Source organism: Ursus arctos, unplaced genomic scaffold (assembly GCF_023065955.2).
Source record: "Ursus arctos isolate Adak ecotype North America unplaced genomic scaffold, UrsArc2.0 scaffold_3, whole genome shotgun sequence".
Taxonomy (NCBI): Eukaryota; Metazoa; Chordata; class Mammalia; order Carnivora; family Ursidae; genus Ursus; species Ursus arctos.
In genome coordinates, this window is record NW_026622985.1 from 90,735,413 (window position 1) to 90,879,591 (window position 144,179).

Genomic DNA, 144,179 nt, shown 5'->3' on the forward strand with positions numbered 1-144,179 from the left:
ACAGGGATGGTTAGCTGCTAATGAGCCACCTGAGGGACAGACTGGGGACAGTCCCATAAAAGAAATGATTGAGCTGTTCAAGTACAGAAAGGCATAATCTACCACACTTATTTAAACATACACCTGGACACAAATAAGATACAAACACTTAAGACTGTGAGCCACAAAAAGCAAGGATAAGACAACGCAAAAACAACAAAAAAACCAACACAATTCAAACATAGATGAAGGACTTGAATAGACATTTCTCCAAAAATAAACATAGAAGGGGCCAATAAGCATATGAAAAGATGTTCATTATCATTAGTCACTGGAGAAATACAAATCATAACCACAATGAGATACCACTTCATACCCATTAAAATGGCTATTATCAAAAGAAGAAGAAGAAGGAGAGGGAGAAGGAGAAGAAGAAGGAGAAAAAGAAGGGAGAGGGGGAGGGAGAAAAGAAAAAAGAAAAACAACAGTGTGGCAATTCCTCAAAAAATTAAATAATAATTGCCATAAGACCCAGCAATTCCATGTCTAGCAATATACCCAAAGGAATTGCAAGCAAGGACTTGAAGAGAATTATACACCAATGTTCATAGCAGTATTACTCATAATAGCCAGAAGGTGGAAACAACCTGAAAGTCCACCAATGGATGAATGAATAAACAAAACGTGGTCTATCCATACAATGAAATATTATTTGGCCTTTAAAAGGAATAAAATTCTGATGCCTGATACAACATGGATGAATCTTGAAAATATTATGCTAAGTGAAATAAACCAGACACGGTAGGACTAATAATGCATGATTCCACTTCCATGAGGTATCTAGAGTAGGTAGATTCACAGACATGAAGTAGGATATTGGTTATCAGGGGCTGTGCGGAGGGGATGGTGGGGAGTTCATGTTTAACGAATACAAGAATTCCAGTTTGGGATAATGAAATTGTCCTGTGATGAAGAGCAGTGATGGTGACGCAACAATGTAAGTGGACTTAATGCCACTGAATTGTATCCCTGAAAGTGGTTAAAATAGTACATTTTATATTATGTACATCTTCCCACAATAAAATTATTTAAAAATAAGGCAAGAATAAAGAACATTTCTTCTTGCAGTTTTCTAGTTGGGATTTGGTTGCCAGGAAGGTCTCGAGAGAGTCCTGCAGGGGTATAAGAAAAAGGGAGGGGCTGCAACCTCAGTGCCATGCCTGGCTCTTCCCGCAGTAAGCCTTGTGGAACCAGGCAGGCTGCACAGCTTACTACATTCTAGGGCCTGCCTGAGGCAGAAAGAAAGATGGTCCACATGGTAGTCCAGCATCTCTACCTCATGTCTTTGATGGCCGAGTCCCACTTCGCTGGAAGAGATTCCTTCTTTTCTCAAGATGTGGGACTTCCAGGAACCCAGGAGATATGTGGGGCAACAGATGCCCATTGCCCATCTCCAGAAATGCTGACATGAAGGGTGACACACGGCCTTTAAGAATTATTCTGTTGACCCCCTCCCTATGATTAACAGGCATGAAAATTAGATACTGCCCCCCATCTAGGCCCACCTGTTTGTCAGGCCAACAGTAACAAGGGTCCTCATCATAAATGATAGATGTTGTCCTCTCCATCCCCCTCGTCAAGGTCCAGCCCAAGATTCACATGTCCCAGGGTGTTGCGACGAAGGATCTCCCAGCCCCGGTGGCTGCTGCTGTGAGATGTGGTCCGGGACAGGGAGGGGGTTGGGGGGGCCAGAGAGGCTCTGGCTATGGTCCCACTTTCAATGGCAGAAACAGAGGGCTGTTTCTCAGAAAGCTGCTCTTGTCCATCCTCCTTGTCTGAGCCCTTGAAAGCTTCCACATAGCGAAGTACTCGCAAAGGATTTTGATCATGGTGGTTCTCGACTCTGAGGAGGGCAAAGGGGAAGGGATTCAGTTTAGGTGAAGAGAAAAGGACTGTGATGAGAAGGAGAGAGAGGTGGAAAGAACACATGGAGGAAACAGGACCAAGAGGACAAGGAAGGAAGGGACCAGAGTCCCAGGATCAAATGAAGGGAAGTGCAGTAGAATGGAGGGTAAAGTGGGATAGAGACCAAAGAGGTAAGCAGTCAGGTTTTAGAGAGTAGTGGGGTGTGTGTGTGTGTGTGTGTGTGTGTGTGTGTGTGTGTTTAATAGTGAACACGGAAGAGAAAACAGAGAGAGAGGGGAGAGCCATGGTCAGGAGCTGAAGGTAGAGTATGGAGAATGTTAGCTTCAAGGCAAGAATTTACTAGACATGGGGGTCAGGTAGGAACAAGACTAGAACAACCTGGGTAGCCCATGCCCACGTCTAAGCATGGACACATACATAGCCTCACACACGTTACTGCCCTGATGTACTCACAGCCTGGCATCAGCTATTAGCGGTCTTGTCACCCTCCTCATCAGCTCCACCCACTTCCTCTAAACAGGCTAATGCAGTCTCACTTTATAGAGTGATGATGTCTCCCATTGGTCTAATTGGGGATCTGAGGAATGAAAAGATGTGTACTAAATGTGGAACTGGTTACACTACTCCCATGGCCTCACACTTGTTGGCACATTACATATATGCACTGTCACTCACCGCAGGAACCAGCGGTCCCCCAGCCCGTACTGGCACCCGCAGATCCCAGAGCGAGGCCACAGGAAGCGAGGCAGCTTCCTCTCCAGCATCACCGTGGTGGCCACCACCTGGGAGGAGTGAGAGGTAGAGGAAACTCAGAGTCATGAGGTTTCAGGGGACACTTGAGGCCACTGTCATAGGCACCAAAGAAGAACCTGTCAGATGAGGATCCCAGAGATTGGGGAGATGACAGTCATTTAGCCATGCCCTCACCTGTGCCAGGCATCATGCTACCTGCTTTACTCATCATTCATCATAAAAGCAGAGAGAGAATATTTTATGAGTGTTTTCAATAAAACTGTGACCCCTACATTACTATTCACATTCATAGAAAATGAGCCACTCCAAACTAATTTCATTTGCTTTTTCATAGGAAAGCCATAGACTAGCTATCTTGATTTAAATGAAATGATTAAATAGAATCTCTATGATGGTGGAGATGAAATGATGCTGCTAGTGTTCAGGGAATTTGCAGCAAATTAAATACCCATATCCTACAAAGAAAGAGAGTGGGTTAATGACTTGGGTAAACTTGGCAGGGAAAATTCTAGTGGCACGTCACATGTTCTGTCCTTTGACCAGCCCTCATTAATTACTTAGATGAAACATAGAAGACAAGCTTATCAAATAAGCCTGTGACATAAAACTGGGAGGGATATGTAATATGTGAGGTGACAGAAGCAATATAAAAATGGTATCACCAGACTGGAATGCTGGTCAAAAACCAATAACGTGAAATCTAAGAGAACCAAATGTAAGGTCCTACACATTTATGTTTAAGACCAAAGTATCTGTGTAAGTACAGGAAAACAGCAAAGGGGCCCCACTAATTAAGTTGCATAACAAAGATGCAGGGGTTCTAGTTGATCATGACCTTGGTAAGGGCAAATTGTATATTTGCTAAAAGACCTGGCTCAATTTGAGGTGGCATTTATACTATAGTGTCCAAAGCAAGGAAAGGCATGACACTTCTTTATACTGCATTCCTCCAATCCTATCAGGACCACTCTAGTTTTGCAATGACCATGATCTTGGTTAGTTGAAGGCACCAGCAATCCTTAAAATAGCCCAATTTCCCATGTCATGTTCTTCCACTCAATTTTCTTAGTTGCACCAAGTTCCCTCCAACCTCAGGACTTTTAATCATTTGTTCCTTTTCCCTACAGAGCTCTTCTCTTTCTTTATCTTGAAAAGGACGTTTATGGGGAGCCTGGGTGGCTCAGTCATTAAGCGTCTGCCTTCGGCTCAGGGCGTGATCCCAGGGTCCTGGGATCGAGCCCCACATCAGGCTCCTCTGGTGGAAGACTGCTTCTTCCTCTCCCACTCCCCCTGCCTGTGTTCCCTCCCTCGCTGGCTGTCTCTCTCTCTAATAAATAAATAAAATCTTAAAAAAAAAAGAAAAAGAAAAGGACATTTATGTGTCCTGTTGTGCCATAAGTCATCACCCCGCCCCCCCCCCCAACCTTGTTCTGGTAACAGAACCTCTTTAGCTTACAGCATTGTTCCTTCACCATCCTGTCCATCAGTTAGGGTAGACTGGACTACACACAGGCCTGGCCAATTAGTCTATTCTCCCCTAAACTCCACCACCACCATCTCCACTCTCCAGTCCTTGGCCTTAACTTCAGATTCAGGGATGCACTTATGGCTCAAACCCGTTACAGTGAGATGGAACTTAGACTGGGTTTTCAGGGGAAAGATGTTCTTTGAGGGATTACATATTGCACAGCATCAGGAAACACACAATACTACAGGAAAGGGGCTCTTGGAATTGCTCAATGCAGTACATCTGCTCATTCCTTTGGGAGTTTGGAGCTTCTACAAGACATGGGAAAGAGTGACTTAGGAGAGTCTGGATAGGAGAGCAGAACAGGGAAACTAATGTCATGTGGGAAACGGAGATATAGGCTCTGGCCAGATATGCCTAGAGCTAGTTTAGTTCTTTAAACTTTCCACTTATGAGGACCAACATATCCTCCTCCCAATACCTTTTTTTTTAAAAGTCTATTCGAGTTTGGTTTTCTGTCCATGTAGCCGAGAGTCCTGATTGATACAACCCCTATCCTTCATCTCTTTCTTTCATTCTTCTTAACTGGCCAATTCTTACTCCACCAGGAAAGCATTTCCTAAGCTTTCCCATCAGACTGCTCTGTAGCATCCTGTTCTTAGCATCTTCTATTTCTCCATGACACTCTTACTACTGTAACTGTACAGGCTTCCAGGAAGTCCATTGTTAATGGCGGTCTTCTGAACCAGACTGTAGGCTCCATGAAGACACAGATGGCATCTATTGTGTTCATGATGGTGTCCCCAGCTCCTAGACATTTTCCAACACATAACAGCCTCTAAGTAATTATTATTAAGTGAATGGAAGGTCTGAGGGGATAAATGACGGCTGTATTCAAATGTCTGAATGGTGTTCATACAGAAGAGTGTGTTCTGTGTTATGTGAGAAGAAAAGGCTGGGCCCAAAGAATGGAATTGTAGAAAGATAGGTTTCAGCTCAATGCAACATGGACATTTCCAGTAACAAAAACTTTTGAAATACGACAAAGCTCTCCTCCTCCCAACCACTATCCAAATCCGCATGATAAAAAGGTCCTAATCAGCATTAAAAAAGATATTAAGTGACCCTTTGACCGATGAATAATCTCTAGGTAGGAGCTCAACTAGAAGACCACTAAAGGTACTTACAACTCTAAAATTGTATTATCCTCAATGATATAAAGAAAAAAATCACAGAGAAACAGGGAGAAGCAAATAGAAGATAAGGTGAACATTAAAAACTAGAATATATAGGGGCATCTGGCTGGCTCAGTCAGTAAAGCATGCCACGCCAACTCTTAATCTTAGGATTGTGAGTTTAAGCCCCATGTTGGGTGTAGAGATTACTTTAAAAAAATCTTTGAGAAATAATTAAATAAAAAAAAATAAAAACTAGACTATATAAGAATAAGACAGTTTCTAGTTCTCACTGGACCCAAGGTTGACTATTAGATCGACTTTTCTCCTGTGATCAATACCTCAGCTCTTGGGTATTGAACCTACCCCATCACACCATTTTACCCTCCTTTTGTTTCTTCCTCTGTCCAAATATACCTTTGTTGAGGTGACAACCCCACTGGATTATTCTGTGATTCTCCTAAGAGTCATCTACCATAACATATTCCACTTTGATTTTTCTGTCCATACTCTTCCCCTTAGTAAGACTAACACTAATAAACTCACCTGCGCCCTCCAGAGCTCGTCCCGCTCGTGGGCCACCCGCCAGTGTGTGTCACCCATCATGGCGATGAATAGGTTGAGCATGAGCAGTGTGGCGATGATGGTGAAGGCAAAGTAGACAATGCCAAACATGAAGGGCAAGTTCACTTCGTAGTTGGCAGGCCCATCGATGACAGTGAGGAACAGCTCGAAGGTGCTGAACAGTGCCATGGGGTAGTCATAGAATTGCCCTAGATTGGCTGGGTCCTCTGTCTGGAAGATGACATAGAACGCTGCTCCGCCCAGAAAGTAGGCATGGAGATGGGGAAACAGGGAGTTATCACAATAAGTATGGGCCTAGTCATATCTCCACATACTTACACACTTGCAGACACATAGATATGCCCATAAATGTACATATGTGACTGTGTACATGTAAGTCACATTCTACATGGGGACCTGGCTAACCCTGAGATGTCAAATGACCCAGTTCATCAGTCTGGAAAATGGTAATACTCAGCCATTTAACAAAATGTATAAAGTATGTGTGTGTATTATATTATAAATATATATATATTTTTTATAAATATATATTCACATATAAGATGTGAAAAGCAGTTAGGTGACTTATTACACACTTATTACACTTATTACACACACACACAAAATAAGTCACCTAACTGCTTTTCACACAAAATAAGTCACCTAACTGCTTTTCACATCTTAGAAAATAGAATATGTAAAAGATGATTTGTTACAAGAATGCATGGAATCTCCAACAATTTCAAAGAACTGACATATGAAATGATGAAAAAAAAAGCACCTTTAAAAAAAAAATCTCAGTGACCTCTAGATAACCATCCATCACTCTGAGATTCCCTGGGTGAACTTGGACCCTCATGGAGAAGGTTTCCCAGCTCAGTGTCTAGCCTGCTGGATAATACTGCACATCCTGGAACTTTAGTACAGCATTAGAACCTTTGAAACACTCCTGCCCGTATGGTGAACAGAAATATAAAAGTGATCTCAAGAATGGAAATAGGGTCTATGACAAAGAATCAAAAAGCAAGTGCAACAATCAAGAAGAGATGGTTTAGGAGATTCTGGGTATAGGACATCGACAGAAAGCTGCTCTGTCATCATGATCTCATTTTGCAATTGGCAAGTCATGATACTATACGCTATATAACATATATATACTATGCAACATACGCATACTATGTAACTATACATATATGTTGTGAGTGGTAATTTATGTGTGCAGATGGGGTAGAGAGTGGGGAGAAAGAATACATAAGAAATACTCCAAATAGGCAGACTACCACAGTTTTACCCATTCATAACTCAGATCTTGGGGCATTTTTTTTTCAGTCTACTGTTTGGTGGGAATCCCTGTTAAATGGGAATTCTTAGGACAAGAATAGTGTCCTTTGTACTAAAATCCATGGTCTTTTAGAGCTGGGGGGAGGGGTCTTTAAATACTGCCTAGGACATCCCCTTGTCTTACGGATGTTTAGTTGCAGACATTAAAGACTGGATTTGAGTTGCCAATCTTACTCCTCTTCCATCCTCTTAGCACCTTTCCCTAAGAACTTTCTCCACTTGTTCACTGCCCTCACCCTCCCTCGGGCTCTGGCTGTCATTTTCTGACTATCCTCCTCTCTCTACCCTGAGAGTCCCCCTCTCCCCGAGCAGCTTGGGCTGAGACTGAGTCCCTGCTCCCTCTTTCCTCAATCTCTCTTTACAGCTCTTTTTCTTCTGTTTTCCTCTCTCACTCTCAAACTTTCTAAAATCTTTTTCAGTACCTCCTCTTTGAATTCTTTCTTTTTCTCCCAAATTCGATCACACATAGGAAAAAAAAAGTATGTTCTGTGTTATTGAATTCTCTATGCTTCTTCTGAAGTATAAACACAGAAGAGTTAAATATTGCACTGTCTCTGTTTGCCCACATAGTTTTCTGAGATCTGCAACTGGCCAGTCTTTCCTGTTTAATGGCCCTCTCTCTCCAAAGCCTTTCTTCTATCTCTTCTTTAATGATCTTGCAGAGCGGTTAGTCAACATGAATGTTATTGGCCCATAAAGTCAGAGTGCATGGTCTCACTTCTAAGCCAACCTGAGTGACCCATATCCCGTGGATATGCTTTTTGACTCAATTTCTACTGGGGAGGTGGGGAGCAAAACAGAGAACTGAGAAAGAGTGAGCCAACTTTCTGAAGAACTGGACCCCATTACCTAGTAGAAGAGGGGACAGTGCTCTTACCTGAGGCAAATCCCAGAATAACCACAGCCATTAACCAGCAGAAACGCATGAGGTCTCCAAAAATCATCTACAGGAAAGAGAAGGGGAGGGAGGGTGGAGTGACCCTTCTCCACCTGCCTCTCTGCAGCCATCCTGCTAGACTGGAGGCCCCCTAGCTCCACCAGATCCACTCAGAGCAGTGTTTTCCTGTTTGCTCCGACTTCCTCCCTCTGTCTGGAAAGGTCCTACAGCTGAAGCCAGAGGAAGCTTTGGGGAAAGCACTGACCTTCTGGATCATGATGCTGAAGGGACCAAGCATCTGGAATCCTCGAGCAAAGTACATAACACTGCACCAGCCCAGCACCAGGGCAATGGACATGGGCACCATCTCCCCGTTCATGTTGGAGAGCCGCATCGCCATGGTTACCAGCACCATGCAGGCATAGATGATGCTTGGCAGAGGGGGGAGGAAGAGAACAAGGAGTGAGAGAGGAAATATTCTTATCCCCTCTAGCATGGTGAAGATTGGGTAGTACCCCCTCAGGCTTAGTCCTTACACCCAAAACACACACATATGAGCCCACCAGAGGGAAATCCCTGAAGGTGAGAGTCAACTGAGGTCTAGGTCCCGGAGAGTAAATGGGAGACCTGGAACAATTCTGGCAAGGGAAGGCAGGGGACTGAAAGGAAGGGACACTCACATGATGACATGGAACGGTCCCCCGAGGATAGTCTGTCCAAAATATCGAGAAGCACCAACCCTAAAGATGTCTGGGATCTAGGAAGGCACCGGTAAAACAAAAAGACAATGTGGACTGCAGTTCAGTCTGGGACCCCAGGTGGATGGCCTCAGCTTGGACCCTGATGGTACCTCACCTCTAGGAGCAGGATGATCACAGCCCCCGCAACGGTCACCAATTCCCCCACCAGACGGATTTTATCCTGCTGAGTCACATAGGCCTCCTGTGGGGGTAAGTTCAGGGTAAGTACTTTTTGATGGATTAAGAGTCAAATCTTTTTTGGGCAAGTGGTCTAAAACAACTGAAGTCCATCTCAGATAAAGAAAAGCCCCCATTACCACCATCATACCTCCCACCCCCTACCACTGTATTTGTTATTGTGGCTAACTCTGTTTTCAGGGCATTAGTCTAGGTATCCAAGGCTTAAAATACATTGTACATGCTAATAATGTGAGCCACCCCCTAGCGAATCACTATAATATATATGGTGAGCAGAAGTTTATGATATGTGTACCAAGGGGTTGAGATCACATTTCAGAGTATCGAGTTAAGAAGGCTAAACCAACAGGAAGAGTTATCAGTGGTTTGGGATGGTTTCAACTATGCTGAAAGTCCAGCTTTTCCAATCTCATTGTGATCCTTGGAAGATAGACTAGACTATAAACATATCACAGAATTCAGATTCCAGAATGGACCCAGAACCAACTAGTTTTAGCAAAACCTTGAATAAACCACTTAATCTCTCTGAGTCTGAGGTTTCTCATCTGTAAAATGGAGACTATAATGCTTTACCTTCCAGTGTTATTGTGGAGATCACATTCGATGATGTATCTGGATGTAGTTTATAAACCAGAAAGCACTATAGATATGTTAATTGTAGTTTTATTATGATTTGGCAACATAGAAAAGGTCAGAAAACAAGGCTAGAGACACTGTATGGATTTTAGTTTTGGAAGAGTCCCAAAACTTAACTTTAGTTAAGGAAGGTCCCTGCCTTATCCTGAGCAGTGGGCATAGAAGATATAGCCCTAAGGTCAAGACAAAAGAAGACCATCCTCCTTATGTGCATGTGATTTCACAGTGAAAGTCTTACAACTTAACACATATGCAGTGATAGAATTCAACAATAATGATCCTTAACTTTTTTGAAGTGACGAGTCCATTGGAGAGTATCATTAAGACTGTGGACCCCCTTGCCAGAAAAATGTGTTCATATATATGTAATCCCCACATGAAATTGTATAAATAATTTCAACACATTCAAGTATGCTTTAGACTCTGAGGAGCTCTCTTCTCTAAGGTCACTTCTCTGAGTGGTGCACCCAAGAAAGGAGTTGAGAGTCCCAGCGCCAGTGGGAAAGTTGATGATCTAAGCTAGGAAGGGTGTGATCCCTCATTAGGCATGAGGAATGCTAATCATCTCTGCTCTGCTGGTAAACTGGAACCTCTAAGCATCCCTCAACAGGGTACTTTGAGAATGTACTCCCTGGTCCAGTGAGAGACATAATTTTGAAATAGGAAGAGATGCTATGTGGTAGGAGGGGATCAATGATATAAAGAAGGTATCCACCAGGAGCCCCATTGTTTCTCAGAAAGCGACAGCTCAGAAGCACCCAAGGATATGAGGCTTTATGGAAGAATAGGACCAGACTACCAACAGAGGGTGGAAACGTTTCAGGTAAATCCTATGGGACTAGGAGAGATCATAAAAAGAGCTGGTGTCTGTGTTCCTAGGAAACAACGTGATCTAACCACCTGCGGCTAGATTTTGGTGACTTTGTTATTGTTGTTTGTTGTTTAAGGAACTGATATTCTCTTGACAAACTGGTCGATTTTATTTATCATCTAAGAGACAATTTGCCTTTTGCCTTGCTTCCAAGGAGGCTCAGAGGCTGTTTGTTTTGTTTTGTTTTTGTTTTTTATACTCAGCTCTGAGTCCCCTACCTCTGTCCTGAAATTCAATTCATAGGCCTTGTTCTTTTTCTTTATCTTAATGTTCCTGTAGCATCTCTCTTTAATTGTAAAACATTCCAACTCCTTTTGAGAATCAGGTAGTGAGTAGTTGGATAAATAATAAGTACATTAACTATAGAAATAAAATAACTGCATCTGTGCCAAATATGTGTCTGTACAAAAATTTTGAATTCTTTCACAAGTTTTTATCTTTGTTAAATAGGTCTGGAAATCTGCTCGCTCTTGGCTCAACTAAGTAAAGGAATTGCACAAGTTGGCCCTGAGCATTGTGCGGGATCATAGCGCCCCTAGAGGACGGTGGGAGAGTGGCATCGGCTATTCCCTCAGGAGGTGAAAAGGTGAAACACCAACCAATGACACTCTTCTTCTGGGGCTTCTCCTCACTTCCACCCCTCTGCTTGTTTAACAGATTCCTCTACAAGTAGGAGTTCTGGGGCGCCTGAGTGGTTCAGATGCTTAAGAGACAGACTCTTGGTTTCAGCTCAGGTCATGATCACCCGGTGGGGTGATCAAGCCCCACTACGGGGGTTCTGTGCTCAGTGGGGAGTCTGCTTGAGATTCTCTCTTTCCCTCTCCTCTGTCCCTGCCACAACCCTGCCTTCTCTCTCTCTCAAATAAAACAAGAACAAAAAACAAACCAAGTATGAGTTCTGCACAAGTTCACCAGTGAGTAACAGGTGTCCCAAGCTTTATCACAGCTCCACCTGGGATCTGACTGCCCTAAAGTAGCTGCTGCTACAACTCTGTCCTTAAAAGTCCTCTCCTAAACCGGGCCGCACAGTGCCACAGTCTCCTGAAGGCTCCCTTCCTCGCTGCTATCCAAGATCACCACACAAGACCCTCATATAGGGGTTTTATTTGTCTTTAATTGCTCTCTCTAGAGAGGAAAAGGTAATATATATGTGTGAAAGTTGCAATAAAAATAATGGCAATTCATACAACTCAATAGCAAAAAATAACAATCTAATTAAAAACTGGTCAGAGGAACTTGAATAAATATTTTTCCAAAAAAGACATATAATGGTGCTCGACATCACCAATCACTAGGGAAATGCTAATCAAAACCAAAATGATATTTATATCACACCTGATAGAATATCATCCAAAAAAACCCAAACAAACCAGGGAATAACAATATTGGTGAAGATGTGGAGAAAGGGAATTCTTATGCACTGTAGGAATGCAAATTGGTGCAGCCACTATGGAAAACAGTATGGAGGTTCTTCACAAAATTAAAAATATAACCGCCATATGATCCAGCAATCCCACTTCTGGGCATATACCCAGAAGAAATAAAAACAGGATCTTGAAGAGATATCTGCACTCCCATATTTATTGTAGCACTATTCATAATAGCCAAGATATGGAAACAACCTAAGTATCCATCAATTGATGAATGGATAAAGAAAACATGATATATATATATACCATAAAATATTATTCAGCCACAAGAAAAGAAGGACAGCCTGCCATTTGTGACAACACGGATGGACCTTTGGGGCATTACGTTAAGTAAAATAAGCCCAACAGAGAAAGACAAATACTGCACATGGTGTCACTTATATGTGGAATCTAAAAAAAAAAAAAGGTAAAAATCCTAGAAACAGAATAGAAAAGTGGTCACCAGGAACTGTGGAGTGGAAGAAATAGGGAGAAGTTCGTAAAAAGGTATAAACTTTAAAGCTCTAAGAAGAATAAGGCCTTAAGAACCTAACGTACGACATGACTATAGTTGATTACTACACTGTATTATATAACTGAAATTTGCTAAGAGAGGGGTGCCTGGGTGGCCCAGTCAGTTAAGTGTCCAACTTCTGGTTTCGGCTCAGGTCGTGCTCTCAGGGCCATGAGGTCAAGCCCCAGATGGGGCTCTGCCTTCAGTGGGGAGTCTGCATGAGATTCTCTCTCCCTCTGCCCCTCCTGCTTGTGATCTTTCTCTCTCTATAATAAATAAATAAATCTTAAAAAAAAAAAAGGAATTTTGCTGAGAGTAGAATTTAATTGCTCTCACCAAAAACTAAGGTAGAAGGTAAATATGCGAGGAGATGAGTGTGTTAATGAACTAGATGGTGGGAGCACTTTCACACTGTATACATACTCCAAATCACTGCAACGTACATGTTAGGTATCTTGCAATTTTCTTTATCAATTATACCTCAATAAAAATGAAAGATTAATGGAACTACTGGGCTTTTAAAGCACTTTCTTTTTCTTTTGGTTTTCAGGGGAATTCTAGTGCTTCGCACCAATGTATATAAGGTTGGCTCTCAGTTTGGAATAGATAACTCTTTTCAAAGTTGAGATTTTCACGTTTTAAAAAAGGACGGGAGCATTGAATTTTGGTGAACGACGTATTGATGTCTATTGAACTGATAATAAGAATTCCCCCTTCATTAACCACCTCTGTGAATTAAACCCTAAACTCAAGCTGGGAATGAGCTTTCCTTTGAATTTCTGAGAATTTTATTCCCTGGAGACTGTATTCAAGATTTTCTGTCTATATTGAGAGCCTGATCCACAGTTTTCAGGATTTTTGGTCTTTATGAAAGGGTTTTGGGATCAAGGTTGTGCTTGGTAAAGTAAAGTAGAAGACACACTCATTCTTGAGGTCCTGTTCATTCAGTCTCCCAGTTCTCTCTCAAATGCTTCCCTTTCCTCCAATTCGCAGCACTACTCCCTTACTGCAAACCCGTGGCATCTGTCATCTGGTTTACCATGAAGCCATTGCCCTCATTTGGCCCACTCCCCGCCATGCTTCTGGACTGGTCTTTCTAAAATGCAAATGTCATCACATGGCATCTCTGCTCTATACCTTTCCTGGTTCCCTTAAGTCTTCAGAATAGAAGTGAAAGGGAGAGAGGCACCGGGGTGGCTCAGTCAGTGAAGTATCGACTCTTGGTTTTGGCTCAGGTCTTGATCTCAGGGTTATGAGCTCAAGCCCTGCCTTGGGCTCTGCACTCAGTAGGGAGTCTGCGGGAGATTCTCTCTCCCTCTGCCCCTCCCCTTGCTTGTTTGCTCTCTCTCTCTGATAAATAAATAAGTAAATAAATAAATAAATAAAATCTTTAAAAAAAGAAATGAAGGGAAGATGGGAATGGAGGGTGCTGCCTAGGCGTTTATCATAGCAGAAATTCCATTGATAATGTCTAAATTAAATTAATGAATAAAGACGGAAGCATATTATTCAGCAGTGTGGCGATAATGACAGGAATGAAAAACTTAAAGAGGTAAAACCTGGTTGCCTCCATGGAATAGGACGTGCGTCAGGAGGGGCCGGCCCCCACACTGCTGCTGTTCATTATACCTGCCCTCTAATTTTTAAATCATGTGCCTGTATTCTTTTAATTAGAAGTGCCACTGGGAGATGAGAATTAAACAAAATAAGACCTGGACTACCAGACGTGACGTACAGAGCCCTTGCTGGTCTGGCTCCTCCTCCGTGTCCTCACGTTCCGTGTGATGCTCCGGCCACATTGAACTATTGGGGTTCTTTGGCGTTAAGCTAGGCCTTTGTGTGGACTATGCCCTTTTCTTAAACTGCCCTCCTCCATCATAGTTCCTGGCCCACTTTAGCCTTAAGAGTCAGGTCATGGCATTCCTCCTGGGGCTCCTCTCCTGTCCCTCCACCCCAGCTCAGGGGTTCTCCCATAGGCACCTGGCACCACTCTGCTTACAGACCTCACCCAGCACACTATAATCATCAGGGCGCTACATGCCTCACCAGTCATCTCAGAGCTCCTTGAGACCAGGGGCACCTCACTCCTTTTTATCCACAATGCATGGTGCAGTGTAGTGGATGCTCCATTGTTTTGAAAGAAGGAAGGAGGGAAAGGAGGGGGTAAGCAGGGAGGTTCAAGCTGAGCATGATCTGAGAGTTGCAGAAGGGAGATAAAGAGGGAATCAGGAAGCAGGAAACCCATCTGGAGGCGAATGGGGAAAAGGTCACAAAGATTCGGGGTTTTCCAGGATTTTGAGATTTGTAGCTCAAGGTCACCTAAGAGGGCCTGGCTAATAATGTACTGAGAAAATACTCTACACCACTCCTCTAAAAATAAATGTCTTTCATTAATGACTGGAATTCTTTATATCATCATAAGCTTTGGAATTTCAGGAGTTGTCAACAGCCAAATCCCCTGAGGAGGCTGACCATTCATACTTCATGGAAGTGAGCCTAATGACCTTGCTCTCATTTACCAGCTGGCTGAGCTCATTGCCTTGAAGGAAATGCCCAGAGGGGGTGGGCAGAGCAGAGTCAGAGTCACCTGCACCACCGCGGAGACGGGCAGGGAGCGTGGGCAACCCAGAGGAAGTGGGAAGACGGCCGAAACTGCACTCAAATTCCAGTCCTAGACATTCTTTTCCTCCCCAAGACCCCAGCTTGCAAAGGAACGAAGTTTCCAGAAAGAGTCCTGCTGGCTCGTAATGAGGGGTTACTCTGATCCTCTAGAGCATGCAGGGGGTCCTAACCAAGGCTGCCCCTCACACGCGGTGTCCCTCATCCCGACCGCGAGAGATGAGGTATAGCTGGACAAACTGGGGCATGTGGCAGGCCCTGGGGGCCCCTCAAAGCCCAGAGACATGAGTTTCTCATGCAATGGGGCCACTAAGAAAGGAGACTGGGACCGAGCACATGACTCTGGAGAAAGAAATGGCCTAGCTTGGTAGGTACAGGTGAAGTTCGGCAGTGAACCAGACCAAAACCCCGATCCCAGGGCTGCCCTTACCCACTGAGTGCCTTTGCCAAAGTACTTAACCTCTCCTGGCCTCAGATTCATCGTCTTTAAAATGGTGATACTTTCCCTTAATAATTAGGGTATCTATGTGGACTAAAGGATATAAGGCTTTGTCATCCAAAGTGCGGTCCACAGAATCACAACATCATCATCCCCCCGCTGCTAGTTAGAAATCTCGGGTCCCACTGGAGCTTTAATTGTCAGAATCTGATTTTAACCAGCTCCCCCAAGCACTGATAAATGCGTGTAACTTGCACAAGGTAAGCACTCAGCACGTGTTATTTTTACCTACCAGCCCCCCTACTTCCATTCATCTCTTTTTCTCTTTAATTTGCTGTGCTTGTCCCATAATAAGCTGCTTAGGATCCCTGAACAGCATTGTGTAGAGCTGGATATTAACTGGGTTTTCAAGTAGCTGTGGTGCTTTGGGTTGTTCAGAGCTTGTGAGGAATAATGATGTGTAGACAAATCAATCCCACTGACCACGACAGGTGGAGGACTTTTTTTTTTTTTTTTTTTTGCACAAAGCAAATATTTAATAAATGATTCCTGAATTATTCAATTTGTTTGCTGCTTTCTTAGTTATTCTTAGGACAGTGTTCTTTCTATTGCTTTTTAAAATTTAAATTCCACTATAGTTAATATACGGTGTTAAGTTAGTTTCAGGAGTACGATATAGTGATTCAACAGTCCCATACATCACCCGGGGCTCATTGAGATAAGTAAGCATACTCTTTCTCCCCTTCACCTATTTCACCCATCCCCCCTGATAACTATGTTTGTTAAAAGAGTGGGGTTTGTTTGTCTCTTTTCTTTCCTTTGTTTTCTTTCTGAAATTCCACATGCGAGTGAAATCCTATGGTATTTGTCTTTCTCTGACTAACTTATTTCACTCAGCATTATGCTCTCTAGCTCCATCCATGTCCTTGCAAATGGCAAGATTTCATTCTTTTAAATGAATGCAAACCTATGAGTCATTCCTGCAGCACTGTGCTCCCTCCCCCCTGCACCTAATCCATTGTGCTGTAGTGATGCCACCCTGGCCCCCAGCATGTCCCTAGGCCAACCCACCATTATCTCTTGCTTGCTGAACCATAACAGCCTCTTAACTGGTCCCCCCACATCCACGCTGGTGTCCTCAAATCTGTTCTCCACCTTATAAACAGAGACATGTTTCTAAATCAAAGTTCTTGTTAAGTCCCTCCCCTATTTAAAATCCTTCTGAGCTTCCCATTGACTTTGGCACAGAAAGTAAAATCTTCAAGATGGCCTGCAAGGCCCTTCATGATTTGAGCAGGGTCAGCCTGGGCAACCTCATCTGGCAGCTCCTGCCCCACCCAGCTCCTGTGCTCTAGCTCTTCTTTCTGTCCTCGGATGCTGGCAAAGTTCTTCCTGCGGCAGGGTTTTTTTGGTGCATGCTTACTGCCTAGGACTAACTCTCCAGCTTTAACTGGTGTCCAGCTCTCGGCTTAGGGATATTCCTCAGGAAAGGCGCCTCTGGCTTTTCAGCATGCCTAGGCCCCTGTTATAAGCTCTCCTAGCAGCCTGTCCTTCTTCTTGTCATATGAAACCATAATGTGAATTGTAACAATCACAGGTTGTGATGAAATATCTATTCATTTACTTAATGTAAACCAGTCTGTAGACCCGAAAGGGCAGAGATCATGGGTGTTTTGCTCAGATCGTGTTGAATTCCTAATGCCTACAACAATGTCCAGGCTCCATAGGCTCTCTATGGTTATTTGCTTAATGAACAAATTAGTGACATGTTCTTGGGAAAAGGGCAGGAGAGAGATCGAGGAAATCTTCAGGAGACAAAGAGGCATTTCAATGAGAGAGCAATGCCCTCTTGCTGAACAGCACATCAGGAATCTAAAGGATCAGAGGGATTGACTTAAGACTGGAAAGTTATAGATGAATAGGTATCAGAAACGGAAGCCAGTAGTTCTCAGGCCTGGCTGAATATTAGGATTACTCAGAGTTCTTAAAAATACCATTGACAGGGGGCCTCAGCTCCAGACATTCTAACTTATTAGAAACCAGTATTGTTACCAGCTGCCCATCTTGGTTAAAAGCCACTGATCCAGTAAGAGGTAGGATCTGTGAAAGGTCAAACAACTATTTGATTTCAGAGTTAGGACTAAAACCCAAGCCACCTGACTCCCACACTGATGCTTTCCACTCACCTGGAAACCCAAGAGAACTGGCATCACTGTGCATGTCGCCCTGCCTAAACCAAGTAGACGTTGAATGGAGGTAGGAAATCAACTGAACTAATAGAGTTCTTAGGAAACTCTGGAAAAGCACAACTTTTATGGCTGAACAATGAGGCATCTTAGAGTGCAGTAACCCCAAAGAGACCTCTGAAACTGGACAGAAACACTCTCATTCCATCATTTCTGTCTGCTTTTGTGTTATTAGCGCTGGCGCATAGAAACAGACGAGTTTTTCCTTTCCTTTCAACTGTCCTGAGAAGGTGACGCTGGGCTGCTCTCACGGAGCCCGGTGACTTCTCTGGATCCCATGAGATCCGCAGAGGAAATCCTTCAGTGGCTGGGAACCCTGTGCGCCCAGATTTATTGCTATAATTGGATAGTAAAGTATTCATTTGTGTAAGATAAAGCTCTGCGGGCTAACCAATGTGTCAACAATTATATTAATCAAATCAAGACACCAATGGTGCAATTTCCATTTTTCTAAGACTCCCAAGTAATAGAAAATAGAAAAAAAAAAAGAGAGAATTTCCTATTATTTAACAAGCCTGGTACATGGTGAAAGCAGGATCTTTCAGATCATGGTGATAAGTTTAGGAGCCCCTGATATTATCCAGATGGGCTTAGTACTGAGTAAGAGGACACAGATATTGCAGAAACTCTGGACACAGCTCAAGGAGGAACGTGAAACAATAGGGATCTTCCACTGGTAGTCTTTGCTACCTGAACCCCTTACAAAAGCATTCTTAATCTCTGAGCCCCTTTCTCCCATCAAGAAAAGAACATTTGAAAGTTAACAGTCTTCTATTTGGCCTAAAGTATCTATTATCTAGGTGGAAGACAAAAGGGTAAACATGGTAAGGGCGGGGGAAGAAAGAAGAGGAAAGAAAAAAAGGCGGAAGGGGAGGTGCTCTCAGCTAAATCCTGCGGTAAGGGGGAGGGGATCTTCTAAAGAGAGACTATCTGGGTTAAAGGAACAGGTTAGTCTTGTGCCAGAGAGAAAGGGGGCACATGGAGAGGAGTCTCTGAGTAAAAAATTGTTCAGCATCACCCAACTCTCAGGCCAGAATGCTATCTACAGTCTAAATCCAGAAAATCCCCAGGTAAGCTGGAGCCAAAGGACTGGGAAAACAACACATCTGAAAAATAGGGCCTGGAATGTTGGAAAAGCCCAGCTCCCCTCAACTCGTACATGTGTATGCATTTTCCCCATTTCTAGTCTCTCCCCTACCCCACTGGGCCATCTCCTCAACGTCCTTATTTCTCCCTGTGTGGGTTCCATGCCTGGGCCAAGCTTCACGCCCAGTTTGAGACACGTGGGACACAACCTCCCCCCAGCGCACTGGTGCCCACTCTAACAAGGCAGCCCCAGCACACTCAGGATTGTCCTCTCCAGGTAGCAAACCCGACTCTGTCAGAGATTGGCTCTGGATCCATGAGCACACCGAATATATAGCGAGAGGCAGTTACAGAAGCAAGAGAGATGGAGTGTCTTGACCTACTCTGGGGTTCACTGATGCTCTCTGTTGCTTCTCTGTGCCTTCCACTAACTTGACTCAGGGTTTTTGCTCCTTGACTAGGCAAGCAGCTTATGTTCTCTTTCTGACCCAAACGATCCCTCTTCCTAGCCTAGGCTGTGTCACACCTGCGGCTGGCCCATCCTGCGTGCAACATCAGTCTCCGGTGACTTAGCTCTTACTTGCCTGGCAAAGTTCTTCTTCCTCTGTCTTTTGCTTTCTGCCCCCATATGTGCACTCACTTTTGGCTATTTCAGGTCACCGGGACAAGAATTTTGGTTACTCATGAACAGTAAACCAACCCAATGCGGCCATACTTGTTGACTGTCTATGCTCGGAAGTACTCATGAGAGTCTACTCATTCTGTCACCCACAGAGGAGAGTTTGCTCCCTTCAGCAGCAGACTCTCAGAGCCCCTCTCCACCTCTGCTGAGCCACCCTCTCCACCTGGGTCTCTGAAGGACACTACAGATTGGCAAGCCCACAGGATTCAAAGGAACCTCAAAAATTATTTACTTTCACCAGCTACTTAATCTGGGCATCCTTCTTCAGCGGATCCGACAGGTGGTCCGACGGCAGACACATTACTGCCAATGCCCTCATACTCTGAGAAGAGAGCACAGGCCTGGAGGGAGGTCTGTGTTGCCCTCACAGACCAGAAATGGACTCAGAAATGTACTTGGAGGGGCGCCTGGGTGGCACAGCGGTTAAGCGTCTGCCTTCGGCTCAGGGCGTGATCCCGGCGTTATGGGATCGAGCCCCACATCAGGCTCCTCCGCTATGAGCCTGCTTCTTCCTCTCCCACTCCCCCTGCTTGTGTTCCCCCTCTCGCTGGCTGTCTCTATCTCTGTCGAATAAATAAATAAAATCTTTAAAAAAAAAAAAAAAGAAATGTACTTGGAGCACAATGTTCCTCCCTTTAGAACAATAGGTTTTGCAAATTATGAGGAAGTTGACAAATGTATGATGTTTGTAATAACAAGTGTTCTTTCAGGGTTAGTGAGGAAAACCACAGCTCCTTGGACACGTGCACTTTTACTCACTAGGTCGCCTTGTTTGGTCTCCTATCTCATGCCTAATTGGCGTCTGGGTGATCAGGAGCCTACAGCGGCGGGAGCCGAGTGCGTCTTTCCCAGGTAGTATCCCTCTGCTCTCCAGCACCGGCACCCCCTGCTACCACTCCCTTCCACCCCCTCCCACGAAGCATCTTCACCTGTAGCAGTTTCTGCTGGAGGACGGTGTTATCCCGGGGGTCTGTGCGGTTGCCCGTGCGGAACTTGAGGGGGCGGTAGATGCAGCAGGCCGTGAAGCAGATCATATAGAGCGCGTACAAGCCGCCCAGAATGTAGAAGTACCGCTGCCCGTATTTCTTCCACTTGAAGCTCACCAGCTGCTTCACTGGGGTCTGCTCCAGGATCTGGCGAGCCTGCCACGGAAGGAGAGCATAGATGGGGGTGACCAGCATGGTGAGGAATGCAGGATTTCCCACCGGATCCCGGAGGGCAGGGCACTAGCAGCGCCACCGTCATTCATTCGGTTAGACAGCCACTTCATTTACAACTGGTAAATTTCCACTCTACGCTGAGCCGCGTGTGAGCGCTGCAGGGGGACTATCACAGAAACACAACAAGGCGCTGGAGCACCAATGAAGTTTTGAGGGATGAGCAGCGGTTAGTGGAGCGAAAGGGGGGAGCTAGAGAAGATCTTTCCATGAAGTAGCGGCAGTCGCCAAGGCAGGCAGGTGAGAGAGGTCATCCACAAAGGCAAACGGGGTGTGTCTGGGGACATGAGAGGACCCGTGGGGAGTGGTGGGCAGGAGTTGTAAGGGGTGACATAAATCAGAGGCAGACCATCGCACACTGTGAATGCCACAGTCAGGAATTTGAATGAGCTTTCCGAATGCAATGGGGAGCATTGGGGGGTTCAAGCAAGGAAGCAGGCATATTTGTTCTGGACGTGTCATGGACCAGAGAGGAGCAATAGAGGCACAGGGGTTTGGATGTGGCCATAATCTAGGCCCCTAGGGTGGGCTGGGGCCCTGATGTAAGTACATGGTGGAAGGTTAAACACAAACGAGAGAGGGGGGCAGAAGGGATGAGGCATCTGAGAAAGGAAGAAAAGTCGAATTCAAAGCATAGCTGGAGGAATTAACCATCAGCGGAAAGAACATCTTTCCCACTGAACCCAGAGGGAAGGAGAGGCGGTGGGCAGTTTGAGGTGTTTGGTAGGTCAGAGCAGGAAGTGGAAGGAGCTCCAGGCAGGGAGCCTCTGTTTTTGCCATAATGTGGGAGTCTGGGCTTCTGATGGAGCAAAGGGGGAGAGCCAGAAGGGAGGTAAGAAGGGCTCGGAATTTTGAGGGAAGGGAAAAGAAGTTGATCTCAAGGCAAGAATAAAACCTGTCAGAGAACACTGAGAGCCCGCTGAAACGGGATACCCAGGATTTGTGCTGGCACAATTCACGCAGAGGGATTGGGGTTCTCTTTTTTTTTAAATTAAGATTTATTTATTTATTTGACAGAGAGAGAGAAAAAAAAAAACACAAGTAGGGGGAGCGGCAGGCAGAGGGAGAGGGAAAAGCAGATTCCCCACTGAGCAGGGAGCCCAACAAGTTACTTGACCTCCATTTTGCTGCCACTGTGCATGGTCCAGGCCCCTCTGATGGCATACATTGTACCCACTGCAGTTACCAAGGACAGGGGCCCAAATTTGAGGAAGCGGACTAACAGGAACTGTGATTTATTTCTGTAGTCTCAGTTCCTTGAATAGCAACTGGGACTCAGAAGGTGCTCAATGAGGAATAAATGAATGAATGAATGAATGAATGAATGATAGGAAGCGACTTCCATTTGGAGAGGTCCTCAGCTAAAACGTTAGTTTGACAAAGGTAAGCAGAGGAGCTGGAGATGGGCAGAGGGAAAATGCAGTCAGACTGGACTTTTCTCCCAAAGGCCCCATAGTTCTGTTCTCATCCCCAACTATTAAAAGGCAGGGAAGTGTCTGGAGCCCAGGACCGAAGCAAACGGACAGGATTTGCTCAGATGCTTGACAGCCCCTGGACCACTGCGGCATCTGTACCTCTCGCTTCTTGGAGGAAACCACAAGCTCGAGAAAGGACACATCCTCCCCCCAGGAGTCGATCTCCGTGAGGTCGTAGAGGGTGGAGGTCAGCGGCCCGTACGTCCACTGGATGTGCTTCCGCTTCTGCATCAGGTGCTGGAACATCTGCGAGGACACAGCGGGGAGGCCCAGGGTCCGTGGGAGAAGCGGGCCACGGGCACCACGCCACCCAGCAGGGCTGCTGCCCGCTCCCCGGCACTGACGGGCACTCAGCCATCCCCACGCCTCTGGTGCGTGAACCTCCTTTTGTTTCTGCTTCTCTCTCTTTCCCACAAACTCTCTAAAGATAGAAAGAAGAGGACAGGCCAAGGGAACAGCACTTCGGGTCACCGGAGCAGATATTCTAGAGTGCCGTTCTCCAAGCTCCTGATCAGGGAGGCCTGAGGCTGAGCATTGAGCGATGGGTTCGGAGTAAGGGACTGCCGCCCTCTGGGGAGCTAGGGAAGCAGGGTCTTTAGAAGGAGGCCAGAGGGCCAGGGGCGCGCCCCCTCACCACAGTGTTGCCCTCCACTCCGGCCAGCTTGAAGGGGGTGAGACCCTGGTGGTTGGGCATGAGGTCCAGGGGCTGCAGGTGGTCCCCGCGCCCATCGTAGGACAGCAGCAGGTTGTACATCTGGCAGGCGAAGGTCTTGTTGGGCTGGAGGATGAGGACGTGCAGCACAGTGTTTCCTGCGGGGGGACACGGCTGTCCCATGGCCGTTGTACCGAAGGCCCCGCTCTTCCCCTGCCCATCCTGGGGCAGGCCCGAGGGCTGTGCGGGCCGCTGCCCTCACGGCCCCCAGTGTCGCCGCTCCCCTCCTGAGCCCAGCTCTTACCCAGGGAGTCCTGGGCCCGGATGTCAGCTCCATGCTCAATGAGCAGCCTCACGATCTCCTCGCTGCCCACGCAGGCAGCGAAAGACAAAGGGTGCTCCCCTGTGGACACAGAGGGCTCCGTGGCATGAGTGCCCGATGGGACGGGCTGTGTTCCGGAGTGACTGCCTCCTTCCCCCCACATCTCAGCTCCGGGCTTGCTGACACTTGTCAGCAGAATCAGAGGCAGGGATGGAGCAAGGGCCATGGGGCTTAAGCCCTCTAAGGCCTGACCCTACCAGCCTCCCAGGGCTGGAGCCCTCCTCAGCTCCCCCCTCCCTTTGCTCTTGCCCACCTCCCCACGCCCCCTTCCTCCCAGCCCTGGCCCTGCTCCCACCAAAGTAGATGAGATTGCGGGGGCTGCGGCGGAAAGCTGTGCCCGTAGCTCTTGCAGAGACGCTGGCCCCGTGGGCAAGCAGGGCTCGCACCAAGTTCACGTTCTGGTTCACGATGGCTATGTGCAGTGCAGTCTGACCTGGCCCAGAGAGAGCTCTCAGTCATGGGGTCTGTCCCCAGTTCTCTTGGGGACACAACATCCCCCTGGCATACAGAAGGTCCCTGACAGGTCCTGGCATAGATTTCTGCCCTTGGCTCAGCACGATGGCCTGGTACTTTGGGTGATTAGTCCCGTAGGCTGTCCCCTCACTGTCCCCACCTCTTGACTATTGTGGGTAGGGTGTACATGTGATCTAATGTTGCTATGAGAAAAAGAAACAGAGTATTGTCCTTCATGGAACATGAGAGGAGTAGGAAGGAAATATGGAACAGCTAAAGAAAGTCACGGATGCTAAAGGCCAAGCCTGGGACCTTTGCATTCCTTCCAACTCAAGGGCAACCTTCCTGAACCCTCTGTCACCCCTTCCCAGCAGAGGCCCATGTGAAGAGGTGACATCAGCCCCTTCCTTACTGTCTCCACCTTGAATTACTGTGCAGGCTCCTCACCTACAAATGGCTCGCACAAGGTGGGCTCCTTGACCAGCTCCGGGGCAGCCTCTATCAGCACCATGGCAGCTTCGATATTGTCATAGAGTGCCGCTATATGCAGCGCTGTCTCCCCCAAGGCTCCTGGAGTGGAGTAGGACAGGGGTGTCTTTCTTGCCCAGAGCCTCGCGAGGAAGGGGCTCCAGCTGGCGGTACTCTCCAGCACCCCCTGCACAACTCCTCAGCGTCTGGGGGCCAGGCCCCCCTCCCATCACACCCCAGCTGCACCCCACCTCTCTGCCGGAAGTCACAGCTTCGGTCCACCAGAAGCTTCTTGAGGACACACAGGTCATTCTCCTTGGCTGCCTGGAGCAGTGGAGACTCTTGGATCCTGGGAGAAGGTGAACATGAGTCAGGTGGAGGCAGAACCACAGAGAGGCCAATAGCAGAGAGAGGATCAGAAACATTCTCTATGTGGAACAGACACGAGTCACACAAGGTGCTCAGTGACACGACGGAAAGAGTTGTTTGCTAGACTCTAGCTGAGGGTCAGACTGGGATGAGAGCCAGGTGCAGAGCTCCCCCCGCCCCCGATGGTTGCATCATCGTCAGCTTTTCCCCAGTTGGGGGCCGGAGGGGGTGCGTGGCTCAAGGCTCAGGTGGGTGGGAGACTCGGGGGGGGGGGTGCGGAAGGCCTGGGCTGCTGAGCAGGTGGCCATGGTGACACTGACAGGAGGCCATCAGGCCTGGCCTGGCTGAATCCATCTAAGCTGAGTAAATGTTTTCACCCCTGCTCCCAGGCCTGCTGAACCGGCTTTCCTTGGGCAAGGGGAACTTTGAGAGACCAGAGGGGCAGGGAAGCAAAGATGGGCCAGTTGTTGGGACTTGGGAGATTTACAAGCTGCCAAAATTCCAAATACCCCTCCGGGCTGTTCAGATACATATCCCCACTGTCGGGGGGAGGGAGAGTTCTGGAGTGGGGTACAGACGATCTAGTCCTTCTGTGTTTTACCCTGTTTCTGACTGAGAAGGAGCACAGCCTCAGGCTTCTCTGAGAACAGTGCAACTGGGAGCGGGAGAAGCCCTGTGGACATACCCAACCTAAGGCACCTCTTGTCAATTAATCTTTGTTTCTCTGCTGCCTGCTGCCTCGATGAACCAAACAAGAGATAAAGCTGAAGCCCATCCTGCTGGGCAAACAAGTACGGGCTCCCAGGGTGAACACAAGGCAGGTGAGGGTCAAGAGGGAGAGATGAAAGGCAGACAGACTGACCAGTGCTTCCCATGACATCCCCAAGCCCCCAGGTCCTCTTTTCCAATTGCCCTGTGAGCCAGGGGGAAGAACTTTTTTATTTAAAGAAGAAGCTTTTTATCTTAAGGTGGAGCTCGAGTCTGTCTGTTAGAAAAGGACTCTCAGGAGGGACCGGCAGAGTAAGGGCCATCCCCTCCCCATCTCACCTAGTGGGAGTCTATCCAGCTCAGGGCACCCAGGGCTAGGGTTCCAGAGTTCACCTCCTCTTCTGGGGGCACCGCACACAGCCTTAGCAGCTAGGCCTCTAGCCCACCTCCCTCTGCAGAGGGGAAGTCCAGAACCCAGCTCTCTCTCCAAGATGGCCCGACTCTCACCCAGAAGTTTGGAGGGAGGGGAGGAGGTCAAAGGATCCCTCACAGGGCCTGGGGTGGGGGGTTGGTGATCAGAGAGCCTTTCCCAAATGAGGCCTTAGACTGTACCCAGGGCCAGCCGCACAATTTGTGAGGCCCAGAGCAAAATGAAAATGTAGGACTCCTTGTTCAAAAATGAAGCATTTTGAGTTGACAACAGCAGCTCATTAAACCAAGGGATCCTATGCCACTGTCGAGGGGACCCTCGCACGAAGCCAGCCCGGGCTGGACCCCAGACCTGCTATTGTCTGCTCACCGAATCCCTAGGCAACTGTCTAATGGGCGACAAGTTCCCCAAATACTCCGAGGCAGAGGCCCAACTGCAGGATGGGTCCCTGCCCTGGCCACTTCTTCATGAAATGATCTGTCTCCAGGTGTCAGCCCCACCTGACCTGAAGGCATCCCAGGGGCAGGCACAGGCCTCATTCAATCTCTGTGTCCTCGGGATATGGCTGGGACACCGTAGACTGAGAGGTAGATAAGCTGAGTTTCCCTTATCAGCTGGTTGGCTCCAGGTGTAATACAAAACAGAGCTCTCCCCCCTTTTTGCACACAGTAACTTTCATTCATACTAATGGGAATTCCTTACTCTTTCTCCAGGCAACAAGTCTTCAAAAACCTGCAGGGTCTCATGCCTTTCCCCAGTAACTTGTTCCCCATCAGCCTGCACCTGCCTCTCTCCAGGGTCAGCTGCCCTCTGTCTTGTCCCTTTCTGACCCCCGCCCCCCTCCGCCACCAGGCAGGCTGGTTAGAGCTGTGGTGTCATTTTGTCCCTGGCTTTGAGTCTACATTGAGTCTCCTCCTGCCCTGCCCATGAAAGGACGCAGCCGGGGTTTGTCACAAGCGGGCTGGGTACAGCCCAGTGCCTGGCATGGAATGCCGGCTTGCTCCAAGAGGGAGAGACAGCCGAGTGGATCACAGGGCTTGGAGGCCAGTGTGGGGTGGGATGCAGCATGACTGGGGCAGCCTACCTCTTCTGTTGCAGCATGTGGGCCTCGTCCACATGCTGATCCCAGTCCTGCCCTCTGACCAGCCAGGAGGCCAGAAGTTTCTGGAGTTGGACCCAGGGTCCCTCTGCCTTAGGTGGAGGAGCCCCCATATCTTCTCCTTACAGCACTGGCGGGTTAGGGAATGTGGTAAAAGGAGCCAGTCCGGGACTCCTCAACTGAGGAGGAGGCGGAGCCTGTTTGGGGTTGGGACTGGGAGTGTATCTCCTGTGTGACTTGTGCATGCAGCGTGTAGTGTGTGTGTGTGTGTGTGTGTGTGTGTGTGTGTGTGTACGCATGCGCACGCCCGCATGTACTGAGGGGACTGGGGGCCCTGCCAGGAGAAAGCAGATTTACCTGGAGGAGGAGCTCTTTCTAGAGAGCCCCTGGGGCACAGAACCTTCCCTAGAGCTGGGAGGGGAGAGGGGAGGGAGATTCATTCCTGGCAGTGGGTTGGGGCTGCAGCTGAGACAGGGGAAGGTGAGGGAGGGTGAGGCGGTGGAAAATAGAGGGGGAGCAAGGATGGAGCCCAGAAGGTGGGCCCCACAAGCAAGGTGAGCACTTACTGGGATATAGGACAGTAGAAAAGTGAAGCCTTCCAGCTCAGCAATCAGGCAGGTCCTGGTTTGAATTCTGGCTCTTGGCCATTACAGATCAGTTAGGCGAGCTTTCTGGGCCTCAGTCTTCCAATCTGTAGAATCGGGCCAATAATCGTATGGTTTCCTGGAAGTGTCCCTAAAGCATGATCGTAAGAGCCCAAGGACTGCTGGTTCTCCTTCCACAGATAAGCTCCAAGCCCCGAGGGGCTCCTTCTCTGTGTTGTGGTTGTCTCTGTCCTTAACCCTATAGCTAGCCTCCCGGAGGCTTCTGGGCAGCCCTCCTCTGTCTTCCCTCCCAGCTTTGTGGATCCCCAACCAGGGGAGACTCCAAAGGTGGAACCATAGGAGCTGAGCCAAGGTGGTGGATGGAGAAATCTCTCCATCTCTCCAGGAACGAGTAGGCAGGAGGATTGAGGACAGACGATCTCATTGTGTTGTTTTCTGATAGGATGGGTTCTATTTCTCTTCCGATTAGGAGGCTGAGGAGGTACATGGGAAAAGGTTGGGGGCTCTCTTTGTATTCTAATGAGGAGACGGAGCACAGAGAGGGAGGGTGACGGTGCACAGCTAGCAGCAAAACAAGAACTGGCTTTAAAGTTGGAAATTTAGCTCCAAATCACCTGCCACAACTTGTTTCTTGGGAACCTTCTGCCTGTACAGATATGAGAGACGTGGGGGGACGTGGGCTGGGCATCCTCCCCCTTGGGGATCTTCAGGAGCAGGGGACCCCCCCTTCTTTTAGTGTAAGACCTAAGGATGGACAAAATGACCTTTAGAGGAGAATTGAAAGGAAGATAAATAAGGAAAGGAGGAGATGCCAGAGACAGGAGGAAGCACGCTCTCACCCAGGGAGTGGGGAGGTGCCAGCCGGGAAGGGGGAGGCAGTCACCTTGTAGGGCCGTTTTCTGCTTTGCTGGAGGTTGGGGCAGTGTGGGATGGTAATGGCCTCTGAAGCCTTGGGACTTCCAGTCTAAGGAGATGGACAGAGCGATAAGGTTGAGGTGGGGGTTGTAGATGCGCTGATAAGCAGGGGGCTGGCAGAGAAAGGAGCACCTGCCTGCCGAGGCAACACTCAACCCATAAAGCTAATCCTGGAGGCGGTGGGGGCGGGGAGGGGCTGGCCCGGTCAGAGCCGCACAGAGCAGGTGCGGGGGGGCTCGCCACCAAGGCCTCTGTCCTTGGATCTGGGGTGGGGGGAAGAGGGGGGCCCAGGAACGGATCCCTACCTCTGGGTCTCCACCCTCTCAACTTGCCCAGGTCCACTGCACAGGGGTCACTTCTATGTAGATAATTTTGGTAACAACAGTACAGTACTGTAAACATATTTTCTCTTCCTATGATTTTCTTAATTTTCTCTAGCATACTTTATCATAAAAATACAATATATAATACACAATATTACATATTGTGTATTATATATATAGTATTGTGTATGCTATATTACAGCATACAAAATAAGTGTTAGTTGACAATTTATGTTTTTGGTAAGGCTTCGGTCAACAGTAGGCTATTAGTTATGTTTGGGGGAGTCAAAAGTTACACTGGGATTTTGACTGCGTGGGGGGTCAATGCCCCTTAACCCCGTGTTCAAGGGTCAACGCTACTGCCTAATCTTTAAGGAGTTCCCTGTTCTCCTCTGGCTTCTTCCCCTCATTCCTCCGCCCTTGTCATATCCCCCGCCACAACCCTATTTCTCCCTCCTTCCTTCTCATGCTCCCTCAGCCTCTTCTGGGGACATGAACACCTAGGACCTCTCTTCCTCAGGTAGCAGCCTCCCTGCAGTCTCAGGAGACTTAGCGACGGCCCCCAGGGGCCCAGGGGCACCTTACTACACTGTCAGGTCCCAGAGCCCCTTGGCGCCAAAGCAGTCAGACCTCACGCTCTGATATGATGAGGAGGGAAATGAATCATACCTGGATTTTATTTTCTAGGAAATACTCTCCCACTCCACGTGCCCACAACCATGTAGGGAAAGGACTTGAATACTACACTTTAAAACATTAATAGTAATTTTCACTGAATGGTGGAGTTACTAGCCCTTTTTGCTTTTCATACATTTTAAATACTTTTGTAATAACAACAATTACATTCCTGCAGGATTTATCTCTTCCAGCGCAGGAAATGGGACAGGCGGGTGGTGAGGCAATGCGAGGACTGGTGGTCAGTACAACCCAGTTCTTTCCACACCAGCCTGCCCCACCCCCAGCCGCCCTCCCCATCGATATGCACAGAGCCTGAGATGGCTTCTTTTTTTGCCAGGAAACAAGAGGCTCCTCCCCCCAAGCAACCAGATTAGTGATTTTTTTTTCCACCCAAGCATTGTTTCCTGGACCTGAAGGTAAATGGGTGCAAGGTAGGGGTGAGCAGGGTCACTTGCTTCCTTGAATCTTTCTTCCCCCACCATCAAGTGACCTCCTGTACCACTCCCCCGTCACCTGGCCTGGATCAGCAGGAAGCCTACAAGGGGTAGTAAGGCTGTCCGAGCAGAGCCTTCAGGCGAGCACATCTGCTAGCAGGGGTCCGTCTGCGGGAAGGAGTCTCCACTCGCACTCATGTTTGTAATTTTCTTTTCCAGAAAGAGCACACATTTCTGTGCACGGCCCAGCCCCTGCATTTGGTGGTTCACTCGGGCTCCAGGAGTGGTGTGAGCTGGTTGTGCTGGCTCAGCTCTGCCCGCAATCTCCTCCACCTGCCCCAGCGCCCCTCCTGCAGCTCGTGGCCTGCACTGGTTTCTGGTTATCCGGGCAGGTCTTCATCCTATCTCCCAAGGTCACTCCGCCCCATTCCCATCCCCAACCATCTCTGCCCCGGGAAGTAATTAGCCACAGCCCATTACTGCCAACACATCTGTGCTCACCAGGTTCCTGGGCATGGCGAGCCTGGGGCACCGGGCAGCTTTCTCGAGATCTCTTATTTAGGGTCCTCGCCTCTCTGCCATGCTGGTTCTTCTCTAAAGACTCTAATACTTCCATCGAGCAAGGAGTTTAGAGAATGAGCCTCTAACAACTTTTTCTTTGTGTCTGAGAATAGAAGAGGCTATAAAACTAGAGAAGGGGGAGTTCAGCCTTCCAGTACAAGAGGGCAAAGGCTTGGGGAGAGGAAAATCTAGGGGAGGGTGAGGAATGAGGGAATAGTTTCTTCGTGAGTGCAGGACACCCTGTCCTCTGTCTCTGTCTCTAATATGCACATGTGTGTGCATGCACACACACACCAGGTACACTTCCCTGCCCGTCCACCTGTGCCTCTCCACCTCCCTCATTTTTGTTGGGCCTGAGTTTCACGTACAGCCCAGGACTTGAGGATTTGATATTTTCACATCTGTTCTGGGCCTCAGTCTCTACAAGACACTTTCCTTAGAGAAAGGCCGCATGGAAGAGAGGAAGATGTGATGTCTAGAATGAAAAGAGGTGGTCAAGAGTGTTGCTCTGCCCCTATTGTCTGGGTGATGATGCTAAGGGCAAAAGTCATGTCTTTTGTGAAGCTTGGTTTCCTCATCTGTATAATGGGTATGATGATCCTATAACTTTGAGTCCCGGTTGCTATGCAGAGCTCATGACAAAATGGATCTAAAAGTACTTCATAAATTCTTCAGTCATTTGGTTGCTCTCTACAGGATGACCCACTACAATCATCCTAGAACCTTCTGCTGTCTGCTACCGGCTACTCACCACTCTCTTGCCTGGCAATGGAACTCTCTAATGACCTGAATGAGGGGCAGGCCCATGGCTGTGATGTCACAAAGCTCATGAAGTCAGAGGTCCCATGGAAGCGAAGGGAAGAAAACGGTGCTGGGAAGTGGTAAGGGCCGGGACAGGGATAGGGGAGGGAGGCAGGGGAGCCGGCTGGGCACTGGGGAGTAAGGAAGGCCAAAGGCAGCGGATGGGCAGGCTCATGACTTCCCTGGGCTCCCAGCTCTGCAGGGCAGCGTTCCTGGCCGCCATCCTGCTGCTGCTGCGGGTCAAGGGGGTGAAGCCTCAGAAAGGCAGCCTGGACCCCAACGAGGGGAGTCAGAACGAGGAGATACCCTCTACAGGTAGGTACAGAAGAGAGGACTGTGTCGGGAGCCAGGGATCAGATCTCTTCGTAGTCAGTCCCCCACTAGTTATCAGGCTGGAGTAAAACCTGAGATAGGTTTGGGTCCCCTATTATTGTAGTGTGAAAGGGTCGCTAAAGAGTTTAGAGCAGGGTTCTCAGCCAGGGCCATATTCAGGGACACGCCACGGGTTAGCTGAAAGTGCATGCGTCTTGTGTGTGTATGGGCACAGGTGCGTTTGTCTGGGAAGAGCCTCTGGTTTCTGTCCTTCTCTAAGATGGTCCCTCCATCTCCAAATGGTGTAATGTACTTCGGAGGAGACAGTTCGAGGTAGAAATAGGGTGTGTGTGCTGTGGTTGAACACAGATTGGAGGAGACCTCTAAATGGTCAAGGACAGTGTCGGCACAATTGGGCTAAAAGCCCCAGGCCCTAACTTCTTCCCAGATTTTCCAACTTTGTCATGTTCCTGGCACAGGCCAGGGTCAGCGGGGGGGCAGGTTAGGATCAGCCCCCTCAGTGGCTTCCCCTCTCCCCTGCTCCAGACCAGGATCAAGAGCAGTTTGAAGAGCACTTTGTGGCCTCCTCAGTGGGTGAGATGTGGCAGGTTGTGGACATGGCCCAACAAGAAGATGATAAGACATCAGACACGGCAGCTCTACGTGACCACCTGTTGGACCTAGCCTTCTGCTTCAATCTGGCCAGCATCATGGTTTTTTTATGAGGGACATTGAGGCTGAGGTGGTGGCCTGGTTCCTGGATGAGGACCTGGATATCTACCTCCGCTTCATGATAGCTTACTGACCCTCTCTCCCCACTGGGCTCCAGGTCACTGCTCCCAAGGGAGGCATACGCATGGCTTCCTGCCTCTGGCCAGTGGCTTTTCACCTCAGCATGCAGCATCCGAGAGATCCTGGCACTGGCCTTCCAACCACCCGTCGTCACAGCCTGACTGCCTCCCCACCCTCTGAGCTCCATCTCCCAGGGCAGGAGACACCAGACCCATGCCCTTCTCTCTCCCGCACCTCTCCTGGCTCTGCTCGGGACAGTACATTAGGGGAAAGGGGTAGCAACAATAAAAGTAATAACAATAAAATCCTGAAAACACTTGGGGGCAGCTTTCTGAGACTTAACCGAAGCCCTTTTGTCTCTGACTGATCCGTTCAATTGCCGGACCTGTGGCCCACTGACCTTTAGACCCACTAGTTCACCAATCATTGGTTCTCTCCTCTTCTTATGTCTCTGGAACTCTCTCGGCCTTTTCTCCTCTTATCTTTTCTGACTTCTAGGCATAGAACATACCAAGAAAGAGTCATTAAGGGACAGACAGATGCCAAGTGCCAGCTTTTATTTTTGGAAGGGAAGGAGAAAGGGGATTATTGCCTGATTCCATGAATGGAGCAGGGAGATGTCGTGACATCTGAATTGGAGTCTCTGCGGTAGCCAGGTTACCAGAGTTGGCAGCGGCTGGAGGGGTTCATGAGGGCACCATGTGGACAGTGGAAATATCTGGCAAAGGCTGGGGTGTTGCTAAGGGGCCCGTGGACTCGAAGGGTGGGAGGGCTGTGAGGATCCTGGGGCTCCTGGGTACCAGGCTCCCTACACATCACCTGTGGAGAAAGAGAGGTGCACGCGGTGTAAGGAGAAGGACAGGATCGTCACGTAGATCAGCGTCAGTAGGACGAGGCAGACCGGTGCCAAGGTAGTGACTAGGGACAGCAGACAGAGATGAGAGCAGGGATCAGGTCACACACTTGTCAGTCAGTTAATCTGGCAGGAGGCATGTGAGGGGGGCCTGGGCTGTGCAGTCAGACCATTTGTCAGTGACTGAGAGGTGGGGTTTACTGGAAAAACTCTGAGGGGGTCTTTCAGTATACTGAGGAATTGGGGGCAGTGTCTTGTTGAGGGAGCACATGGTACTTCGGGGTGCTGTCAGGTGGGGACCATACCTGGGGATGAGGTCTCTGAGAAGGAATGTGGTCTATAGACAGTCTGTCAAAGGCTCATTTTTGAGGAGAAATGAGAGGAAAAAAACTTGTGCTCATCTCAGGGATTTGGCAGTCGAGTTTTTTCTTTATTTGAAGGGGGTGCTGAATTTGGTAGAAGAATTTATAATACTATGAAAAGATGGCCCCAAGTGGTATGTATGAAAGGATGACAGTGGGGACTTCTGTGGCAGAGGGTTGGGGCTGTTTGGGGGAAGGTGTTTCAGGGAGGAGCCATTCTTTAAGCATTAGCAGTAGGGTACTCCTCTGACATGGAGTGAGCTGCGGAGGGAGGTGGTGGCTGCCTACCTGGGCATAGCTTCGGAAGAAGAGTTGCTGAGGACTGAGGTCCAGGTTTGGCAGGATGGTCTCCCCACGGTGCCATAACAGCCTCTTGCTGTATGCCTGGATATGGGGGTGGGATGGTGAGTAGCCCTTAGACTCCAGACCCATGGCCATTTGAAAGTCTGATGCCCTGCACACAACACCCAAAACCAGTTCGTGGCCTTTTTGCCCAAGTTCTGCACAGACACACTGGTCTAAGCCAGGAAAAAATGTACTTGTGAGATCTATGGATATTCTAGAAAAGAGGGATCTGTGGGGTAGGAGGGGGATCCCTATCTGTTCAGTGGGTATATGAAGGGTAGAAGGCTTTACAACTATGTTTGCATGACGGAACTAGAAGGAATGGCTATTAACAGATCCTGGCCTCTTGGATGGGAGTTACCTGCAGTGCAATGGCCAGCCCCCCAATGTCTGCAGCATTCTCCAGGAATGTCCGAGATCCATTAAAGAAGGTTCCATTGGGTAACGGAATGGTCTCATAGTGGTGTTTCAGGCACAGCAGCACCCCCTGTAGGGCACGGGTGTCACAGGCTGGGCAGCCCCCAGGGAGTACTGTTGAAAATGGGGCCAGGTGAAGAAATAGTAAGGAGCCCTATAAGGATGAGGACAAGGGGGTACCACAGACTGGGCTGGCCCCCAGAAGCATTGCAAAGGATTCAGAACTGTCCCACTTGGAGCCCTCCCTTTCTCCTCCTCATGGCCTCTTTTGGGGCCTTCACCTGGGTTCCCAAAGGCCCCACCTCCCAATGGCCCACTGTTACCCACAGAGCTGGTAGAAGATGTGCAACAGCTCATGGGCCATAATGCTGCCAGCAGCGCCAAAGTTCACGGCTCTGGGGAGACAGAGGTTTGTCTTACTCCCAGAGTCCTTCCAAGTTTTTGACCCCAATTCTCCAACCACAAGTCCCATCCATCATAACATCTATTCATCGTGCTTGGGAAATCCCCTGCCCACCGTCAGAGAATGGCCCCTACCTGGGGTAGCCAGGGTGGAAGAATGGCGGTTGGAGGAGTCCAGCTGGGAAGACCACCACATGGTCAGGTATTGAATAATAAGCATTGACCCCCCAGGGGGACACCTGCCACCTATGGGAAGAGCACACATGAACACCAGCTGCATCATTTATGATCCCGCCCACCAGACATAGGAAGTCCCTCTCAACTACTGTCACTGTTCCTGTTTCCCCAAGCGCCCAGCTTTCTTTCCTGCTAATCTTGAATGGGTATCTCTGAGATGCAGGGTCTGTGTCTCCCTTGCTCTTATACCTGTGGTAGGGGAAAGACTGCAAGAAGCTCTGGACAATTCTAGCTCGGAGGGATCGGACACAGCTCAGGAAGGACTGCAGGTAGCTGGGTCCAAGCTGTATCTGGGAGGAGGCAGGAGGTGACTTGGATACACAGAGACAAATACAGATACACACTAACATACCCTAGTGGGTACATCTGAACACAGACAGAGAAGCCCCGACACACAGTCATCCATAGAACAGTGGACAGCAGCATAATGACACCACCACGTGTCAGTGCAGACAGGCTTCACACGAATCAGCACACAGATAAACACACTCAGGCAAGTCATAAGAATGCATGTGTACGTGCATGCACACACACTCAGCGTGACCTGAAAAGGTCTGTTCTTCTGCTGGCAAGACCCACAGTGTGGATATTCACCCATAAAACCCAGCCAATACCAGAGCAAGGAAGGGGTTAGTTAGGGATCGCCCAGGATGAACAGATTGTCTGCCACTCAGGCGGGTCAGGGGGCTGAGGAGGAGCTGAGGACTAATGAGGAGCTGGCAAGGGCAGGGACCCACATCGTTGTATTCCTGTCTGGCCAGTGATGGCTTCAGGGCCCATTCGGGGGCCCCCATCTTCACCTGCAGTTGGGTGACCTGGGGAGAGACACAAAAGGTAGAAGAAACCTAGCTACCCCAAGTTTATCGGAGGTAATTTCTCATGCTCACTGCCCTGGTCCCACCTTTTATATTGTCACCCGGATGCATGTGCAGCATACTGGCGTTTACACTTGCCATGTGTCCTTGTGCCTTTGCCCTCTCCTCCCTTCAGGGTGATCTCTGGATCCAATACTCAATTCCACCCCTGCTGAATCCTGTCTTTCACTCCTGAACTTACCCTGTTCTGGGCCTCTTTCCGGGTCTTCTCATCCATCCAGGGAATCCTTCTGAGGCGGCTGACGAGGGCATTCTTGATCGCTGTGAATAGTTCCATGGCCTGTGAAGGGGCCGGGATAGAGAAACAGGATCAGGGCCAGCCTCCGTCTGGGGTCCTGCCCACTGGGACTGTAGGAAGGGCCCTGGCCCCAAGGAGTTACCGGAGAAGGGGGAAGATCTCTGAGAGAGAAAGTAGGACGTCATATTTATTAGGTGACTAGAAACCCAGAGCACAGAGATCTGTGGGGACAGAAAGGAGGTGCCAAGCACAGAAAGGGAAGGTGAGAGCTGGTCACTCCTGAGGTGAACAGGGGAGATGGTTCCTTTCTGTAGGGAGATCTCAGCCTGCCAGGGGAGGGAGACACCGTCCTTACCCTTGGCCAGGCAATCCATTCAGAATGCAGAGGGAGGAAGAGAACCATCATTCCCTTCTCTGCTCTTGAGTGCCCTTGTCCTCACACTCTCTTTATTAAGACCTCCTTTTCCTCTCTCCATCTTCCTGGGCATTTCAGCTTTCCAACAAGCTGAAGTCTTCCCAGGTTTACACCCAACTGTGTGGTTACTGCTTTCCCAGCCATCTACCATCTTGTTTGTATCCTTTCTTGAGAGAGGTAAATGGATGACCATATCAGAAGCCTGAGCTCAAATCCTGACTCTGACTCTACTATTTGGTAGCTGTGTGATCTTGGGCAAGCTACTTAACCTCTCTGTGCTTCAGTTCTCTCTTCTCTAAAATTAGGATATAGTAGGCATTAAAGTAGTTCATGCAAAGTGCTTACAAGAGTATCAGCCACATGGTAGGCACTCAAAGACTATTCAGTACTCATTTACTTGCACTTTTTAAGATTATATCATTCCATTCTCCCGTAGTTTCCTGTGTTGTTAAAAAATCATAGATAAACAGGGAGTAGCCTTAGAGGCCATGGAGTTCAATTTTCCCATTTTATGGTTGGAGAAACACAAGAGCAGCAAAGTTAGGGAACTTGTTCAAATTCCATGCATGTTGTGCACACCTGTGTCCTGTAGCGAAACTATGCAAACCCTAGGGATACAGCCTGGCCTCCTTCGACTTCTCTCCCACAGTGACCCTCTCTCTCTCTCTCTCTGACTGCCTGACTCCCCGACTGTCCAGACCATCCAGGAGGGCACAGTCAATAGAATTCGGAGAGAATGATTGGGTGGGAAGGGGTGGAGGGATGTGGGCTGGGAAAGAGCCCTCACATACAGCACTTTGGGTGCTCGGGCTGAAGGCCTCACGGACAAACAAGGTTGCCAGGGTAGGCTCGAAGAAGGTTCCTGTCTCCTCCACACACTTCATCCATCGAGGGCGGGCAGGCTACGGAGACAAAGCTGGAATGAATGGCTCCCATCAAGCATTCTTCCTCATCTATTTCCCCAGGCCTATCTTGTCTAGACCTTTACCCCCAGAGGAGGCTCTCTTTTCCTGTCTTTCTGGGTTCGTCTCACTTTGCTCTAGCATTCTTTTTGGTGATACACGTAGGGATATTGCCGCTTGGTAATAAAAGGGGTTATGTCCTCCAGGATTAGTCTCGTGAGCCTGGATTGGGCAGATCATACTTATTTATTGACTACTGAATTTGAAAGCAAGTCCTCTCAGAGGCACCCTTCTGGAGAACAGAAAGACTCCTGGGTAGGAGAGGACTACATACCAAACCTCTCACCTCGGCAGGTCTGTCGGCCACCAGGTCCCCACCTGCCACATGTACCACGCTGGTAGCCCAGTAAAGGCTGCCACCCTCTCATGTTTCTTTGCTTAAAATGGAAATTGGAGAAGGTAATTCCTCTCTCCTTTCTGCCACCCTCCCCCACTCTCCAAATGGTTATCACGGATCATCTGGTAGGACTTTGTCTTATAAAGAAGAAAATGATCAGAGTGAAAATGGGTTTTAGACGCCATATTGTTTGGTAGGAGAAGGGGAGAAAAGAAAAGACTAAACGTGAATTCAGAGAGCTAAGAAACTTTTGGCCAAATCAGGGAAAAGAGGATGAGATGAAGGACATATCATCAACTTCAAAGGCAGACAGATGGTTAGACAAAAACTCAGTAGGGGCTTGGCAACTGGGGTGTTCTTAGCATGGGGACAGAAAAAATAAGCAACACAAGAGAGAGATGCTGGGGAGGTGTTTGCGGTGGGCGTGGATGGCTTTGAGGAGCTGACCATGAAGTGGGCCCAGAGATGACACAAGGCCAACTGAGAAACACACTCAAGAAGGCCGAGGGTGAGAGAGCTGCCCTAGGGGAAGGCTGAGCTGGGACTCTGGAAAAACAGCTAATATGCTAATTTGGGGTAAGTGGGATGAAGTCACAAGACTTCATTCCTGTAACTTATTTACTCCTCACAGATCTCCTCGCAGGGAAGGTAGTTAGGTTGCCACTATGCTTTCTGGTGCCAAGGTTGGAGAGAGAGTTTAAGGGGCTTCCCACAAGAGAGGAAACAAAAAGGGAAGGCCAGTATTGTTGTCATTGAAGAAGATACTCCTGAGCCTGCCTGTTCTGACGTTCACCATTTTGAAGGTTGCTTCAGACCAGCTGCCCACACTTGTGTGTTCTTGTCCCCTCTTGTGAGGATAAGGACTCAGCCACTTTCTATAGTGTATTGGTTGCAGCTCTAAAACACAAACATGCACACTGAAGATGAATTGAAAGAGAACCTGGATCTGACAGCCATGACTGGGTCAAGGGCAGGCTCTGCTGGTTACCTTCAGTGTCTGTCCACCCCTCACAGGCCTCCTGATGACAGGCTTGGATCTGAGACCGCCTTTCATCAGGCTGTTTGGGGGGGAGCGGGGAGGGCCCACCCCCGGGGCAGCAGCAAACACATCAACCTTGAGCTTGTTAGTGTCATCCGCCTGCCCTTTCCACACCTCCTGGTTCCTGAGTTGTCTCCTGATCCCTTTGCTAATGCCTGCCCATTTTTCCAACAGCTTTTGCCTCCTCCATGCCTGTCCCCATAGCCTTGGCCCCAGCAGGCTCTAACCTGGTTACTGGAGAGCATAGATGCCACCTCAGACTACCCATTGCTAACCTCTGTGAAACTCTGGGATTCTTTTGGTTGCAGTTGTGCTGGGTCACATCTCCCACGAGCAGGAAAATAACTTCCAGAATCTATAGATAAATGCAGGTCTTGGGGTGGAAGTTGAAAAGTTATATATTCATCTACTGGGGATTCTGAGTATCTGAGCTGTCTCTCAAGACATGGAATGATAGAGCATACCATATATATTAAAAATAGAGAAAAAGAGGGGCACCTGGGTGGCTCTGTCAGTTGTGTCTGATTCTTGATTTCAGCTCAGGTTCATGAGATTGGGCTCTGCCCCGGGTGTGAAGCCTGCTTAAGATTCTCTCGCTTCCTAACCCTCTGCCCCTCCCCCCAACTCTCTCTTGTGTGCGCTCCCTCTCTCTAAAAGAGAGAGAGAGAGAAAGAAATATGGAGAAAAAATCATTGCCAAAATATAAAAGATGAAAGAAATACTTCAAACTCAAGATAATGAAGCCCAGTAGATTAATTTTAGGGAACAGAAGACAAGTTGTGGATATAACCTTAGAACCACAAATAATAATATTTAAGAAATAATAGAAATCAGAAAAAAATTCTAGGAGTCTGGAGGGAAGCACAAATTTTCTTAATTTGCCTTAGAGGGAAAGTAAATTTTAGAGATTACAGGCAGGCCAGGAACCCTTAATGTTAATTTCGACACCCAATTCTAGAATGGGTCATTAAACCGATCATTTCTGAACTCTTGAGAAACAGCATGTAACTACTAAGGGATCGCTGAGGATCACCGAGGCCAAATAATGCCAAAATAATAACAATCTTTCTGGTTACAAGCTTCACCAAACTAGGATAACCCAGAGACCAGGAGTGACGACTCGGATAGGGGCCATGTGGTGGCGTCACTGAGAAGCAGCTGGCGTCAGACCCACAGGGCATAGAGGGACAAGGGTCAATGGGAAGAATAGAATAGAGCTGCCTCACTCAGCCCCTGTCACTTGTGACCCCTGAAGAATTCTAGCCTGCTGCTGACTACGCTTTAGGTTTACCACACACGCACACAAAAATGCTGGAGATGGGACTATCGGCGTGCCATCTCCTAATTTTTGACTGTTGGTGATTAGCTAAAAGTTTGTCAAAAGCTTTAAGGCCAAGAAAACATGTCGAATGGCCAAATTCTTCCTCAAGGAGCCACCACGATGCTATCTCTGAACAGAGAATTCAGCATTTACTAAACGTGGGTTACTAACCCCTGCGCTTCAGTTACACGAGCTATCCACCGGAGAGGAATACCTGTCCTGCCTCCCCCACTGCATTGCCTGGGAGACCAGGTGAATCACCACATTGAAAGCGTTTGTGAATCTTAACGTGTTGCCGTTGGTTCCATGGAAGCATTTGGTAAAGCCATAAACTAAGTCCTTGAGAACGAGATGCAGGAATCTGTGTTGGAAGATAGTGTAATTTGTGTGGCTGCTCAGCTGGCTGAACCATAATGAAACCTCAGTGACTCATGACTCCAAGTCCACATGAGCTTCCCTTACCATCCTACCAAAAACTGCAACACGCTCCCCACCTAGCACGCCGTCTCGCCCTTTCCTGGTTTCTTTCTCTGAACTAATCACCACCGAACATATTTTATTACCGTAGTTTATTGTCCTTCTTCCTTGGTCAGAATATCAGTGTCTGAGGGCAGGGGCTTTTGTCTTTTGTTCACGTGGTATCCCGTGTGCGGAGAGAAGTGTCTGGCACATAGGAATATTTATTGCATAAATGAACTGATGACTTTATAGCTAGGTCTTCCATGACCCTACATGCTGTTCTTCCTTCTTCGGGATTTTAATCATAGTCCAGATGAAGATACACTAAATAAAATTGCAAATGACCAAAGTGGGAAGGGAAGCGTAATGCAACAGAGGACTGGAATGAAGGCTAAAATTACCTGAACAAATCGGGATGTTGGGCTGAATATAAAAAGTTCACTCAACAGGTACAAGTGTGATGTTCTGCCTTTACTTCCCCAAATTCAGCTGCTCAAGTTTAGTAAGACAAAGACCTGGCTTAACAGCTATTACATTGACTGTTTATTCAAAATCATTCAACAAAATATGGCCAGATAATGAGACCTAGTGTTTCTGAATTAGGACGCTATCAATTAGAATTCATTCCAAAGAGTATGGTTAGAAATCTGCAATTAATAACCATTGGGTAGGACCACGAATTTTGGTCACATCAAGGGCAGAGCCTTGGCAGTGTCTGAGTCCCCTCTCCTCCTCACAGCACACGTCCATCAGAGTGCCTGTTGCTTACCTTCAAAATATGTCTTTTGAAACACAAAACAGATCAATCTTTCTGTAGGCCTCCATTTCATGCCAAGAAAAGCCAAGTCCTGCCAGTGGCCTATTGGGCCCTGGAGGACCCCCTCCATCCCTCTCTGATTTCCTCTCTTCAGCTCTCTGTGCCAGTAGCAGCAGGGAGAACCTTCCACGCATGCCTCGCTCATGTCTTCTCAACCAGAGCTACAGGGGGATCCCCCACATGGCCCCAAAGTTTAGCCAGCCTGCTCTGTGCCTTGTCCAAATGAAATGATGTCCCTTTCTTTGCCAGAAAACCCTTTCAACTCTCTAGACAACTGCCTCTGTCCTGCCTCCAGCACAGAGATCCCACTGCCATTCAAACCCTCCCTCAGGTCTCCCTCTTGGGAACTCTAAGTGTTTGTTGTGTGAGACAGAGTCTTTCTGGAATGCAGGTACACACGTTCATTTACTCTGCATGTAGCTGCTTTTGTGCTACAAGGACAGAGCTGGGTGGTTGCAACACAGACCGTATGGATCACAAAACCAAAAGTATTTACTATCTTGACCTTTGTAGAAAGAATTTTCCAACCCATTTTCTGTTTTCCTACCCACTTATTTCTCAATCCTGCACAGTATGTAATTAAAAATGTGGCCTCATGAGGTGGACAGGTCTGTTTTGTGGTCTGTTTCTGCACTTAATGAGCTGTGTGGTCTGGGGAAAGTTACTTGCCCTTTCTGAGAACCTTGGAGTGTTTCTGGAGGGTTAAATAAAAGCACCCACACTAAGTGTTCCAAGCAGTGCCTGACATACAGTAACACTCACTGTTCATTAGCTATTATTCTTATTCTATTTGTTGGTGGAACTTGACTCAGCTTTCAAGCCAAGGACAGCTATAATCCTAATGGGTATATGAGGGTGGACATAATGGATATAAAGGATGTATATGTAAGTATATAAAGGATGGCAACTTTAGCAATTTTTAAGCCTTCTAAGTTCTTTAAGTGTGATTTCAGTATCGGCACACTTACATCCTTCAAGAAGTGCCATCAGACCATGGTTCTGGGATTGACAGGAAGCTGTTTGTTGCCAGGGATTTTGTAGTAATGCCAACTAAGAGGAGTTGGAGCTCTGTCTCCTTCATCTGTGTCAAGAGAAAGGCTGGGTAGAAGCTTCTTGGGGACTTGCCCACTTGAGTGAAAGTCCTAAAAAGGAGTGTTTTGTTGTTGTTGTTTTGTTTTGTTTTCTCTTACCACAGCGATTAAGCACAGACCCTCAAGCTTGACTACCAGAGTTCAAATCCTAGCTCTACGAATTTACTAGCTATAATACCTTGAGCAAGTTACTTAGCTTTAGTGCCTCAATTTCCCCATCATAAAACAGGAATAAATGATATGCCTACCCCATGAAATTCTTCAGAGGATTAAATCAGTTCATACATATCTAAAGGATATGTGAGAAAAATATCTCCCTCCCAATACTTGATAACGACATGGCAGTCCCTATGCATACATTTCCACAGATGCTCAGGTCGCCAAAGCAGTGAGTTTCTCCAAGCCACAGGATTGGTCCACAAATTACTAAGAAAAAGAAACCCCAGTGATTTTCAAGACTACACGGAGACCCTGACTGAGGTTGGAGCATATCTAATGTTCTAGATACCCTTGCTTACATTTGGATGTGTCTGACCTAGGGTTTCCAAGTTCTTGGTAAAGGAGTGTCTCCACATCTTATGTGACATGGGAGACCTGGGTTAGTGTTCGCTACACAGCCACCACCTCAGATATATGGGGATCTGGACCACAAAGCCCATGCTGTGGCCCAACAGATCCTATTAGACGTCAGAGATGAACTCTCTGTGAAGCGCATTTGAACATTAAACACTGGAGTCACGTAGATAGAGGAAAGGCCACCGCTTGCTACTCATGTCTGGCATCCCAATGAATCCTAAGCTTTAGGTCCATGTCCTTAAATCACAGAGCTCTAGATAACTAGGCAAATAGTTTAAAGGTCATGATAAAGGAAAAGCAATTGTTGATCATTTTAGAGCCTTATATTTACACCTTAATACTCAGCCAAAGTCAATAAAAGTAGCCAGATGTGTGTAAATGTCTGGTACCTGCCATCTCAGTCCTCAGTATAAGTACTGTAGGGCCAACCTGTCTGCTTCTATGGAAACACCAGATATTGAAGGGCACTGCCCTCATGCCCTCTCCCTGGGAGACATATGCCAACATTTATCCCTCAAAATGGCAAATGCTCCTTTAGCCCCCATTCTGGGAAAATTCATCCCCTCCTCTCCTCACCATGGGTGGTCTTTCGGTCAGCTCCCCCAGTTTCTGGATCAACGATCTGCGTGCCTCCTGGAATTTACTGTCCAGGGCTGGAGAAAGGGTCCTCACCAGCCCCAAGATCATGTGGCTCTGCAGAAAGTCTCTGCGGAGGGAAGAGAGATGGGACACATACACCCAGGGCTCTGGGGGTGCCTCGAGAACAGCCTCCCCTTATGTAGTCACCTTGATACTCCCGGGGGAAGGCCCTTCTCTTCTGTATCTATAGAAGATAAGGGCTTGACCCTGGAATAAGTCAAGAAGAGCTTTTCTTGCTGTCAGTTGAAGAATGATAGTAGAAGGAACTAGATGCAGAGGTGACTTCTCAAGTCGCAGGGAGTGGAGGGTCTGAGCTAGAGGAAGACTAGACTTAAAGAGTTTAACCAACAGATTCATCTACTTCCACAACCAAGAAATCTCAGTTCACTTTACAGCTGATTTGTAACCTTACATAAACTTGCTCACACCCACAAGAATGGCCCTTGGCTTCCTTCACAAAGAATTTCTAGAATTTGCTGCTACTGAGTTCCTATGAAGAAAGGCCTTGAGCCTGAGCCCCTGGAAGGAAGCTGCTGTCTTCAGGTAGTGGCCACCCAGGCACTGGAGTTGGCAGCCCAACACAGATCCTTACCCACAAGGGCCTCAGAATCCTCTCACAGCTGAGAAATGGCCTCTCCCCCAGCTTTTCCCTCAGAGAACCCCAGCCTTCACTTCATCCATCCACTGGCCTCATGTGTCTCCTCCTCCTGCCCACACCTCCCAGCTGTTGACAAGACGCACATGCCTTCCCTGTCCCAAGTGACTGGCCATCTAGCATCTTCTATAGCTTAGCGGGTCTTCACAGGTTGGGTTCTACTCCCAGCAAGCCCTGTATTTTGCTGGACACCTGTATTCCTCATTTTATGTGGGCTTTACCTTTCCCGTGTCCCCCAAGCCTCTCATATTTCCTGTTTTCTCCATTCCCTCTTGGGCCATCCACCCCAACCGTTCTCTGCCCTTTTGTGTCCGAGGATCCCTTCCATCAAAGGTCCTGGGAGGACCTTACCAGCATGCATTTTCCATAATCTTCTTTGTCCCTGAGGCCTCTGGGTCCTCAGACCTTTTCCATTGCCCTTATACTTCCCCAATCCCACCTGAGGCAAACCTGTGTATCGAAAGCTGCTCTTCCACCAGTTGAGACATGTTTTTCAAATACTCCAGATCATGGACCAAGAGGAGCTGGGAGGGGCTCAAGGGCATTGGCGTGAATGTCGCTTGCAAGCAGGACAACCAGTCGATGGCAGGGGCCATTTCCTTAGAGGAGGGACACAAAGGCTGAGGGGGATGAGATTGAGGAGAGGGGGTTCCCCTCCCTTAGGGTTTGACAGGGAGTGGGGAGGGGGGTGGTTGGGGGAAGGGATGGAACCAGAAAAGTTAGGGATGGGAAGGAATTAGGGAATGAGGAGAAAGGAGATAGGGAGAACAAGAAAGTTTGGGAGAGAAGCCCTCATGCCCATCCTCCTCCAGTCCCCGGTTCAAGGCACCTGCAGTTGGTCAATAGTGACCATCTGGAAGAGCTTTCCCTGTGCCCGCCGCTGCTCCAGGGGCCTCAGAAACTGAAACAGCTGCGAGGTAATGGAGATGGACAGGAAGGCATGTTCTTGCACCTTGTTTGGTTCTCCTCCCAGCAAGGTTCCCAGCTGGTTCAGATAAGTCAGGTATTCCCGCACAATCTGGGGGAGGGGCAACCTCAGTCACAGCCACCAGAGCCCCCTGCCTTTCTCTGAGCATCAGAGGTCAGGACCTGACCTTTGTCCACAAAGCCATCTTACCTGAGCATAGATCTTCTGTTCCTTCTCTTGCTTGAGGGGAACATCAAACTCTGGCTGGTCTATCTGGACACAAGAGATACTGGAGAGAAGTAGGGAGCATGGAGGAAGGAGAGGACAGGTGTGGGGAGAAGGGGAATGTACCAGGGAAGATGGCCTCAGGACACAAAGAAAGAGCAGAGAGGACAAAGTAAGGGAGGGATTGGGGCTAGGGCGCATGGGAGGAAAGAGTTTATACATGGAAATGTCAAGACAGGGTGGGTATTTCAACCAGTTAGGGGGTGCTCAGCAAAAGAGAAGCATACTAATCCGTGTCCTGAAGGGAACCATCCCCTGTGCTAGGGCCAGGTCTAGAGTTAAGGGAGTGAGAGACTCTCTCAGGCGCAAGATTTAAGAGGTACTAAAAACGGTAATCAACAGTAATCCTAATCAGTATTTTTTAAAATAAAAATCAATGCTAAAATCCATGCTGACTAAAATATCAAAGCCTTGTTCATCATGGATTTTTTCCCAAAAATCCCAAGTGTATTTTTTATTCATTTTGAAGAAAAATTAAAGATTCTTTTTTTAAGTCTGCAATAAAATTTCGGTCCATTTTGGGGAGAAATAATCTCTTCAAAAAAACCCACAATGAACAAAAATTTGATATTTTGTTTATCATGGATTTTTGCATTGGCTTTGATTTTTTAAAAAATATTAAAATATTTATTTTGGTTACTGTTTTTGGTATCCTCTTTAATTTTACGCACAGGTAAGTGACTCACTTACCTCATCTGTCCCACCTTAGTCCTGGCATGTCCTTGATTCTGTTCTGAAGATTGTCGCCCCCACACTTTGCCTTTTTCTGCTCCAACTTCAATATCCTGCTCCCACCTCGAGCTGTACACTTCCCCCTATCTTGAAAAATCTTTCGCATGGCTCCTTTGTCACGTTTTATGTTCACATTTTGAAGAACTAAAAATCATCTATGTCCCTGCTTCAACTCCCTTGCCTTCCTCTAAAACTCTGTACAATCTGTCCATTTCCAGAACTGTTTTGATACTCTCTTCTAGAAGCTTCCCAATGGTGTCTTTTCATTTCTTATTCTCTGAGCTCAGAAAACTCTGGAATCCGTGACGATCCATCCCTCCTGAGATGCTCTTCCCCTGTCCGCTGTGGCTCAGCCATGCTGGTCTGACTCGCCCTCCCTGCCCCCAGACCCCCAGTGGGGTGCTCCCTCTGCTGTCCATTCTGTCTACCTATTTTTCCCCTCAGAGTCCATCCAGTCTCCAGTCGATGATAACCATCCTCCTCCCACTCACAGTACATCAAAACTGTGGGGTCATTTTCCAATTTCTCCATTTTCTTCATTTACATTCAGTCAGTCACCAAGTCCTCTAGAAGCACCATGGACCATCACCACTGGGATGAAGTTGCCTAAATCTTCAAGCCTGGCCTTTCCTTTCCATTTCAATTCCTCACAATCATCTTAGTTCAGATCCTCCAAATTGGCTTACCTAGCCAACTCAACATCTCCAGGTTGACCTCTAACATCGCTGCCTCTGCTTAAGTGCAATGCACAGCCATCATATTCGAAAGGACCCAGTAGCATTTTTTTCTATTAAGTCGAAGTGATCACCTCCATCTGGTTTCTGAGGCCAGGAATAATCAGGCCCAACCTCAAGTCTTCAGTCTTGCTCTTATCTATCTCCTGCCGTACCTCACCCCTCCCCCAAATCCTCTGTTCCACAAATCAGTCTTCTCACTGACCCTACAGAGGAGTCACACCATTCCAGCCTCTTCCCTTAGCTCAGGACTTTCCTGAAGCCCTCCTCATGCCCTTAGCTTCACCTTCACCTATGTGATTCAACCACGTTTCAAGACTCAGCTCACATTCTCCCCTCTCTGAGCCATTCCTTAACCATTCCAGATCTTAACTACTCCCTAAAGGCCACACCGATTAAGCTCCTGAGCATACCCTTTAGAACAGAAATTTAGAATGCCTCGTACTGAGTAACAACAGCTTTTCTTGTATATTCATCCCCATATAATTCTGTGAAACTTCTGAGAGCAGGAGCCAAATAGATGGCATTGCATTGCCTACCACAATACTGGTACCTTCAACGTTTTTATTTATTTACTTGTTTAGCAAACACCTGCTGTGGGCCTCTGGCTGCCTGGCCCTCTACCAGATCCTGGGGAACAGAGATGAATAAGGTGTGGTCCTGTTTTCAGGGGCTCATGGTCTTTAACATGGTGTTCGATGATGAGAGTTTGGCAAGTGGGAGGACAGAGGGGTCTACCTAACTCATAACTAGGGTGTCAGTGAAGTCTACCCGTAAGAGATAAAAATCAAACCCCAAATTTGAAAAGTATGTAAGAGTTTTCCACGTTGAGCTTGGGGGGTTCAGGAGTAGTGTCGCAAGCGAAGGGAGTCATATATTCAAAGACTTGAGGAATATTCTTGAAGCTGTGAGGGAGCATGATTTGAGGTTTGAGGGGGACAAGGGATGGGGCAGGAGATAAGGCTGGAGAAGTGTGTAAGGGTCAGATCACAAAAGCACTTGCAATGCTTTGCTAAGGATTAAGAACAAGATCGTGATGACCTGGTGAAGCATTGGAGGCATTTAAGCAAAGACAATAGCATAATTAGCTCTTGGTTTAGAAAGGTCCCTCTAGCAAAAATGAAGAGTAGATAAGAGGAGAGCGATACTGGAGACAAGGGGGCTAATTAAGAGGCTGTAGGGGTAATCCAGATAAGCAGTAAGGAAGATAGGAACTACATCTGTCTTCTCCGGAATGGCCCTACTGATCCTTTCCCTAATTTCACCTAGTTTTCCTGGCTGTCACATCAATAATTTTCCCTCAAGATAGGGATATTTCCTGCATTGCACATTCATCCTCATTCTCCAGCCCACAACCTTCCACTAGGAGATGCTAGGCTAGAACACAAGGCAGGCCCATGTCTTACTGCATTTTTGCCAGTGCATCACTCACCTGGATGACTGGCGTGTATGGAGGGGTGGGACGAGGTCGCAGATAGGCTCTGAAGAATGGAAAATAACCATACTGACTCATCAGAAGTCTCAGAGTTCGGTTAAAGTCTAAGGAAGTCCAATTACCGGAGATTCGCCAGCCTCCGAGCTGGGAAGCAGAAAGATAGGGCTCAGCATAGGGGGATGGCCTGGGATACCTGCCCCTCCACCCTTCCTCAGACACCTGCTACTTCCTCACCACCATTCTGAGTGCTTGGAGCCCTCAAGGCTCCACCTCTATACTTCTTTCTCTATGATACCCCGGGTCCTTATGCTTCCAGAGGGTACTGCCATTTCCATTTCCCTCCTGGAACTTGGAGATCTCTAAGAAAGAGATATCCCCTCCCTTTGTAGAAAAAAAGGTGGGGGGCAGCCCTGAGCATACACTGGTCCTATGCATTATGTATCTAGAAATGTTAGTGCCCCGGGTCTCACCTCCTCAATGACTTGTCTGAGGGGGGCAGCCCCAGCAGCCTCGATGGCATCCGTGTCCATGCAGGAGCTGTAGAACTGGAAGGCTTTCTCCTCCCCAGAGCCCAGGTGCCAGGAACCTGGGGCTTCTAGAAATGAAGCATCAGAAAATTAGAGGGGTAGAGAGCTGAGCAGGGAAGGTGAGGGAGAAAGGAGAGACTCCCAGGGAAATGGAAGGAAGGGGAGGAACACAGGGATGCAGAGGTGGGATGATGGGAGGGCTGGATCAGCTCGATGGGAGAACACATGCAGGGAGAGGGAGTGTGGGGAAGACTGAGAAAAACAAAGGAGACATGAAGGAGAATCGGGGAAGAAAAGACATGGGAAAGAAGGAAGAAACGAGAACACCTAGGAGCACCTATGGATACAGGAGAAAGGATGCAAAGGAAAGGCAGGAGGGAGGTGAGTGAAGAGATTAGAATAAATAGGGAAACCAGAGTACATTGAGGGATTAGAGGGAGGAAAACTCATCCGGAAAGCTTTAGCAAGGAGAAGAAACAGGGTCCAGACCCTCGCTCAGGACCCCAGGAGACAAGCAATAACCCAAAGGCGTATGTTTTGGAATCAGCCACCCTGTAATACCCGCTGCCTATCCCTCAGCCCCTGATACCCTTCACTCTCTTGTGGGCAACAGGATTCATTCTGAGCAAACATTTTCTTTTCATCTCTGGGCCTTCACTGGAAGCATGGCCCCTCTACCAAGGGAAGGCCTGCCTCCACTCCTTCTCCATCAATAGGAAGGCAGAGGGATACATTTATGTGTCCCAAATTCCAGCAGATACTGCCACATTCTCCTTCAGCTTCCTTACGCTGGAAATGTGTGCCTATCGTACCCCATTTCATTCCCCATCCTCACTACCATTTTCCAACTTCTTGGAACACACTTTCAACCTCCCAGATGGCTGCAGCTCCTCCCTCAGACTTTTCCTGTCAGTTCCTTCACCTTCTCCACACACAGCCTCTTCTGTACTCCCAGGGCTTTAGGTAGGCCCTGTTCTTTTCCAGCACACCTTCAGCACCTGTCTGGATCCATTCCCTGGCACACAGCCAGATAATCCACTCCCCCCACCACTTCTCACCCCACTGGCCACATCATCCCAACCAGCCAGCCCCAGTTTCCCCTTTTTTCCAGTCAAGCTTTCACACCAAGGTCCAAGGTTTCCATGGAGAACAGGAGATAATGGTGAGAGGGGGCCGGGAAGTTCCGGGAAGGAGAGCATGACACTGACCACTGATGGGGCGCTAAAAGACAAGCAGGGTGGGGGGCTGGCGGCTGAGATTGATGGACACCTGAGCTTATGTGCAGCAGGATGAGCGGACGCAGGTGGTGAAGGTCCCAGGCATGGGAGAGAAATTGAACATTTAGGGGCAGTAACAAAGAAGGGGAGAGCTTGAAGAGAACACAGTAGTCGTGTGCAAGCAGGAAAGGAAAGATGACAAGAGGGACCAGAAGAGAAGGGGGGACGTACTGAAGGGCAAGCTGCGGTGACAAAGAAGCAAACCAGCTGTCCCACAAGCACACAGGTTTGGGACAGCAAGATAGTTCTAGGCTCAGAGCCATCCACTTGCCCAGAGTGCCTCACCCAGTATTCTCCGGAGTCGTTTCTTGTTCTCCTCTGCAAGAGCCTGGAAAGAATAATCGGTCCCTTTGGCCTGTCCGCAGGCAAAGTTGAAGAAATCGGTGCAGGGGGCCACACTGGTGTTTCCAGAGGCCAGGTAACGAGCCAGGAGATCCCAACACACAGGAGTCATACAGGGGCCTGTGGGGAAAAGCTCAGAACTGGGAGAAGGAGAGAGGGAGAGAGAAAGGGACAGGGCTCCCCCAAGGGGCTAGGTAAAGGAATGCCTGGTGAGAAAGGGGAGAGGGACCCTGTGAGAAGGACAGGACCAGGAGCAGGATTGGGAGGAGGAAGTCGGGAGGTGGGGAGGAGGGAGAGAGTCAGGCAGGACTGAGTGGTAAGTATATCTGTGGCACAAAGCCTCAGGATGCTGGGCAGGCAGATGCTTCCCCTGATGAGGAAGGGCTGACTAGGTTGGGAGATTCCAGAATCTTGCTTACCAGGGCCACAGCTCCGGAAGATGTAGACCAAAAGCAGAGAGAAACCAAGGAGCAAACTGAAAAGCAGGCCAGCCGTTAGCATCCGCCTGACCATGGACCACTGTCTGCCGGGTTCAGTGGCACTGGGCAGCCTTTCTTCTGGAGCTCTCTGTGCAGGCAACCAGGAAGTGAAAACCACAAGATGGAGGGTATTGGGAGAGAGGGGTGAGGAAGAGAAAGGGGAGAGGAGATAGAAAGAAAAAGTTAGTGCCAGGGCCCCTTTGTAGAGAGACAATTCTCTTTCTACCTAAACCGAGCCCTATTTGGACCCCTGGGAGATGCGCAAACAAACGCCACCTGTTCTGGGTAAGGACCAAGCAGTCTGTGAGTGAGAGTTTGTGGGATGTTAGAGCTGGAAAGGATGTCGTTCATCTGTCCCATAAGGGTCAAGGACGGCACTTACCTCCTGGTTCCAGGGAGGTCTCATTCCACCTGCCCTGCTCATTCCCCCAGCCCGGGTTCTTCCCCACTCTGGTATCCACCCTCCTGAACTGAGGAGGGAGGGGAGAGAAGCTGGTTCAGGAAGGGGGTGCATTAAAGAGAGTTATATCAGGTCGTTTTGACGCTTCCTGTCACACAGGCGCTATCATCCAGGGCAGTGTTCCCAGACGGGCTTCAGAAGAGGCCCCTCCCCTGGATGAACCCCCACTTTCCTCCCTCTCTGGATACCTCCCTCTCCTTTCCCGTTTCTGCTCTCCAGGCCTCACATTCCCTCCTCTCTACTGGGGGGGCACAGCACTCACGCACAGGGCCATCCACCCCCACCCGAGCCATCTGACCCCAGAAGGGAATAGTTTTCTCCAGGGGACTTGCTGTCTGTTAGTCCTCCCTAGCTCCCAGAAGCTTCCTGGTTCTGTCCTAGGTGCTGAGTCTGAAAACAGGGGTTCAGGAAATGACCTCCCTCCTACCCCCACCCCAGTTCATTTGTCCTGGAAAAGGGGCACTTCTGCCACTTGACCCTCCTGTCCCCATACCCATGCTATTGGCCTCTGGGTGGAGTCTGTTTATCAGTCCAGAGACACCCAGACCTCTCCTCCTCCTTTATCTCAGCTTCTCAGGGGAGGCGAAGGGAGGGAGTCTTCACTCCCCAAGCAATCTTGCTCTTGGGTGGTGGTTCTTGTCCTGCTCTGTGCCTTTGCTCAAGGAGTTTCTTTATTTCTGGAATATTCTTTCTTCACTCCTTTCTCCTAGGATTGAAATCTTCTGGATCCTTCAATTCTCAGGTAAATGCCACCTTAGCCAAGAGCTCTCAAAGCTCCTGGGAATGCTTGATGGCTCTCAGGGTATGTCATACCTCTGCTGTTTGCAGGCAGAACAGTGCACCGCCAGGAGACCCTGATCTGCTAATTATTAGCCCCGTGACAATAAATAAGCCACTTAAATTTTCAAGCAGGTGAGAAAGTTTTATTATCTAGAAAATGAGTCTAATATTTGCCTTGCCCACCTCACAGGGTCTCATACCGTCTACAAAGAATGAGGCATTGCTGAGTCTTTCATTCTGTTCTCTTCTGCAGGTGCCTTGCATCTTCATCTCCCTAGTGACTGCAAATCTTTAGTGGCACGGATGGTGTCCCTTTAGCCTTCGTATCTACCTAAGGTGCTTTATAAAGATTTGTAGGAATGAATTGCATTCCAAGCCAGAAACTCCTTTTCCCACATCATATTGAGGTCTCCCCTGTGGTCGCAGTGAGCACATTTCTGAGAGAAGGTATTTCCCCTCTGTCCCTTGTTTTCCCATCCCAGGCAAAATAGGATAGTCTCACGAATGATTCCTCGACAGTATTTCGTGCCCACATCAGCACTGTGCTATTGTGCATTTGTTGGGATGGAGGTAAGGCCCCCCCGTCCATGGTTAGTGAAGTGGAACAAAGCTATCATGACTATGGAGGCCATGTTATAGAGTATCAGGAAAGTCATGAAGAAAAGTCGGGGCTTCAGGCATCACAAAAGGAGAGATTGAAGTCTTCTGAGGAAGAGTTTAACGTGATGAAAATAGTAGCCGCGCAAAGCTGGTGTGGTACTGGGGATCTGGACTGATGAGATGAGAGACAAGAGAGGCATTGCTACTTGGGTGGTAAAGGAATAATGAAGTGAAGGCTTGGCCCAGGTTGACAGTGGAGGGGATGTAAATACATGGACAGAAAACCTTTATGGGAGGGAATAAAGTCATGGAAGCTGATGGAGTTGGGGAGGAGGAAGCAAGTGTAACAGTCACAGATGGGCTTCATAGTTTGTTTCTGGATGACCAGGAAAATGGCGATGCTGGTGGAAATCGTAGTTAAGGGCTGCTGTAGGAATCATCTTGAGACCAAAATGATGACTTGGGATTTGAGAGATTTTCGGTCTGTTTGGAATTGTACCTTCTTTTTGATCTCCCCTTCCCCAGATGATCAACCTGGAACTTCTAGCTTCCCTCACACCTATTCCCCTCCCCATTCCTTTCCTACCCAGTCAAGCCCTCTGGGCTGATGTTTCTATAGGAAAATGGTAGTAGGGACAATTCAGATTAGATAAGACCTGGTTGAGGCACAAGTGTGCTGTGTTACATGAGCCCTATGAACAGCCACTGTGGCCTGGGCTTAGTGTCTCTCCTAGAAACGCTGAGCCAACCATGGAGATACGGCAACACGGTTGCCAGCCCTCCCCTCCCCACCCTGCTGCCTCCTGGAGGCAAAGTCACCTCTGTTCTGGGAGCTGCCTCAGGAGCATAACCACCTTATCTCCCACGTCCTACTGTGCAGTGAGTCATCACCCACCACCACCACCACCACCAGGCCCCAGCACCCCACACACCTCCAGGGCAGCTGTCACAACTGGCTGTAGGCATCCAGAGAGCCCTGGCTAGCAAGGCTAGCAACCACAGGCTCTCAGAGCAGGCAAATCTTGGCAGACACCGCCTCCTGGTTGCTCTCAGTGTTCGGTGTGGTCTGAATTCCAGGATCTTTTGTTTGATACCATAGTAATACCAAATAATAGTAATAATAACAACAGCATCTACTTTTTACTGAGCACTGCCTATGTGCCAGGGACTCGAATAAATGCTTTGCTCACATACGTGTTTTCCATTCAGTCTTCAACTCTATGAGGGAGATGAGAGCTATTTTCCCCATTCTACAGATGAGAAGACTGGGATACGTGGAAGTACAGTACACTTGCCCCAAATTATAAATCAGCAGAGCCAGTACTGAAGCAAAACCTTCACTGTTGAGGCCCTCAGTCATTAAGTTTCTATTTTTGGAAGGCTCTTCCTCATCAGAATCTTCTCCTGTCTAAACTCTTTCAACTATTCTTCGCGGCTTGACCTTGTTATGACTGCCTTGGGAGCTGTTATTCTCCAGACTCTCAAACATCCATTTCACCTTTTGAAGATCATGTCTTTGTTGTTGTCCATAACCAGCTCGCATCAACAGTGTTAAAAGGATCAAAATTAAGGATGGGACATTTACCTACATATCATAGCATTCTCAAGTATATGCATCAGTGACAATTTACCTCTCAGATCACTTGATTTCAGTGACAACAACAAAGAAACTTCTTCCTAAGGAGCAATAAATTCTGTCCTGAGTGAACCCGAGTAAGCCTTGATGTTACAGGCAATTCTGGGCAGGCTGACCAGAGGAGGACGAAACAGATCACTGGGTCAGAGTTGAGGACATTCTAATTGCTATCTCAAAGGGAGCCATATTGAGAGTTAGGGATCACCTTTGGGAAAGAAAAATGTATGGTTTTTGAAACAATTTAAGTGAAAAGTCTAAATGAACTGCTTTTAATATTTTAATTTCTATATATACTTTCTCTTTTATAGACACAAGACTAGAATACCTAATGCCTATTGAATTAGGTTATCAAATTAATAAAATATATATATTTAAAAAATAATAGTTGGGTTGGTGTTGAGCATGGCAAAAGCTTGAAGGTAATGTAATGCCCCAGAGACTGAAGTTTGACATGTGTACGTGTCAACAGTGTTTCAAAAGGAAGATACTTGTACTTTATTTTCTAGTATTTTTCCATGCCACCACTCCCCTCTTTATATATGTGTATCAAATCATCACATTGTATACCTTAAACTTACACAATGTTGTATGTCAATTATATCTCAATGAAGCTTGTGGAGGTGCTGGAGAAGATCACCCTTACCAAGGTGGGTAGACATCATCCAATCTACCACATGCCTAGATAGAACAAAAAGATAGGGGAAGGAAAATTTGCTGCCTTTGCTTGAGCTGTGACATCCATTTTCTCTTGCCCTTGGACATTGGTGCTCCTTGTTCTCAGGCCTTTGCACCAAAAGCACAATCATTAAAAGAAGAATTAACAAATTGGATTTCATCAAAATTAAAAATTTCGCTGTGCAACAAACAATGTTAAGAGAATGAAAAGACAGACTACAGACTGGGAAAAAAAGTATTTGCAAACTACATATCCAACAAAGGACTAGTATCTAAAACATATATTTTTAAAAACCTCTCAAAACTCCATATTAAAAAGACAAACAATCCAATTAGAATATGGGTGGTAGACATTTAGAGGTATTTCCAAAATGGATATAAAGACAGCAAATAAGCACACTGAAAAATGTCCAACATCATTAGCCATTAGAGAAATGCAAATTAAAACCTTAATGAGATATCACTGCTATGTATCAGAATGCATAAAATAAACATTGGCAACCAAGTGCTAGGGAGTACACAGAAAAACTAGATCACTCATACATTGTTTGTGGGAATGTAGAATGGTACAACCATTCTGGAAAATTATTTGGCAGTTTCTTAGAAACTAAATAAGTTACTACTGTGTTATCCGTCAACTATATTCCTGAGCATGTATCCCAAAGAAATAAAGAGTTATGCTCACATAAAACCATACACAAACATACGTAGCAGCTTTTTTGATAATAAACAAACTGCAAACAACCGGATATCCTTCAGTGGGTGGATAGTTAAACCATGATAACCCATATACCATGGAATATTACTCAGCAATAAAAAGGAACAAAGTAACAATACTTGGGACAACCTGGATGAATCATATGCTGGGTGAAAAAAAGCCAATCCCAAAAGATTACATACTTAATGATTCCATTTATATAACAAAGTTTACATGCCAAAATTATAGAAATGGAGAACAAATAAGTGGTTGCCAGGAGATAAGGAGGGGTAGAAATAGGATGGAAGTTGGCATGGCTATAAAAGGGAAACATGAAGGATTCTTGTGGTGGAAATGTTCTGGGTATTAATTGTATCAATGTCATATTAATGTTAATATCCTGGTCGTGGTGTGCCTGGCTGGCTTAGTTGGAAAAGTGTGACTTTTGATCTTGGGGTCATGAGTTTGAGCTCCATGTTGGGCATAGAGATCACTTAAATAAATACTTATTACCAAAAACATCCTGATTGTGAAACTGTACTACAGTTTTGCGAGGTGTTACTATTGGGGCAAACTGAGTAAAGGGTACATGGGTCTCTCATATTATTCCTTACAACTGCCTGTGAATCTCCAAGTATCTCAAAAAAAAAAAAAGAAAGTTAAAAAATGATTGTGGATAGACTAGTGATGGGTAGTAAGAAGGGCACGTATTGCATGGTGCACTGGGTGTTATACTCAACTAATGAATCATCGAACTTTACATCAGAAACCAGGGATGTACTGTATGGTGACTAACATAATATAATAAAAAAAATTAAAATAAAAAAAATGATTGTCAAGTTACATAATAGGTTCTATAATTGTCCCATAGAATGAACTGGATAATGTATTAGTCTAATTCTTTATTGCAAGCAACAGAATCTATTCTGGATAATTTACTCGGTAATGAAATCTATTCAATGATATTTGGAATTTCACAAATTCCAATGGGATGGGCAGAGAGACAGAATCAAAGGCTATGCAGCAAAAAACCCAGAACCACGCCATGCTCTGGCCAACATACCTCTCCTGCAGCTACTGCTGTGCAGACCCTGTGACTCCCATTGGCGATGCTGGCGAACAGACAACAGAAGCTCTGGCACTACATTTGCCCCAGGTTGATCCACACTGTTTCTCCTATTTTTCACTTTGCAACTGATGTCTGGTACAGGTGTCTCTAATTGGTAAAACCTAGATCACAGCCTGTGCCTAAGTACAGGAGAGTCTGGCAAAGCACTGCCTGGCTTCTAGCCTGGAGAAGTGGGATTTATAAAATTCCCCAACTCTAGAAAGGTGTTGAAAATATCTTTGTCAGCCACAAACATAATGAATATCCACCTGAGTCGAAATCAAGAGTCAGATGCTTAACGGACTGAGCCACCCAGCACCCTAGGTTCAGTTAGTTAAGCTTCTGACTCTTGGTGTCCACTGGGATCATGATCTCAGGGTCATGAGAAGGAGCCCTGCCTGGGCTTTGTGCTTAGGATTCTCTCTCTCCCTATACCTCCGCCCCTCCTCCCACTCGCACACACGCACTCTTGCTCTCTCTCTAAAGTAAATAGATAAAATCTTAAAAAAAAAGAAGAAGAAACATTTCAAATTCTGATGAATAGGGTAGGTAGACAAAAGAAGTATGCCTCTTTGATAACTTACCCATTTTCCCCCCTCAGTTCTTATGATTTTCTATTTCTTGATCCAATGTGGATATATTGTATTTTTATTAAAAAGTCATAAATTTCACTTATCTTTTTGATTGTATTAACTGTGCCTAACATTTTAAAATTAGTTCTAACATTTTTTTCCATTTCTATACATTCTTTTTGTTTCTAATTTTATTTTATTTTGCATTCCGTTTTCTTTTTTATTACAAAAAACATGTTCCTTTATAGAAAATTTGAAAATCAAAACAAAAAACAAACAAAAATCATTTGAAATCCAGGACCTAGTAATAACTCCAATGAACTCCCCAATAGCCATTTCCACTCATACCCCATTGGAAATACAGTTTAGGTGGATTGACTCCACCACCATACTTGGGGCAGGCCCCTTTTGACCTAAGGTGATCAGAGTCATTTCACACCCCCACTCCCCACTGCCTCACCAATGCAGTTAGCTCAGTTATAATCAATCAGTGCCTAGCATCCTCCTGGCCATAGTGATTGGTTCAAGAGTGGACACATGACCTGGGTTGGTCTGGTTTAAAAAAGTACAAGAATTCTATTTGTTAGGAGAAGAGAAGACTCCACCTCCATCCCAATCCAGGTTTGACTAGTATAAAGGAGAAAGATTTAGCCCCAGAGCTGCTGGAAGCCTGTGTGGAAGTAGAGCTTATATTCAGGAGATGGAGTTAACAATGGAGAGAGAGAAACTACGTCCTCATCCCATCACTTGGTTCCTAAAATCAGATTCTCCTAAGTCTAGTCCCCAGTTGTTTTCTCTTCCTAATTGAACAAGATGAGATTTCCACATTTAAGAAAATGTGTATTTCCCCTCTATCCCTGCTCTAGATCTACTTGTGTAGGTAAGGGGTCTCCAGGACAATTCTCTTTTGAGGACTGGAATTTCCCAAGCAAATCCTATTTTGAAATGATTTTTTTAACGGTGCTTTCCAGATTGTCTTGTACATTTTTTAAAACCTGTGGTCCATAAATATAGAACTGGCAGATGTCACTTGATTTTAGTACAGCAGTTTGAGTTTTGGTGCCAATGCTATGTTTGAAATGTAAGGATGTTATTGGATTTGTACTACCTATATTTAAAAGACTAGTGGGTTATTTGATCCTGGAATGCCTAACCACTCTAGAGAAGGGTCAGAATCACACTGTGGCTCTCCAAAAAAAGAGATGATCCAGAGGCTGACTGATTGTGAATGTCTGAAACTACAGGACAAGCACCCCTGTCCAGGCTACTACTCCTGAACTTACTGAAGCTCACTTAAAAGTGCTGTTCCTCCCCTGAATGAACCTGGGGACAGCCAATTCCCTTGAGGGATTGCAGATTGTCAAGAGACTGCCCAACTTTTCTTGCAGCACTTCCATGCTCACTGTACCTGGAGAAGCCATAAGACAACGCCTTAATCTTTCTTTGATTTAAGATTCTCCCCTGAGAGGTGGATGAAAGCGAGCATGCTTTGTTTATATATGAGACTCACTTGAAAAATAAAGAATCCATTCTGGCCCACCCCAGAATTAGAAAGATAGTCCATGTGAAGCTCACTTCAACTCCCATTCTTCTATTTATAGATGGCAGGTAGAACTTCTAGACCTTGTGTATATTTCTAGTAGGTATTAATCAGCACAGCTGTTCTCTACTGAGGTCATAGCTTCTCCATTTTGTGTGAAAACTCTAATTCCTAGCATGTATTAAAACTACTGTACTCATTGTACCTGCCTCTGACCATGCGTGACATATGGGAGTTTCCACAGCCTCAAAGAATACACCACCTTCTCCAGGCCTCCATTCACTTCACCTTCTTGCTTAGATATTTTTGCTGTTTCTGAGTAGATCTAAAAAAAAAAAAAGTAATAGATGTGGGACAGGGCAAGGGTATACGAATTGTTCTGGCATCCAGAAAGAGAGATAGACAAAACAAGTATACAAATGAATACTGCAGTTTTAGGTGGTGAGAAAAAATAAAGCAGAAACAAGGGTGGAGAGAGATGGAGGGTAGTGGTAATGTAGCACCATTTTCGATAATGTGATCTGGCATTTGTGCCAAAGGAGTGAAGGAGTCAACCAAGTGATGTGAAGGAAGACTTAGAACTTCCCTTTATGTGTGATGGGAAGTCACTGGACAATTTTTAAAGTGTTAGCCAATTTCATGGGGAGGTGGTGTTGAAAAGCAGAAAGGCTGGTGAGGACGCTATTGGAATCATTGCAAACTCCAGGCTGGAAATAAACATATGAATTAAAGCAATAGCAATGGAGGTGGCAAGAAGCAGCTGAATTCTATTCAAAGACAGTGTCCATAGAACCAGTTGATGGATCCCATGTGAGATGAGATGAGATGAGATGAGATGAGATGAGATGAAAGAGACAGAGCAAGCATAATGCCTAGATTTGATACCTGAAGAGCTCTATGAATTCTTATGGCATTTCCTAAGGGAAGGAAAACTGAGGGAGGGAGAGTGAGTGGGTGCCTATAGAGAGTTCTGCTTTAGGTGTTTAAATTGAAGGGTGCTTTTTAGACATTGAAGTAGAAGTGTTGAGTAAGAAATTAAATATAAACATCTAGAGATCAACAGAAAGGTCAAAGATAGACATAACAAATTGGACGTTTGAATTTAAGTAGATCACCTTTAAAGCCAAGGGACCAGAGGAGATCATGTAGGGATGAATCTAAGAGATCAGAACATAGGCCTTTCCAACATTTGATGGCCAGAAAGAGAAGAAGCCAGGAAAAAGATTGATTTGGGGAATGTTAGGCTTGTGTGTATGTGTGTGTGTGTGTGTGTGTGTGTGTGTGTGTGTACTTTGCTCCTTTTTTCATTGATAAATGTTGCAGATATCCAAGACATGTATGGGAGATGTATGGGTATCCATTCAGATCTCCTTATGTACTAGAATTATTCTATATCTATTAAATTATATTTATCAGAGATTTATCAATTTTCTTCTCTTCAAATAACCAGCTCTTAATGTTATGTATGATTTATACCAGTTATTTTCCATGTTATTTATGGAATTTATGCTTTTATATTTTTTCCTATTTTACTTTAGATTAATACTTTGTCTTGTTCTAGAATTTTACAGTATAATAGTTTTTTCACCAATATCTCTTTTTTATTTCTTCTTACTAAAGACCTTTAAATGAGTACATTTTCTTCTAAATGCTGTTTTGGCCACATCTCAACACATTTTGTTATACAGACTTGTGTTTATTATTACTTTAAAATAGATTTTTAGGGGCGCCTGGGTGGCACAGTCGTTAAGCGTCTGCCTTCAGCTCTGGGCGTGATCCCGGCGTTATGGGATCGAGCCCCACATCAGGCTCCTCTGCTATGAGCCTGCTTCTTCCTCTCCTACTCCCCCTGCTTGTGTTCCCTCTCTCGCTGGCTGTCTCTATCTCTGTTAAATAAATTAATAAAATATTTTAAAAAAATAAATAAAATAGATTTTTATTGCATTCTTAATTTTATTCCTAAGCCAATGTTTACTTATAAAAAAGCATTTTTTAAAAAAGATTTTATTTATTTATTTGAGAGAGAGAGGGAGAGACGGAGAGAGCACAAGTAGAGGGGAGGGGCAGAGGAAGAGGGAGGGGGAAAAACAGACTCCCTGCTGAGTAGGGAGCCCAATGTGGGGCTTGATCCCAGGATCCCAGGATCATGACCTGAGCCAAAGGCATACTCTTAATTGACCAAGCCACTAGGTGCCCCTTAAAAAGTATTTTTAATATCCCAAGAAATTAAGCAATTTATTAATATTTTTATTATTTCTTCTTTAAATGTGTTATGATTAGAGAATGTGTTGGGAGAATTCTTTCTATTAGGCTGGTTGTTGGTATTTTTAAAATACCTTTATAGCCTATTTATGATTTTTTTTTTTTTTGGTGACAGCTATACACTGGTATGTTTTTTATTTCTTTCATTAAATTTCCTAACAATTTGTTAAAATTGCCTTAATAAAGCCCAAGGCAGCCCCAGACTAACCAACTAACACCGCGCAGACCAAATACTGTCCACAACGGGCAGAGAAAGCCGCTGCAGATGACTGGACTGCAGTTAAAAGTGTCTCAGCCACAATAGCAGGGCACATACAACACCTGGAGACACCTCTCAAAAGCACTGGGTTCCAGGGAACAGAGGATACTGCACTGCAGGGCACTACAGGACCTCTTCTTCATAAGGCCACTACATTCAAAAGCAGGAGTTGTAATTGATTTTCCTAACACAGAGGAACAGACATCGAGAGTTAGAAAAAAATGAGGAGATAGAAGAATATACCCCAAATGAAAGAACAGGGCAAAATCACAGCAAGAGACCTAAATGAAATGGAGGTAAGTAATATGCCTGATAGAGAATTTAAAGAAATGATCAGAATGATACTCACTAGACTTGAGAAGAGAGTGGAGGACATCAGTAAGACCCTCAACATAGAGGGGAAAAAATCAGCGATGAAGAACAAAATAAGTGAAATTAAGTATACTCTACATAAAGCACAATAACATTCACGTTATAGGGATCTCAGAAGGAGAAGAAAGAGAACAGGGTCGGAAAATTTATTTGAAGAAGTGATAGCTGAAAACTTCCCAAATCTGGGGGAAGGAAACAAGAAATTCAGATCCAGGAGGCACAGAAAGCCTCCAACAAAATCAATCCAAGGAGGTCCACACCAAGACACATAGTAATTAAAATGGCAAAAAGTAATGATAAAGAGAGGATTTTAAAGCAGCAAGAGAAAAGAAAACAGTTACATACAAGGGAAACCCTGTGAGTCTATCAGCTGATTTTTCAGCAGAAACTTTGTAGGCCCAAAGGGAATGGCATGATATATTCAAAGTATTAAAAGGAAAAAAAATCTATACCCAAGAATACTCTACCCAGCAAGACTATCATTCAGAATAGAAGCAGAGATAAAGAATTTCCCAGACAAACAAAAATTAAATGAATTCATGACCACTAAACCAGCCCTACCAAGAAATGCTTAAGAGAACTCTTTGAGTGGAAAGGAAAGATGAAGAGTAAAAGTAAGGAAAGTAAGTAGGAAACCCAGAAGCAGTAAAAATAATTATATCTGTAAAAATCAGTCAGGGGACTCACAAAATAAAAGGATGAAAAGTATAACATTATATACCTAAAACACTGGAGGGAGAAGAGTAAAGAATGAGTTCAAACTTTAGTGACCATCAAATTAATATAGACTGTTATATGCAGAAGGTGTTATATACAAACCTAACGGTAACCACAAATCAAAAACCTGTAAATGCAAAAAATAAAGAGAAAGGGGGGCGCCTGGGTGGCACAGCGGTTAAGCGTCTGCCTTCGGCTCAGGGCGTGATCCTGGCGTTCTGGGATCGAGTCCCACATCAGGCTCCTCCGCTATGAGCCTGCTTCTTCCTCTCCCACTCCCCCTGCTTGTGTTCCCTCTCTCGCTGGCTGTCTCTATCTCTGTCAAATAAATAAAAATAAAATCTTTAAAAAAAAATAAAAATAAAAATAAAGAGAAAGGAATCCAAGTATATCATGAAAGAAAGCCAACTAATCTTGAAAGAAAAGAGTAAGGGAAGAAAGGAACAGAGATGAACAACAAAAACAACCAAAAAACAAGTAACAAAATGGCAATAAGTACATACCCATCAGTAATTACTTTGAACGTAAATGGACTATATGCTCCAATCAAAAGATATAGGGTGACAGAAGGGATAAAATAACAAGACCCATCTATATGGTACACACAAGAGACTCATTTCAGACCTAAAGACAAATGCACATTGAAAGGAAAGGATTGGGGGGCGCCTGGATGGCTCAGTTGTTAAGTGTCTGCCCTCAGCTCAGGGCATGATTCCAGAGTCCTGGGATTGAGCCCTGCATCAGGCTCCTCTGCTGGGAGCCCATTTCTTCCTCTCCCACTCCCCCTGCTTGTGTTCCCTTTCTCTCTGGCTGTCTCTCTCTTTGTCAAATAAATAAATAAAATCTTAAAAAAAAAAAAAAAGAAAAGAAAGGATTGGAGAATCATTTATCATGCAAATGGAAGTGAAAAGAAAGCTGGGCTAGCAATATGTTTATCAGACAAAATAGACCTTGAAACAAAGACTGTAAGGAGAGATAGAGAAGGACACTGTATAATCATAAATAGAACAATCCAACAAGAAGATATAACAATTGTAAATATTTATGTTCCTAACATGGGAGCATCCAAATACATAAAGCAACTAGTAACAAACATAAAGGAAGTAATCAATAGTAATACAATAATAGGAGGGGACTTTAATACCCCACTTACATCAATGGATAGATCATCCAATCAGAAACAGTGGCTTTGAATGACATATTGGACCAGATGGATCTAACAGTTATGTTCAGAACATTTTATTTTCAGAACATATTATTTTCAGGTGCACATGGAACATTCTTCAGAATAGATCACATGTTAGACCACAAAACAAGTCTCAACAAATTTAAAAAGACTAAGATATACCATGCATCTTTTCCAACCATGATGCTATGAAACTAGAAATCAACCACAAGAAAAACAAGTCTGGAAAGACCACAAATACATGGAGGTTAAATAACATGCTATTAAACAATGAATGGGTTAACCAAGAAATCAAAGAGGAAATCAAAAAATACAAGGAGACAAATGAAAATAAAAACATAACAGTCCCAAATCTTTGGGATGCAGCAAAAGCTCTTCTAAGAGGGAAGTTTTTAACAATACAGGCCTACCTCAAGAAACAAGAAAAATCTCAAATAAACAATTTAAGCTTACACCTAAAGGAGGTAGGAAAAGAAGAACAAAGCCCCAAACGAATAGAAGTAAGGAAATAATAAAGATTAGAGCAGAAATAAATGAAATAGAAACTAAGAACAAACAAACAAAAACAAAATAACGCAACAGAACAGACCAATGAAATCAGGAGCTTGTTCTTCAAAATGACCAACAAAATTGATAAATCTTTAGCATAACTCATCAAAAGACAGAGAAAGAGAGAGAGAGAAAGGACTCAAATAAACAAAATCAGAAATGAGAGAAGAGAAATGACAACTAACAGAGGGATTGTAAGATTATGAAAAACTGTATGCCAACAAACTGGACAACCTAGAAGAAATGGGGCAATTCTTAGAAGCATATAACTTCCCAAAACTACATCAGGGAGAAACAAAAAATTTGAACAGACCAACTACCAGCATTGAAATTGAATAAGTAATCAAAATCTCCCAACAAACCAAAGTCCAGAACCAGATGGTTTCACAGGGGAATTCTACCAAACATTTAAAGAAGAGTTAACGCCTATTCCTCCCAAACTATTACAAAAAGTAGAAGAGGAAGGAAAACTTCCAAATTCATTTCATGAGGCCAGCATTACCCTGATACCAAAATCACATAAAGACACTACCAAAACCAGAGAACTACAGGCTGATATCTCTGATGCAAAATCCTCAAAAAAATATTAGCAAACTGAATCCAACAATACATTAAAAAAATTATTCACCACAATCAAGTGGGATTTATTTCCAGGATTGAAGAGTGGTTCAATATTTGCAAATCAATCAATGTGATATATCACAACAATAAGAGAAAGGATAAAAACCATATGATCATTTTAATAGATGCAGAAAAAGCATTTGACAAAGTACAACATCCATTCATGATAAAAACCTTCAATAAAGTAGGTTTAGAGGGAACATACCTCAACATAATAATGGCCATGTATGAAAACCCAAAGCTAACATCACACTCAATGGTAAAAAACTAAGAGCTTTTCACCTGTGATAAGGAAAAAGACAAGGATGTCCACTCCCACCACTTTTAATCAGCATAGTACTGCAAATTCTAGCCACAATAATCAGAGAAGAAAAGGGAATAAAAGGCATCCAGATTGGTAAATAGAAGGAAGTAAAACTTTCACTATTTGCAGATAATATGATATTATATATAGAAAACCCTAAAGACTCTACCAAAAAACTACTAGAACCAATAAATAAATTCAGTAAGATTGCAGGATACAAAACCAATGTACAGAAAATCATAGCATTTCTATGCACTAATAATGAAGCAGTAGAAAGAGATATTAAGAAAAAAATCTCATTTACAATTGCAAAAGGATAAAATACCTGGAAATAAACTTAACCAAGGAGGTGAAAGACCTATGCTCTCAAAACTATAAAACCTTGAAAGAAATTGAAGACAACATAAATAAATGGAAGGATATTCCATGCTCATGAATTGGGAAAACAAATATTGTTAAAATGCCCATACTACCCAAAGCAATCTACAGATTTAATGCAATTGCTATCAAAATACCAACAGCATTTTTCACAGAACTAGACCAAACAATTCTAAAATTTGTATGGAAGCACAAAAGACCCCGAATAGCCAAAGGAATCTTGAAAAAGAAAAATAAAGCTAGAGGTATCACAATTCCAGATTTCAAATTATACTATAAAACTGTAGTAATCAAAAACAGACACATAGATCAATGGAACAGAATAAAAAGTGCAGACATAAACCCGTGATTGTATGGTCAATGAATCTTCAACAAAGGAAGCAAGAAAATGCAATGGGAAAAAGACAGTCTCTTCAAAAATGGTGTTGGAAAACTGGACAGCTACATGCAAAACGACTTTGAACCACTTTCTTACACATCCACACAAAAAAAAAAACAACTCTCAAAATGGAGTAATACCTAAATGTGAGACCTGAAACCATAATAATCCTCGAAGACAGAACAGGCAGTAATTTCTCTGACAAAGGCCATAACAACATTTTTACAACAAGGAACTTTTACAACTCAACACCAAAAAAACAAATAATCTAATTAAAAATGGGCAGAAGATATGAAGAGATATACAGATGGCCAAGGGACGCATGAACATCAACATCACTCATTATCAGGGAAATGTAAATCAAAACTACAATGAGATATCATCTCACACTTGTCAGAATGGCTATAATCAAAAACACAAGAAAGAACAAGTGTTGGCGAGAATGTGAAGAAAAAGGAACCCTTGTGCACTGTTGGTGGGTATGCAAACTGGTGCAACCAGTGTGGAAAACAGTATGGAGGTTCCTCAAAAAGTTAAAATTAGAACTACCATATGATCCAGTAACTGCACTACTGGGCATTTACCCAAAAATATGAAAACACTAATTCGAAAGGATATATGCATCCCTATGTTCACTGCAGCATTATTTACAACAGCAAAACTATGGTAGCAGCCCAAGTGTCCATCAATAGATGACTGGATTAAAAAAAGATGTGGTATATATACACAATGGAATGTTATTTAGCCATTAAAAAGAATGAAATCTTGCCTATTGCAACAACATGGATTGATCTAGGCAATGCTAAGCAAATTAAGCCAGTCAGAGAAAGACACGTACCATATGATTTCACTCAATATGGTAAAAGAGACAAACCAAAAAAAGGAGACCAACCAAAAAACCAGACTCTTAACTATAGAGAACAAACTGGTGGTTATCAGAAATGGGTGAAGGTGATTAACCGTACGCTTATCTTGATGAGCACTGGGTAATATACAGAAATGTTGAATCACTATATTGTATACCTGAAACTAATTTAACACTGTATGTTAACTATACTGGAAATAAAATTTAAAAAATAGCCTGAATAATTGGATTATTTTCATTAATTCATTTTATCATGGTAATGTTGTCAGTCCCTTCCTTTCCCACCCCTAAGAATCACCACTATGTTTGAGGTAATCCTGACCAAGCAGAATTACATTAAGGGCCTTAGTACTACACTTATGAGTTGGTGATGAGTGCTATTGCCCCTAAAAGATTATTTGTGGTGGTCGGAAGGAGGCAGGGGGCTCTTAGGTCATTGTTTTCCTACCATGAGATCTACATTGACTGAGGCCATAGAACTGCTTCGTCCATTTCTGGTCGCAAACTCCTTCAGGACTGCATCTCAACTCCACCTGGATCATCACTGTTGACTGGGAAGCTTGATCCTGCTCCCAGAACTCTCAGCACTGGATAAAGATGAGTCAACCACAATTATGCACCCCCAGTTACTTTCTGGTGCTAAAGCTTCCTGCATTTTAGGCCCTATCTGGAATCTTCTCAAAGTGCTGAATTCTGCCAAAAAGAAATCCACAGTTTCTCCTGGGATCTACCCACCTTGGGAAGTTACAATATTGTTAAGTCTAATTCTGACTTCCTTCTGCCACATCTGAAATGTTAAAGTCCTAGCATGCCTGCCACCTGAATCGGCTGAGGTACCTCATATTCTGATAATGTGCAACTCTCACCACAGATGCATTGTCACTTTCTCCAGGTGGTCTGGGTTATTGGAGAAGCAGATGCCAAGACCAGATTAACTATGCAAGGGTTTCTTAAAGAAATGCTAGGGAGAGAATATGGGGAGAGAGCCAGAGAAGGCTGGGAGAGTCATCAGGTACAATGCAAGACCAACCTGGAGTGGAGGAATAAGGGAGAGAAGGTGGGTGGAAGCATTTTAGACTGTCACAGAGTCTAAAGATGCTTGGAAAATCATTGAGGAGTCTCCAAGCTGAAGTTTCAGTCAGAGGAATCCCTTGTCTCCAAAAATGGGTGTGCCCATGGGAGCAGCCCGTGGGTGCCAGAGCCTCCCACAGTGATAGATTCCACAGCCCAGCAGCTGGAGCTCTCCTCACTGTACTGGAAGGTCTGCAAGGAGAGTTCTGATGACTGCCACACTCTCCTTCATTACAAAGTTTTCATTAATATGTTTTAGTGCTACATTGTTTGATTGAATGTAAAATTGTTAAAGTGTTCTTTTTCATTGTGCCTTTTCATTATCTTATGTAGTGACTATTATGATTAATAACTTATGCATTGTCTTCTATTATATTGAATATCATTTATACTTCCCCTATAATTTAGTAGTATCTTAGCTCTTCTTCTATTTTTAAACTGTAAGCTGGTTTTGCTTTCAAATATAGAATGAGACCTTTTTTTTTTTTTTGAGAGGTGAATTTTATCTTCTGAGAATGTCTGGAATCTACTCTACTGAATTTTCTTCCTCCTATACTTGTTACTCCGTTTTGCTTTAACAATTATGCCTTTTTATACATAGACTGAATTTACATGTACTATTTTTCTAAAATGGTTAGATAGCTTTATTTAACTCAATTCTATAAGGCTAACTAACATTTTAATCTGTATTTATATTAAACATCCAAAATAGAAACTTTGGACTCCTTTCTCTAACACAAAGTTTTACGCTAAGTTCTCATGTCTGAATGTGTGTTTTTTTCATTCTCTTCCTTGATTTCATATATGGTTTTGAGTCCAGCATTGTATTGATCATGATATCTGCCTCATAGCTGTCAGAGTTTCAGTTAAATCTTTTCACCATGATTTTCACGTACAGTAAGCTGCTAAAAATAACTTAAATGATTAACTTAGAGATGAGATATGTGGTCAAAAAAAAATCTCTGTCCAGCCTTTGAACCTGTAAAATATCATTCTACCTTTTTTCCCCACGATTGATCACTCAACCAGAAAAAAAAAAAAAGGTCTTTGGGGGAATAGATATTCTTTAAGAACTTACAAATACTTACCTATTACAGGATTTTATGATTTAGATTTTAAAAGTTGTAGCCATCCTACTCTGTAATCTTTTGAATATTATCGGTTCTTTTTTAGATTCATGTATTATCGTTACACTGCCATTGAAATGAAAGGTGAAAGCAAATAAATCATCCATCCTTTTTTTTTCTGTTATTAGCCAGTATGTTTTTGATTGTGAAGAACAGAAACCCAACCTGAACTAACTTGGTCAGAAAAGGAGACTTGTTCCTCCATTTAACTGCAAGAAAGGAAGCAGGGCAGGAGTATAACTGTGATCATTTTCTCTCCATCTCTCATCACAGCTTCTTTCTAATATTGAAAGATTTTCTGCCAACTGGCCTCCTCCATATAGGAGGTGACAGCTCCAGGGATCTATGTTCCTTAATTCCCACCGCTGACGAAGGCATGACTCTCTTTCTCCTCGCGTCCAGTGTGAAAAATGCCAAGAAAGGACTGTGATTGGTCTTGCCTGGGTCAGGGAGATACCTACATCATCAGTTATAATTGGGGTGAGTTGGTGGTCATTAAGTGATTGGCTCTGTTTGGGGTAGGTGCTTGCCTTTAGGACCATCATTTGTGGTCAGGAGCATAGAACTGAAAAGAAAATCTCACATTCTTTAAGCCAAATGTTTGCAAAAGGGAAAGAAGCATTTCCCAAGAGAAGGGGGTGCTGCCCCAGAGAAGGGAGAGAGGAGTTTTAGGCAAACAAAGCAATCCCTATTCATTACAGTAACTTTTGCTGATTTGAAACCACCCATTCAAGAATTCTCTTTAAACCCAAGGTAGATTATTATACTCCATTCTCAAGTTCAACAACTTTTATTACTTCATTTTAGTCCAATTACAGTTTGACTACATCGGGTTTCATTTCATAGTCTATCCCATTAACTGGGATTTTCAGGGTTAACAATATTTTTCTTTTTAAACATTAAAAAAAATAACTCTTGAACCATCAAATAAGATAGCTAATGTAAAGTAAAATGTGATTTTCTGGACTTTGCCCATTCTCCCAAATCCATGGTCAACTGATATAACAGTTTGTGTATGTCTTTCTAACCCTTTTCCCATCCATATCTTAACACACACGGTGCATGCATTCCCCCGACGACACACAGAAATTCTCTTAAGCAAAATAGATAATGATGTTTTGCAACTTGCTTTTTAAATTTATTTTAAAGTACTCAATTTTATACATCACTATATATAGCATTCCCTCGTTCTTAATGGCAACATAATATTCCATTGTGTGGATATACATAATTTGTTTAATCAGTCGCTTTTCAGTGGACATCAGAGTTTTTGTAGCTTTGTTATTTCGAAGTAAAGGATATGTACGTTTCCTGCAGTAGTATACATATTCTTGTGTAGATATCACTGTACCCTTCTGTGAGTATAACTAGAAAAATGATTCCTAGAAATGGATAGCTGGGTCAAAGAGTATGCCAACAATATTCTTAATTACTCTATTATGGTTAATCATTAAGTTACTGTCTATTTCATTCTAACCTGTCCTAGATTAATAACTGCTACAATTCCTGTCATTTCTTTGCTAATAGATATTTCCCTTCTTTACATTTTGATCGTGATTTTTGAAGTCATTTCATTACAGAGATATTAGAAATCTCTTTTCTGGGCTTTTATGAAATTATTTTATTATGCTAGAATATTTTTCTTGCCTCACTTTTTCATATCTACTGTCAGTTTTAGATATTGATGTTTTCATTCATTGAAGCTTTGTGTGGTGATATTTAACGTGTTCATGAGAAAAAGGAATCTGTGACCAGTTATTTTGCCATTTTTGATGATGTCTCCAATTAAGCATTTTTAAAAATATATCCCAAAACACCACCTATCTGAAATATATCATTGTATTTTCTAGGGAGCCTAAATTTTAAATTCTTTACCATCAAAAGTTATTCTATTTCATTTAAACATTAGGGATAAAAACCAGTCTCAACAGATCCTGCTGAGCACACCTGGATGTGATTCTGGTCCCTCAACACCACTGTTGGGACATCACCGTCATCAGGATATAATCTCTGAGAAGGTTTGTGCCCCCACTAATGAATCTGTATCTTGCTGTCTTCGGTCCTTGGATTGGCTCCGTGTGCTTCTTTTCCCTAACACACTTCTCCAATTGTGAACTAGCATTGCTCAGTGCTTTCAGTAGGCCTCCTGTATCTACTTTGTATGAGTTAACCACTTTATCAAGCTTAATATAATTGCCTTCAATAAATAAATAAATAGATTAAAGGAAGTCTGATGGACTTCCGCTGAGTAAAATGCCTAGGCTTTATTTGTACGTGGACTTTGGGACATCTATTTTGCCTGCTTGATGGCTTATTTTGCTATTTCCTGATCCTAGCCAGATTCTGGAAAGGTAAAGTAATTCTATAGTTGAATTTTGGATGAACAAGACCTTACAGTATATATTAATTGGCACACACAGAGAATTAGGATTATAGAGTATCCTAAACACAGAATTTTTTTAAAGTGCCAGAATATCAAAGAAAGATAAAACCCTACTCAAATATTAAAGCATGAAAACATAATACACTTACATGGCTTAAAATTTTAAAAATACTTCAAAACATTTTTCTTCCCATCTGTTCCCCAGCCACCTGACTCCCCCCTTCCCAACAGGCAACCAATGTTATCAATGTTCTAGTGTAGTTTATAGAGGTATTTTAAGCATATATACGCAAATTCTCACAAACGCATTTTTTCTTCTTTGTACAAACGGCAGTATATTAAACACATGTCCTACACCTGGCAAAATATCTTGCCCATCATTATATATCCATACATAAGGGACCACTCTTTTTGCTTTGCCTTTTTCAGTGGCTCCAGATTATTCTGCCATATGGATGTGCCATTGTTTATTTTGCTGTTTCCCCACTGATCAATATTTAAGTTGTTTTCAATCTGTTGCTTTTATAACCAATGATGCATTTTAATAACCAAATACATACATCATATCCCTGTGCCAGAATATGTGAATGACAATTCCTAGAGGAGGAAAAGTACTTGTAACTTTGATAGATATTATGAAACTGCCCTTTATGCAGGTTATTTCATTTTATACTACCTGTTTTCCCATGCTGTGTTATAAAACTTTTTGATATTTGTCAATTTAATAAGTGGGAATGGTATTTCAATGTCATTTTAAATCACACTGATCTCCTTATGAGTGAAGATGATGATATTCTCATATGTTCTTATCTTTTGTCCATCTTTTCTTTTTTATTGATTTGTAGGAGCTCTGTATACACTAGGCAAATCAATCTTTCATCCCAGATTCATTTCTCAGTTTGTCCTTTGTCTATTTACTTTGTTTTGGGTGATATTAACTACACTGGTTTTTAAAAAGTTCTTCATAAAGTCAGACTTGTCAGTCTTTTCTTTTTTGACTTCTACGTTTATGTCATACTTAGAAAGATCTTATCCGTTCCTATATACATTCTTTTATTTCCTATTTAAATGTATGGTTCAATTTTTACAATTAAACATTTGACCCACTTAAAATTTATCTTGGTGTGGTACAGACAGGAATGGATTCAACTTAATTTTTTCCCTAGGTGGTCACCTAGTTGTCTCCCCACATGTTGAATAATCCATTTTTTCCAAATGACAATACTTTTGAGTGTTCTACTATAGCTATATAATCTGTTTCACAGGGTTACTTCCTCCTTACTTTTCTCCTTCAGAATGTTTTTGGCTGTATTTTCTTGCTTATGTTCCATATACAAACTTTAATCAGCTTGTCTAGCTTAAAAAAAAAAGACTGATTTTTTGAATTGGAATTGTATAATTTTTATGGATAAACTTAGGAAAGCATTGAATCCTTGTGTTGTTGATTCCACCTTTCCATTTGTTCACATTTCTTTTGTGTTTCTCAGGAGCATTTTGAAGTTTTCTTCATGTAAATCTTGAACTTCTTAGCTTTATTCCAAGTAATGTGTTATATTTCTTTGTTGTTGTTGCTTTTATAAATGGGGTCCTTTCCCTCCATTACTTCTTTTAATTGGATCTTTTTGTATGTGTGAAGATTTTGATTTCTGAGTGTAAGTTTCATTACCCAGCCACATTACTGAGTTACCTTACTGTTTTTTTAGTTTATTTTCTTGAATTTTCCAGATATACAATCAAATTATTTGAAATTAGGTTAATTTTGTCTTCTCCTCCTTTCTAATATCTTATACCTGCATGTTTTCTCTTGTCTAATTTCATTGGCTAACATGCCAGAAGTTTTAATTCATTTTCTTAGACTTAGAGAAGTATATACATTTAAATTGAAGATCTGTCATTTCATGAAACATGTAACCTGCAATCCATCCCTTCACCAGGACCACAGAGAAGGCTGAACTCTAGGAAGAGGGTCTGAGCAAAAGGAAAATCTGGACAAAGGAAGCCCTGTATAAACTCTGAGCCAATAGACAAAAATCCTTTCCCAACCAACCACCTTGCCTCTAGGGAGGGCAAAGACTGATACTAATGTCTTTGCTGACCTCTTCTGGCTAATATGAAATCAGTCAGAAAATGGCAGATTTTATTATTTTTCCTAGACTGTTTGTCTGAAAAGATTTTTCAATATCCCAAAAGTTATTTCTAAATTTCATACTTTTCTTTAATCTCCCTGCCTCTTTCTTTTCTTCCCTCTCTTTTATAAAATTTCCAAATCCTTAGACCCCTTTTCCTCCTTCAGATTATTGGCTGTTTCCACATTCCTGTATCCACAAGTATTATCCCTGACTGACTATTTCTGAACACGCAGAGCAGGAATTAGAGGGGGAGTCACTAAGTGATGTGAAATGCACATGTTCTTTCAGGATCTCTAAAGAATCCACAAATGTACCCAATGAGAACCCCTGCCCCACAAAGGGCATCATCAGATAAGGTAAAGGATGAACAGCTCCAGGCAAGTAGAAGGACTGCAGTCCCTTTCCCCTAACTTCCTCTTCCTTGTCCTGACACCTCTAGAAGACTCAGAGCAGGGATGGAGAATTGGAGTAGACCAGCAAGGAGGAATGAGAGAGCAAACCGTTCCCGCTCTCCACCTGCAGGTCTCTGAGGTTCAGGTCAGGAGAAGAAAACCTTTAAACGAGATGAAACACTGAAGTTCTAATATAGACTAGGATGCATGGTTTAGCACCTAATAATAGGTCTTCATGAACAATATGAAGCTGTTTTTGTAAGAAAAGTGACTGGAAAATTGTAGGATCTGCCCTAAATGTCACAAAGAAGAAGGGAAGGGAGATCTCTTGGAGCGGGTTGGAAGCAAAGGTTGAAAGAAAAATAAAGCCATTTCTTATTTCTATCCCATTAAATTTAGCTCATTTAATAAGTTGGCTACATATACTTTCAGATGTCTTTATACAAAAAAGCAGTGATTAAAAGGACCACCTTAACCAAGTTAATCATAGTTGGGCTATTTCAAGGGAGCCCTATATCTTATTCCTAAGTCATGTCATTCTTTACGGATAGTATTGGGGCTTCCTCCAATTTCGTGGACAATCTAACTGTGTGACCCTCATAGATCACTGTAATCTCTAAGACCATGGGGCTCAGACAGGGGAATAGGCAGATGCCCTCCTCTTTTAATCTCAAGAAGCATTCCTTGTGACTTGTTTTTGATACTGCAAAACCAACCATTTTCATTCTGATCTGTCCAAAGCCGTGTATATTCAGGAATATGAAAAGCATACTGTTCTATTTAATTATCATGTATAATTTTAAATATTAGCTAGTTACAATAAATTAATGGTTGCTTGGCAACCAAAGAGCTGAGATTTTGAAAGGAAGTACTCCATTACTATTCAAATCAGAATGGCAAGATTTGTGGAAATATCCTGAGTTCTGTTGAATTCTTTATGATGGAACCAAAACCTGGGACAGACGAAGGGGAAAACAAGGGAACACTCACATTTTATAGCTTAGTTAATTTTAGGAGAGTAGAGAGGAAGTAAATTGCATCTCATCTCCTAGCTTGGGGTAGAACTGCCCAATTTGAGAACAAGTACTAATTAGCTGAAAGTAAAGCTCAGCTGTGACTTGGCTAAAAATGGGATCTCTTGCAAAAATGTACTGTAAAACTGAGTGCGGTGAATCTGATTCACTTTGCATGTGAAAACTGGACTCATCCTGACAAAACAACATGTGAGAAAAGAGTTTTAGAGCATTTTCAAAACTTTAAGGCATTTGGTTGGAGAAATGACCAGCTAGTTTGCCCATAATATATCCAGAAATAAAATCCAGACTGGAATTTCTGGCTCAGACTCTTTTGATGAGGGTGTCTCCAGATAACATTAACTTGATTGGCTAAGGGTTAATCTAATAACCAAGAAAAGGATCTGGGAATATGAACAACATTTTTTAACAAAAGAAAGAGATGGGAAACGGACTCTGGATAATTTGGAAGCTTTTCAATATTAGCTAGTTGGGAATCCATACAAGCTCTGGAGGAACATTTAAGCAATCATTTTGAAGCTTACATTAGTAGTCACTCAAAACTATTCAAATGACTGGATAGTGAATCAACACATTTTATTTTGAAAATCCTCTGTACTTAACTTTTGACTGAATTGCAAATTCTATTGGAGCAAGCAAGGTAGTTTTGATTATGATGTTTAAATTAATTAACCTCTTGTGACTTTCTGCATTAGCCATACAAATAAAACTTCCTATAATGTTGGAGGCTTAATAAATCAATGTTAACATTTGGTCATCATGCACATGGATAATATGCTCTGTAAAGATGTAGAAGATGCTGGCAAAAAGGCATGGTTTAAGGAGAGGGAACTGGTTGGCTGGGGAGGGAGGGAGGGAGATTGCTTTTCACTTGCTCTTTTTGTTTACATTTGCTTTTCATTTGCTCTTATAATTTTGTACTTTTTGAACTTTATACCATATGGATTTATTAATAATTCAATAAAGAAATACAATTTAAAATAAACATTAAAATTAAATTTTAAATGCATGTAGTTCAAAGAAAAACAATATGATGTAGTGGGAAGAATGGGATCTGGAATTATAGTCCTAAACTTGAATCCATACTGGCCTTTGGGTACTTAGGACAGCATGGGCAAATTAATCAGCATCTCCGCCTCTCCTTTTTCCTTAGCCTTAACCTGGGGCAGAACACTTCATTTACATGGTGGTGGTGAAGATGAGGCAGCAAAGTCCCCAGGACAGATCTGCTCTATGGTATGGACTTCACAGACTGTGGTTACATTATTAATGGCACTCAATCTATTCATAAAAACCATTTAATGTATACCACCCATAATCCCCACAGGGACAATAAACCCAGTTAAATATGTATCTGAGAACTTGGTTTTCTCAGACATAACGATCTGGGTTTTATAGTTCTAACTATGGCCCCAATATTTGTTCCCAGGTCCTCAGGTCTTCTGGAAGGAATCAATATAATATCAAATCCCCTTCACTTGTTCTACTTTCTCCAGGCCATAGTTCAATCCAGTTTTTAACAATTAGCTCAATTCTGTTTTCCTATTCACGGAAATAAACTCTGTTATCATTCTCAAGTAGTGAGTCCTTCTGTGTGTGGATCTTCCTCAATTTTTGAAAATCTAATGTGCTTCAGAAATGTCTACTATTTTCAAGTTTTTTTTTAAAAGCCCCCCAATTTTTCTTTGTTCTTTTCTTTTCTTTTTTCTATCTCTCCTCCCTCCCTCCCTTCCTTCCTATTTCCATTCTTTCTTCCTTCTGTACTCCGGAAAATGAGCATATGCTCTGGTTCTCACTTTTTCTTATGACATCATCCTGGAATACAGAGTTTATTGCAAGACAGCTCCCAGGTATGACCACTGAATTATTCAGAGCCGCCACTAGGTGGAGGTGTAGACACATTTCTGAGAAGGGGCACACCTGTGAAACTTGGTAATTGTGGTCTCCGAAGGTTCTGGCTCTCGATTTTGTAAAGGGTGGGCGGTAACAGTAGTTGTTTATTAACATTAATTTACTTGAAAAAGGGGATAAATATAATGAAGATACCTATAATCAAGCAGAAACTATCTCAAGCAAAAGGCTTCTCATATCACCTCAGGTCTCTAGTCAACAGCGTTCAAAGATTTTAGTTAAGCATCCGAGTCTCAGCGCATATGCCTTTCCTTTTCATTCATCCCATAACCTGCTGTCCAGGCACCTCCTATTCACACATCTGTATAAAGTACACAGTGCCTTTTTGTACAATGTGAAGGACTTCAGGGTGCGTACGTTGTGCGTGTTATTGGGCTGCGGGCCACATGCAACCTGAGCCAATGTGATGCAGCCAATGTGATGCCGCTCCAGAGAGACGGCACACAGGACTTCAGTTGCAGGACTCTCTTAAACGGTAACAGATTGTGAAAACCCTCTACTTGACACCAAAAGGTATAAAATGGATTGTTTTAATATTTCTTAGTGAGAGATTCATACAAAACTGCAAAATCATCAATGTTTCTCAATGGATGGGCATTTTATCCTTGCAGTAACACTGGTTGGGAAGGCACCAGGGTGGTACTTTGGCACCAAATAAGTTCGAGTTCAAATACAACTTCTGTCCCTTTCAAACCCGTGCTTAACCTCTGTGGGCCTCCTACTCTTCATCTATAAAGTGGAGATAATAAACTTTTCTTAGCAAGGCCGTTGTGAGGTTTACAAATAATGTATGCAGGATCATCAGCATGAGATCTGGAGGTGTGTTCTCGGCAACGGCGGTATTTGTTGCTGAACAGTAAATTTCACTTTTACACAGTTTTGCTGTATCTGTGATATTTAGAGACATTCTTTACCTTTTCCTATTGGACTCCAGGTTTTCTGTACTATTGTCGGCCAACTGAGCTAGTTGTCCCAGGATTTTGCCTGCATTTGTTCTCCCCAGCTGCACCAGCCCAGCCTCTGCTTCTCACGACCAGGCCCTGCCTCCAGGAATCTTCCCTTTGCTTCCATATGGAGTCATCCTTTTGAACATCAAATACTTTTCTTTGTACCCAGTCAAGTCCTCTGCTACCTATCTCTTTTCCTTTGCAAGTTTCATGATCTTATCTTGGTATCTATTCACCATCTACTCCATCTCCATCTGTCCAATGTCCTATTTGAAATTACACCAATGCATTATACTTTTATTTTAACTCAAGGGGAAAGAATCATCATTATAACCCCCGTGTAAGTAATAGATTGGCCAATTTACCATATTACTAAATGTGGTCAACCTTTTCCTAATTCTTTTTTGTTTTTCAATCTCCCTAAACACCTTACTTGTGCACACCGACTTCTTTCAACATGTTTTTTTGGATAATTCACCCCATAGTTCAGCAAGGGCTACCAGACAGCTTACATGCTGTCTCACTCTGTCACACACAATATTCTAGAAGCATCACTTCATCAACACCACTTTCCTCTCTTAAGAGGCCCCAAATCACCACAGCAACATTTTGGTGTGGTCTCCTTTTTCCTTAATGTGGCTTGGCCCTCAAATATCCCACTTATAAAGAAACAGATCTCATACACTTAGAAAGAACAGAATAACCCTCACTAGGCTTGTCAGGGAGATGTTACGTCTGCAGTATGGACCCCATCCTCCCCAGCCTCCTGCGCCCATCACATCTGGCCTGCTCCCTGAGAGAGGGCTCATCCTAATTTGAGTCTGTAGTCCTGCCTATAGATCAATCAACAGACCCCTTCATCTACCAACGCTCATCTGTTTGTTTGTTTTTTTCTTTCATATTTTAGCTACACTTCTGTTCCCTGGAAAATTATGTTTAGGATTTGACCATGGATCTTTCTTGATTTCCACCGATTTCTAAGCAACCTAAGCAATTTGTAGTGTTTGTTACCATGAACCTGCCTGTTCAGTATATACTCTGCCTTGTACTTTTTGCTCCTCAGTCCATCTTCTGCCTTATAATTTGGCAGACCCAAGTTTAATTTCTGGCATGAATATTGACTAGCTATGTTAATTTGGACAATGATTTATGTAAAAGAAAAGTCCAGATAATCTCAGTTCCACCTTTGGCATTGATTGAGGATTTGATATGTACCTGTTCCTTTAAATATCATATTTTAAATTTTCTCCAGCTTCCTCAGAGGTCAACCCTGTAATATTCAGGGAGGTTGGATATCTGACCTGGGGTCACACAACTCAGAAATGGTAGAGCAAAAACTTGAACCTAAGTCTGGTTATAAATTTCATGTTTCTCCATTAATCATCTTCCAAAGGCAAGAGGGGATTCAGGAAAAGAATCTGGGCTCCTGGGAAAGCTTCTCTTCTGCATTTATAGCTTCTCTAACTGGAACAGTTTTCTACTCGATCTTGGAGTGTTCCAGGAGGCTCTAGGAAGGTAGCTCATCTGTGAAAGAGAAATAACGTAATCTGGCAGAAGCCAGTTATTTTCTAGAATCCAAACTTCTGAGGGCGAAGTTCCTGCTTACAAGATGGCCTTCTGAATGTTCTCATGGTTGATTGAACACCAGCTGCATCTACTCTGAAACATCCATTTAACGTGACTAGGAATACATGCCAAGAGGTTAACCTTGAAGGAAGTCAGGTCCGGTTGAAAACGAGAATAAAAACAATGGGTATTTCCCATTTTCTGTCCGACAATGCTCACTTTTCTTTTCAAGCATGAAATCAAACGTGATTGATTCTGAGAATCATTCCTTTATTTTACTCCCTCCTGGCTGAGTTGGAGGCTCTCCCTCTATGCTGACACCACCCCCCCCACCCCCGTGCATGACTCTGTGGGGGACCCTATCACTTTGGGCTGCTCCCTGAATCAACCCCTTCCTCCTTGCACTGTGAGCTCCATGATGGAAGAGCCTGGACCTCATCTCTGAATTCTCAGTGCCTAGCATAGGGCCTGATGCAGAGTGAGTGCTCATTTGCAGTTTGTGTGTGTGAAAGAGGGAGAGAGGGAGGGGGAGATGGAGGAGCAGAGAGAGTTTGGGAATTGGAAGGGTGGAAGAGGAGAGTAAAAGAAAAGAGAGAAAGAGGGAAAATGGAAAAGAAAACAAGAGGAGGAAGGAAAGTTAAAAATAGATGAATTCAGTGAAACCACTCTGAGATATTTGGATCCAAACTCCATTACCTACCTGGCTCCCACATGTTTCCCTAATAAGAGATGGTGCTTTACATCCCTGAGTATAAGCTTTAATTCATACCGTATCTTAAAGCTCTTATCTGAGTATTCCCCTTTCTTCAGGGATGGTTACCCTAAATGGTTATAGGCTTTAGGGGCAAGTCTGGGGAAATCACACTGAATATATTTGCTATGGTATCACAGGGTCCTGCCTCTGGTGCTTCACACTCTGGTGCTTCTCACTCTTTTATTCACACCATTTTATATGATACTGGAGTTGAGAGCTGGTTCAAATCGGGAGACTGGGCGAAGGGATCATGACTCCATTGGAGTAGCTGATCTCCGCCTTCACCTTCATTCTTGATTTCTTTCAGTTATGTACACTAAGCAGTACTCTTGTTGGTTGCCCATATATCTTGCCCCATGAATATCGTGTTCTGTTTGCCATATCCAAAGATGCAGTTCAAACTCCTCCTGTTTGCCATTTTGACCTTGCTGCTTAATAGAAGAAGTATGTGCACTTTGCATCAGACAGTCAAGTGTTGCCATGTGGCCTCTCCCATTCTGGTTACCTGTATCCCCTTACCATTAGGAAGCCAAGTTCTATAACAGCATCTCCTAACAACAGCCTTAGCTGATGTTCTCTCTAACCATACAGTTTTATCACCTTACAGAGCAGAGTATCCTCCAAGCCTCTCTCCCAAGCAATACAGCCAACTGGTGGTTTCTCAGTCTTATATAATAGCCCCGTTATACATTTCTACTTTTCCAAGCCTTTTGATCCTTTTCTTCAGAGTCTTTGAAGGCAATTTTTGGCATTTCTACTTAATTTAATGAAGGCTGTCACTTTTTTCAAAATTCTGTGAGTCAGAAAATAGCATATATTAGACCTTTTCCCCCGGACCCTGGGGAAGGTTTTAATCCTGCATGAAGCGGGAGTGGTTCCATATCAACAAACTCTCTCTTGTTCAGATTTAAGTTTCAATCACTGCTTTGATCCACCACCCTCTAGACTCACTCCTGGGCAGGCTTTTCTAGTGCTTGCTAGTGCATGTTAGTCAGTTCTTGCAGAAACTTTGATGTGTATCACTCCTCTGTTAGCAGTTTGGGCTCTTCCCTAGTTTATGTGAAGATTAAACCTAATTTGTGAATCTGGTGGAAGGAGAAGAGATGGATACAGATGCTGAGGAAGATAGCATTGTCAGATAAGGCCTGTGCGTTATCTGACCTCTTACAATCCTAAAGGAATGGAGGGAGCGTATCTTTCCAACAGGGGAGTGCATCATTTCTGCAGATCAAGAGAGTTCAGAGGAATCTGGGTGTTCAAAGCTCTCACCTGTATCTACCTCAAAATCCTCATACTGAGGGGTGATACACACTGAGACTGAGGGGTTCCACTCATTTCCTATCAAGGCCCTGTCTTTGGAACAGGAGAGTGTGCAAGGCTAAATGAGCCTTCTTTGAAATGACATTACTTTTATAATTAAATTCTGTGTCTATTCTTCACTCTGTCAGTCCTTTGACTACAGAGAGTGAGTGTCTCTTCAATGTTGTCACCGAAGACACTGGGAGTCTCACGCTTAGCTTTAAAAAGAGCTGAGCCTGCCATTTTCTCTCCTAAACAATAGCATTTCACAAAATATATCAAATTCCATTGTCCTTATAGCTACTATTTTCCATGAACCTCTCAGATACTAGTCTACCAGAGTGAAAAATCTTAACAATTGCCTTTAATATATCATTGTAATCATTCTAGGGTCTATCGAAACTGCCAATGATTGACTTCTGACCAACAAGTGATCCATCTCCAGACTCCCCCTCATTTGTGCCTGCTTTCAAGACCACTTCCAATACCAACTGCTTTAGACTGGATTCCTTAGAAATGGTCTAAGACAGGGATTCCTGAGGAAGTGATTTATGGGGGGAGTGCTCTCTGGAAAGGAAGAGCAAGGAAAGCAGAACAGGGCAAGGAAAGAAGGCTAATTAAAGATGTGGTCTCAACTGGGGGCTAGTTCAGCCTCGTCCCATAGGACTTTTGACAAAGGAATAGCTCCACAGAGTTGGTCTCATGTTGAGACAAATGTAATGGCTTTTTGTATCTCTCTGCCAGTCAGTCTTTCTCTGGAGAAGTGGGGGTTATAAACTTCCTGTGTGAGGGGGCTCCTGTCCAGCCAAGGGCAATTCTCTGGAAGAGGAGCAGTTGGCTGCCCCCAACTCTCACAATAGCTGGGGGATAGTTCAGTGAGCTGGCAGAAGAGATGCTGAGAAGGGGGTACCAAAACTTCCATTTCCACAACAATTTCCAAAAAGTCACTTAAGAGAAGACATAGTTTTTTTTTTATATCTAGTGAGAGACAGATCTCATATACAAATGGAATTGTCTTAAGTAACTAGAGAGAAGATTCCAACAACAAGCAAATTTCAAGGGAGTTATAGATAATTTAGTTGCTTGTGTGTGTAAGGTTAGAGTCAGATTAATCTTTATAAAGTTAGAACAGTTTTTGTTGTCTTCAGTACAGCTGTTAACATCCTATTCGTAAAAAATGAATAGAAGATAAAAGTAAGTTTTTAAAAAGTTCAAGCCAACTCTCTTAATTCTAGAAAAGAGAAGTCTTTATTTAGTGGTGAAGAAGAGAAAACAGATTTAAAACCTGGTCAATTTTCAAAGAATGGTATTTAGTGCTAAGCATATGGAAGAAGATGCCTGGAAGTCCAGGGAAATAAAGAGAACATTGGTGTAAATAGGTGATTTTGTGAGAAACTCTGTTTTAAACCATGCACATTTGTGCCTTTGAGATTAATAGAAAATAAATTTGGGAGAAAGCGTAGTGAAAAAAATGTTTCACCAAAACTAGACTGTCTCAGCATACTGAGGACAATGGCCAGGAGATAGGGGATTATCTGTCATACCAATATATCTATGGCTAGAGCAAGGAAAGGTAAACAATGTCAAAAACAGTTCTAATATCACTGTGAAGTTTTTAAAACATTTCACAAATATAAAGTATCAAGGTGATTATTGTATTCTGTTAAATCCAATAATGTATATATCCAGTCTAGATACTCTAAGACCAAGACACAGCAGCCCACCACTAAAGGAATTTGAAGCATCTGGTTCACTAAAGACAACAAAATACCCCCAATCCAGCTCATCGTCCTCACCACATTAACTGAACCCCTCAAACCTATAAATGGACCAAAGAAGAGGTTTGCCTATTTCCAGGCATAAATACTATTTACCTCAGACTCAACTGTTCTACATATAGTGTATAGCATTTAATTTAAAAACATATGACACACACATGCACACAGAGGAAAAATAACCCATTTTTAAGAGAAAGTCACATAACTAAATTCAGAGCAGATCCAGGTATTGGAGCTATCAATGAGAGACCTTAAAACAACTATAATTAACAAGGGAACTCTGCAGACTGACTGGCTAGTTAAACAAGCATTAATTTGTGGGAATTATAATTTTAAAAACCACTTAATGTCCCTAGAAATTGTACTAAAGGCATATATTAAGTGAAGAAATGTTTATTAAGAGAATCTGGCCAGAACATCAAGAGTCTATGGCACTTGAACCATGACCCAACACTTTCCTCCCCCTTCCCAATTCAGTATGATGGAAACTCCACTCCAGGCAGGTACAGCCAAGAACCGTGGGCTCCCTTATCCCCAGCTTCAAGTTAAGTGCTATGGCATTTTCCCAAAAGAGGCATGGGTCTGCCTCTTCCTCCCCCACAACTACATGTTGCAGAAGCTAATTTCTAGGACAGTGCAGAAAATGGTTTGGGACTCCCTGCTTTACTCGGTTTCCATTCATAGAGCAGAGGCTCTACCTCAGGAGCAGCATGTTGAGAATATGAGGGCCCCAATCACCTTTCTACATCCTCACTCATAGGACAGAGTTTCCAAAGCAGGAGAGGCAAACCAAAAAGTTCAAAAACTATTGCTATTGCCCAGCACCCTACAACTAAAGCAGGGTATCACTTAGAAAGGATTGCACTACAGTCTGCAATCCCAGTTACACAGTCATGGCTCAGATATTTTTCCCAGGGGAAGAGCAGCTCTGAAGGTATTTGAAACAGTGTGAGGAAGTTCAAGCCTAAGGGTTCTTTCAAAAACAATAAAGGTTTTGGTGGTGGGCAAAGGAGGAGTCTGGTAACCTCACAAGGGATTCAAAGAAAAGTATAGGGCAGTTAGTTTACCAGAGAGAAACAGAGAAAGAGACAACTAAGAAATGCCTTCCTAGGGTCAGAATAAATGTCAAACTCTGACCTCAAAAATTACCTCTGTAAAGGAATCCTAAGTTAATTGGATCAGACTATGAAGCAATTTATGCCCCAGGACATTGTCGAAGACAATAGAAGAATTAGCCAGCAATCAGTAGAGCCTAATAACTGGGTGTGATCAGGGAAAGAGACAAAGAGAATACTGTTAAAATTACTGTTATATCAGGGAGACTGTGTATATGTTTAAGACGGTGGCCTCTAAGGAGTGACACCAGAGGATACACATTGCTATGGAAATGGACTTCACTAAAATAGTCCAGCCAGGACACTAAACAAATCAACAAGCAAACTATAACAACAAGCCCCTGAGGTGGGGTACCAGTATCCAGAATGTTACCATATAATATCTAAAATATCTAGAATGTCTAGTTTTCAATGAAAAATTACAAGACGTGCAAAGAAACAAGAAAGTATGAAATATACACAACAGGAAAAGCACACAACAGAAGCTGCTTATACAGGGGCCAGATATTACACTTAACAGACATAGGCTTCAAAGTAGCCATTATAGGGGCGCCTGGGTGGCTCAGCCGTTAAGCGTCTGCTTTCAGCTCAGGGCCTGATCCCAGTGTCCTGGGATCGAGCCCCACATTGGGCTCCCTGCTCTGCTGGGAGCCTCCTTCTTCCTCTCCCACTCCTCCTGCTTGTGTTCCCTCTCTCACTGGCTGCCTCTCTCTCTGTCAAATAAATAAATAAAATCTTAAAAAAACAACAACAACAAAAAACAAAGTAGCCATTATAAATATGAAAGTAGCCATATAAATATGTTCAAGGAACCAAAGGAAAAAACCGTTTAAAGAAGTAAAGGAAGATATGTCGACAAAATTTCTCCACAAGTATATCAACAAAGAGATCAAAATTTAAAAAAAAATCAAATGGGAATTCAAGAGTTGAAAAGTATAAGTGAAATTAAAAATTCAGTAGAAGAGCTCAACAGTAGATTTTTAACTGATAGAAAAATAAATTAGTAAACCTGAAGACAGATCAACAGGAATTATGAAACACAAAAAACAGAGAGAAAAAATAATGATGAAAAATGAACAAAACCTCAGATAAATATGGGACTCCATTAAGTTCACCAGCATATATATATATAATGAGAGCACTAGAAGCATAGAAGAGGTACAAAAGATAGTAAAAAAAAAAATAGTTAAAGAAATAATGGTTAAATATTTTCTAAATTTTAATACCATTAATAATCACATCCAAAAAGGTCAATGAAATCCAAGTAAAGTAAATTCAAAGAATCCACAAACTAAAACATAATAATACATTTTCTAAAAGACAAAAAAAAAAAAAAATCGAAGCAGCAAGAGAAAAACTTTTCATGTAAAAAAGGATCCCAATAAGGTTAACTGCTGACTTCTCTTTAAAACATTTAAGACCAGAAGGCAATGGGATGCTATATTCAGAGTGCTGAAAGGAGAAAAAAAAAGTCAATAACTATGTTGTACATCTGAAATTAAAACAAACATTGTGTGTAAACTATACTTAAATAATGAATAAACAAACAAACAAATGCATAGTCAATCAAGAATCTTATATCCACAAACTCTTTCAACAACGAAAGTAAAAGAAAGATATTGCCAGAAAAATGAAAACAGAGATCTTATGGCTAAGAGACCCTTCTTACAAGAAATACTGAAGAGCAGCACCTGGGTGGCTCAGTTGGTTGAGTGACTGACTCTTGACTTTGGCTCAGGTCATGATCTCAGGGTCTTGGGATCGAGCTCTGCCTCACGCTCCACATTCAGTGGGCATTCTGCTTGGGATTCTCTCTCTCCCTCTCCCTCTGCCCCTTCTCCCCGTGTTCTCTAAAATAAATAAAATAAATCTTTAAAAAAAAAGAAGAAGAAATACTGAAGAAACCTCTTTCAATCAAAAGCAAATGACCTCAGGCTGCAATTAGAATCCATATGCATGCAAAGAAACAGCACTGGTAAAGGTAATTCTGTAATGATAAATGACAGGGTAAGTGTATATTTCTTCCCCTGCCTTCTACTAACTGATTTAAAAAGCAACTGTATAAAACAATAAGTACATAGTTGTATCACTGAGTGGATAACATAAAGAAATGTAATATATTTCCCAATAACAGCATGAAGGAGATGGGTAAAGGCAGAGCTATTTTGGAGAAAGAAATTGACACCAAATGGCAACTTGAATCTGAGGAAAAAATGAAGAGTACTAGAAAAGGTAAATAAAGTTAATATTACAAATGCTATAAATACATACTAGCTCTCCTTTTTCCTCCCAGGTTCTTTAAAAAATATATAAAGTAAAACATTAAAAAATAAAAATATATAAAGTAATAATTGCAACAATGTATTGCTAAGTTTGCAACTATACAGACACATGTAATAATAGTAAGAAAAGGAGGAATGGGAGAGAGCTACATAGGAGTAATGTTTCCCTAGCTAACTGGCATTGTTAGTATAAATCTAAGTCAATTCTAAGTTAAGATGAACATGGTGAGCCATACAGCATCACCTAAAAAAAAAACAAAAGCACACTTTAAAAAGTTTTAAACTTTAAAAAGAAAACAATCAATAAAGATATCAAAATAAAAAGCTTTTGCACAGTGAAGAAAACCATCAACACATTATAAAGGCAACCTACCAAATGGGAGAAGATAGTTGCAAATGATGTATCTGATAAGGGGCTAATACCTAAAATATATTAAAAAACAATACAACTCAACAACAAAAACCCAAATAATCCAATTTAAAAATGGAAAAAGATCCTGAATAGACATTTTTCCAAAGAAGCCATTCAGATGGTCAACAGACACATGAAATAATGCTCCACATCACTAATTATCAGGGAAATGCAAATCAAAACCACAATAAGATATCATCTTACACCTGTCAGGATGGCTAAAATTTTTTTTTAAATGCAAGAAATAACAAGTGTTGGGAAGGACATGAAGAAAAAGGAATACTTGTGCACAACTGGTGAGAATGTAAATTGGTATAGCCACTGTAAAAAACAGTACGGAGTCTCCTCAAAAAAATATAAATAGAAATACCATATAATCCATAATTCCACTACTGCGTACTTACCCAAAGAAAATGAAAATACTGGGGCGCCTGGGTAGCTCAGTTGGTTAACCATCTGCCTTTGGCTCAGGTCATGATCTCAGGGTCCTGGATCAAGTTCCACATCAGGCACCCTGCTCATTGGGGAGTTTGCTTCTCCCCTCTGACCCTCCCCCCCCCCAAATGGTCACGCTCTTGCTCACTTGCTTTCTCTCTCAAATGAATAAATTAAAAACGTTTAAAAAAAATGAGGAAAAAGGAGACAAGATGGTGGAGGAGTAGGGGACCCTGTTTCAACTAGTCCCCTGAATTTAGCTGGATATCTACCAAACCATTCTGAACACCCATGAAATCAGCCTGATATAAGAATATGTATCTGGATCTCTACAAGCAGAAAAACTGCCAGTTGTGAGGTATGAAGGGTGGAGTCGTGAATCTGCAGGCAGATATCGGAAGATAAACAGAAGGGGGAGGGAACTGCCATAACCTGGCGCCTGGGAAGTGATATAACACCAGAGCGCAAAAGTGTCCTGCGCTGGGGTCTGGGCACAAACTTGCAGAGCAGTAGCGGCTGGGAAAGGGCTTTAGAGCAGCCCCCAGACAGGATCATGGAAATGTGGGTGCACCCGGGAGGCTGTGGTTTTTAGCAGTGCTTACAGAAACAGAGACTGTGTGTCCTGGAGAGCTCAGTGAAGACCAGACTATGATTTCTCTGCTCTGGGACAGAGGTTTGGGAAGGCCATTTTTGCTCTGACTCTCAGAAGAGATGCAGAAAGCTGCCAGAGAATAAAAGCTAAAAAAACTGGTTTCCGCTGAGCCCACTCCCCCAACAGGGGGCAGGGCATCTCTGCCCAAGCAGGGTTGCCTGAGTAACAGTGTGGTAGGCCCCTCGTCCAGAAGACAGGCTGGAAGAATAAGAGGACAACAACCCTAGGGCCCCCATAAAACGGGTGCATCTTCTTTGGGTCGTGGTTAATACTTTGGACTCTGTACATTCCCTCAACCTCCCCTCAACAGAATAACTAAAAGGAGGAACTCCCAACAAAGAAAAGAACCAGAGACTATGGCTTCTGCTACAGAACTAATGGATGTGGATATAAGAAAGATGTCAGAAATAGACTTCAGGGTAGCAATTATGAAGTCAATGTCTAGGCTTAAGAAAAATAATAGCAACAATATAGAATCTCTAAGGACAGAAATGAGATCTGATCAGGCCAAACTTAAAAATGCTATGAATGAGATGCAGTCTAAACTGGATACCCTGACATCCAGGGTAAATGAGGCAGAAGAATGAATTGGTGAGCTAGAAGATAAGATGATAGAAAGGAAGGAATTGAGAAGGCCTGGGATAGATAGCCGGAAGCCCATGAGAACAGACTCAGAGAGATCAATGACACCATGAAACATAACAATGTCAGAATTATTAGGATCCCTGAGGGAGTGGAGAGAGAGAAAGGACTAGAAGGTATATTTGAGAAAATTGTAGCTGTGAACTTTCCTAATCTAAGGAAGGAAACAAGTATTCGTGTCCAAGAGGCAGAGAGGACCCCTCCCAAGATCAATAAGAACAGACTAAACCCCAGCATATATTAGCAAAACTTGCAATTTTAGAGCCAAGGAAGCTATCCTGAGAGCAGCTAGGGGGAAGAGATTTCTTACATATGGAGGAGGGAGGAACATCAGAATAATGTCAGACCTGTCCATGGAGACCTGGCAAGCCAGAAAGGGCTGGCAAGACAAATTCAGGGTACTAAATGAGAAGAACATGCAGCCAAGGATACTTTATCCAGCAAGGCTGTCATTCAGAATGGGTGGAGAAACAAGGAGCTTCCAGGACCAGCAGAAACTGAAAGAATATGTGACAATCAAGCCGGCACTGAGAGAAATATTAAGGGGGATTCTACAAAAGAAAAAAGACTCCAAGAGCAATATAGACCAGAAATTTACAGAGACAATCTATAGAAACAGGGACTTCACAGGCAATATGATGGCACTAAAATCATACCTTTCAGTAGTCACTCTCAATGTGAACAGTCTAAATGCTTCCATGAGATGGCACAGGGTTGCAGATTGGATAAAAGACATGACCCATCCATATGCTGTATACAGGAGACTCATTTTGAACCTAAAGATACCTCCAGATTGAAAGTGAGGGGATGGAGAACCACTTTTCATGCTAACGGACCTCAAAAGAAAGCTGGGGTAGCAATTCTCATATCAGATAAATTAGATTTTAAGCCAAAGACTGTAGTAAGAGATGTAGAGAGACACTATATCATACTTAATGGGTCTATCCAACAAGAAGATTAACAATTGCAAATATCTATGCCCTCAACATGGGAGCAGCCAACTACATAAGCCAACTATTAACCAAATAAAGAATCATACTGATAATAATACTTTAATAGTAGGACACCTCAATACTCCACTCTCAGCAATGGACAGATCATCTAAGCAGAATATCAACAAAGAAACAAGAGCTTTGAATGACACAGTGGACCAGAAGGACTTCACAGATATATACAGAACATTCCACCCTAAAACAACAGAATACTCATTCTTCTCTAATGCACATGGAACGTTCTCCAGAATATATGATATACTGGGTTACAAATCAGGTCTCAACTGATACCAAAAGACCGAGATTATTCCCTGCATATTTTCAGACCACAATGGTTTGAAACTGGAACTCAATCACAAGAAAAAATTTGGAAGAAATTCAAACACTTGGAAGTTAAAGACCAACTTGGTAAAGAATGTTTGGGTCAACAAGGAAATCAAAGAAAAACTTAAACAATTCACAGAAACCAATGAGAATGAAAACATCAGTCCAAAACCTATGGGAAACTGCAAAGATTATCCAAAGAGAGACATACATAGCCCTCCAAGCCTCACTCAAAAAAAGTAGAAAAATCCTGAATGCACAAGCTAACCTTACATCTAAAGGAACTAGAGAAAGAACAGCAAATAAAAACTAAACCAAGCAGGAAAAGAGAAATAATAAAGATTAGAGCAGAGATCAATGAAATAGAAACCAGAAAAGCAGTAGCACAGATCAACGAAACTAGAAGGTGGTTCTTTGAAAGAATTAATAAGATTGATAAACCTCTGGCCAGACTTATCGAAAAGAAAAGAGTAAGGACCCAAATTAATAAAATCATGAATGAAAGGGGAAAGAACATGACCAACACCAAGGAAACAGAAACAATTATTAAAAATTATCAGCAATTATATGCCAACAAATTAAGCAACCTGGAAGAAATGGATGCCTTCCTGGAAACTTATAAGGAAGAAATTGACAATCTGAATAAACCAATAACCAGTAACCAAATTGAAGCAGTAATAAAAAATCTCCCAAAAAATAAGAGTCCAAGGCCAGATGGCTTCCCAGGGCAATTCTACCAAACACTTAAGGAAGAAATAATACCTATTCTTCTGAAGCTGTTTCAAAAAATAGAAACAGAAGGAAAACTTCCAAACTCATTCTATGAGGCCAGCATTACCCTGATCCCAAAACCAGGCAAAGACCCCATCAAAAAGGAGAATTACAGACCAATATCCCTGATGAACCTGGATGCAAAAATACTCAGCAAGATCCTAGCCAATAGGATCCAACAGTACATCAAAAGGATTATCCATCACGACCAGGTGGGATTTATTCCTGGGATGCAAGGGTGGTTCAACATTCGCAAATCAATCAACTTCATAGAGCACATTAATAAAAGAAAAGACAAGAACCATATGGCCCTCTCAATTGATGCAGAAAAAGCATTTGACAAAATATAGCACCCTTTCCTGATTAAAACCCTTCAGAGAGTAGGGATAGAGGGAACATTCCTCAATTTCATAAAAACAATCTATGAAAAGCCCAGACTGAATATCATTCTCAATGGGAAAAAGCTGAGAGCTTTTCCCTTATGATCAGGAACACAACAGGGATGCCCAATCTCACCACTATTGTTCAACATAGTACTAGAGGTCTTAGCATCAGCAACCAGACAACAAAAAGAAATAAGAGGTATTCAAATTGGCAAAGAAGAAGTCACACTGTCAAAAGACTTGTCAAAAGTCAAACCCAAAAGACTCCACACCCAAATTACTAGAACTCATACAGTAATTCAGTAACATGGCAGAATACAAAATCAATGAAGAAATCAGTTGCTTTTCCATACACTAATAATGTAACTGTAGAAAGAGAAATTAGGGAATTGATTCCATTTACAATAGCACCCAAAACCATAAGATACCTTGGAATAAACCTAACCAAAGAGGTAAAGGATCTATACTCTAGAAACTACAGAACACTTACAAAAGAAAGACACAAAAAGATGGAAAAACATTCCATGCTCATGGATTGGAACAATAAACATTGTTTATGTCTATGCTGCCCAGAGCAATCTACACTTTCAATGCCATCCCTTTAAAATACCATTGGCATTTTTCAAAGAGCTGGAACAAACAATTCTAAAATTTGTATGGAACCAAAAAAAGGCCTGAATCCCCAATGGAATGTTGAAAAAGAAAACCAAAGCTGGGGGCATCACAATGCCACAATTCAAGCTATATTACAAAGCTGTGATCATCAAGACAGCATGGTATTGGCACAAAAACAGACACACAGATCAATAGAACAGAATAGAGTCTCCAGAAATGGAACCTCAACTCTATGGTCAACTAATCTTTGACAAAGCAGGAAAAAATATCCAATGGAAAAAAGAGTCTCTTCAATAAATGGTGCTAGGAAAATTGGACAGCTACTTACAGAAGAATGAAACTCGACCATTTTCTTACATCTTATACAAAGATAAACTCAAAATGGATGAAAGACCTAAATGTGAGACAATCCATCAAAATCCTAGAGTAGGGAGTAACCTCTTCGATATCGGCCACAGCAACTTCTTTCATGATACATCTCCAAAGGAAGGGAAACAAAAGTGAAAATGAACTTTTGGGACTTCATCAAGATGAAAAGCTTCTGCACAGCAAAGGAAACTGTCAACAAAACAAAGAGGCAACCCACCAAAAGGGAGAAGATATTTGCTGACACTACAGATAAAGGGCTGGTATCCAAAATCTATGAAGAACTTCTCAAACTCAACACCCAAAAAACAAATAATCAATTCAAAAAATGGGCAGAAGACATGAACAGATACTTCTCCAAAAAGACATACAAATGGCTAACAGACACTTGAAAAAATGCTCAACATCAGTAGCCATCAGGGAAATACAAATCAAAACCACAATGAGATACCACCTTACGCCAGTTAGAATGGCAAAAATTAACAAGGCAGGAAACAACAAATGTTGGCGAGGATGGGGAGAAAGGGGAACCCTCTTACACTGCTGATGGGAATGTGAGCTGGTATAGCCACGCTGGAAAACAGCATGGAGGTTCCTCAAGATGTTAAGAATAGAGCTACCCTACAACCCAGCAATTGCACTACCAGGTATTTGCCCCAAAGATACAGATGTAGTGAAAAGAAGGGGCACGTGCACCCCAATGTTCATAGCAGCAATGTCCACAATAGCCAAAGTATGGAAGAAGCTGAGATGCCCTTCAACAGATGAATGGATAAAGAAGATGTGGTCCATATACACAATGGAATATTACTCAGACATCAGAAAGGATGAATACCCACCATTTGCATCGGCATGGATGCAATTGGAGGGGATTATGCTAAGTGAAATAAGTCAAGCAGAGAAAGACAATTATCATATGGTTTCACTTATATGTGGAACATAAGGAATAGCACAGAGGACGTTAGGGGAAGGAAGGGAAAACTGAAAGGGGGAAATCAGAGGGGGAGATGAACCATGAGAGGCTATGGACTCTGGGAAACAAACTGAGAATTTCAGGGGGAGGAGGGTGGGGGATGGGGTAGCAGATTAGTGGGTGTTAAGGACAGCAAGTATTGCATGGAGCACAGGGTGTTATATGCAAACAATGAATCATGGAACACTACATCAAAAACTAATGATGTACTGTATGTTGACTAATATAACATAATCATAAAAAGAATATGAAAACACTAATTAGAAAAGATATATGCATCCTTATGTTTATTGCAACATTATTTAATAGCCAAGATATGGGAGCAACTCAAGTGCCCATCAATAAATGGATGGATAAAGATGTGGTGTGTATATATATATATATATATATAATTAAAAAATGAGCTCTTTGCATTTGAGACAACATTGATAGACCTAGAGAGTAATATGCTAAGTGACATAAGTCAGGCAGAGAAAGACATATACCATAGGATTTTACTTATATGTGGAGTCTAAAAAGTAAAACAGATGAACAAACAAACAAAACAATCAAACAAACCAAAAAAACTCATCACTATAGAAGAAATGTGTTTGCCAAAGGAGAGGTGGGTGGAGGGATGGGTGAAATAGATAAACAGGGTTAAAAAGTACACACTTTCAGTTAGGAAAAAAAATAAGTCATGGAGATGAAAAGCACAGCATAGGGAATAGTCAGTAATATTGTGATAATGTTGTGTGGTGACTATACTTATTGTGGTGAGCACTAAGTAATGTATAGAATAGTTGAATCAATATGTTGTACATCTGAAACTAATATATCATTGTATGTTAATTATACTTTAATTTAACAATAAAGCATATTATAATCCAAATACATAAAATGTTATACTAGTAAATATTCGCTTAATGTAAAAATAAAATAACTATGGTTAATATGAGATATAATAGAATGGAAAAGGTGGCCAACATGCATGAACGAGGAAGAATTTCAGCAGAGAAATAAAAACTATAAGAAAGAATCAAATGAAGATATTATAGATTAAAAAAATATTGCAAGAGGGAAAAAGAAATCTTTTCTTTTTTTTCTTTTAAAGATTTTATTTATTTATTTGACAGAGATAGAGACAGCCAGCGAGAGAGGGAACGCAAGCAGGGGGAGTGGGAGAGGAAGAAGCAGGCTCATAGCAGAGGAGCCTGATGTGGGGCTCGATCCCATAATGCCGGGATCACGCCCTGAGCCGAAGGCAGACGCTTAACCACTGTGCCACCCAGGCGCCCCAAGAAATCTTTTCATTAGCTTATCAGTAAACTCAACAAAGCTGAAGAAAGAATCAACAGACTTGAGAATAGACCACATCATATATGCACAGCATGATTCCTAAGTGTGCTATCACCTAATTACTTGGGCCATAATATTTTATATTCCCACCAAAAATAGTATAAAAGTTCCTATTCCCAAGCATTCATATCCACACTTAGTATTCTTAAGAGTTTTTCTTTCTTCCAATCAGATGGAAGTGATATGGTTGATGGCTGAGCAAATTTTGGCAAGTTACTTAATCTCCTTAGGCTTTCATTTTCTCATCTATTAAGTGAACATAATACTACTTACCTCAGAGGTTATTGCCAGGATTGAATAAAACTATGCAGAAATTACAAGGTACTTAGTATTCAATCAATACTTCATTCTTTCTATATATATGATTCCAGAGCATTCAGCAAAGTTTCTTTTTTTTTTTTTTAGCTTTTATTTATTCATTTGACAGAGATAGAGACAGCCAGTGAGAGAGGGAACACAAGCAGGGGGAGTGGGAGAGGAAGAAGCAGGCTTCCAGCGGAGGAGCCTGATGTGGGGCTCGATCCCAGAACGCCGGGATCACGCCCTGAGCTGAAGGCAGACGCTTAATGGCTGAGCCACCGAGGTGCCCCTCAGCAAAGTTTCTTACATAGTACATATTCGATATAGAAAAATCTATCAAATGATATAAAAGTTATGTTCTGTATCTTTATTGAAAGAAGTTTCTCATGTTCATGGAACAAAACAACAAAGAAGTACAAAATTTGGAATTACACAAACCTGTGTCAAATTCCATTTCTGTTTATCTTTGAAATTCTTTATCAATATTAATAAAACACTGGACATATTTCAATTTGGAAAAAAGAATCTAAATATTCTGGTGGCTATGCAACAGAAATAGAAGTTTTAATTACATAACACTCCCTTCTTTTTCCTCCTCTCCTAATAGAAACATTAGTACAAAATAAATTTCAGTGGGAATGCAAGTTGGTACAGCCACTCTGGAAAACAGTGTGGAGGTCCCTTAAAAAGTTAAAAATTGAGCTACCCTATGATCCAGCCATTGCACTACTGGGTATTTACCCCAAAGATACAGACGTAGTGAAGAGAAGGGCCATATGCACCCCAATGTTCATAGCAGCAATGTCCACAATAGCTAAATTGTGGAAGGAGCCGAGATGCCCTTCAACAGATGACTGGATTAAGAAGTTGTGGTCCATATATACAATGGAATATTACTCAGCTATCAGAACGAACGAGTTCTCAACATTTGCTACAACATGGACAGCACTGGAGGAGATAATGCTAAGTGAAATAAGTCAAGCAGAGAAAGACAACTATCATATGATTTCTCTCATCTATGGAACATAAGAACTAGGATGATCGGTAGGGGAAGAAAGGGATAAAGAAAGGGGGGGTAATCAGAAGGGGGAATGAAACATGAGAGACTATGGACTATGAGAAACAAACTGAGGACTTCAGAGGGGAGGGGGGTGGGGGAATGGGATAGACCGGTGATGGGTAGTAAGGAGGGCACGTATTGCATGGTGCACTGGGTGTTATACACAACTAATGAATCATCGAGCCTTACATCGGAAACCGGGGATGTACTGTATGGTGACTAACATAATATAATAAAAAATCATTTAAAAGAGAAAAAAAATAAATTTCATATTTTTATTTATATAATATACACCATTATTTATGCATCATTAATGTTGGTTATACGGAAATACCTGTATGACATAAAACAGAAAAGGTGAATGTCTTCTCAGAGATATGTAATAGATACTAACTGAGTAAGCATTTTATTGTCACCAAGGAACTTTTCCAGAAGAGAGACTATTAGAACCTTTCCTGGTTGAAAGTAGCATCATCCGTATTTTAGTTTTCACTATGAACATATACCTAACAACACAAAATATGTATTATGAGGCCAATGTGTAAATAAAATAAAACTGGAATACATTACATAGGACATATATCAAACTATACATAGGACTTATTTTGAGTATGGATAACTCCATATAAATAAGAACTTCAAATAATTGTCTATAATTAATAATTTCATTTTGGATACCTGAACTGATTAAATATAAACTGAATTATGAGGAGTAGAGACAAAAATAAAGAGAGCAAGAGGCTACTGAGGTTTCACAGAGAACATAGTGGAGAAGGGGAGGTATGAGGCACTTAATTCATTCTTGTGTAGGAGATACCTGCAGTTTAAGAAATTAGAGCCTCCAGAGTGAACATGGAGTAGCAATCCAGGTTGAAAATAAGCTTGGCTGCAGGGCAGGGACACATTTATGGTGTTATGGACTAAAGGTCTGTGTGCTCTCAAAATCCATATGTTGAAACCCTGACACACACTGCAGATGATTTGGTGATGGAGACTCATAGGAGATAAATAAGATGAAAGAGGTCACTCGGCGGGACCCTGAACACATGAGATTGTGTTCCCTATAAAAAAAGATACCAGAGCTTACGTACCTTCTCACCCCAAACACACAACAAAGAAACACTAACTAAGGACATAGAAAGAAGGTGTTCATCTACAAGTCAGGAAGAGAGCAATCACCTAGACACTAAATTGTCATGAACATTGAACTTGGACTTCAAAGTCTCCAGAACTAAACTAGATAACTTTCTCTTGTTTAAACCAACAAATGTACAGTGTTTTATTATGGTAACCCAAGAAGACTAACACAGAGAGTAACTTTCCTTCATTCAGAATCAAAGACCAAACAGAAGAACATCGTCTAGGTATAAACTTAATGCCCCATCACTAGTAACTTGACCAGGAACTCTCCGTTTCTTCTCATAGCCAAGGCCATTCAGAGAGGCAGTTTGGAACACTGCATCCCTGAGATGCAGGAGGGGAATGGAAATGTTGGTGGATGAGAAGTGGAACAAAAGGAATGCATTAGCAGTGGGTGGTCAGAGCTTGATTTGAGGGGAAAGGGAAAGGAGGGAAAGGGAAAGAAGGAGAAAGAGAGAACAGAAGAGCTCAAGGACAAAGGGAAAGAAGAAAAAGAAAGAAGATAGTTGGTAGATGAACAAAGGGTGATCAGGGCAGGGTGGGAGAGGCATGGGGGATAATGGGATGAAAAACCAAAGAAACCATACACGAAGAGAGTAAGGCTCCTTTCTGTCCTCCTAATTTGCCTCTACCAGCCCAGAGACAACATAGGTTGTACAAAGCCTTGTGTAAATTACAAAAGACATCCTCTCTGGAGTACTGAAGGAGAAAAAATGGTATTTTTCTAGGGAGAACAGACCTCAGGAAATGAGCCTGGGGTGGAGAGTACATTTGTGTCAGTTTTCAACCCTTTCTCCAGCCAATGCAGTCCCACCACAACCCACTGGCTGGCTAGCAGAGCATGGGTGGATTAAGGCCCCACTCTCATCTGGTGCCACTATGCAGTGAAATCAACTAGATCATACTTGGTGGTCTTCCCTGTCCTCACTAAACGGAAGGCCTCCTCACCTAGGACTCTTTGCAGTCCTATGGAACACCATCATCCACTGCAGGGTGGCTCAATATCTCCACCCAATTCAGGGCTGGCAGGAGGTGCTGAGTGTTACCACTTGATCAACACCTTCCTTCAAACCGCTTCCTCAAACATTATGAACTACCTACAATTACATTGCTAAAAAGCCATGCCCAGGAATTCCTGAAGAACTGCGAGTTAGGAGGGTAGCTTCTCATTCCTTTGATGTTCCACAAAGAGAAGATCTATGGCAAGATACTGAGACACTGGATTTAGGAGACAATGAACCAAAGGCATCATGAAGACTGCAGTCTGGTTCGGGGAGCAGTCTCAACAGACACAGTTGATTGAAGCAGCTATAAAACAGAGGATGCTCTCTCCAGACTTAAGTCATTTAATTCTTATTTGTCTCAATCCCCATATATCCCAACATATTTCATATCTTTACATCACCAAGTTTACTAAAAGAAAAGTATGCCAATCCCCTTATCATCACTCTACACTGGTGCTGTGGCAAAATGTATGTAACATTGTATTTAATTTACAGTAGCAATGGGGCCAGGATAACATGATAAACCACATGAGAAGAGGATAACCATAGAATATTTAAAGTGCATACAGTCATATCACCAAGAACTTGCATAAAAATATACGAAAAGCCCTACAATAGTTGATAAACAAAGTGAGCAGCTCTCCCTTGGTACTCTGATTCTGCCACATAGGTCCCCTCCCATTCCTCCCACTTTCTTCACCCCTAGGAAATACATCTTCAACAAGGGATTATAGGCAAATTAATTGAGCTTGGAAAGCTACAAAAATATATGTATTTCTTTCCTCTAATCCTCCCATTTCCCAAGGATATGCTTCCACAGTTCAATAGTGGAATCATCAGAAACTGAGGAATGAGATTCTAGTGGGCAGAGAATGGGTTTCAGTTTTCTCTGCCTTGTCTTCTTCTATGGCCTGATTGGGCTTTGTATATACTATTTGATTTTGAAAAGATGATAATGATAAGAGAGGAACTAGGGTTTTTCAGGTTAGTGAATACTCTGGTGATGATGTTTCCACCCAAAACTGATGTACAGAGATTTAATCCTTGACCAGTGGACAGCACCAATTCATTTGATCCTGAATGGCCTCTTTGACTTTATCATTTCTGAGGGTGAAGATGAAAGGGTTTAGGAGAGGGGTTAACACAGAAATCAACAGGGAAACTATCTTATTGTACTCTGCTGCCTGTGTTTGCTTGGGTTTCACAAACAGGAACAGGCAGGTGCCATAGCCAATAACAACAAAGGTGAAGTGAGAGGCACAAGTAGAGAAGGCTTTCCTCCGGCCCGAGGCTGTGGGGATCTTGAGGATGGTAGAGATGATGTAAGTGTAGGAGACAATTGTTGGAGCCAGAGAGCCAATGATAATGACAACAGCCATTAAGAAAAGAACAAACTCTGTGAAAAGAGTGTCATCACAGGATAATTTCAGCAGTTGCCCTCGGTCGCAGAAAAAATGGTCTAACTGATTTGACTTGCAGAAGGTAAACTGAAATGTGGCATAGACGGGCCATATTTCAGAAAGGAACCCAAACATCCATGATACAATGACCACGCAGATGCAGGTGCGGCTGTTCATAATGATGTTGTACCTCAGAGGGTTACAGACAGCCACGTAACGGTCCACAGCCATCGCTCCCAGTAATGCAAACTCTGTGGTCCCCACAGCAAGGTAAAGGAAGAGCTGGGTGACACATGCAGCCAGAGATATTGTCTGCATCCCAGGGAGCAGCAACCCCCAAAGCATCACGGGCACGATAATGGTTGTAACGAAGATCTCCAAGGCAGAGAGATGACCAAGGAAGAAATACATGGGAGACCGCAGACGTTTATCAACACACACAATCACAATGATGACTGTGTTTCCTATTAAGGTCACTAAATAGAACAAAAAGAATATAGCAAAAAGAAAGTGATGTAGTTCTTGGGACCCAGGGAAGCCTAGAAGGCAGAACTCAGTGGCACTAGACAGATTGCTCATCATTTAGTCCTTGTTTCTGCTCCTTGTAAAACCTAGAGATCAAAGGCTGGTAACACGGCTCCACAGCATCCTGCTCTCAAAAGAGAAGGAAGACAGGTTAGGTTGACAAACTATTTCCTACCTGAAGATCAGGTGACACATTCCTACTGCTCACGCTCTGCACAAGGCCAGACCTGAATGTGGGCACATGTAATCTACCACGAGACTACCTGTCTCGAAGGGCAAAGACTTTTTCACCACTACTGGGGATAAGAAAACTTTTCCTGTCTTTTTACACCACTGGATGTGCCTTCTCTCAGGGGACAGAGGATAAGACTGTTTGAACTGGCCAGTTTTGAATATGAGTTGATCAGCCTCTCAATCCTGGGATTGTCCACTTCTTTTTATATTAGCTGTAGCATGATGATATAATGGTGTTCTCAGTGATGTTCAAAACATGGAACGCTGAACCCTATGCCTCATCCTTACTGGTACTGTCTAGACCCCTCTTCAGGTAGTAGAAAAGCAGCACAGGGTTTTTGACCAAAATCTCTGCTATCCCCAGATTAAAAACCTCCATTTTACGGAGCAACAACATCTACAAATGAGAACTCTGGAGTTTGAGATAATCTTCCAGGGCAGAATCATTCTTCTGTAACTCCATGTCCCCTGCATAGGGTAGGGAGGGAGGGAAAGTGGCACCTGGCCCTGAGAACAAACGATCTGAGGTCAGTATCCTCTTCGGGTGTCTGAATTTCTACCTCTCACCTTATCCATCCTGTTACTCAAATGTCATCTCCTCAGAGGACCCTTGCCAGTTACCCTACCTCAGTTAGGAATGATTTCCTCCTTCTTGGACTTTAGCATTTCTTCATTGCACTTATTATGACCTGATATGATATGTGTACTTACTTCGTTCCTTCATGTAACATGAAGCAAATGCAGCAGTGACTACAACAAACAAAAATCCCTGCCCTGTGGTGCTTGTGTTCAAGGGGAGGGTGAGTGCTAGACCATATACAAGACAAGTAACTAAAATTATGGTGTTAGTTTACTAATCATGCTGAGGCAAATATAAAGCAAGGCAGATGGACAGGAAATTTAATTATATTTATTCATTGTTCATCTGTGACACTAGAATATCAACTCTATGAGAGCAGGGACATGTTTATATATATAATATTGTTGAGCTATAAAGCAGTGCTGATAAATTTTTGGTACATGATGGATGTATGGATGTGTAGTATATGATTAAATAGTACTTGTTCCTCACCTGAATAGTTGAGCCATAGCCCCTGTAGCCTACGCTTCTTGGTTTCCCTTCATGGCTCACATTACTATTTTCCCTTCCTCACTTCCCTTGTTCATACAACCTCTTCTAAGTCTCTGTGGGCATTTCAACGATGGGAAAACAGGTCAAGGACAGAACTGTTGCAACAGCTCAGTGATCTATATTTCTACAATGTCCACATAATGAGCACTAGGTGAAAAAATATAGAAGAATCTTGACATTCTCAAGCAGCAGTGTCTATCACTACTATTGGGACAGAGAACTCACTCTGCTCTCACCTGTGTGGAGGGGATTTGGAGATGAGCCTCATCCATGCTTAGACTCCAAGCCTCCTTGTTTTAGGAGACAGCCAAGCCCGGAACTCCCACCGTGATCTTTTTTGACTCCTTTCTTCCTAAAGGAAGACAATGAGAAGGCACTCACCTTCATGGTGGGGCCTCTCCATCACTTCTCAGGCTCTCCAGGGCTTGGCTAAGGCTAACTGCTGTCTGGCTACTGCTGAGCCACACACAGGGGCCCAAACAACTTGCTCAGGAAGAGCTTAGGAAAAAGTCCAGAAATAATAGTGTTGTGAGGAGCTGAGGGTCTCTTTCTCTCTCTTTCCCTACCATTACCCTCATTCCCAAGGGGACTTAGTCATTGAGGTACCTCGTCTTAATTAGCCCAGATTCAGGGCATCCCTAAGCAATCAGTCTGGGGAGAACAGAACAAGGTTTTAGTTATTCCTATTTTTGACCAATTAAGTGTCAGAACTTTCTAAACTTTTTGCTCAGTGAGAAAACGTGAAACATCACCAATCAGTGGCTTTCAATAACAAGACTGCCTTCCCAAGGACCTCATGTCTGGGTTTCAAAAAGGACATCTCAGGCACTAAGCAGATCACCCCTTCTGCCCTATATCCTAGACTCTTCCTTGATTCTCTACCTACTCAGAGAAAAACATCATCCCCTAGCCCCCAATAGGACACATTATAATTGAACTCAAAAATGTGCATCAATATCCAAAAAGCATGCATATTGTTTCAGTCAAAGCCTTAACTTCACCAGAAATCCTCTACAAAACCTGTTTCCTCCTTTGGTAATTTTAGAGACAGGCTCCTGATCCTAACCCCATAAAAGGAAGAGGTTCTACCTCCAAATTCCAGTCCATTCTCTGGTGTTGTCTCAGGTTTCCACTCTTCTGAACATATGTGCATCTTGCATTCTAACAAGATTCCACCAGCCATTTATTTCTATGGTGTGTCCATGATTACCAGCTGGGCACCTCAAAGCAGGGACAGCATAGAGACGGCTAACGTAGGCAGTTATATTTACAACCTAGAACAACTGACAAATGTAAATTGTAAGTCAGCTTTATGCTAGAGTGAGACAGAAAAAGTGACAGTTACAAAACATTTCTCTGGATTTGGGATTTCATTTGAAATATGCCTGTGAAATCTGAGAATGTCAGTAGGTGCAAAGGGGTATGAAGTGGGAATGATCTTCCTTGCCAGTCCTCACATTGTCCAAGCACAACCATATTATCATATAATATCAGAAAAATATATATATAAGTATGTATCTACATATTCTTTACCAAAAATGCTGTGAAAATCTATTTTAAAACCTTTTCTCTTTCACTTAACAATATATAAAAGAGAGTCTCCCATATCAACACATGCTGTTACTTTTTTTTATTTTTTTAATAGTGTTCCATTATATGGATACCCCATTCTTTATTAGCTAGCTCCCTGTGGATCATTGTTTCTTGTTGTTTTCAGTTTATGATGAAAAATGATGCTATAAATGTCCTTAGAAATGTGTAAGTCTATTTATTTCTAAAATAAATTCCTAGATCTGACACTTCTAGCTTAAAACATAGATATATTGAAGGTATTGGTTTCTATTAACACCAAATTATACTAAAAAACTTTTGGATTTATTCACAACGCCACTAAGATGGTATCAGAAGAGCACTCTTGATTTCCTGATCTACTCCCAACCTAAGACAAAATCAAAATTCATTTTACATTGAAGAGAACAAAATTAAGATACCTTAAAAGAGAAATCAATTGGAAAACCTGTTGAAGTGGAAAATGTTTGAAAGATAAAACTTACCAAAACTGACTCAAAAAGAAGTTAAACTATTGAATATACCTAAATATGGAAAACAATTGAATTCATAATTTAAAATCCTCCCACACAGAAAGCTGTAGCTTCAAATGGCCTTCCTGATATATTCTATCAAATTTGAAGGAAGAAATATTTCCAATCCTACACAGAATTTCCCAGAAAACTGAGGACAAGGGAATACTGCTCGATTAATCTTATGAGGTCAGAAATAAATCTTGATACCAAAGACACACACACAAAAAAAAAAAGAAAAGAAAGAAACCTAAAAACTAATAGCCCCTGTGAATATGAAAGCAAAAATCCTTAATAATAAATGAAAAAATAGGGGCGCCTGGGTGGCTCAGTCATTTAAGCATCCGACTCTTGGTTTTGGCTCAGGTCATGATCTCAGGGTCTTGGAATCAAGCCCCAAGGTGGGCTCCATGCTCAACCTTGATTCTGCTTGAGGATTCTCACCCTCTCCCTCTGCCTCTCCCCCACCACTCATACATGTGTGCTCTCTCTCTCCCTCTCTCTAAGTGAATAAATCTTTTTTAAAAATGAGAAAAGTAAATTCAGCAATATTTAAAGAGAATAATGTGCCATAGCAAAGTGGTGATTTTGTTCCAGACATGCAGTGTTGGTTTAACATTAGGAGATTAATTAATATAATTCATCATGTGAACAGAATTAAAGAGAAAACCACATGGTCACTTAAATAGGAACAGAGAAGGTATTTGACTGAAATCAACATCCATTGATTAAAAACTCTGATCAAACTAGAAACAAATGGGATCTTCCCTAAACTCATAAATAGAATCTACCAAAAAATGAATGCATTAATGAAACCTTTTGATGAAAGACTCAATTTCTCCCTAAAAGATAAGGAGGAAGGTGTTTGAGGTTTTGATTTATATTTCCGTGATGCCAAGTGATGTTGAGCACTTTTTCATATGTCTGCTGGCCATTTGGGATGTCTTCTTTGGAGAAATGTCTATTCATGTCTTCTGCCCATTTCTCAATTGGGTTATTTGTTCTTTGGGTGTTGAGTCTGGTAATTTTTTATAGATTTTAGATACTAGCCCTTTATCTGATATGTCATTTGCAAATATCTTCTCCCATTCAGTCGGTTGCCTTTTGGTTTTGTTGACTATTTCCTTTGCTGTGCAAAAACTTTTTATCTTGATGAAGTCCCAATAGTTCATTTTTGGCTTTGCTTCCCTTGCCTTTGGCGACATGTCTAGCAAGAAGTTACTGCAGCTGAGGTCGAAGAGGTTGCTGCCTGTGTTCTCCTCTAGGATTTTGATGGATTCCCGCCTCACATTGAGGCCTCTCATCCATTTTGAATTTATCTTTGTGTATGGTGTAAGGAAACTGTCCAGTTTCTCATTCTTTTGCATGTGGCTGTCCAATTTTCCCAGCACCATTTGTTGAAGAGACTGTCTTTTTTCCATTAGCTATGCTTTCTTCCTTTGTCAAAGATTAGTTGACCACAGAGATGGGGGTCCATTTCTGGGCTCTCTATTCTATTCTATTGATCTATGCATCTGTTTTTGTTCCAGTACCATACTGTCTTGATGATTATAGCTTTGTAATAGACCTTGAACTCGGGAATTATGATGTCACCAGGTTTGCTTTTTTTTTTCAACATTCCTCTGACTATTTGGGATCTCTTCTGGTTCCACACCAATTTTAGGATTATTTGTTCTATTCTGTGAAAAAAATCCAAATCTGATAGGGATTGCATTGGAAGTATGGATTGCTCTCGGTGGCACAGATATTTTAACAATATTTGTTCTTCCAATCCATGAGCATGGACCATTTTTTCCACTTCTTTGTGTCTTCCTAGATAAATATTTTATTCTTATGTAGTCAAATGTAGGTCTTTTAGTATCCTGGGATCTGTGTTTTCCTTAGAAAAGTCTATGTCCATAAACGAAGGTAACAAAAAAGGAATGAAGAAAAATGAACAGAACCACAGAGAAATATGGGTTCATTGTGTGCACTAAATAGAAGCAATGGAAACAACAGATTAGGAGAGAAAAGGAGAGTAAGAAATATTCAAAGAAATGATGGCTGAAAACTCCAAATTTGATGAAAAGCATTAATTTACACATCCAAGAAAGTCAATGAACTCCAAGTAAAATGAATGTAGAGACATGTCACGGAGGCCAGGCTGCAGCCGAGGAGGTGAGCACCCATCCGGCAGGCGTATTTTTGGAACTGAGAGGGGCCCCGTTCCCAGGGTCTCCTCCACCTTCGTGGACAGCCACCCCCCCCCCATGAATGCCCAGCGGGTGGCCTTCTGTGATGGTCCTTCAGCCTCTCCACCGCCAGCCTAAGTCCTTGGTGCTGGTGGAGTGTGGAGCGCCTCCTTGGTGCTCGTGGGCCTAGGGGCACTGGGACTTCATCAGGAACCTTGCTTTGCTAGCCTTAGTCCCTTCGTTGGGATAATAGGCCCAAGTGATGTGCCCCTTTAGGAATTTTCGTTAAAATAGGTCAGGCGCTACTCCGCATTCTTATTTGCAGCAATGTAGTTGCTAATTAAACAGCTATAGCAGGCAGGAAGACGGTAAGCTTCAACCAAAGTAAAATAATTATGAATTCTTGCTGAAATATTTACAGATGAAATAAGAGGACGCCTGGGATATGTTTCAAAATAAACCAGTTGGAGGAGGAATGTGGATGGGAGAAGAGAGGAAACGAGATTGGCCATGAGTTGGTTGAAGTTGGCTAATGTGCTATTTTGTCTGCTTTTGTATATATTTGTAATTTAGCATTAAATTCTTTTCTGAAATGAAAAAAAAGGAATGCAAAGAGATCCACGAACAAATACATTATAGTAAAATTGCTGAAAAACAGAAAAAATCTTCAAAGCAACCAGAAAAAAATGACTTCCCACATACAAGGGGACCCCATTAAGATTAACAGGTGACTTCTCATGGAAACAGTGAAGACAAGAAGGCAATGGGATGATATATTCCAGTGCTGAAAGAAAATGACATGGTCAATCAAGAATCATACCCACCAAAACTACCTTTCAAAAATGAAAGCAAAAGAAAGACATTTAACTCCCAGGAAAACTCAAACAGAGAATTTGTTGCTAACAGAATCTTCTTATAAGAAACACCAAAGAAAGTTCTTCTGACTAAAAGTAAATGACCCCAGGAAGTAATTAGGATCCACACCACACAAAGAAACAGCACTGATAAAATAACTCTGTAATTATAAAAGATGTTATAAATGTATAATTCTTTCCCTGTCTTCCATTAATTAATTTTGAAATCATTATATAAAACAATAAGCCTATAAACATATTGTTGAGTGGATAACATATACAAATGTAATATCTTTGCCAATGATAGCATGAAGATGATGGGTAGGAGCAAAGCTGTTTTGGAGAAAGGAAATGACACCAGTTGCCAATTTGAATGTGAGGAACAAATGAAGAGAACCAGAAAAGATAAATAAGGTTCATTTAATAAATGCTATGAATATATACTGTTCTCCTTTCTTCCCCCAGCTTCTTTTAAAAAAATTCATAAGGTAACAATTGTAAAAATGTATTGTTAAGTTTATAAGTATATAAATATAATATGTACAACAATAGCACAAAGGGAGGCAGTGAAGATTTACATTGTAGTAATATTTCCCTAGCTACCTGGCACTGTTAGTATAAATCTATCATCAATTGCAGGTTAGGTTGGATGTGGCAAACCCTAGAACGTGTACTAAAAAAATAATTTAAAAAGTGAAAAAATCTATAAAATATTTAAATGTTATATTAGAAAATATTCACTTAGTGCAAAAGTAATATATAATTAATATATGAAATGCACTAGAAAAGGTGCACAGTATTTATAAACAAGACAGAAACGTTAGCTGTAGATAAAAATTGTAAAAAAGAATTAAATGAAAGTACAAATTTTAAAAAATTCACGAGAGATAGAGAATTCCTTTCATAAGCTCATCAGTAGACTTAACGCAGATGAAGAAAAAATCAATAGACTTGAGAAGAGGCCATCGTATATGTATGTACAGTATAGGATTACTAGGTTTGTTACTAGTTACTAGGACCATAATATTTTATATTCCCATCATAAGTGAATAAAAGCTTTTATTTTCCAACATTCACATAAACACATAGTATTCCTAGAGTTTTACTTTTCTCCAATCTAATGGACGTGATGTGTTTGATAGATGAGTAAATTTGGGCAAGTTGCTTAATGGTTTTTTTTAGCCTTATTTTCTCATTCTGGTAAGTGAACATAATACTACTTACCTCACAGGTTATTGCCAGGATTGAATAAAAATATACAGAAATCACAAGGTACTTCGTATGCAATCAATACTTCTTTCCTTCCATCTATGTGATACCAAAACATTCCCCAAAGTTTCCTATGCAGCAGATATCTAACATATAAAAATCAATCAAAAGTTCTAAAACTTATACTTAGCATCTTTACTGAAAAAAGTTCCTCATATCCTTAGAACAAAATAACAAAGAAGTTAAGAGCAAAATTTGGAATCACGTGAACCTGGGTCAAATTGTATTTCTGTTCAGCTTTGAAAACTATTATCAATGTTAATAAAACAATAGAGGTATTTCCATCAGGAATGAAAAAAATATTTGTGGTGGCTATGCAAAAGAAATAGTTTTAATTGCATACCACTCCCTTCTTTTTCCTTATCTTCTAATAAGGAACATTAGTTTATACGAGAAAATTTCATATTTTAGTTTGTAACATACACACCAATATTTATGCAACATTTAGTAAGTATGACTATAAAGAAATACCTGTAAGGGGGCGCCTGGGTAGCGCAGTCGTTAAAGCGTCTGCCTTCGGCTCAGGGCGTGATCCCGGCGTACCGGGATCGAGTCCCACATCGGGCTCCTCTGCTGTGAGCCTGCTTCTTCCTCTCCCACTCCCCCTGCTGTGTTCCCTCTCTCGCTGGCTGTTTCTCTGTCACATAAATAAATAAAATCTTTAAAAAAAAAAAAAGAAAAGAAATACCTGTAAGAAATAAAACAGAAACAGTGAATGTCTCTCAGATATATGTAACAGACACTATATGGGATTAGCATTTACTTTCACCAGGGAATTTTCCAGAACAGAGAATACTAAAGACATTCCTGGTAAAAGTACTAATCTCTCTAGTTTTGTTTTTGTTTTAACTATGAGCATATAACTAAGAATACAAAGTATACATTAAGAGGCAAACATTCAAATTAAGTAAAAATCTGCAACATATCATACCTGAGATACTTCAAATTATACATTAGACTTCTTTTGAGTATGGTAATTACATGTGAATTAGGATTTCAAATAAAGGTCTGTAACTAGTATTTGTTCTTCTTTTTGTATTCATTTTCTGAAGTTTTTATTTAAATTCCAGTTAGTTAACATACAGAGTTATATTAGCTTCAGGTGTACAAAATAGTGATTCAACACTTCCATACAACACCTGGTGCTCATCACAAGTGCATTCCTTAATCCCCATCACATATTTAACCCATCCCCCACCCACCTTCCCTGTGGTAACCATCTGTTTGTTCTTTATGATTAAAAGTCTGTGTCTCGGTTTGCTTCTCTCGCTCCTTTTTTCCTCTTTACTTGTTTGTTTTGTCTCTTAAATTCCACATATGAGTGAAATCATATGCTATTTGCCTTTCTCTGACTGACTAATTTTCCTTAGCATAATACTCTCCAGCACAACCCATGTCATAGCAAATGGCAAGATATCATTCTTTTTATGGTTGAAAAGGTGCTCAACATCACTGATCATCAGAGAAACGCAAATCAAAACTACAATGAGATATCACCTCATACCTGTCAGAATGGCTAAAATCAACAACACAAGAAACAGGTGTTAGCAAAGATGGCAGAAAGGGGAACCCTCTTGCACTGTTGGTGGGAATGCAAACTGGTGCAGCTACTCTGGAAAACAACAGGGAGCTTCCTCAAAAAGTTAAAAATAGCACTACACTACAATCCAGCAACTGCATACTAAGTATGCATCCAAAGAATACAAAAATACTAATTCAAAGCACTACAATGCACCCTGATGTTTATAGCAGCATTATCTGCCATAGCCAAAATATGGAAACAGTCCAAGTATCCAGTGACTGAGGAAGAGATAAAGAAGATATGGTGTATAAATATATATATACAATGGACTATTACTAGTATTTATTTTTAGATATCTGTATTGATTTTCAATGTCCTCAGTTGTGAAAAGTAGAGACAAAAAATAAATAGAGCAAAAGCTATTGAGATTTCATAGTGTATATAGTAGTGAGGAGATGGTATGAGACATCTCAATTCATTTTGGAGTAGGAGACACATCTGCACATTGGGAAATTAAAGCCTCAATGGACAGACGTATCTGTCTCCCAGCTCCCAGTGTGAACATGGAGTAGGCATTCTGGTTGAGAATGAGCTTGGCTTGTAGGAGAGGGGCCAGTGACTTTTTGTGGACTGAAGGTTTGTGTCCCATCAAATCCATATGTTGAAACCCTGACACCACTGCAGATGATTTGGGTAATGGAGACTCTTGGGAAGTTACTAAGTTGAAATGAGGTTATTACTTAGGGCCCTCATCACATAACAACGGTGTCCTTCTGAGAAAAGATACCAGACCTTGCTACCACCCTTTCCCAAATACCTACCAATGAAAGGCCAGTTAAGGACATAGACAGAAGGTAGCTATCTACAAGCCAGAGAGTTGTCACCAAAAATTAAACTAGCGTGAACCTTGAACATGGACTTTTTTGTCTCCAGAACTATGCTAAATAAGTTTCTCTTGTTTAAACCAACAAATGTATAGTGTTTTATTATGGTAACCCAAGAAGACTAACACAGAGAGTAACTTTCCTTCATTCAGAATCGAAGACCAAACAGAAGAACATCATTTTTGGTATAAGAGATGTTTAATGCCCCATCACTACTTCCTTGACCAGGAACTCTCCGTTTCTTCTCATAGCCAAGGCCATTCAGAGAGGCAGTTTGGAACACTGCATCCCTGAGATGCAGGAGGGGAATGGAAATATTGGTGGATGTGAAAAGGCAGAACAGGAATGCATTAGCAGTGGGTGGTCAGAGCTTGATTTGAGGGGAAAGGAGGGAAAGGGAAAGAAGGAGAAAGAGAGAACAGAAGAGCTCAAGGACAAAGGGAGAGAAGAAAAAGAAAGAAGATAGTTGGTAGATGAACAAAGGGTGATCAGGGCAGGGTGCGAGAGGCATGGGGGATGACGGGTTGAAAAACCAAAGAAACCATACACGAAGAGAGTAAGGCTCTTTTCTGTCCTCCTAATTTGCCTCTACCAGCCCAGAGACAACATAGCTGTGCAAAGCCTTGTGTAAATTACAAAAGACATCCTCTCTGGAGTACTGAAGGAGAAAAAATGGTATTTTTCTAGGGAGAACAGACCTCAGGAAATGAGCCTGGGGTGGAGAGTACATTTGTGTCAGTCTTCAACCCTTTCTCCAGCCAATGCAGTCCCACCACAACCCACTGGCTGGCTAGCAGAGCATGGGTGGATTAAGGCCCCACTCTCATCTGGTGCCACTATGCAGTGAAATCAACTAGATCATACTTGGTGGTCTTCCCTGTCCTCGCCAAACGGAAGGCATCCTCACCTAGGACTCTTTGCAGTCCTATGGAACACCATCATCCACTGCAGGGTGGCTCAATATCTCCACCCAATTCAGGGCTGGCAGGAGGTGCTGAGTGTTACCACTTGATCAACACCTTCCTTCAAACCGCTTCCTCAAACATTATGAACTACCTACAATTACATTGCTAAAAAGCCATGCCCAGGAATTCCTGAAGAACTGCGAGTTAGGAGGGTAGCTTCTCATTCCTTTGACACTCCCCACAGAGAAGATCTATGGTAAGGTACTGAGACACTTGGATTTAGGAGACAAAGAACCAAAGGCATCATGAAGACTGCAGTCTGGTTCGGGGAGCAGTCTCAACAGACACAGTTGATTGAAGCAGCTATAAAACAGAGGATGCTCTCTCCAGACTTAAGTCATTTAATTCTTATTTGTCTCAATCCCCATATATCCCAACATATTTCATATCTTTACATCACCAAGACTTACTAAAAGAAAAATATGCCAATCTCCTTATCACCAAACTACATTGGTGCTGTGGCAAAACATATATAATATTGTATTTAATTTATAGTAGCAACGGGGCCAAGATAACATGATAAACCACATGAGAAGAGGATAACCATAGAATATTTAAAGTGCATACAGTCATATCACCAAGAACTTGCATAAAAATATATGAAAAGCCCTACAATAGTTGATAAACAAAGTGAGCAGCTCTCCCTTGGTACTCTGATTCTGCCACATAGGTCCCCTCCCATTCCTCCCACTTTCTTCACCCCTAGGAAATACATCTTCAACAAGGGATTATAGGCAAATTAATTGAGCTTGGAAAGCTACAAAAATATATGTATTTCTTTCCTCTAATCCTCCCATTTCCCAAGGATATGCTTCCACAGTTCAATAGTGGAATCATCAGAAACTGAGGAATGAGATTCTAGTGGGCAGAGAATGGGTTTCAGTTTTCTCTGCCTTGTGTCCTTCCATGGCCTGACTGGAATTGTACACTATTGATCTTTGGAAGGTGATGATGGTAAGAGGGGAACTACAGTTTTCTAGGTTCCTGAATAATCTAAACTATAGTGAGGATATTATCACCTAAAACTTACTTAGAGAAACCTAATCTTTGAGGAGTTGACTACAGGGTTTCAAACCATCTTGAAGGACTTCTTTGACTTTGTCATTCCTGAGGGTGAAGATGAAAGGGTTCAGGAGAGGGGTTAACACAGAAATCCACAGGGAAATTGTCTTATTGTACTCTGCTGCCTGTGTTTGCTTAGGTTTTACATAGAGGAACAAGCAGCTGCCATAGCCTATAACAACAAAGGTGAAGTGAGAGGCACAAGTAGAGAAGGCTTTCCTCCGGCCCGAGGCTGTGGGGATCTTGAGGATGGTAGAGATGATGTAAGTGTAGGAGACAATTGTTGGAGCCAGAGAGCCAATGATAATGACAACAGCCATTAAGAAAAGAACAAACTCTGTGAAAAGAGTGTCATCACAGGATAATTTCAGCAGTTGCCCTCGGTCGCAGAAAAAATGGTCTAACTGATTTGACTTGCAGAAGGTAAACTGAAATGTGGCATAGACGGGCCATATTTCAGAAAGGAACCCAAACATCCATGATACAATGACCACGCAGATGCAGGTGCGGCTGTTCATAATGATGTTGTACCTCAGAGGGTTACAGACAGCCACGTAACGGTCCACAGCCATCGCTCCCAGTAATGCAAACTCTGTGGTCCCCACAGCAAGGTAAAGGAAGAGCTGGGTGACACATGCAGCCAGAGATATTGTCTGCATCCCAGGGAGCAGCAACCCCCAAAGCATCACGGGCACGATAATGGTTGTAACGAAGATCTCCAAGGCAGAGAGATGACCAAGGAAGAAATACATGGGAGACCGCAGACGTTTATCAACACACACAATCACAATGATGACTGTGTTTCCTATTAAGGTCACTAAATAGAACAAAAAGAATATAGCAAAAAGAAAGTGATGTAGTTCTTGGGACCCAGGGAAGCCTAGAAGGCAGAACTCAGTGGCACTAGACAGATTGCTCATCATTTAGTCCTTGTTTCTGCTCCTTGTAAAACCTAGAGATCAAAGGCTGGTAACACGGCTCCACAGCATCCTGCTCTCAAAAGAGAAGGAAGACAGGTTAGGTTGACAAACTATTTCCTACCTGAAGATCAGGTGACACATTCCTACTGCTCACGCTCTGCACAAGGCCAGACCTGAATGTGGGCACATGTAATCTACCACGAGACTACCTGTCTCGAAGGGCAAAGACTTTTTCACCACTACTGGGGATAAGAAAACTTTTCCTGTCTTTTTACACCACTGGATGTGCCTTCTCTCAGGGGACAGAGGATAAGACTGTTTGAACTGGCCAGTTTTGAATATGAGTTGATCAGCCTCTCAATCCTGGGATTGTCCACTTCTTTTTATATTAGCTGTAGCATGATGATATAATGGTGTTCTCAGTGATGTTCAAAACATGGAACGCTGAACCCTATGCTTCATCCTTACTGGTACTGTCTAGACCCCTCTTCAGGTAGTAGAAAAGCAGCACAGGGTTTATGACCAAAATCTCTGCTATCCCCAGATTAAAAACCTCCATTTTACGGAGCAACAACATCTACAAATGAGAACTCTGAAGTTTGAGATAATCTCCCAGGGCAGAATCATTCTTCTCTAACTCCATGTCCCCTGCAAAGGGTCGGGAGGGAGGAAAAGTGGCACCTGGCACTGACAACAATCGATCTGAGGTCAGTATCCCTTTAGAGTGTCTGAATTTCTACCTCTCACCTTATCCATCCCGTTACTCAAATGTCATCTCCTCAGAGGACTCTTGCCAGTTACCCTACCTCAATTAGGAATGATTTCCTCCTTCTTGGACTTTAGCATTTCTTCATTGCACTTATTATGACCTGATATGATATGTGTACTTACTTCGTTCCTTCATGTAACATGAAGCAAATGCAGCAGTGACTACAACAAACAAAAATCCCTGCCCTGTGGTGCTTATGTTCAAGGGGAGGGTGGATGCTAGACCATATACAAGACAAGTAACTAAAATTATGGTGTTAGTTTACTAATCATGCTGAGGTAAATATAAAGCAAGGCAGATGGACAGGAAATTTAATTATATTTATTCATTGTTCATCTGTGACACTAGAATATCAACTCTATGAGAGCAGGGACATGTTTATATATATAATATTGTTGAGCTATAAAGTAGTGCTGATAAATTTTTGGTACATAATGGATGTATGGATGTGTAGTATATGATTAAGTAGAACTTGTTCCTCACCTGAATAGTTGAGCCATAGCCCCTGGAGCCTACACTTCTTAGTTTCCCTTCATGGCTCACATTAACATTTTCCCTTCCTCACTTCCCTTGTTCATACAACCTCCTCTAAGTCTCTATTGGCCTTTCAACGATGGGAAAACAGGTCAAGGACAGAATTGTTGCAACAGCTCAGTGATCTATATTTCTACAATGTCTGCATAATGAGCACTAGGTGAAAAAATATAGAAGAATCTTGACTGTTTTCAAGGAGCAGTGTCTGTTCTTAGTATTGGGATAGAGAGGAACTAAATCTGCTCTCCATTGTGCATGGAAATGTTGGAAATGAGCCTGCCTAACCTGATGATCTAGGCCTTCTTATTTTTGCAGGCAACCAAGCCCTGACATTCTTGACCCTTTCCATGGTAGGAAACAACTGTGAGAAGGCACTCACCTCCATGGAGGGCCTTTTCTACCACTTCTGTCTCCCCAGCGCTCGGCTAAAGTTAAGTCCTGTCTGCCTACTGCTCAGCCATGCATTGGGATGAGCAACTTCATCAGGAGGAGCTTAAGAAAAAGTCCAGAAATAACAGTTTGGTGGGAGCTGAGGGTCTCTTTCTCTCTCTCCACTTCACTCATGCTACCCTCCTTCCCAAGGGGACTTAGTCACTGAGGTACTTCTTAATTAGCCCAGGTTCAGAGCATCCCTAAGCAATCAGTCTGGGGAGAACAGAACAAACTTTTAGTTATTCCCATTTTTGACCAATTAAGTGTCAGAACTTTCTAAACTTTTTGCTCAATAAGAAAACATGAAATATCAGCAATCAGTGGCTTTCAATAACAAGACTGCCTTCTCACGGACCTCAAGTCTAGGTTTTGAAAAGACATCTCAGACACTAAGCAGCTCACCCCCTCTACCCTATATCCTAGACTCTTCCCTGATTCTCTAGCTACTCAAAGAAAAAATCATCCCCCAGCCCCCAATAGGATACGTTACAATTGACCTCTAAAATGTGCACCGATATCCAAAAAGCATGCATATTGGTCTCAATCAAAGCCTTAAATTCACCAGAAATCCTCTACAAACCCTGTTTCCTCCTTTGCTAATTTTAGAGACAGGCTCCTGATCCTAACCCTGAGGACCCTCCAGAAAATGGGAGAGGTTCTGTCTCCAAATCCCAGTCCATTCTCTGCTATTGTTTCAGGTTTCCACTCTTCTGAACATATGTGCATCTGTATGCATTCAAGCAAAATTCCGCCAGCCATTTATTTCTATGGTGTGTCCACGATTGCCAGCTGGGCACCTCAAAATGGGGACAGCATAAGGACAGCTAATGTAAGCAGTTATATTTACAACCTAGAACAACTGACAAGTGGAAATTGTAAGTCGGCTTTATGCTAGAGTGAGACAGAAAAAGTGACAATTACAAAACATTTATCTGGATTTGGGATTTCATTTGAAATATGCCTGTTAAATCTGAAAATGTCAATAGGTGCAAAAAGGTATGAAGTAGAAATGATCTTCCTTCCCATTCCTCATATTGCAAAGCCCAACCAGACTGCCATATAATCTTAGAGAAATTTCCTAAGCATGTATTTGCACATTCTTTATAGGCAATGCTGTGGAAATGTGTTTTATGACATTTTCTCTTGCTTAACAATATATATAAGATACTCTCAAAATAATCTCCTGATTATACAGTAAATCTATGACAAAGGGGGCAAGAATATACATTGGGAAAAGAAATTCTCTTCAATATATGATGCTGGGAAAACTGGACAGTTCATGTGAAAAAATGAAAATGGACCACTTTCTTATACCATACACAAAAAATAAGTTCAAAATGAACTTAACACAAAATGTGAGAGCTGAAACCATAAAACTCCTAGAAGAAAAATAGGCAGTAATCTCTCTGACATCAGGCTTAGCAACATTTTTCCAGATATGTCTCTTCAGGAAAGGGAAACAAAAGCAAAAATTAACTATTAGGACTACACCAAAATAAAAAGCTTTTGTACAGTGAAGGAAACCATCTACAGATGAAAAGGTATCCTACTGAATGGAAGAAGATTTTGCAATGATATACCTGATAAAGGGTTAATATCAAAATATATAAAGAACTTATACAAGTCAACACCAAAAGCTCCCAAATAATCCAATTTCAAAATGGCCAAGGTTTTGATTTGAATTTCTCTTATGGCTAATGATGTTAAATATTTTTTTCCATGTGTCTGTTAGCCATTCGTGTGTCTTCTTTGGGTAAGTGTCTGTTTATGTCTTTCGCCCATTTTTTGACTTGATTATTTGTTTTTGGGGTGTTGAGTTTGAGAAGTTCTTCATAGATCTTGGATACCAGCCCTTTATCTGTAGTGTCATTTGCAAATATCTTCTCCCATTCTGTGGGTTGCCTCTTTGTTTTGTTGACAGTTTCCTTTGCTGTGCGGAAGCTTTTTATCTTGATGAAGTCCCAAAAGTTCATTTTCGCTTTTGTTTCCCTTGCCTTTGGTGATGTGTCTTGAAAGAAATTGCTGTGGCTGATATCGAAGAGGTTACTGCCTATGTTCTCCTCTAGGATTTTGATGGATTCCTGTCTCACATTGAGGCCTCTCATCCATTTTGAATTTATCTTTTTGTATGGTATAACAGAATGGTTGAGTTTCATTCTTCTGTATAACTGTCCAATTTTTCCAGCACCATTTATTGAAGAGACTGTCTTTTCTCAATTGGAAATTTTTTCCTGCTTTGTCAAAGATTAGTTGACCATAGAATTGAGGGTCCATTCCTGGACTCTCTATTCTGTTCCATTGATCCATGTGTCTGTTTTTGTGCCAATACCATGCTGTCTTGATGATCACAGCTTTGTAATATAGCTTGAAATCAGGCAACGTGATGCCCCCAGCTTTGGTTTTCTTTTTCAACATTTCCTTGGTGATTTGGGGTCTTTTCTGGTTCCATACAAATTTTAGGATTGTTTGTTCCAGCACTCTGAAAAATGCCATTGGTATTTTGATTGGGATGGCCTTGAAAGTATAGATTGTTCTGGGCAGCATGGACATTTCAACAATGTTTATTCTTCCATTCCATGAGCATGGAATGTTTTCCACCTTTTTGTGTCTTCCTCAATTTCTATACTCCAGAAACTACTGTATGATAGGAGCACACTTGATTTCCTCATCCACTACCATCCAAACTTACAATCAAAAGTTTATTTAACTTTTAAATTGAAGAGGACAAAATAAAGATATATTAAAAGAGAAATCAGTTGGAAAATTGATGAAATGGAAAATCTTTCGAAAGATAAAAACTACCAAAACTGACTCAAAAAGACACTGAACAACAAAAATTCCTAAATATGTTAAATTGAATGCATAATTAAAAATCTTCCCTCCCAGAAAACCATAGCTTCGGATTATTTTACTAGTGCACACTACCCAATATTTAAGGAAGTAATAATACCAATTCTACACAAAATCTTCTAGAAAATTAGGGAGAAGGGAACACTGCGCAATTCATCTTGTTAGGCCAGAATTATCTTAATACCAAAGGCATCACGAGAAAATAAATCTAAAAACCAATATCCCCAGTGGACATAGATGCAAAAATCATTAATATAATATTAGAAAATCAAATCCAGCAATATCTAAAAATTATAGTATATTATAACAAAGTCACAACTTTACTCCAGAAACGCAAATATTGTTTAACATTTGGAGATTAATCAAATATAATTTCCCATGTTAATGGAAGTAAAGAGAAAAACCACATGATCGTTTCAATAGGAGCATAAAAACTATTAGACAAGAATCAACATCCATTGGTTAAAAAACCCGAGCAAACTAGCCACAAAAGGAATCTTCCTCAAACTATAAATAGTATTTAACATAAAACCTAGTACTGACATGAAATTTAGGAATGAAAGACTCAATGCTTTCCCTTTAGGGAAGATAGGGAGGAAGGCAAGGATATCTGTTCTCACTTCTACTCAACATTGTACTGGAAGTCTTAACTAATGAAATAAATCAAGACAATGAAATTAAAAGCATACAGTTAGAAAATAAAATAATAAAATTATTTATTTACATATTATATAATCCTATATGTAAAAAATCCTAAGTCCACAAAAAGTGCTAGAACTAATAAGTGATTATCAAAATCACAGAACAAAGGTAAATATACAAAAATCTGTTATATTGCTATATTCTAGCAATGAACATTGGAAATGGAAATAAAATCTACAATATACAATAAAATCCAAAAACATGAAAAATTAAGGGATATATTTTACAAACTATGTGCAAGAATTATAGCCATAAAACATTGCTGGGAGAAATTAAAGAAGACCTAAATAGATGAAGAAATATTCTATTTTCATGAATCAGAAGACCCAGTCTTGTTAGAAAGCCAAGTCTAACTTAGTCTAAAGATTCAACACAATTTCAATAAAAATCCAAGGAGCCTTTTTTTTTTAACATTGAAAAGCTGACTCTATGATTTATATACAAATATAAAGGATTTAGAATAGCCAAATAATTTTTAAAAAGAACAAAGCTGGGGGCCTCACAAACCTTATTTAAAGACTTACTATATCTACAATAGCTAAATCGTGGAAGGAGCCGAGATGCCCTTCAACAGATGACTGGTTTAAGAAGTTGTGGTCCATATATACAATGGAATATTACTCAGCTATCAGAAAAAAACGAATTCTCAACATTTGCTGCAACGTGGACGGCACTGGAGGAGATAATGCTAAGTGAAATAAGTCAAGCAGAGAAAGACAATTATCATATGATTTCTCTCATCTATGGAATATAAGAACTAGGATGATCAGTAGAGAGGAAGGAAGGGATAAGGGGGGGGTAATCAGAGGGGGGAATGAAACATGAGAGACTATGGACTATGAGAAACAAACTGAGGGCCTCAGAGGGGAAGGGGGTGGGGGAATGGGATAGACCGGTGATGGGTAGTAAGGAGGGCACGTATTGCATGGTGCACTGGGTGTTATACGCAACTAATGACTCATCGAACTTTACATCGGAAACCGGGGATGTACTGTATGGTGACTAACATAATATAATAAAAAATCATTAAAAAAAAAAAGAAAATTTTGAAAATCTGTAGTAGAGCAAGGTTGGAAAATTTGTTAATAGTAACTATTCCACAACCCTTAGAATATAAATGCTTGAATGTGTGATCTGTTTATTCCAGCATTCCATTTCCTATAATGATGTGTTTTATTTGCCCAGATAGAGCTGATTTATATTTTGTTGTTTTTTTTTTAGGAGAGACTTAAAAAAAATTTTTTTTGTTTTAGAGAGAGAGTGGAGGGAAAGGGAGAGAGTCTCAAGCAAACTCCATGCCGAATGTGCAGTCCATCACAGGGCTTGATCTCACGACCCTGAGATCATGACCTGAGACAAAACCAAGAGTTGGATGCTTAACCCACTGAACCACCCAGGGGCCCCTAGAGATTATTTTTAAATAACATCAATCATATGACTGATCCAGAGATCATTTATTTTGCGGCTTCACTCAGAACCTACATCTTTGTGTCACTTGGTATAGCGTTGGCACATAATAAATACTCAACAAGTCTTCCCAGTGAACGAATGAAGGCATGTAATAAGTACTCAGCAGAAGTCTTTCCACTGAACAAATGAATGAATGGAACCTTATTCTGTAAGGATTTTTTGATATAATAAGTGGCAGGGAGCCATTGGATCAATTACAGTAGGACAGTATAACAGTTACTATAGCTATTTATTGTTGCAGTTTGAGTTAAGCAAATGGAATCCCAGGCTCCACTTAATACATACTACATATGGGACCGCAGGCAAGTTATTAACTTTTAAAAGTGACGGTTTTCTTAGCTGAAAAATGGGCTAATGATAATACCTTTCTCATATTGTTGTTAGGAGAATTAAATAAGGTAATCATGTAAAGCATTTGGCCCAAAAGCCTGATTGGTAGTAAATGTTTAATTATGTTAACTGCTGTCATTATTATCATCATCACCATTCTGTGGATATATAAACAATGTGGATATAGGAAATAAAGATGAATGATCTGATCCCCTGGAAGAAAAAAAAAAAAAGACTTACTATAACACCCAGTGCTCCATGCAATACATGCCACTGGGTGTTATACGCAAACAATGAATCATGGAACACTACATCAAAAACTAATGATGTACTGTATGGTGACATATAATAAAAAAAATTTTTAAGACTTACTATAAAGCTACAATAATTGAGAGTGTGTTATTGACACAATATCAGGTAGATCAATGGATATATATACAATAAAATAGAACAGAGAATTCAGACACAGACCCAAACATGTATCTTCAACTAATTTTAATAGCATATACTAGTGTTGAGGGGGTAGCAATATGCTCCTTTCTATCATCAACTCCCATTTCTGTTCAGAATGACCTAAAATCTTCTTTGCAATGAAAACTCTGTCCTGAAAACTCAGTTCCAGACTCAGGTCCTAGAGAAAGATCGCCATGCCAACTCTGTCCAGCCCTTGTGGATCTTAAACACTTGGGACACATTTGCACTGTCTTCATGGAAGGCCTTTGCTTCATACCCTTGTTATTATTTGATTGTGGGTGGGGCTAAGTTGGATGACATCCACAAAGTCTGAACTTCTCTGAGGTGAAGGACTGTCACTCAGAGTTAACTGGGGAGCTTGATTCTCTATCATACTGCCTTCATCCCTAAGGTGTACATCTTCTCACAAAAGTCAAGAGACAGGCCCTTCAGGCTGCACAGTTCCTAAGATGTTTCTATCAGGGGGCTTGCCTCCAAGAGGAAGATATCTCTTCTTAAGCTTACTGTTTTGATTCTCCAACTTCTACAGATGATACTGGAGAATTCAGACAAGAGGGTGATGTGGTCCAGTGCCTACATTCCCTACTTCTCCTGATCTCAAAATCCTGATCTGGGAGTGAGACAAAATCTCCCAATGAAAACTGTATCTAACCCTGACCATCTACCCAGTTTGCCATAATTTTAGTCCAGGAAGAGTCAGAGAGTAGGCACTGCCATGGAACCAGCTTAAGCCATCTGCTGCTTAGTTGTATTTAGGTCTCTATCCCTTTCTTCATTCAGGTCTTTTTCTCAAATATTACTTCCTCAGAACATAAGACTGCTCATTATTCTAAGGAATAACATCAATGTCTTAAAATCCCCAGGGGACTCCTTGTTTTCCCATCATTCCCCTGAAGAACACTCTGTTCTGTTTCCCATCCAGCATAAGCTTACCTCTAAATCACATCAAGAAACCAGGAGCTTGGAGACATGGTGGGTAGAGAGAATTGAGAACACTCATCCTTGGGAGAGAAGGGGCAAAGACAGCACTTTTCCTCTCTGGTCTCCAGAAGAACTTCTTTTCCATGTTCCTGTCCCTCATCAGTATTGCTGCCCCGGTCTTTGTGGTGATACAGGGTAAGTCTTTAATTAGGAAATTGGCATACGATCAGAGATATTGTAGCTTGAGGAGTTATTCACCTAGCACTGTCATTCCAGCTGTACAGAAGTCCCTTTCCACTCCTTCCAGATGTAAGATACTACCCAAGAACAGCGAACCACATAACTCATGTCATTCACTCTGTAAACTGATTAGGCAGAAATCTCTAGAAATGAATTTCTTAATGAGAACAGCTCAAGAAGAAGACACTTAGAGGCTAAGGTGAGTGGCTTAGGCTTACATATGGGTTGAGTTCCTGTACAGCACAGACATAAGGCTTGGGTTTGAGTTTATCAGTGGTGGGTGTAGATTTTAGACCTACTGTCAGGGTTTATCAGTAGGATGAATAGAAGCTAATGGAGGGACAAAGCTTCTTCCTTAAATTGGAATACCATTGGTAGTGGCCAAGTCACAGCATTAGATAGAGCGTTTATAGGGCCAGAGAGAGGGCCAGAGTATAACTATACACAGCTTTGCTCTTTCCACTTCCGATAGTTTGTATTATAGTGTTTATTTCCTTTCACAATTGGAAGTTTTTGAAAGTATCCTTTTAGTGAATTTAAATTCTAAGGCAGCATAAAGTTGTGGAAATATTTGCACACACATAAACACATACACACATTTACACACCCCACATCTTGGTCCTAAAGAAGTGTGGAGAAATGATGAGCTAGAAAAATTTGAGACCATTGGCAGCCATACAATAACAATGACAACAGTTGTTTGTGGAGCACTTGGTATGTGCCGGTCACTTACTAAGTAGTTCACTCACTTAATCTTTGCAATAACCCTAGAAGCCAGTACCATCATTGTTTTCATCTTACAGCTGAGTAAACTAAGGTTCAGAGAGCATGTTATAAAGAGCAGATTAATTTCCACAAGTAATTTTCAGATCAGAATTCAAAGGTTCATGGCTTGCGCCCCAAACCACCATGTAAGAATAACGGGTCAGGAGGGGAGGGGAGACACTGTAGCAGCAAAGCAGAATCATGAGGTAGGATGCTAACAACCTTCTAGTCACTGGCAGGGTAGCCACCTGGTTCTGAGGCTTATCTCCATGACCCTGTGTATCTTTTCAACTCTCCATCTGGGCAAGCACATATTAGAGCTCCCATCGAAAGAAGCTATTTTATTAACTCAAAACCCTGATTTTCCATTAATTTCATGATCATAGCTAGAGAAATGTGAATAAGTGAAGGTCCTCAATAGAGAGACAGCCCAGAAAGACTTGAAGGGACCCTTCAAAAGGCATCTTGGTGCACAGTCTCTGAGTCATAACAAGACACCCCCAGCATCAAACTTTACTCCAGGGTTTCAGGGTGACTTACAGTAATTCTCTTTCTTTCCATGTTTCCTCCCCTCCCTATCTTTTTCTGTTTCTCCCTCTCACACATTTGGTCTTCGTCTCTTAATTCTGTGTTCTTCTTTAGTTTCCTTCTTTCCTTCTCCTGAAATGTTGATGTCTGCTACTCTGCTGTCCTCCTTAATCCACTCTTCTCTGTCTCTCTCCTTACCAATGGCTTTCCATGCTCTTAATTCTATGACCCCCCTATGATTCTCTCATATTCCCATGTATCTCTCTCTTTCTGTTTATCACTGACCACTGACTTTGTCTTGCTCTCCCTGTTCTCTGTCTCTGTTTCATGGTGAGTGATATTCTCTCTCCCTCTCTCTCTTTCCCTGTCTCTCTATCTTGCTGTCTCTGCCTCTCCTTCTCTGTTTCTTGTTTCCTTTCTATGCAGGGACCCAGATCCTGGATCATGGCAAATCTCAGCCACCCTTCTGAATTTGTCCTCTTAGGCTTCTCCTCTTTTGGTGAGCTGCAGGTTCTGCTGTATGGGCCCTTCCTCACACTTTATCTTCTTGCCTTCATGGGAAATACTGTCATCATAGTCACGGTCATAGCCAACACCTACCTACATACTCCCATGTACTTCTTTCTGGGTAACTTTTCCCTGCTGGAGATCTTGGTGACCATGACTGCAGTGCCCAGGATGCTTTCAGACCTGCTGGTCACCCACAAAGTCATTTCCTTCACTGGCTGCATGGTTCAGTTCTACTTCTACTTTTCCCTGGGTTCCACCTCCTTCCTCATCCTGTCAGACATGGCCCTTGACCGCTTTGTGGCCATCTGCCACCCACTGCGCTATGACACTTTGATGAGCTGGGCTGTGTGTGTCAGGCTGGCAGGGGCTGCCTGGGCAGCTCCTTTCCTAGTCATGGTGCCCACTGTCCTCTCCCGGGCTTATCTCAATTATTGCCATGGCAACATCATTAACCACTTCTTCTGTGACAATGCACCTCTGCTGCATCTGTCCTGCTCAGACACTAGCCTGCTGGAATTCTGGGACTTCATTATGGCCTTGGCCTTTGTCCTTAGTTCCTTCCTGGTGACCCTCACCTCCTATGGCTATATCGTGACCACTGTGCTGAGAATACCATCTGCTAGTGGACGTCAGAAGGCTTTCTCTACATGTGGGTCCCACCTCACCCTGGTCTTCATTGGTTATAGCAGCACCATCTTCCTTTATGTCAAGCCTGGAAAAGCATATTCTGTGGAAGTCAACAAGACCGTAGCCTTGGTGACATCGGTCCTCACCCCCTTTCTCAATCCCTTTATCCTTACCCTCCGCAATGAGACAGTCAAGGCAGTGCTACGGGGGCAGATGCAGAGGCTTAAAGGCCTCCACAAGGCACTATGATGAGCCTGAGGAACCTGGCCAACTTCAGTCAAGCAGGTCTATACGCAGAGGAGACAGAGTACCAGGTTGGGTAGGAAGATCACTGCTGAATTTCTTCAGGTTGTTTCCTCTGTGCTTCTGCATGATAACTACAGTGAGTCCTCAGTGCTCAGTGTCTGGTTCTCACAGACCACCATGGAGGTACTCCCCATACTGACTGGCAGCTACAAGAACTCTGAAAGTAGCTTAGAGCCTGGGGAACCAGAAGTAAGACTTTCAGTACATGGGCTTTCCATTCAAGGACAGCAGCAGGAAGTGTTTTCTGATCAAGAGATATTATCCAGCCCAGGAGTGTGGGTGTGTGGGTGTGTGTATAAAATTCTTGAAAGCTTTGGGATGAAACATCAGCTCCAATGCCCCTCCCTCCCAACTATAATCTGAAATTTTAAAAGCCCTCCAGTTGGAGGGCCTGGGTGGCTCAACTGGTGAAGCATTGACTCTTGGTTTCAGCTCAGATCCTAATCTCATGGGTCCTGAGATTGAGCCCTGTCTCAGGCTCTGTGCTCAGCGGGGAGTCTGCTTCAAGATTCTCTCCCTCTGTCACTCCCCTCACCTCTTTCTTTCTATTAAAAAAAAAAAAAAGCCCTCCTGTTACTTTGACCTCAGACTCATGGTTTTTTCTTAGCTTTCACCTATCCTAGATTTTTTCTTTTTTAAAAAAGATTTTATTTATTTATTTGAGAGAGAGAGCATGAGCCAGGGAAGGGAGAGGGAGAAGCAAACTTCCCTGCTGAGCAGGGAGCTCGATGCAGGGCTCGATTTCAGAACCCTGGGATCATGACCTGAACTGAAGGCAGACACTTAACTGACTGAGCCACCCAAGAGCTCCAATCCTGGATTTTCTAAAACACCCCCAATTGAAAATATTCTCCTATGGAGTGCCTGGGTGGCTCAGTCAGTTATGCATCTGACTCTTGATCTCAGCTCAGGTCAGGGGTGTGAGTTCAAGCCTCATGTTGAGCTCCAAGCTGGATGTGGAGCCTACTTAAAAAATACATATATTCTGCCAAATTGTTCCTGCAAATACACTTTAATTTAGAAAACTACATTTCCCAGTAAACTACAATGGCTTCACTCATCAAGGGAGTACTCCTAGTGCCACTTACTTTAAGACAACAAAAACTACTAATTTACCACAACTGTCAAGATTTTTACAAGTCTACTATGTGGAAATAAACAAGGCAGGAAATTGTGGGCTCATTTGGTGGATACAGATTGTCTAGCTTTGGAGACATAGCTCGCTTAATGGTCCATTGGTTCTCATTATGTACTTCCAGTATCACCTCAGGCTAACCCCATCTCAAGAGAGGTGCCCTTTCCTCTGACTTTCTGAGAAGTTCATTTGTTTCTTGCTGAGGTGCCCTTTACCCAAATCAGAGGATGTCTTTAGGTTCCTAGTTTCAGATTCTGGTTGCAAGTCTTGTGTCTCCTCCAAGGACACATCACAGCAATGACTCTGATGTTTGCTATTGCTGTTGCTCAACTGATTTATTTTCTCCAGTTATGCTCTGCTCACAACCTTGAAGAGTAAATATTTGTAGAATAAATGGAAGGAGGTAAAAATAATTTTACTGATAATAATTTACCTTTACATATACATGTACATATACCAACGGACCACTAAGTAAGCCACATCTCCAAAGCTAGACACTTACATGTACATGTATATTATATACATATGTGTGTGTGTGTGTGTGTGTGTATTATTCACACTTTACAAATCACTTTATACATGTTTTCCATTTGGTTTTACCCTCGATAATTCAATTAAATAAAGATTTACTGATCACTCACCATGAGCAATTCACTCTGCTTAGCACTGGCTATTAAAGATCAAAGAAATGTGGATTCTAACCTCAAAGTTATTTCTCCATCTGTGAGACAGAGGAAAAGCAATAATGAATTCTAGCATATTTTGATAAGGGGTTCTTCTACTTTTAACAAGTGCCATGAGAGCCCAGAAGGGAAATGCAAATTCTTGGGAGGCAGCTGGGCAGCGTTTCTAACTCACTAAGGAATAGGGGAAAAATAGTTGAGAAAAAAAAAAGAATAGGTCAAAGTGACGGCAGAACTACAATCGAATCTGGTTCTTCAAACTTCTTTTCCATCTCTCCATCTTCAGAAATTCTTCTTCCAGCTTGATCAAAGTTGTATTAATTAAAAGTTGGAATCTCCAGGATCTGAAGCCATTCTGTATAGACTCCTCCAGCATCTTATTCACTGTAAATCCATCCAGTTCTCATCAAGTGTATACACTTGTAATTGTAATAATTCTAGTAATTTATTCATAACAATAGTTGTATGTTTAATATCCATCACTTGAAAGAAACATACTGTCAGAAAGCAACTATAGCTTCAGTGTCATTTTTTAAGATTTGTGCTTCATTTATCATAATAGTATCCACAAACATTTGAAAGACAGCAAATAACACTTGTACATGCAAGAAATATTTTTATTCAGTCCATACATAATGTTAATTGCCTGGTAGATTCACACTTCCTTTGCTACACATGTTACCCCCACCCCCACCCACTTGCTATCTGAAAGTAGAGCATTCCTATGAAAACTTTCTAAAGTAGAGCTGGCATAAAGCAAAGAAACAAGTATCATTCATTTGTATGAAAATTTTTTTGAGCATTCCCAGATGCAAAAAATAATCTCTTAGGCTTTTCTGATACCTTAGGACACATTTTGCCAACAGATGCTCAAAATAAATTGAGATAAAGCACAGATGCTCACTCAGTTCAAATCTCCGGCAGCTTAATGCTGAGCTGCGGAGTGTGGTTTCCGGGGAAGGAGCTCAGTGGCACCACGTTCACTGCCTGGAGTGCGAGCTACCCTGTAACAGCTGGCTGCAAACAAATGCTGATGCTAGTTTCACTTTTCACCTTTTCTCATCAAAGTGAAAATCCTCTTCCAATTCCTTTAAGTTAGTGAAAACAGGTACCAACATAGGTCTTTCATAAAAGCGAAATGGTGCAATGCAAACTTGCAAAAAGCAAGGGATGCTTGTAATACCATGTTTCCCAGGAGGTGGGAACAATTGATTTTGTTGTTAGTCTACATAAGGTCATTTGATAGAAGGTCATTTGATAGAAGGTAACAGCCTTCCCACTCCACACAAGTAGCTTTCAATGGAACATAATTGCAGAGGGGTAGGAGGACAAGAAAGATTATAATACCCAGAACTGATTTAAATATAGGTAGAAACAGTGGCAGGTTTCCATGACTCTACAATGCCTGCCCTACCCCAAGGAACCCTCCGTTTGTCTGGCATTCCAGCCCCAGAAATACCATGTTCTAGTAAGCAACCTTTAGAAATACAGGGTTCTGAATGGCTGACGTAAGAAGCAGTTGTCATACTTGTGAATTCCAGTGGAAGCCAAGAAAACAGATGTGTTTCTTACATTTCGGAGGACAAGGGAGAAGAAATTAAGAGTATGGAAGTTTTGATGAGGGAAGATAAAGGGATTGAATCATTTTTTAAATAAAAGTCAGGCTTGGGTCCTGCAGCATAAAGGACCTGCATACATGGAATTTCAGAATTTTGGTAACGTGTAAAACCCTGTAAGGCCAAGTTAGAAAATTTCAATGTTGTCTATAGAGGACCATGTTCACATCAATCTAGTTCACCAATTCTTTAAGCTTTCAATTTCCTAATGTAAATATGTTTCTTGCAACAATGCCTCAGAGATACTGAAGAAACGTGGCAGTGGTCCAGTGGTCTGCTGGTAAATGTTTAACCACCTCTCTACTTGGAGCATTTACTGACCTCCAGATTTGCCAATTTCTCTGGTGTCACTTTTACACCCAGCCAGTCCAGTTTCAAACTACTAATATGACACAAACAACTTCAGCAGCATAGATAAAAGTAAAATGTAGTGAAATACTTAGGAGTTTTGAATTTTTATTAACTTTGTTTTTAACATAATCTGCTTGATGGTAAGTTTCTACTATTTAAATTTTAATAATGGTTCTGTTACATTCTTGAAAACTTAACAATCAGTTCTCAAGAGGGCTCCAGAGCATCACTGTAGCATTCCTCCTCTGGGTGTTCCCTTAGATCCTGTTCCCTATCCAACCCAGCATCTTATTCATTCTCTTTCCCCTGAGTCAGATACGTGCCAAGTCCTATAGAAGCAAACCCCATGGACTTGTCCTTTAACAGAACGATTCCTAAGCTCTTTCTGAACTTAGGTCATGTTCAAAACCGCAAGCAATAAAATTCCAGCACTGAAGGGAAATAGTACCTTTTGTGAATGCAGTATAATTGCCCTACCATGCAAAGGTTTCCACAACACTGCCCTCTGTACCCACTCCCAAGTTTGTTGTAAAACAGTTGTGTCCTGTGATTTCAGGGAGTGGAGCACCCTTCAGAGGACACTTACAGATTCCCCAAGAGACTTGGATCTGATTTGTGAAAATATCTGTGATCACTCTCCAGAGTCATTCATTAATTCCATCCCCCTGTGCTTACGTTGCCCATACAATATGCCATTTTTATGTCTACATTATCTTACTTATCAGTTACTTCTCTCTGGAATTCACATTTCCCCTTCTCAGCCTGTGAAGCTCAACTCAAATGATACCGTGTTTGAGAATACTTTCAATTTAACCAAAGAAACGCAAACATTCCCTCCCTGTATTCCCAGAGTGCTTTGCATATTTCAGTCATGAACACAGTTTTGTTTTTCCACAAGAAATGCTCCTCGAGTTAGGTACCATGCCCTACATACCTTTGAATCTCCTGTGCCTAGAACATAGTAGATGTTCAATAAATGCTGCTGTCTTTAGTAATGAAGTTTGCAGATGAATTTGGAATATGAATAAACACTTCAACCTAAAACACGAAATTCATCCTCGTCGATAGTAACAGAAGTGGAGCAAACAAAGCATGAGAAGAACTTAATACCACTGCACTCTATCCCAGTTAGTTGCCAAAACTAGTTCCACAACCGGCCTTAAGACCCCCATAACAACAGGGACCAGAGGAAGCAATGTGGATGGTGAGAGGTCTAGAAATAGTTCCCTGGTGACATCTCACTCTAATATTTTCTAGGGGAATACGTCACCATCTTCACCTACTTGCTATGCTGTCTGTTAACTCAAATTTGTAGAATTTGGAGAACGGGCAAATGTTAAGAGTCACACTGAGGCTGGACATAGGGTTTCATCTTAAAATTGAGACCACCTCAGCAAAGAAAGGGGCTGCCTCACAGCTGGGAGTGTGTCATCCCTAGACTTGGTTCCACCAGGGCCTCTCTGCCACCCTGAGAAGTGTGCTGCACAGGGGATGCCTGCACTCAGGGGAGATGTGCCTGGGTGGCCCACACACTCCCTTGCAATTCCAAGAGGCAATGATTTAGTCACATCATGACTCTAAACCTGGGGAGACTTAACTACACCCACTTTGACTTAGAACAGGTGTCCTTAAATTCCTTCCAGCAAGATGGAAAAGTTTGTCATCGGTATTTTCTGGGTTACGTCTATCCAGGAGCCTCATCTGACATTATGCACACCCAGGGTCCCTGTCACATTAAGACAAATGCACGGAACCGAAACATTTCCAGGTCATGTCCCCACAGGATTTGCACAGCGAATCGGAGGCTGGACCATCGGCCTAAAGTCTCTCTGGAAGCTTAAAGTCAGACTAGGATGAAAATCTTGGGGCCTAAATCCTGGTTACTGTCTCCAAAAATAGGCCCTGGGATGAAACTCCTCAAGGAAGGGGGCTCCTCCAGTGCCCTTCGCAGTGTTGACACTGAGACAAGGACTTCCTTACACAATTTCCTGATTGAATCTTCCACCAGCAGACCGTCTAGATCAGTGCTCCTCAAATATTAATGTGCATGTGACTCATCCAGGGGTCCCATGAAAATGCAGATTCTGATGCAGCAGGTCTGGGGTGGGGCCCGAGATTCTGCATTCTGTATTAGCAGAGATGCCAAAGGTGTGCCAAGGACCTCACTTGGGGGAGCTGGGGACCACAGGTAAGTTTGCCGGGAATGTCATGCCTGTGTGATGCTGTGTGATGGGGTGATTACTGTGGAGGCCTGAGGCTAGCTACACCTTCCCGATCTGACCAGAGATCTCACTGCTAAGACAACGCAATGAAAAAGAGGCAATAGATGGCTGCAGACTGTTGATTAGGTTTAATTTTTTAAGGGACTGTGCAGAAATGAGAGAGTAGCAGCAGGAAGGAGACTCTCAGGAGGAACATCTGAGTGGATTTGTGTGCTGATTATTTTAGGAGGAGAAGCTGAAGGAAATCGTTTGCATATCAGAAGGAGATAATTGCTTCCCATTTAGTTCTTCAGTTTCTCACAAAGTTTTCGAGGAGAGTAGGTAATTAGTCCCTTGAGGGGTGGAGGAGAAAAAGTTCTCAAGATGAAAAACTGTTTTCCCTGCTGGTCTTACGGCACAATCAAAAGTATCTGCCCCCTTATGGAGAGGCCCACGAATGAGAATGTGTCCAATTGCAATTTAAAAAAAAAAAAGGCTTAACTGGAGGTCAAACTTCCTGGTCATAACCAGAGATGCATGCCTCTGGGTGGCACATCCCTGGACGTTTCCCCCTCCCTCACCCCTTACCTCACAGCTGTGGCTCTGTGGGGTGGCCCCTACACTGGCCTATCCACACTGCACATAAGGACCAGGACCTCTCCTCTAGATATCCTGTGGGCAGAGCTAGCTTCAGAAGTAGGAGGAAGTTTGCATTTACTCTTTGTCCTGTTCTGCAAATCCCAGCCCAGTCCAGATTCAAGCTGGTACAAGAAATCAGACACTAGAGCTATTCCCACTCCCACCATCTCCCCCTAACTTCCTAAACCATTCCCAGATTGTCAGGGAAAGCCTTCCCTCCACAACTCCAGTCCCACTCCATTTCTTCCTTCTCGGCTGGCTTCCACCATCTTTGCTTTACCATCAGGGCCCCCCTTCCAGGAAAGCCAACCTCAGAGGGCCCTTCCTCTGGAGATGGCTCTAAGATTCTATAGGATAAGAGAGGTATTAGCACTTGTAAGGGGGAAGGTAGCCAGTCTGGGAACAATGATCTAGCTTTCCCTTCTTTCTTGAGTGTACCAGAAGGATAAAGTTTAGGCCTGGGGCTCTCATGACCTCTCTGTGTAAGGGGCTGAGAAAGTGGCCCCCAAAGAGTCATTTCTGTTTAAAAGCAAGAGATTTTGAAGGGCTGGACAGGAGCAGTGGGCAGCCTGGGTATAAGTAGTGCTTCTACTTCAGGAGCAATCCCAGAGAATGGGTCCCAACGGGAGGCACAAAGTTTTTCTATTTGGGGGATACCAGCCCTCTCTGCTCTTCTCAGAGAAACTCCCACTTTCAGAACTCTATCCTAGATTCTGAAGCTAGTTCATGAGAAAGAAATACACCCCCAAAAAAGTTGCAGACAAATAAATGAAAAGGAATGTAAACAAAAGCATACAGCCAGACTGGGAAGGAGAGATTTTAATAACACATTTTTATAATAAGAGCCACATTTACTGAGTTTTTCTGTGTACCAAATCCTGGACTGAGAGTTTTATTTGGATAACCTCTTGGTTGATATTATCATACTGTTTTCACTCCAAAGCTCCTTCAAAATCATCTATTCCTTGTCTATCTCAGGCTCACAGATACTTGCCTTTGAAACATTCAGATGATGTGAGCTCGTTAGCTCTCTGTAGTGAGCAGACTTCTGTGGGGGTGAGGGAGCAGGACAGACTGAGAAGAAGGAGACTGAGGAGCTCCAGTGTGAACAGTGGAGGGTCCTTACTCCTGTGACTTAATAGCTGCTCTTGGGCCTCCTCATCTGTGGGCTGCTGCATCTTTCAAGAGGAGCCTTTTGGTCATATCTTCAATGACCTCCTTGACCTTCACATTCCGGAAGGTGAAGATGAAGGGATTGAGGAAAGGGGTCACCACTGCAGTCATCAGAGCAACCACCTTGTTGAGGTGTGTGGAGAGGCCCTTGCCTGGCCTCACATAGATGAAGATGGCACTGCCATAGCCCAGAACCACCACAGTGAGGTGGGAGGCACAGGTGGAGAAGGCCTTCCGCCGCCCAGAGAAGGAGGGGATGTGCAGCACTGTGGCCACAATGAGGACGTAGGACACTAGGATCAGCAGCATGGTGGCCAGCACAAAGAGCAAGGACAGGAAGAAGTCCATGCGCTCAATGTGGTGGGTATCAGAGCAGGAAAGCTTGAGAAGTGGGGCAGAGTCACAGAAATAGTGGTCAATGATGTCAGGGCCACAGAACCATAGCTGTGTTTTCTGTAGGGTGGGAGAGATGATGGAGAGGAAGCCGACCACCCAGCAGACCACCACCAGCTTCACACACACTGGACCATTCATGATGGTTGGGTAGTGCAGAGGGCGGCAGATGGCCACGTAGCGATCAAAGGCCATGACTGTTAGAATCAGGAAGTTGGTGGAACCCAAAGAGAAGTAAAAGAAAGACTGGGTGAGGCAGTCGGCCAGGGAAATGGTCTTACGAGTGGATAGCAGATCTGCCAGCATCCTAGGAACCACAGTGGAAGTGACCAGCACCTCCAAGAGGGAGAAGTTGCAGAGGAAGAAGTACATGGGTGAGTGGAGGCGGGCATCAAGGCATATGAGGGTGATAATGGCCAGGTTCCCCAGTACTGTCAGCACATATATTGATAGGATGAAGGCAAACAGGAGGATCTGGAACTCATGGAGATGTGAAAATCCCAGCAGCACAAATTCCCTGATGACACTGAAGTTACTCATTGCACTTGATGCCAGTTCTCTGTACTACCTGTGAGAAGCCAGGAAATCTTAGTGGGAAGTTTCCAACAACCCCTGTCTTGACTATGCTCCCTGATGGCTGGCCTGACTCCCCAAGCATACTAACCTGTATGCATGGTAAATCCCAGAGTCTAGGAGTTGGACATCTCCACATTATCAACACTCCTAAACTCTTTCTCTATTGTATTCCATTATTCATCATTCCATTCAGTGCATTTGTTAAGCTCCAACTCTGTATAAGAGATTTGGTGGGTCTGATAAATACTTCCTAACTCCCATATTTAATGATCATTCCATCATAATAATACTTGATTTTAGCTGGGTTCTTTCCATGTGCCCAGAATTGTGCTAGGTATCTCATACATTACTTCTCTTCATCTTTTGTGCTCAAAATCATCTTCCCTGTGGTCACTGTAACATTTTAGGCTAAAAATAACCCATTTTTTAAATTGTTTCCACCCTTGACTACAAGGACTTCCAAGTTCTCCAACAGTTCTCATCTTTCCTTGTCTGGCTCCTAGTCCTCCTAAATATGGATATCACCACATTTCTTGTTCTTCTTTCATCTATTCTCTCCTTCAGAAATCTTGCTTCTTGAGTGATCTTGAAAATGTAAATGAATCTCAAATCTGCATTCTTGTTCTCAACCCACATCTCTGATTGCCTGCTGACCACCACAGTGTACTCACCATGTATAAAAATATGCACATAATCCTCCCCTCCCCCCAAGCCAGCATCATGTTCATGGTTCCCCAAACCCCCAGCCATTCAGGCTTGTCACCTGGAAGGGATCAATAGTTTTTTGGTTTTTCCCTTCCTTCTTCTAAGACACTTGAACAACCATCCTTAGAAAAATTCTTTAAACCACACAACTTTCTTTTTTCCATAGCCCCCAAGTTCAAGAATTTGTCTTCTCTTAATCATTGCAACAACATTCTATTCTTTGGTGGGGAGGGGCAGAGGGACAGGGAGTGAGACCATATTTAGCAAGCTCCACACCCAATGCAGAGCCCGATACAGAGCTCAATCTTACAACCCTGAGATCATGATCTGAGCTGAAATCAAGAGTTGGATGCTTAACCAACTGAGCCATCCAGGTACCCCTGCAACAGCATTCTCAATGGCTTTCATATTTGTAGCTTTCTCTATATCCAACCTACGCATACACTACTATTATATTTAGGTTTCTAAAGTGTTATTCCACAGGCTGTTTTTTTTTTAATAATCTGAGGCAATGTAATTTCATTTATGCATTACTCTCAAAATCAATTAATCAAACTAGCTAGCCATCTACCTCCATATAGAAAAAGGCTACCAGGATGTATTTTAAATTATTAACAGTGGCTATCTTGAATGTGGATTATAGGGAGTTCAATGTATATCTATATTTATATCAATCTTTATCTTGTTTGTTTTCTAAATTCTTTTCTTTTAAATGTATATTTCTTCAATGACCAGGAAAAAAAAAAAACCAAACTTTTTTCAACACCAACAAGATCTCTTCCTTCTCTTGTCTGCTAAGTCAAGAACACACTCCCCCTGGCAATCCCAGCCCTGCATAGCTTTACCCACCTACCCCTCCAGACTTACCCTCACCTCTTTCTTTCCACACACTTAATGCTATCACCAGACTGGACTACTTGCTAGTCTCCAAATGTTAATTCCACCCTGCTTTGACAAACTTTTCCTTATTGTTCTCTACGCTTGGAATATCCTTCCTGCCTTCTTCACCTAACAAATTCTTGCCTACCCCGTTCAGGGACTGTCTCAAACGTCCCTCCTTTATGAAGCTTCATCCCCCATTCAGATGTGAACTCATTCTTCCTGGAATTCCCAACTGGGGAAGTTAGCATGTCTGCCTTGCATTTTAGTTATCCTTGCACCAGCCTTATTCCAAACACTTGTTTCTTAGTGGCAGCGCTCTCTTTTCCTCTTTATAGCCTCACAATACCTAGCAACATCTGACACAATGTAAGTACTTAGTAAATTTTAATTAAACAAATAAATGAGTACCTCTATTAAGTTTTCATTCTTAGTCCTGAGAAGAAAAGTTTGCCCAATGGAAACACATTTTCTTTAAATGATTATTTGTCTGTGTGCATTGTGGGCTTTAACAAGGTAATGAGGCAATAATGACCTAACAATTTCTTATCAGAAAGGTAAGACGAAACCAGGTGGTTTTCAGAATCCAATCCCAGAGGGTCTGGGCAGCACCCTTTAATCAAATACAGTACTATTTCCCCAGCAAAATACATGAATAGTCACACCAAATGGAACAGATAGAGGCTATAAATAGCCCCACTTTGGTAAGTTCAGATCAGGTTTAGCTGCCTAGTTAGTTCAACACAAAATGAGAAAAGAACTTCCAGTTGTTAGAACATTTTTTGATACAGCCTTGAGGATATGGAGTGGTGAATGGGGAGACCCCACTCACTGAGTGCCCCATGCACTGGTTTCTGTGCTGTGACAAGGCTGGGAGATGATGACGATCTCTACATCACGGGTGATAAAAAGTGAGGCTCAGGATATTTAAAGATCTCAATCTTGAGTCATACTGTTCATAAATGTACATTTGGGATTTGAACCCAGAATTTTCTAACTCCATACTTATTTGTTTAGAGTAACCACAATGCCGAATATATGGAATCTTCAAAATTCTCAAACACCAGTGCCATATCAATTTCTGGACACAGGATCCATAGCCTATTGCTTAGGTCTGCCAATGGAGAAAGTATTTAATAAATGGTAAATTAAGAAATGTATTAAAGAGTAAATTTCCATCATCAGCTGTTGCCTACCAGCGATGAGTTAGAGGCAGGGAGGGTGTCCCTTTCCTCGCAGAAAGGATCTAACCTGGGTCTCTAACACTATGGGACCAGTTAGAGGTTCAGCCCTCAGTCCTCCATGTCTTCTGGGAGGGTAACAGGGGAGGGCAGGCCCTCAGGAGGCTGCTACTCCTCCACTACCACTTCCCTGAATGTGATCTCTCCCTATGCGGCCCCATATTGATGTGTATCACACTCTGTGGGTGTCATAAATGCCTGAGCAAGAATGAGAAATTCAACCCATGGGCCTATTCTGGTTTATTCACCATCACTGCCACTTGAAGAGTTGTATATTTCTTACCTGACAAACATCTGTGACATAGCATCCAGAAGTTCCACAGTCTAAAACACTTGAAGTCCTGGAATCAGAGGTCAAAGAGTTGATTCAGGGTGACTCTGGAGTCGGGAATACTCCATTCAGTGCAGCAGGCTTTACTCTAACCCTAGCTAGCTGACATCCTTTGCAAACGGGCTTCCACACAGCCCCCATTATTACACCCTCCCACCAACCCATTTTGCCTTCCTCACCCCAACCTCTCACCAGCCTACTAGACATTTCATCTTAGACTTTTCTCTTCCTATTCAAGATTTTGCCTCCCCCACTCAGCTTGGATGACTGGTACCTGGCTATTTATCCATCATGCACTACCATCCCCTTCATGTTGCTTCCAGACTCTGGGCCACCACTCCCCCATTTCCAACTCAGCCATCTGGCCCACAGCTCAGGACAGACCCCCTGGAGTATGTTTTAGGACTTGATGTACTTATTGAATAATTTTACATCACAAGTTTTTATTTGTCAAAACTGATTATTTAATACAAGCCAAAATTCACATAAAGTTCAACATGAATGTACAACTAGCTTTCCTCTGTATCAGGATCTTCTGCAGAGCAGATTTTCCTCAGTGCAGCCTCTGCAGAACCCTCTGGAACATCCTGCTTCCTCCCTCGCTGCACAACACATCCTCTCTCAGGCCCAGGAGTCCTGCATCCCCTGGTGCAGGAAAACTCAGCTTCTCCAATTAGGAGACAATACAGCACCCCATCAAAACAGGCCAAAGGTAGCCTTAGCTATTGCAAGGTAGACTGGCCAATGCTTTGGTTGGCCATTTAGCACATGCTTTGGACTAGGCTAACATTATCTGTACTTGATAGTCTGGACTCCCTGGTGTGTTCTGTTTCCCTCACACATTCCTGGTAAAGATCCTCTCTGGTAAGATATCCTGTTCATCTCTATCCAAATCCTTCATATTGTAGGTTCTGTTGTTCAGAACTCTGTTACAGTATCAACTAGCAGAGAGCTCACCTGTCTCCATATAACAGCCCTCTAGAGACTTGAAACCCTTTTGAAAGCCCCTTCCTTGTTATGCATTTTACTGTCTCACCACATCAATCTTCTCAATTCTTCGGACTAAATTATCCCTATGCTTTTTGACTTTTGAACAACTTTCCCACCCCAGAAATAACTCTGTTTTTAATAATTGGTAATACAGAGGGGTTAGAAGTACTATCACCATGACTGTTTGTAGGACTGTTTGGTCACCAGTGTCCTGGGACATTCCAACCTTCTCAAGCGAATGAAAGAGCGGGGGCCAGGAGTGGGACAGAGGGGTGAGCAGGGAAAGTAACTGAGTATCCCCTTGTGGTCCACAGGCCACCTGCAAGGGCAGGTGACAGAGGGAGGACACAGAGTAAACAGCACACGGGCAAGCAGACCAGTGGGGAGCAAGAATTTAAGGCTCAAAAAGAAGACAGACATGCATCAAGAAGGAACATAAACAGAGCTTCTCCTGAACCCGGGTCTCTTAGGGAGGGGCAGAAGGAGTGGAGTAGGACAGAAGACCATTAGGTCTTTCCCAAGAAGGAGAACAGAATGGGACCAATGCAGGGAGAGGAGTCCTGTCATGAGATTCATTGCTGTACCCAAATCAGCAATAGCACAGTGAGCAAGAGGACACAGGCAACTCAAATCATTCATCCATTCACTCATTCATTCAGGAAAGTATGATTAACAGCACCTGATACTGTTGGCGTTCAAGGGATACAGTGGTGAACAAAATAGTCCCATGCGTCACGGCCAAGTTGGAAAAAGTAAATAAGTTTAAAATGACAATCCATGACAAATGCTGTGAAAGTAATGAAAGGGCTATGAAAGAGACTGAGGGGAAGATAGGGAACTTACTAGTGATAGGTCCCATCCTGCCACCCAGGTTCAGATGCAGGACTCAGGAGGAGTGGGTGGCACCCAGAGAACAACAAGGCAAGTATAACGTATTGAATGGAGCCAAGAGGTTCCTCTCAAACTGCAGGCACAGTTTCCAAACTTAGGACCTCTGGGGGCAGTCCACAGTAAACAAAGATAACACAACAGCAGGATGGATACACTCCACCCTACCTGGGCCCCTCTCTGTATCCCCTTCCTCCTGCTCTTTAGGTACTACTGGTGGCCAACCTGAAACCAAAAGCCTCCAGTTCTTTTCAGTACCGATGGTGTGCTGCAGCAGGGTTGAATAGAAGCATGAGAGTGGTTCCCAAGGAGCAGCTGTCTCCACTGGGGCCTTTGGGCACCTCCCAGCACCATACTCAAGTTTGAGAAATGTGAGCTCCAGGGACGAGGCAGGCAACCCTGAGTCCACAGGGGCCTCCTGGGGGACCCTGACAGCTCTCTCTCACTTTCTCCTATCTCCTGTTGGCACAGAGCTCAGTGTGCCCCAACAGCCCTGGGATCTGGGCTCTGGGGTGAGGAGAAGAGAGAGTGAGGGCAAGGAGCTGGGCACCGGTTGCTTTAGACACAGACAATGCAGGAACAAAAACAGTGAGCTAAGGGTTCTCCTTACCTCTGGTCACCCCAGAAGGAAAAACAGGGTCCAAAACAGAGAGGCTGACATAGTAAAAACATTTCTTTAAGAAAATAGGAATCACCAGGACCTGAGCATCAATATATGGGGGCGGGGGGTTCACTCTCCTGCCTAAGAATGATCTCAGAGCATCTTCTCTCAGGGCCTCAGTCTGCCCATGGATAGCAGGGGACTCAAAATCTAAATGTACATTCCTGAGTTGGTTATGGAAGGAGAGAAACCCCTTGAAGAAGGAATCGTGGCCATGGTTAACAGAGAAAGATATTAACTGAAACCAAAACGAAAAATTGAGGACCTGTTTACAATTATGAAATGGTAATTATACATATGCACACACACACATACTATTTGTGATTTTGTAGATTACATAGATTTATGAAGAAATGAAAAAATATGGCAAAGAAACACTTAATAGAGTTATGTTCTTTGTGAATACCAAAGCCAAAGGGATTGTGTATCTCTTTATCAGCAAGACCAGCTTCCCTAACTTCTCCACCAACCTATGGACACGCATCACCTCCAGTGCCTAAGGACTCAGGAAATTACATAGTCCTTTCCCTTGTCACTTGCTCTCTCTCTCTCACAGCAATAACATCTTTATCATATGCTTCCTACAGGCATTGTATCATTTGATTTTTTCAACAACACTGTGAGTAGCTGTTATTGGGATCTTCATTTCCCTGCTGATGGGACAGAGGAAGCCCTTACTCTACACCTAAAGTTAGTGGTGACTGGGTTTGAACCCCAAATTGCAGAGAACAGGTGATCTTTGATTTGTGTACTTTAGACTTTTGTAGCACATGACCTTGTGCACATTCTATGCTGGCATACCTAATTCACCTTTCACACTATCAAATTCACATATCTGCTCATCTATGATATTTCAAGTATCACATAGAGCATCCCCTGCCACCTAACAGTTCAGTTTTGTCTGTGCTACTATCTAAGTTTTTTAATGAAAAATAATAAAAAGTGAAAAAGGAAAACTGAAAAGTAATGATGTCTGTGTTTTTCTTAAAAAGTGTAAGTCTTGTAAATGTAATCAAACAAAACAAAGTTGGTTATCATCAGGCAGAGTAAGAAGGGGGCATCTTTTAGCTTCAATCCATAGTTCACTGACCATAAGCTGGTTGACTGTATGTTCAAATATAAGAGAAAAGAACAAAGTTAAATAATATTTTTGAAATCCTGAGATGTATTATCTGAACCAGGATAGATCAGCTAGAAATAGTTTAAGAGCAGACAGTATCTTTTTTAGGTGAATTCATCAATAGAAGTAGAAAGGGAAGAAGACATCACACTAAAAATGTGCTGAGATGAACACAGGAAAAAACAAAACCATGAGCTTAATTGGAGATACATACTGTGTATATGTATTTTCTTAAATCTGAAATCAAAGGACATATTAAGCAGAAAAAAAAAAGTTCTCCAAAAACTGTGGTAAAGGGTAACCAGATGTGTTTTTTCATTTAACAAAGAGTTATCAAACCTCGCCCATGTACTAAGCACTATTTTAGGTACCCAACATAGAGCACTGAACAAGCCACAGCAGCTTTTGAAAAGAATAGCCCACCTACTCCTTTCCATTCCAAGTGTTACAAATCAGAAGCATAACTAAGGAGAAGCAGGAAAGTACACTTTCCCAAGCCCATGCAACAAAAGGGGAGTCTAATAACACTTTTAAGGAGGAAATCTGTAGACATGATAGCTATTAAGGCCATGATGGCAAGAGACATATGGTACAGAGTGAGGGCAAGATCATGAGACATGCCCATGGGAAAGCTTCTCTATACTTGCTACCTCCCAACCAAAGACTATAGGCCACCCTCAACCGCACCCTGAGTACTGGAGATAACCACTGAGAAGTCATTTATAGATGTTCTACTCCATTTCATCACAAGAACAGAATAGGTATTTTTTTAAAGTAAATTCTACACCCAACATGGGGCTCAAACTCACGAACCTGAGATCAAGAGGCACATGCTCTATCCACTGAACCAGCCAGGTGCCCCCCAGAGTAAGTTTTTAATCCTGGTATTTAACTTCTACTGTACTTAACATTTTCCCTTTCTCCAACTTTCCTTAAATTCTTCTCTGTGGATACAGTTCTGTTATTCCAGGACTCCTTGAACTTTCTTGGCAAAATCAAAGAGAAACCTACTGTTTTTCCATTATTAAGTTTTACGTATATCCAAAAGATACAGTATGGCTGCACCTAGATATCATATCCTACGCACATACAATGACATGGTTTTGAATTGCAGGTAATAATAAACTTGCTGATTTTTCTCTAGGAATCCTACTTTGGACTCCACTGTTGATAATCAGAATTCCCTGCCAGGCTTCCCATGCTCCTTGTCTTTTCCTCTTCATTCTCCATCCACTATTCAAAACTCTTCTGCTTTCCATTCAGTTTCTCTTCTTTTGGTCCCCTCATCATCCTTTTTGCTCTTTTAACTCCCCATCACCTGATATAGAATAGACCTTCCTACCCATGGGGTGCCTGGGTGGCTCAGTTGTTTAACCTTCCAACTCTTGGTTTTGGCTCAGGTTATGATCTCAGGGTCATGAGATCAAACCCCAGGTTGGACTCTGCAGCACAGAGTCTGCTTGAGATTCTCTCTCTTCCTCTCCCTCTGCCCCTCTCCCTGATCATGCTCTCTCTCTCTCTAAAAATAAATAAATCTTAAAAAAAAAAAACAGAATAGATCTTCCCATCCAAATATCTGCCTTACAGAGTATGTTCCCCATATATCTGTAAGGCAAATATCCCAAGCTTGGTGAACTTCTATTTGCATAATGAATTTGCATAAGAATTTTTGGGGAAAAAATACAGAACATTCATCTCAAAGATTAGTCCCAGGATAAAATCCCATGAACATATGTCTAAGCTCTAAAAGAAAGGATATGAAGGTGGACTTTAAAGGAAATATGACAGTCATGTTTCTGTGAGATATCTGTCACTCTTTTTCTAGGTTTCTCATTCTTTTCCCCAGCCTATGGGAAAAAGTTTTTTTTTGTGATGGACCTACAAATATCTGCTTAAGTTCATGTTAAATATGGTGGCAGGCATAACCAACATCACTTTAATGTTCAAATGATGAAGTATTACAAAAATGGGAAGGGGTTTTGAACCTCCAAATTATCTGTAAGCAGTTTTGTAACATATTTTACTTGTATTTAGAAGTTGTGAGTGAGCCATCTGAAACTAAAGAAATGGCAGTAGAGAGATTGAGGTGAAATGGAGAAATTGGGGGCTTGGGGACTGTTTTACGGAACTGGATTTAGAAAGTCATCACAAAGAACACCGGAAGAGGTGAGGGAAGTAGAGGTGCTATGCTAATCCTGAAAGAAAAACACCAGACAGGATGGGAGAAGAAATGGAGAAAAACCACCAGAGAGATTCGGGTGTGTGGTGACTAAGGTAGGGTGCTTGGCAAACAGAACATAAATAACTGCTCAGAGTATCCAGAATCTGGTGAGACACACCTCAAAAGTCTGAGGAAAAATCTGAGGACAGAGCCTGTGGATGAATCTGCAGCTCTGGCAGGAAACACATATTTTTCTCATAGATTTGGGAGGAGGAGACAGCTAGGAAATGAGAGTGAAAATAATGAGAAAGAAACTACATGAGCAGGTAAAGGAGATCTTCCTGAGTGTGAGGGTGAGATATCCTAACTAGAAAAAATAATGACCCCAGTGCTGCTAAAGGGAGAATGAACGCAGGGTGTCTGCCAGTGACTGTCTACCTCTGCAAGCTTGTACTTAGTAAAGAGAGGCACCCGTAATTTATCTCAACTGTATGTAAACTCTGCCTACATTTTCCTTATGCTGTTTTGCCTGAGAGCAGATTCTGAGCTTGTTGTACTTCCTGGGGGGTGGTAGATATTTGGATAAACTGTAGATAAGAGAAACAGAATTGCAGGACCTTGTTTTACGAAAAGAAAATCACCCTTCTGATGTCTTCCCCCTTCCTATTTATTGTATAGGCAACAGACAATGTCCCAAAGCCAATGGGGTGAAAAATCTGCCTGGAAGAGAATCTTGTTGCTTGAGGATGGTTTGGTCAGTCTCTGGCCTCCTTGGAGGGGAATACTTGGTAGGTGGGTGAATGTCATTGTAATGTTACCTCGGGAATTTCAGAGAGCTGTGGGATGGTGGAGATGGGCCCATGAATGGGTACAGTTTTTATGCTCTAATTCTCATGGTGCTAATTACTCTATATTCTTGAGAACTTAGAACCTAAAGAAATAACTGGAAGCAATGATCTTCTCCGAGATGGAACACATCTTTCCATATTCCCTCCTTCTGAAATAATAGTCCTCCTTCAATGACCGCTCTTCCATCTGTGCATCTGTGTACACACACACACACACACACACACACACACACACACACAATCCCATCTTCTCCCTGGGACCCTGGATCTTTCACCTCTAGTGGTTGGTTTGAGCCCAAGACTGAGACATCAGATACCCTTCCTCCACTATTGTCCAGGTAACCTCAAGTACACGGCAGCTTCACGAGCTCAAAACTGATTTGGGTTCCTTATTAGCCCTCAAGTCAAATTCACAAACCTCACAGTGGCAGAAGCTCTGTTATATCTGCCCCCTGACCACCCCTTGATTCAACAACAACCCTCATCTGTGTTCCCATTCCACACACCAACAGAATCTCCCTTGTTATTCCAGCAAATCATTCACCCTCTTTATCATGACAGCTTCTCTCTCCTGGAATCTGCTGCTTAGTCATTTGCTCCCTTGGGAATGTTGTACCCCGTCCTCCTGCACCTCACATCCTACTGCACATAAAACAACTCACCAGTCTCCCTCCATTACTCTAAAATCCTAGCTGCTAATGTCATTTCATTTTGATCTTCCATTTAGCCCTTAGGACTTAGATTCCATAAGAGTCAAACCCACTTTAATATCTTACAGAGATTGGGAGGAAAGAAGAAAATGCAATTAGCAGGAAATTATAAACTGATGAGAATTAATAAAGGAGCTGGTATGCTGTTGTTCTTAGATATCCAGAAAATTAAATTACCCTGTAATGAGAATAAAGTGCTCATTAAGAATTCCTCATCCCAAGCAATCCACGGAACCTCCTAAAGAGGCAAGCCTCCACAGTTCCTCACTGAGCTCTCAGTTATTGGCCCCT

At 42.7% G+C, this 144,179-nt stretch overlaps 7 protein-coding genes across 7 annotated transcripts; 2 read left to right on the forward strand and 5 right to left on the reverse strand.

The window, feature by feature from the left end:
* Window positions 1-1,578: 1,578 nt before the first annotated feature.
* On the reverse strand, window positions 1,579-26,889 carry TRPV5 (transient receptor potential cation channel subfamily V member 5). The gene is made up of 15 exons (XM_026512828.2): window positions 26,762-26,889; window positions 24,422-24,519; window positions 24,150-24,272; window positions 23,545-23,682; window positions 23,172-23,270; window positions 22,850-23,025; window positions 22,315-22,461; window positions 20,453-20,665; window positions 8,939-9,025; window positions 8,764-8,840; window positions 8,349-8,514; window positions 8,084-8,150; window positions 5,848-6,116; window positions 2,581-2,687; window positions 1,579-1,882 (listed from the first exon to the last, which is right to left on the reverse strand). Exons 1-15 carry the CDS (start codon window positions 26,887-26,889, stop codon window positions 1,579-1,581), a joined length of 2,199 nt encoding a protein of 732 aa, XP_026368613.1.
* Window positions 26,890-31,137: 4,248 nt separating this feature from the next.
* LLCFC1 (LLLL and CFNLAS motif containing 1) lies at window positions 31,138-32,130 on the forward strand. The gene is made up of 2 exons (XM_026515116.1): window positions 31,138-31,408; window positions 31,952-32,130. Exons 1-2 carry the CDS (start codon window positions 31,138-31,140, stop codon window positions 32,128-32,130), a joined length of 450 nt encoding a protein of 149 aa, XP_026370901.1.
* Window positions 32,131-32,751: 621 nt separating this feature from the next.
* Window positions 32,752-51,361, reverse strand: KEL (Kell metallo-endopeptidase (Kell blood group)). Its single transcript, XM_044389341.2, has 18 exons — window positions 51,338-51,361; window positions 50,896-51,181; window positions 50,420-50,596; window positions 48,801-48,925; window positions 48,328-48,474; window positions 45,355-45,417; window positions 45,067-45,255; window positions 44,688-44,836; window positions 43,520-43,649; window positions 37,133-37,243; window positions 35,870-35,968; window positions 35,551-35,628; window positions 35,003-35,103; window positions 34,712-34,822; window positions 34,502-34,569; window positions 34,119-34,288; window positions 33,701-33,796; window positions 32,752-33,016 (listed from the first exon to the last, which is right to left on the reverse strand). Exons 1-18 carry the CDS (start codon window positions 51,359-51,361, stop codon window positions 32,855-32,857), a joined length of 2,286 nt encoding a protein of 761 aa, XP_044245276.1. The 3' UTR covers window positions 32,752-32,854.
* Window positions 51,362-99,147: 47,786 nt separating this feature from the next.
* On the reverse strand, window positions 99,148-100,554 carry LOC113266610 (olfactory receptor 9A4-like). Its single transcript, XM_026514347.4, has one exon. The coding sequence runs from the start codon at window positions 100,090-100,092 to the stop codon at window positions 99,148-99,150; it is 945 nt and encodes a 314-aa protein (XP_026370132.1). The 5' UTR covers window positions 100,093-100,554.
* Window positions 100,555-112,187: 11,633 nt separating this feature from the next.
* LOC113266621 (olfactory receptor 9A4-like) lies at window positions 112,188-113,516 on the reverse strand. Its single transcript, XM_026514358.4, has one exon. It carries the CDS (start codon window positions 113,130-113,132, stop codon window positions 112,188-112,190), a length of 945 nt encoding a protein of 314 aa, XP_026370143.2. The 5' UTR covers window positions 113,133-113,516.
* A 10,072-nt stretch (window positions 113,517-123,588) lies between these two features.
* On the forward strand, window positions 123,589-124,530 carry LOC113267154 (olfactory receptor 6V1). Its single transcript, XM_026515124.1, has one exon. It carries the CDS (start codon window positions 123,589-123,591, stop codon window positions 124,528-124,530), a length of 942 nt encoding a protein of 313 aa, XP_026370909.1.
* Window positions 124,531-132,370: 7,840 nt separating this feature from the next.
* On the reverse strand, window positions 132,371-133,318 carry LOC113266633 (olfactory receptor 6V1-like). Its single transcript, XM_026514365.3, has one exon. The coding sequence runs from the start codon at window positions 133,316-133,318 to the stop codon at window positions 132,371-132,373; it is 948 nt and encodes a 315-aa protein (XP_026370150.2).
* Window positions 133,319-144,179: the final 10,861 nt, after the last annotated feature.

Coding starts and splice junctions, on each gene's coding strand:
- TRPV5 (XM_026512828.2), bottom strand. CDS start 26,889: ATGGGGGCTCCTCCACCTAAGGCAGAGGGACCCTGGGTCCAACTCCAG. Junction 24,273..24,421: donor CTGTGACTTCCGGCAGAGAG/GTGGGGTGCAGC, acceptor ACTCCACTCCAG/GAGCCTTGGGGGAGACAGCG. Junction 8,151..8,348: donor TCAGCATCATGATCCAGAAG/GTCAGTGCTTTC, acceptor TCTTTCCTGTAG/ATGATTTTTGGAGACCTCAT.
- LLCFC1 (XM_026515116.1), top strand. CDS start 31,138: ATGGAAGCGAAGGGAAGAAAACGGTGCTGGGAAGTGGTAAGGGCCGGG. Junction 31,409..31,951: donor CGAGGAGATACCCTCTACAG/GTAGGTACAGAA, acceptor CCCCTGCTCCAG/ACCAGGATCAAGAGCAGTTT.
- KEL (XM_044389341.2), bottom strand. CDS start 51,361: ATGAGACCTCCCTGGAACCAGGAG. Junction 45,418..48,327: donor CATACACGCCAGTCATCCAG/GTGAGTGATGCA, acceptor TCTTGTGTCCAG/ATAGACCAGCCAGAGTTTGA. Junction 34,823..35,002: donor CAGTCTTTCCCCTACCACAG/GTATAAGAGCAA, acceptor CTCTTCCCATAG/GTGGCAGGTGTCCCCCTGGG.
- LOC113266610 (XM_026514347.4), bottom strand. CDS start 100,092: ATGATGAGCAATCTGTCTAGTGCCACTGAGTTCTGCCTTCTAGGCTTC.
- LOC113266621 (XM_026514358.4), bottom strand. CDS start 113,132: ATGATGAGCAATCTGTCTAGTGCCACTGAGTTCTGCCTTCTAGGCTTC.
- LOC113267154 (XM_026515124.1), top strand. CDS start 123,589: ATGGCAAATCTCAGCCACCCTTCTGAATTTGTCCTCTTAGGCTTCTCC.
- LOC113266633 (XM_026514365.3), bottom strand. CDS start 133,318: ATGAGTAACTTCAGTGTCATCAGGGAATTTGTGCTGCTGGGATTTTCA.